The 121,896-nt window shown below is 39.6% G+C and overlaps 3 protein-coding genes across 5 annotated transcripts; 1 reads left to right on the forward strand and 2 right to left on the reverse strand.

The window, feature by feature from the left end:
* Window positions 1–57,086: 57,086 nt before the first annotated feature.
* On the reverse strand, window positions 57,087–67,122 carry LOC137265854 (DNA polymerase lambda-like). Its single transcript, XM_067801313.1, has 9 exons — window positions 66,276–67,122; window positions 65,786–65,863; window positions 64,618–64,725; window positions 63,915–64,094; window positions 63,357–63,485; window positions 61,282–61,450; window positions 60,544–60,635; window positions 59,592–59,753; window positions 57,087–58,792 (listed from the first exon to the last, which is right to left on the reverse strand). The coding sequence occupies exons 1-9, from the start codon at window positions 66,984–66,986 to the stop codon at window positions 58,685–58,687; spliced, it is 1,737 nt and encodes a 578-aa protein (XP_067657414.1). The 5' UTR covers window positions 66,987–67,122; the 3' UTR covers window positions 57,087–58,684.
* Window positions 67,123–67,187: 65 nt separating this feature from the next.
* LOC137265524 (Fanconi anemia group I protein-like) lies at window positions 67,188–100,392 on the forward strand. The gene is made up of 33 exons (XM_067800938.1): window positions 67,188–67,287; window positions 68,412–68,533; window positions 69,375–69,450; window positions 70,386–70,516; window positions 71,367–71,452; window positions 71,888–72,013; window positions 72,758–72,923; window positions 73,354–73,439; window positions 74,175–74,304; window positions 74,957–75,049; window positions 76,603–76,739; window positions 77,037–77,214; window positions 77,726–77,813; window positions 78,463–78,664; window positions 79,347–79,461; window positions 80,841–80,963; window positions 81,646–81,714; window positions 82,318–82,419; window positions 83,066–83,245; window positions 84,090–84,211; window positions 86,002–86,178; window positions 87,263–87,442; window positions 87,982–88,145; window positions 89,598–89,674; window positions 90,760–90,928; window positions 92,204–92,331; window positions 93,139–93,304; window positions 93,614–93,798; window positions 94,920–95,036; window positions 96,075–96,161; window positions 96,679–96,774; window positions 98,170–98,325; window positions 99,741–100,392. Exons 2-33 carry the CDS (start codon window positions 68,447–68,449, stop codon window positions 99,882–99,884), a joined length of 4,143 nt encoding a protein of 1,380 aa, XP_067657039.1. The 5' UTR covers window positions 67,188–67,287; window positions 68,412–68,446; the 3' UTR covers window positions 99,885–100,392.
* LOC137265525 (uncharacterized) lies at window positions 100,322–121,558 on the reverse strand. 3 transcript variants are annotated; one of them, XM_067800941.1, is made up of 8 exons: window positions 121,300–121,494; window positions 115,127–115,184; window positions 111,182–113,618; window positions 108,916–109,103; window positions 108,010–108,157; window positions 105,027–105,218; window positions 104,410–104,567; window positions 100,945–103,878 (listed from the first exon to the last, which is right to left on the reverse strand). In XM_067800941.1, exons 3-8 carry the CDS (start codon window positions 113,613–113,615, stop codon window positions 103,732–103,734), a joined length of 3,267 nt encoding a protein of 1,088 aa, XP_067657042.1. In that variant the 5' UTR covers window positions 113,616–113,618; window positions 115,127–115,184; window positions 121,300–121,494; the 3' UTR covers window positions 100,945–103,731. The 3 variants fall into 3 exon arrangements, with proteins under 3 accessions (XP_067657040.1, XP_067657042.1, XP_067657041.1); XM_067800939.1 differs by lacking the exon at window positions 115,127–115,184 and having other exon boundaries at window positions 100,322–103,878; window positions 108,010–108,169; window positions 121,300–121,558; XM_067800940.1 differs by lacking the exon at window positions 115,127–115,184 and having other exon boundaries at window positions 121,300–121,558.
* Between the last annotated feature and the right edge of the window lie 338 nt (window positions 121,559–121,896).

The following is a 121,896-nucleotide window of genomic DNA, read 5'->3' on the forward strand; positions in this document are numbered from 1 at the left end:
GCATACCGAGAATAAAAGGTTAAGCGCCAGCCTATTTCAAAACTAAGATGTTTAACTGTGGAAATATTAGGCTGAACTAATTGGGAAGACCAATCCATATTTAGAGAAGGTTCATCTGGTAACTGATTTAGGGATGTCATAATCATTTGTATTTATAATTACAGGAAATATAGTTACAGATATGATGACACTGCTTTTTGAATGAACATAACTATTCCTGTTGGGCTTATACAAGACTGATAAATTAAGGTTCCACTTGTTAAACGTGACAGTCATGTGACCATATAACAGTCATTTCTGATTTTCACTTTTCAAAAGAAGGTAACCTTATTGAGGAAAACAAAATGCATGTTTTCCAAAGGCGCATGCATTAGTGTTGAAAGTAAAAGATAATTTCCTATATAGTTTTGTTTTTAAAACTAAACGTACTAATCCAAATTATGACAGCTCGTTCTTTTCCGAAAGATTTCCCATGTGCCAACCTATATTTTTGCAAATTATACTGGGTTGCGCTTAGCTTTTTATTCACGGTATATAAAAAATAAATGCTTCTCAGTAGTTTTTCATAAGTTTTATATTGCCAAGTAGTTGGCAGCCATTTTTAAACGCACACCATGGAATTCACGTGATTTCTACAGGAAAATTCAAACAGTGGCTATGACTGTAATAAGTATATGTAGGCATGGCTTAACATTTGATAACGCCCTTCAGTCACCTCAACGAATTATCATACACCTACCTTTTGAACTTGATCGACATAGATCTGTGTACTGGATAGTCTGTTGGGGCCTCAAACAAGGTGACTGACCAGATGTTCTTGTGTGTTACATTGGTGTATTGATGATACCATGCATCTCGCGGCTTCCCTCTGATCGCAATTTTCAGCAACAAATGGGTACCCGGTAGGAGCAACCATCCACCGCGTACGATTAAGTCGCTTCTATTCAGTCACAAGCATTTGCTACTGAGATGTGTCCAGCTGTACCTCTGGTCGAACCAGTGATGATCCGAATTAGAACTGTGTACTGGATAGTCTGTTGGGGCCTCAAACAAGGTGACTGACCAGATGTTCTTGTGTGTTACACTGGTGTATTGATGATATCATGCGTCTCGCGGCTTCCCTCTGATCGCAATTTTCAGCAACAAATGGGTACCCGGTAGGAGCAACCATCCACCGCGACCGATTAAGTCGCGTCTGTTCAGTCACAAGTATTTGCTACTGAGATGTGTCCGGTTGTATCTCTGGTCGAACCAGTGATGATCCGAATTAGAACTGGTCTTCAGTAGGCCACTTTAGTGAGTGAGTGAGTGTGTGTGTGAGTGAGTGTGTGAGTGAGTTGTCGGACACGCTGACCTGTCATCTTATCCCATTTGCATAGATCGATGCTCATGCTGTCGATCACTGGATGCCTCATGGAAATCATTTGTTTTCCGTTTTGCGTTAGACATGACTCAATAGCATATTACTTTTCGACTGATGTTGCAGTACGTTTCGGTGAACTGAAACCACTGTTTAAGGAGGTTAGACACAAAATATCAAAACGTCAAGAAATTGCTAAATTGATTATCATTTTGTAGAAAAGTATGGCTCGAATCTAATTGTGAAATAAAAATAACAAGTTGCCAGGGCATTTGTTTGACAAATGGCGCCCCCTTGCGGCACCGTCTGTTAAAAGTACATTGTTTACTTTCATTATTCAATATGTGTTTCAATAAAGGTATTTCAGTATTGGTATGAAATTAAGAAGAAAAATCATTTTTCAAGGCAGTATGTAGGATTTGACACATTAATTAACTTCTGCAAATACAGGAATTAAATAAAACCATATTGATTCATCAATGAAAAAACATGTAAGATTTACGTGAAAGGAAGATTTTTATCCATAAAAAATCTTGGTCAAAACAAATAAAATGTTATCAGAAATTAAATATTATCTCCAACTGAAACAACATACCCAAATCAAATTTGATAAGGGGAGGTACCTCTTGCTCAGATTTACCACACGTTAAATGCTTGTGGGGCCAAAATAGATCATGGAATATAGACAGAAGCAAGATAAGGGAGATAACTGCGTAACATAAATACGCGCACCTGCTCTCACATCCCGTTGCGTACAAAATGCTCACAAACCACGGTATCTAACCTCTAAAAAGATTGTTGATGAAAACACTTAAATCAAAGTTCTCCGGCTAACTCTAAAATAATTCAAAACGTGTTATATACGTTAGCTATATCTCACAAGCTAGGTCCGAGGTAGAATAGGCCTTCAGCCACCCATGCTTGCCATGAAAGGTAACTATGCTTGTCGTAAGAGGCGACTAATGGGATCGGGTGGTCAGGCTCGTTGACTTGGTTGACACATGTCATTGGTTCCCAACTGCGCAGATCGATGCACATGTTGATGGTCAGTGGATTGCCTGGTCCAGACTCGATTATTTACAGACCGCCGCCATATAGCTGGAATATTGCTGAATGCGGCGTAAAATTAAACTCACTCACTATGAATCACAGTCATCTTGTTTTACTTCAGAAATCGCATTAAGAGAACATTCTTTTCAAGATAAAGATTCTGAAAAGAACGCAGCATTTCCGGACACAGCTTTGGAACTGTGCAAAACATATAATCCGGAATCAGTTCTTTTATTCGTTAGTAAGACCATCGTTTTGTGTTTACGATAATGGTTCTACATCAGGAAAGAATGTTCTGATTTGAACACAAAAAGTACGTCGAGAAGTTCTGTGTAGTATTCGTATTTGTACATAGTGTTTATAATGTAAATATATGTCTTTACGGTGATGTGAATCACTTTCTATGAATATACGTGTTTCTAATTTTACAATAGTATTAGCATTCAGGTAAAAAATGATAATATTATCCAATACTATTACGTTCGTCACACACTGTGCACACTTTTGTCTGTTTGCTCCTTACAATAATGACCTGCTCAGCCTAACAACTGAATAATGAAATTCTTTATTCTTTAATTGTTGATTAGATTAAAGATCACATATACTCTAGGGGGTGCAAATACACAAATCACTTACTGGCATCGTTATAAATGAAACCCTGTCATTAAAACTAGCCATTTCGATCTTACCTTAAATCGACCTTTTTGACAACAATGGACAATTCTCAGCCGCGAACGAAATTTCAATGAATCATATAGCGGCGCGTCTCTTTGACGTAATATGAGGTATATATATGAGGGTCTATGCAGAATTCATCTACATTTCAGGGGGTAAACTATTTCGTTGACAGGTTTGTACAAACCTGAAATCGCGACAGTTGTTGTGAAAAATGAAAGCTACATGTTCTCACAATCTACTATCATTTAGTTTTGTTTCCTGCTTTGTCCATGGTTTCCGAGTTACATCCCTTGTTTTCATAGACAACTCGAAGTCACTTGGTGTACCGAGGCTGTATCCCGTGTTATGTGGTATAAACCTCATGAACCTACACGATTTGTCATCATTCACTTGATGTTCAGTTAATGAATTTATAACAGGTATAATTAGTGGTAATTTGATCACCAGACAAAGGTCCCCAATTGGGATTTCTGGTTTCTTGTTTCGATCAAAGGATTAACCGGTAACACGCTGACTGATTAATTACTCAATGCGGATTTCAAGGGGAGCAATTTCCGTGGACTGGTTGCTTCTTTTGTTATTGTTTTTCTCCCGTGAGTACCCGGATGATATCCCAGAATTCGTGACTGGTTCGTGATCTCTGCTGCTCCACCCATATGCGCAATTGATAGTTTATGTGTAGACTGATCAACAAAGATTAAGACATTTTTACTTCGTTATTATGAAAACAAATCAAACACCTTGAAGTTTACTTATCTGCCAGTGGTATAAAAACCGTTAGGACTGAAAAAAACCCAAAGTCAGTGTACGTCTTTATAATTTGTCTTATAAACCTAATTACCTCCTTGTCACATTTGTATGCATTTTGAAAGTTAATAAAAAAAAAACCCACACCGTACACGCCTGCTTGTACTTACAGTGAATTTCTAACATGATTTTAATATCTAAACATTGTATAGATTACCAACGTGGATCATATTTCACACATCCTCTAACAGCGACCTTGTGTGTGTTTTCTGTAATACAGATTCTGATGAATCCTACAAGAAATAAATAAAAACAAAGTGCAAATACTAAATTTAAGACGGGCGAAAGTTATAGCAACAATGCCAGGCTATTACCTCGTTCAGGAATGCATCTATCAATATCCACATAAAAGAACGATATTCCATTCATCTGCAGCTGGTGAATAATCCTGCTCCTTGTCTTGTGTCTCTCAACAGTCTAATATGCGAAAAAGGGACTCATCGTTTGAGAATTTGTCACACTGGTGTATACATAATGTCAGCCAGGACAGCACACCTGGCAAGTAACTGTATGGTAGCCGCCATTAGGTAGCCGATAATGAGCAACAGACAATCAATCAAGGCAGTGGCGGTAAATTCTTTGTAGGAAGGATGTCGGTTTTACACTCGTACTTTACGACAGGGTGTATTGAGTGTAGATTAGTAAATCTACACTCATAAACACTGCCTTTTAGACAAATTCGCTGTGGAAGAAATTAATCAATCAATGTGTTAATCCTTTGATCGATGTTTGTTTTTGTAACTCAGCTGATAAACCATCTTACATGCACATATTACATAACATGCAATACATTTGCCACTACAGACCTTAATGTATAATGTTGAGTATTTACTCCAGACAGGAGAAATGCCAAATGGGAACCTTTCTTGAGTAATCTGAGTGGTGTTACCACTAATTATACCTGTTATAAATTCATTAACTGACCATCCAGAGAATGATGACAAATAACACGTGTAGGTTTATACCATCAAGAGCGAGTTACAGCAAGGAAGATATAATCTCTGTGTCGCATGCAGCGTGAAAACACTTGTGGGCCGAAATTGTTTTGAGGATACCAACGGAACTTCGTTTTTACATAAGAAATACACATAGGCATTTGCTGTGTACTTGGGTAAATGGGTATAATCAATTTTTTACGTTAGAATTTTTTCAGATTTCTCTACCAATGGCAAAGTCGTTGTTATTAGTTTACGAAGTCAGATAAATCAGATTGAACCATCCGATTTAGTATATACCACAGCCTTCAACAACGCTCGCTTCGCACACACAAACGATCCATTTAGTACAATCTACGAGGTCCGTCGGAAATTTGTGCACAGTGACACCATCACCCGACCCCAAGGTACAAATGACGGCAACACAGCAATTCGGCATGTCTTTGTTGACGTCGAGAAATCAGCAAAATGGCGAGCTTCCCACACATTTTCTATACAGCTAAATGAACTCAGTCCTTCAATGCAGGGCTGTGGCGACAGAGTTACGTAACCTGTCTATGGTTTTGTTGGCGGGCGAGAGTGAAGCAGAAGGTTTTTTGGCAACTTTTAATCGCTGGGTATGAGTTAGCCACAGGTTTTTAAGAATTAGTTTGTTGTTCCGCTTAAGACTAACCACAAGTCTTTCACATTTAAAGGTTAAAAGAGTACCCCCCAAAATGAGTTTTTATCGTTCTCTAATTAATATTAAAACTTAAAACATGTAAGAAGGGATATCCAGCCTTGAATATCCTAAAAAATCCGTTTGCGATTATACCCGCTTTTCCTTAATAACTTTTCATCAAAATTAGTTGTAAAGTTATAAGCACTGTATCACTGCGTCAGAAGTGGTGCTTCCGTAGTTGTTTTTCCCGGAAAACACCCACCTTCTGGGATCATGATCTTTTAGCGGTACCATTAACATACACGTTTCCAAAACCGAAAGAAAAGAAAAGCTTAAGAAGTCGGGTCCAGTGGCTACAGGTCCCAGGCAGGTCCAGACCTGGTGGGTGGTACAGGTCGCCCTCTCTTGGTAGGTATGCATTTACCAATGCAGACCCGTGAAGGTCCCGTGGTAGAACAGGCATTCAGCAACCCGTGCTTCCCATTAAGACAACTATGCTTGTCGTAGGAGGCGACTGACGGGATCGAGTGATCAGGCTCGCTGACTTGGTTGACACGTCATCGGTTCCCAATTGCGCAGATCGATGCTCATGTTGTTGATCACTGGATTGTCTGGTCCAAACTCGATTATTTACAGACTGCCGCCATATACCTGGAATATTGCTGAGTGCGGCGTAAAACTAAACTCACTCACTCACCCAATGCAGACGACCGGTAAATCGGTGCTGTCGTGAATGAAAATTATGTACAGTTCTCGTTGTTCCTTCGCCCCGACGACTTAACATTAGTGCAGAAGCATAAAAATGCATTTGCTAGAAAACTTTGGATGAAAACTTTCATTTACATTTCAGAGGCATAGGGGACTTGGACTTCCTCTATAAACTGCTGAGTCCATCACCTTTCTTCGTCAGAACTTTCCATTGTCGATGCCATTTTGTAGGTACATGTTTTATGTTGTGCCCAGACAAAACATCTCGTGACAATTTCGTTCACTGCGATTTTTTAATTGCTTCTGAACAAGACGAGTTTAGCAACACTTCACATGCCAAACTCGATTTTGACAATATCGAAAGTTTGATGGAAATGTTGGTGAGAGTAGAGACAGATCCTATTTCCCCATAACAGTTTGACAATCTGAAATTGGTGTTGGTGGCTCGTCACGCCGAAGACCCGGGTTCGACTCCCCACATGCGTAAAATGTGTGAAGCCCATTTCCGGTGTCCCTCTCCGTGATAGTGCTGGAATAAGGCTAACGGGGAGTAAAACCTCACTCACTCAATGTGTTACTAGAGTGTATTTTCTGTAAATTGTGTTATTAATTAAGTGATAGGTATTATTGGATCACAACGTTTAGTGTTCTGAATGATAATTATTATGGGTCACATTTCGTATCATAAATGATCAGTACGTTTCGTATTCTGGCAGCAGGCTTTAAGAAAGTGCTCTAGAGTTGCCTCCCTTGTTTAATTGTTTACTCTCGGGAGACTACTACCGTTCTAGAACATTCTACGGTGTTGGCCATGGTCGTATGTGCTCGAACTTTCAGGAAATATTGGCTTAATATATAAAGGCTAGTTGCCGTGTTTTCGACACGGAAATACACACAGATTACTGGAGTATATATATCCATCTCTCCGTCAAAGCTTGATCTTCATAACCGCTGCCTGACAGCTCGCTGTGTTACATTTTGCATAACTTTTTCTCATTCTCGCACCAAGACTTCGGTGAGTTGACATTATATTGTGACCCATTACTTTAGAACTGAGTCAGTAGTATTGTACATGAAACCTCTAATGTGAATCTCTGTATTTTGCTTTGTGTCTTGCCCTTGTTTTGTTGAATATAAATATATTGAAAACATCAAACGTATCAGTGTTATATATTTTGATGGTTCTGAGAAGATTTCTCACACCTTTTGTCACGACAATTTTTAACCGTAACAAATGTTTCTGGAGTAGGGCATGGTGTGTGTGCGTGTGTGCGTGTGAGCGTGTGTGCGTGTGTGTGTTGTTCAGGTATTGTTCATGTTAGAGCCTATGTAGGTGGGTCACACAGGGCGCTATGTGGGTTTGAGTTTGATTTCTGTGTGTGTTGATTTTTTTTAGGTTATTGGTTGCTGGTATGTGCTTTAATGTTGGAAAGAGACGATCCAGTCGTTTAGGGTGATTTGATAGCGTCTTTGGGTGATAGTAGCGCTTGTAACGAGTAGTACTGTGTTCAAAGAAATACGGATCCATCCATGTAGGGATAATTGAATATTGTACTGAATACTGAATTGTCCCCAGTAGACAATATTAATATGGGTCACCTGTATCAAGGGCTATTACTCTAACGGCTTCCGCTCAAGCATAGTGTAGGTAAGTAGAGTTATTTCCCTTTGCTTCCCAGAGCCACACATCCAGGCGTTTTTCAGCTGCTCACTCATGGCGAGATACAGTTGGCGAAAAATCATTTTGCACATAACTCAGTATATTTTTCAAACTGAGTTACAATTGCTTCCAATGCCATTTTCCCATGTGTTATGATGCTGAAGCAAGTTATGATGAAGGTTTTATGTCAGTTCTTTATCAGTTTTATCAAAGCAGAATATTTGCAGTGTTATTTTGATAGTGAGGGTTTTTGGTGTTAGTTTTTGTATCACAGTTCGGGCATACGCAAATAAGAATTTTAAACCAAAAAAGGTTTAAACGTCAGTGATGTAAATCCAGTTTCACCTCAATTGATCAAGATAACATCTTTCCACATTTTGTTGTGATTTTATTTGGAAAATGAACTGATTGCTACATTTGAACCTTCTTTGTTACATTTGCCCGTCCACCTGTTACATTTGCCCCGTCCATCTGTTACATTTGCCCCGTCCACATGTTACATTTGCCCCGTCCATCTGTTACATTTGCCGCGTCCACCTGTTACAATAACCCCATGCCATTGCAAAAGTAACACTTGCAGTCGTTGCATTTGATGCGTGATAACTTTGTAACACTCGGGTTTAAAGCCATGATGCCAACGTAATAATAGGTACTGATTAACAGTGCGGGGGTCAACTAGTATCGAATTACACGACTTTAAGTAAAGAGTGTCACAGTTGACCCCGGTCTTCCCCATGGTTAGGTTTTTTATTGTTGGTTGATAAGCTTGCGTCTAGGACCGGAGTATCGTAATACAATTCACACCAAATGAGACATGTACGTAAGGGAGTGTGTGTTTATAACATGGGTTGTGAGTTTGGGCATGGTTTTATGCGCTTGTAGCAATATTCCAGCAAGATCTCTACGGGAGACACCAGAAATTGGCTTCACACATTGTATCTGTATGAAGGTTCGAACCCGGATCTTCGGCGTGACGAAAGACACACTTTAACCACTAGGCTACTCCACCTTGCCTTGTATCATACTTGATGAGTGTATGGTTTTCGCAATATTCCAGCAATATGAGAGCGAGGAACAGTCTTCACCCGTTGTACCCTTGTCGGGAATCGAACCCGGGTCTTCAGCGTGACGCTTTGACCATTAGGCTGTACCACCGCTCCTTGAAACATGAAGAAATGGAGTATATACACAATAACAAAAGTGAGTGTAGATGAAAAAAATAAAGGCAGTTAGTTGATTAAAGACAGTGAATTATAAAATAGGTTAAAAAAAGCATAGAGTTGAAAGGCATATACTAGTATGTACTACGCAAGGATAGTTTAGAAAGAATTTGGCATGATATTAGATGGGTGGATCCAAATCCATACTAGTTGTGTTTAGATGATAAAATATATTTAAATCTCATTGGTCACTGGCGCTTGAAAGTGTTGAAATCCACATTGTCTCGGAAAGATGAACGGGTAATCTTCCATTCCAGCTATAGCAATACCAATTAGGGAGTGGTAAAATATTTGATATTTGATAGTAAATATAGGTACTTCATTCAATATGCAGATCAGGGTTAGAAATGACCTTCAGCAAAGAATGATGGTCGTAAAAAGAGGCGATTAACGGATTCAGGTGGTCAGGTTCACCGACTAGGTCGACAAATGTCATCGTATCCGAATTACGCAGATCGATGCTCAGGTTGTTAATCACTGGACTGTGTGGTCCAGATGCGATTATTTACAGACCGTCGCCATACAGCTGCAATATTGCTGAGTGCGGCGTAAAACTAAACTCACTCACACTACCAGTCAATCAAGAAACCAACCAACCAATACACCGGAGCAATATTTATGATATATCAAAAGAAACAATTTCTGTTTTTTTTCAGTAAACAAATTAAACAACGCATCATGTACATCTAGGCATTGACGAGGCAAAATGATCATCTTTGACACAAAAGCTGGGTCCTAAATAATGAGCTTCAAGACAAAATTTAGTTGTACTTCAGTACAATACTGCAACTCTCCATTTAGTGCCCCCCAATTCCCGACATGTTTATTTTGTATTTGTTGCCATGGAAACAGACTTGTATTCAATCTATTTCATCTTGCCACACAGCTGTTGTTCTGTGGTAAACGTATACCAACAGGGAAATATAAATTTAGGTTGTTGCTTGTCTTCCCATCTCCTATCGAAGAATGATTACTGGATAAAAAAATCATTAAACATAAACAAAATACTCCTTACACAGGAAAACAATATCAATTTGTCCACTTTCAGTTAACACGTGTTGTCTCGACACGTGTTCCTCTGCCAAGAGGAAGATCAACGTGATACGAACATCAGGTGACAGTCTGCCTTAGGAAGTCCATACAGACGCTCCTACTTGATTCATGTTTACACCTAGCCGCAGGTTTTTTCAATGTCAATGTCAAGTTCACGACTGCAACACCGTCATCTGTCTGCCCACGCTCCATTGAGCCCACACAGTGCATGTACCAATGATGTATCGATTATGGCACTGCATCTTGTCTTCAGATCGAACGTAGGCGATGATGCATGTTCCAGTTTATTATCATGGTTTGTGCAAGAAAACGTGTAAGAAACAAGCCATCATCTTCAAGACGTTCAAGTTGAGAGTTGCCACACAACTGAATGTACTCAGCGATCTATCATGGTATTCTAGGGTATGCGGTCCTTTGATTTTGTTCGATATTAGAATTTCAAGCACATATTTTTCTGTCCGTTTCTACTCCAGAAATGAAAGTAGACTGATGCCTCGATAAATTATGTTTCTGGCCTCTTTGGCTTATAGAAGAAAACGTATGTGGAATCAATATAAAGTGTAAGGTTTGTCACTGAAAGAAAACGACAAATAACATGTTGACGGCCTTTCATTTCTTATATAAGGCTTAGTATGTCTTCTTGCAGGATTAGGCAGTTTTCACATTATTCAGAGCATCGCCGCCTTTGTGGTCCTGTGAAATTTCTGTCTAGCTGGAGGGCGGAATTGGAGGGTTGGTGAGATCCGTCGAGATATTGCTAGAATATTGCTGAAAGCCATGTACTGCCATAGCACGCATCATCACTGATTTCAGGAACCCGATAATAAACGTTTCATTTATTAGTTTTGCCTTTTATACCAAATGAAATCCGTTGTATGTTTACATAATTGTGCTGTCTTTCTGACCATAAATACAAGAAAAGGAACGGGTGAGTGAGTGGGTATGGTTTTAAGACGTTTTAAACTATGTTCCAGCAATATCACGACGGTAGACACCAGAAATGGGCTTCATACTTTTTTACCAGTGGGGGGCATCGAACACAGGCCTTCGACGTGACGAGCGAACGCTTTAATCACAAGACTGACACGTGGTATTTCCTCTTTGCTTCCCGAAGGGACACACGACCCGATCGGATAAGGAAATCGGCAGGGACAGAGAGTAGAGAACGACACAAGGCAGAATCCATCTTAACTGACTTCGAGAGATTGGGGTTCGGGTTCGACTATACATGGAACAAGAAGAACCAGCGTGACAGAAATGTGTACTGGTTTCTGTAAAGGATAGTTCAGTAGATTATGAATAGGATTTACGACTTTCTTATTTTTGGTTAAGTGCACAGAGTTAAACAATGATAAATTTATGGTCCCAAGCTTTCATTTTAACTCTGCTCGACTCGTTGACGTAAAATATACGAAACTGAACGTAAAAGGTCAACCTATGTACTGCAACTGTACTGGGGTCACGAACCAGCGGTGAATACTATTTGTTTAATGTACCTTTTAACAAAAATGTCCCGCAAATGCAATTCTGCATTTTCATTCGTTTGTTCTCAAATTACCATTGTTCATTTGCCTGCTGACGTCAAAAGTTCCTTTTTTTTCGTAAAAGAAATTATGTAAGTGTAAGAAAGCAATTACCATAGGATGACGGATCGGAGGTGTGGATTTCTTATTTATATGTGGTCGAGCTTAGGGTTTCCGGAAAATTGTCCGTTTGTCTTGAAAATGTTGCTACGTGCACAGTGCACACAAGATTAGGACGTTTCTACCTAATCACATAGACTCCTGTACAGCACACTTTAATTTGATTTGCTCAGTCGACCCCTGACTCAAGGCAATATATTGAACAAAACATATTTTCATGAATATTATTATACCTTGCAATGCATATTTTCATGAATATTATTAATCTGGCATATATATACACACATACATACATACATGCTTATCCGTAAAATGATAAGCTCTATATGTTTTGGGGTATCTAAATAGCGAGTGCGTTTTATTTTACATCGCAGTCAGGAATATTCTAGCTGCATGCGGTCTGTGCATAATCATCTGGGCCACACACTCCACTGATCACCAGCATGAGCATCGATATATACGATTCGGCTACGATGACATGTGTCAACCAAATCAGCGAGCTTGACCACCCGACCCCGTTAATCCACTCTTACGGCAAGTATGGGTTACTGAAGATCAATTCTGCCACACATCTTCTCGGGTCACCAGAACATGATGATGAGAACCAGCTAGGTGGTGATCCCGGTTAGAATTGGTTTTCAGTTGGTCGTAAGACTAGCGGGATTGCATTGTGTGTGAGAGAGAGACAGAGAGAGAGACACACAGAGAGAGGACTGTGTGATTGTGATCATCAACGGGATCTTATCCATGCTCAGTTGGTTGTGTAAGGGTCGAAATTTCATAAATAAATAATTCTACGTTGTATTTGGGTAATTTAAGTATCTGCTCCGCCAATGAAGCTCATCCATAACGTATCGCACCTTTATTATTCAGCGTTCTGGTTTCAATTAAAAGGGAAACTTTCAGTCCAATTTTGTTATAAATGATTACACTTTATAGTGCGTGAGTTTAATTTTATGCCACACTCAGCAATATTCCAGCTATATGGCGGCGGTCTGTAAATAATCGAGTCCAGACAATACAGTGGTCAACAACATGAGCTTCGATCCGTGCATTTGGGAACCGATGACATGTGTCAACCAAGTCGGCGAGCCGCACCACCGAATCCCGTCACTCCCCTTTTACAAGAACAGTTGCCTTTTGTGGCAAGCACGGGTTGCTGAGATCTACTCCGGAGATTATAGGCTTTAATTTATCAACGGCGTGGCATTCATGTTACCGGCAATTCTAAAACAATCTAATAAGTTGTTTCATATAACATTCTATACTAAGTAATCAGCCGGCCAGTTGCCATCTATGCCTCTCTAGCGATGAATAGTGTTAAAGTATGTAAACATCGCACACTTTCCTGAACTGTAAATCAAGAGAGCTCTCCTGTAAGAAGTGCAAAGAGTATCTGTGGCATGTTTGAATCAACACGCGTTCATTAACCTGATACAGGGCATGATATATGGCCTCAGTGCCATATATACAAGCCTGTGCGCACTCCTTACGTTATACGACACTTCCTGACTTGGGTGTAATGTGCGCGTCTCACACCTCGTTTCAAAATACTAATTTTTCTCAAGACGTGGCCCCACTCCCCATCTGCTTAGGATAGGTGTGTTAATGGAAATCAAATTACGCATATACAAAGCATTAAATTTGAGGCAACAACGATGTAACAGGTTGAAGTCTTTTGTTATGGAAATATCTGCATCTTCCATATTTGGGTCCAGCCCTCCGTGATTCAACCTTGACAAAATCACAGCCTTTGTAAATAACAGACGCAGCTTCATGCGAGTATTTCTTCATGTGTATCTCTCAGCACTGGTAAATGAATTAATACACGTGTAGATGTGCTTCTCGATCACCTGTCTGTCCCTCTCTGTGCACTGCTCCTCGTAACAAATCGTGTACAAGTCAATATTTAAATGATAGTTTAAATGATAACAACTATTTACGACATAAATTCTGAAGGGAGTCATTTTCCAGGACGCCCTGGACATGTTCAGGATCGTATCCTGGATGAACCCCATGGTCAAAGCCACAGGCATGGCGGAGACGATAGTAAAAGCAGCGAGCCATGCCATCACGTCTTTTTGTGCCAAGGAAGGGCATCCACTGGCAAGGTGTTGGACAGTCTCTGTGAATTCACTGCACAGTCGACATTTCATGTTAACATTTTGGTTAAGAACCTAGCGACTGCGAGTGGGAAGGGACTGGTCCTGAAAAGCAAAAAGGAAGCCCTCAGTTTCACATTTGAGACCAGCCGACTTCATCCAGGCGAAGGAGTCGGTTGAATTGCTGTTCTGTTCCACACACTGCATGTACACACGATGCAATGGCTTCTCAGACAGCTTCTCCACAAAGGACCGACTCCGGGCAGGCTTGGTGAAGGACTTCACCTGGCTTACTCCCATCGTTGTACCGTCCAGCAGTACATCGCCATCAACAAAATCAACTTCAATTTTCAGATTGTGTCCAACACCCTTGGCACGCTTAAAATAGTTGTGGAATTCCTTGCTTTCATCGTGAGGATCACGTGCATCACCAGAGGATCATCTGACAAATAAATATGTGCAAAAGTACACAATAAAATTCTGTCAAGAAGAGCCTCCATATTAATCAAATCCCGACCTCCAGAACTGATTGGCATATATAAACGATTAAGAGAGGAACGAGGGTGGTGTGCTCTGTTATCAGACATGATCCTTCTGGTCAGGCGGTCAAGACTCTGGATGTCTTGTTTTGTCAACTACTACAAAGGAATAAGAGAGGACTGGCACAGCTAATGTAATGGTCACTTTGACCTTGTTTCGAGCTTTTAGTTCTGAGCTCCAGATATTCTTTAAACGAGATTTATACTCGGACCGAAGTTTATCTTGAATCCGAACATTCTGGAGCTTGTCTCGAACTTGCATTCCAAGATATGTGTATGCCCGACCTTCCACAAGATATTCAATAGCTCCTCCTCCTTGTAACCTGACCGATCTATCATTAGTTACCTTGACACGTTTCAATGAAGAGTATTACATTTGTCGAGTCCAAATGTCATGCCAATATCATTAGAAAAGGATTCGACAAGGAGAACCTGTTCTTTCAAATAAGTATCTCCTTTGGCAATGATCTCAATGCCATCCATGTAAGAGGTGTTGGAGGTCTGTGCTGAAGAGGTCCGGGGTGGTAGCCCACCTCCCTATTCAGCAGAAAAGTCAAAGGATTTAAAGACAGACAAGAAAGCAGAGGACTGAAGGAGCCCCACCTCATCCCTTTCTCGGCCCCTTCTGCTCTCTGTAAATTATGTAATTGGAAGAGAAGTAAGATGACACGAGGTTTGTCAAACACCATGTGAATAATTTGTATTGTGTATTCAAACACGTGATAGGGCGGAAGGTTTTGGAATCAGTCAAGTCTCCTTTCTTGGGGAAGTGGGGTTTGGACACAAGGGAACAGTTTCCAGTACCGGTTCCGAATGCCATGAGGCCCTGGAGCTGTGTTAGATTCGGACTTTTTAATAACACTTTTCAGGCAATCTGGTGAGATGTAACAGAAAAACGACCTAGTTACTTTGTCATGCATTGCATGGTCAGAATCACTGACCCATGGTGCCTCCAGGTTACAGTCGCCGGGTACAGACCACAACTGTTTCCAGAACCGTTCATTGGCATCGATGGGAGGCCGTTAATCACGCTCACCATCACCACCTGTTTTAAGTTGCCTGAATAAGTTCTTGTCAATATTTCTAAAAAGTTTATTTTGCTTGATGAATTTATTTTTCTTTCCCATTTTTTTTCTGTTTCTTTGCCTTAGGGGAACCGACAATTTGGAGAAGCACCTTTTCTTCTCTTGTCTTGTACTGTAATTTTGATTTTCTCCAAATTGCCAAAATGAGGAAAGGAACAAGCCTCAGGTCAAGATACGAGGTACACCTCAGATCAGTATACAGTTTTATAAGAGGTCTCAAGGTCCATATATCGGGGTAAAGAGATACTCTGCTGAGGTCAAGATACAGATTTAAAGGGAGGCACACCCAATGTATATACGGTTTAAGGGAATCGACAATTTGGAGAAGTACCTTTTCTTTTCTTGTCTTGTATTGTAGGTTTAATTTTCTCCAGGTTGCCTTTTCCCGTTTTGACATTTGATTCCCTGCTGATCTTATTTTAAGGCACAGCTCAACCCAGCAAATATTTCTTCTAGTTTCCTTGAGCTTTACAAGGAACCGGTTTTTCTTTTTGTCTTTTGTTCGAGCGGCAGCATAGACACAGAAAATTACTTCATGTAATGAACGGTCAGCAGAACGTTGCATTCACATTGTACATTATTTTCCTTAAACGTAATCATCACCCATCCACCCCAATCGTCAACATTATGCGTAAATTATGAACGGTCCCGTTTGCGTTTCTTTTACCCCACTATGGGTCGTTGTTAAATTTAGTTGCTACTTCTCCTTTTGATAATGGCCACAGGAAAGGAGATTCAATAAACATCACAAAGAAGCACTAGTTACATATGAAAAACAATGTCAATTAGTTAGAGCTGTCAAACATAGTCTACATCCATTAAAAAGGTAGCTTATTAGTATCTACTTAAGATGGCGAGTAATGTTTCCTAATGAGATTATGACCAATTATCCAAATGTAATTATATTCAAAACAAGGTTCAGGGCGTTCAGAACATATCAATTTGCATCAAAATTAATTCTTTATCTAGAGATAATGTCTGAACACAATGGTTAGTGACAAGTCGTGTATTTTCTAAAATGAAGATTGATTGTAATTGAGTTTAATATTACGACGCTTTTAGCAATATTCCATCAATATCACGACAAGGGGACACCAGAAAAGGGCTTCACACATTGCGTATTTTCCCATTTTGACACTCCAAATTTGACTACTCTATCTATTCTATATAGCTGATTGCTCCCAGTTTGTCTGCTCTTTTATAGATATGTTGACGAATAACTCACGAGTGAAATCGGCATAGTCGTACGTATCGGGGATTGTTCGGCCTGTCTTGTCGACATAAGGCTTCATGCGGGCCACACAGTGATCTGCCTATTCTTTTGTAAGGTTGGAATATAGTTCCTGTGCGCTGATATAAGGCTTTGACGTCACAATACAACTGTATAGGTATGTTGTGACGCGGCGTTGCCATGTCGTCACATTAACGGCTTTAACATTGACAGTAATACAGTAGAGGCATAAGAAAATCAAGTATTATTCCAATAGCCGATTCTTAATATTTATGCATGTGACCTTTGACCAATTCCAAAATGAGGTTATACCCGCAACAATGGCTGCTGACCATTGTTGTGTACCTCAGTGTACATCCGATGCACGAAACGACGGGTCACTGTCATTTCACACGTTTCCAAAGCCCGAAGATGTTCGAAAGAGGTGGAAAATTGCTATTCGACGGGACGAAGGACCCTTCTTTACGGAAGGCAATAATTTTCATTCAGGATTTTCTGGACCGGTGAAGGCCCCGGGGTAGAATAGGCCTTCAGCAACCCATGCTTGCCACAAAAGGCGACTATGCTTGTCGTAAGAGGCCGACTAACGGGATCGGGTGGTAAGGCTCGCTGACTTGGTTGACACATGTCATCGGTTCCCAATTGCCCAGATCGATGCTCATGTTGTTGATCACTGGATTGTCTGGTCCAGACTCGATTATTTACAGACTGCCGCCATATAGCTGGAATATCGCTGACTGTGGCGTAAAACTAAACTCACTCACCTACTCACTCACTCAGGAGTTTGTGAGTTAAACCTCGAGTTATTTGAGGCGCCAAATTCAAACTGCAATCAATCTATCGGAGGTGCAGCTGTCAGTGTATACGACAGAAAAATAATATTTAGTCCTTAACAACATGTCACGGTGCCTAAACGATAAAATTAAGTTAATTAACAACACATGGTAATGATTGTTCTGTGTGGTCCAATAATTGAAAAAGTTCAAAAAGTGGCAGATGGACCGCAGGAACATTTTACATAAATAAAGAAGCAAGTGTGTTGCATGCGCGAGGTTACAACTATTTATTGTAATCATTCGAAAAAAATCATGTAATCATTTCTTTTTAAAGCTGGATTTAAATAATTATTATGGCAATGGGTTCATTTTAATTTCACTTGTATTTAGATAACAAGGAAGAGTGCTGTATGCTCGAATCATTTCCGGCATGAGGACTACAAGTACACACCAGTAAGGAGGACCCTCAAGCAAGGATCTGTGCCATTCATATTTTCTTGGAACTTGGAAAATATGTAGAGGAAAGCACCAGCCATCCGTCATCCACTTATGCCGAAAAATTCAATTTCATCAGAAAGGTCGGTTTAAAAGTTAGAAACAAGTTTGTAGATATAAAAATATTCTTATTTTAGCTCTAGTTCATTTCAAATGCTCTCAAACCAAAGAAGTCTGTATTTTGTGTAGCATTGTTCAGTTTTAAAGCATTAAATCTGATTAGTATTTGTAACACCTAAGGATTCATAACCATCGATTCCTTTGAGAGAAACATGAATTTCATCTCAATGTATGTTCCATGATATTCAGAAATGAGCAAACACATAAACAAGCACACACACATTTCTTGTCTTGCTTTCCACTGTAAACAAAATTCTTTATTTTCCCAGTCCTCAAAATGCAAGCTCCCTGTTAGATTATGACCTTGAAAGGGAGAGAATTTTGTTAAAACAACTGCTCACCATTGAGAGATTTGGATTGGGAAGATTTGCTGGAAATGATGATCATTTCGTTCTTGTAAATTGTTCGGACAGTTCTTTGAATTTGTAAAGCCAAGTGCCTCCAAAATGTGCAGTATGTATTACATATTTGCAAATGCCATTTCTCTCACAGGTAGGCCAAGAAACATGGCCGTTATTGATGAAATGTTCGTGTTTTTGTACGCCTTAGGCTTGGCTTACCAGAACAGGATCTTGATGATCGTTTTAATTGCCACTTTTCGACTGTTAGTCGAAAAATTATCACCTGGGCAAAGTTTCTGTATTTTGTTCTTGTATCAATTCCTATCTGACCCACCAGAGTGACAGTAGACAGATTCATGCCTCCTGAGTTTCAGATAACATACCAATCTGCAAGAGTCAGACTGTACTGGGCTCAATGTCCAAATTCCCTCAGCTTTGGTGTTAACTTCCATGTTTATTCCCATTACAAAATCTCCTGCACTCCTAAAGGCTTGATTGGCATTGCTCCAAATGGTGCTATTACCTTTGTATCTAATCTATACACAGATGTTGAAATAACTAAACTGTCTGGCATTCCTAATTTGCTGGAGCCTGTGGGGACAGTGTTATCACTGACAAAGGTTTTACTATTGCCAGTATACTGAGTGAGAGAGGTGTTGGTCTGAACATTCCTCCATTTCTGTATACGTCTGGGCAGTTCACACCTAGTGAAATAAAGGAGACCCAGTCTATTGCATCACTTAGTATTCATGTGGAAAGATTGATCAGAAGAGTTAAAGACAATCACCACTTTGATTCTACAGTATCTCTGACAGAACTGGGCATCATCAATCAGCTGTGGACTGTAGCTTGCATTACCTCAAGTTTTCAAGGACCATTTTTGAAAATATAAATGAATGAAAAATGATTGAGTGCTGATGGTCATTAACATGAAACGTGTAATTTATTTTTATGACATAATAAACCATACATCATATTTACACTATATGCTATAAGAGAGTATTTATGAACAGCGTTAGTTTTCATCAGTTTGTAACAGATTCAGGAAACTATGGTGACAGCGCAACTTCTAAACACAAATTTGTACTTACAGATGATATTATGCTGTGGTTTTACATATAATTTTTCGAAACTTAAGAATATGTCATAATTAAATTCTGCTGAATCAATCCTGCTGTGACATAAGAAAAGTATTATCACAAATGCTCAGATATGTAGAATGCATCGAATGTAAAATTTCTGAATATACAGATCTATTACATTGTATAGGATTATAGGTGTCAGTATGTTGAAATGTACACAGAAGTTGGTAAAAGTTGGTCCGTCTGCAACGGATACTCATGTGGTGAATATGGCATGTATCACGACTATTGGGTAACGAATACAAATTATTAATCATGAATACAATAATGTAGTTAAGCAGGGCTGTGTACTGAGAAGTTTAAAGGAGTACTGGCATATTTTTGAGTCAGCAGGCCGGTGTAGTAATTTGTTATTTATAATATTAAACAACTTTTCATCTATTAAGCTTTAGATATGTTCGACGCAGAAAGGTATTTATGTGAGTACATGATACGCCTGAAATCTTATATTATGTCGTACATCATCACGCCCCTTATCTGGAATGGAACCCCAATACTGACTTGTAGTAATAACCAGTGATCTGACATAGTCAATAGTACTGAGTGCAACAATTGCAAACTAACATAACTTGCACTTTTCTGCAAGGCCAGTACATATTACATTCTTGCATATTTCACTTTGAAAAAGGACATAAGGGATCAAGTAAAACATGTTCCATTAATACAATGCAAATATTCACTCACATTTGGTTCTGGTGACTGAATAATGAACTGAATTCATGGTTCGATTCACCGAATTATCGTAACAGCTTCAGTAAAAGTGCTCAAAATTATTTCCTGGAATCGTGATTATCCCCCCTTAGCCTATACTATACTACTGTAAGGTTTTGTTTCCAAAGAATAAATTACAAATAAAAAATATGAAAAGAGAATATGTTTTATGTAGATATGGCAAGCTTAACTCACGTTTATCAACTAAACCATGAAAGAGTTTTATCTTTGTTGTATTTTCTGAATGCATTAAACATGATCTAATTTCATCTGTCTTGATGTTAAGACTAATGTTGATTATATAGGTAATTAAAATAGACAGAAACATGAGTGCCAACAGAGTGGTACAGACCATAAGAAAGAATGTAATCAAATTGGAATTTATCTGCTTTGTCTTTCACACTTTGCCAAATCTCAGGACAAAAGTCAATTCTCTCAAGATGGCGTCGCCTTTCAGATTGTGTTGTTCCGCAGGTCTGGACACTTCACCTCCAGTAGGCCAAAAGGAGGGTTGGACCTGGGGTCTAGCACCTTTCGGTCTTGAGAAGCAGTCATCGATGCTGCTCTGGGACTTGGTAGTGGGTGGTGTCCCGTAGATTACATTATACGATAGCGCGCTATGTGAAAAAAAGCCCCCATCTTTAGTCATAAACTGGCAACGATTTATAGTTGGGAATTGATGAATGAAACTTACTTACAAATTGAAAATGAAACCTTCACTGTAATATTTGAAGCCTTGGTTCAGTTGGGAAGTACCGGCACTTCTGCTGTTCACCTGAATATAAGTCTCCACTAAAGAAAACGTGAGAGACGGTACAGCTGTCAGATCGTTTCCAGATTTCGTCGCCATCACGATTCGCAGATTTCGTGGGTATACCCTCGTTTGATATCGGTCAAAAGCCACATGCATAACAATTAAGAGTGTCCTATAACACCTCACTTGTCAGTCATTGAGACAATGTCATGCCCTAAATATTTTCTCAGATGCTCAACGCCCAGTTTAGAGTGTGCAATATTACTGATTATTACCCATTTCTGTTTTTATGCCACTTGCAGTTTCAGCGAGATGTTCTAACACTGCATAAGCTTTGGATATCGGCATGGGCGGCGGACACAAGGGTCAACACGTCCAAGGTCAAGGTCAAAGAGCAGTCAGTATCTTGTGTGGCCACCATTAGCATCAATGGTTGCCTGGCAACGGCGTCCCATAGACTGGACCAGATTCCGGATGAAGTGCCTGGAAATGGGTTGGTACTCTTCCTTCAAAGCCACATACACAGCAGGTAACGTCTGTGGCTGAGGATCACGCTGTCGCACACGACGATCCAATTCGTCCCACAAATGTTCAATAGGGTTAAGATCCGGTGATGGTGAGGGCCAATCAAGAACCTGAACGTTGTTCTGGTCAAGGAAATTCCTGGATATTCTTGCTGTATGCGCCGAGCGTTATCATGCTGAAAAATGACGTTCTGGCGGTTCATTAAAGGAAGGACATGAGGCCTGATGATTTCATAACGGTAACGTCGAGCTGTCAACTCGCCCTGGACCTGAATGAACCTCATCACTGAAGATAACAGTTCTCCGCCTTTGCAATTGCCATGGGAGATGTTGGCGACACCACTGTCTGCGTTGTTGCCGGTGTTGACGTGTAAGGACAGATCCTGGCAAAGGTCTTCTGGAACGAATACCAGCCTCACAGTCTGATCAGAAATTATTGTTCTCAGTCCTGGCACTACCGATGTTGTGGAGGATGCTGTTGTGAACCTGTTCCGCAAATGTCGAAGCCGAAAGACCTGTCCTGAGCAGGCGTGGTCACACGGGGTCGACCTGACCTGGGACGATCACGTATTGACCTGACGTATTGCTGGTAGCATAGCCAAAGCCTTGCTATGGTACTCTGTGACACATTCAGTGGCATTGCAAATCGCAGACTGAGACTCCCCAACCTCCAAATGATCGACCAATCGCATTGTTGCGCTGAGAAATGATGCATGGAATGTGCGTGCAAAACGAAACGCATGAATTCTTCCCGTTCACACTTTATTGCATTTATTGAGGAAAACAGATCTTGGTGCGTTTTGGTGAGTTGTTCTCAATGACAATGGAATCAAACTCGGAAATGTTTGCAGACAGCGTTCACCGTGGAAATACTAACTACATAGACACCAATGATTCAAATTCGAAAAGTTACATGGAAAAATACTACCTATGCGGTTTATTTTATTTTATTTATTTTTTCTTTTGAGTAGATTGGGTTTTTTTCGGCATAATCGAAAATAGGACAATTCAATTCCTCTGAAAGAGATGTATTTCACCTAAATTTGAGTGCATTTTTGCACAAAGCTGTGTTGTGCAGCTTTCTTGTAAACTAATGTCTTCTATCATATCTGTGATAGGTTTTCAGTAACTCATAAAGGGTTGAAGGGTAACGTTTCCTTCACCGTTTAGTATACGGTGCACTGTTCCAATCCCATATTTCATGAAGCATTCTCCTTGCACAATATCATTTTGTTTTGAGCCGTTACCTCCCACAAAACGCTTACAATTTTGTATTTGACGTTTTTACGACAATGATAGTGTGGGTTTTCTATAAACATACTTTTAAAGTACATATCATAGGTCACATTTTCGAATCCAATAGAAATTGTGCATCTGCTGTCAAAACGTTTTCTACTGTCATGTCGCTATGGCAACTGCCAGTTTTGTTTAATTTACCTGTGGTAATCAGGTATCACAGTTAAAATACACTAAAACATCAATGCTCGTTTCGAGTCTAATTGCGTCATCAGTGTATGGTAGAGATACAAAACGTTGACGTATGGAAATGATCAGATATCAATCAATTTTATTCCAGGAATATTAGTCCCTAATGATCTGTGAATAGTTGAAAACCTTAACCTTAACTGATTAAGATCTTGAAAAAAGACAGCAATGAACGACTTCAAACGATGGGGAACGAAAACATGAACTCATCTGTATGTGGTTGTGTGTGTGTGTGTGTGTGTGTGTGTGTGTGTGTGTGTGTGTGTGTGTGTGTGTGTGTGTGTGTGTGTGTGTGTGTGTGTGTGGTTGTGCGTGGTTGTGCGTGGGTGCGGGTGTAGTTTCTCTGACTGGTTCAGGACATTTCATCATTTTCATTTAATGGAACAGCCAAGAAGCCAAACACATTTAGGGCTGATGACTTGTTTTCAGACCAACTCGCTTTTTTCCAAGACCGTTGCGAAAGAGAGAGAGAGAGAAAAAAAACCCAACAACAACAAAAATAATATTGAGTCCGTACCTTGAAATGCCAAGAGGAGACAGCCTGTACGGACAATATGAGAGTGCGATTCCACTCTAGAACGCGCACAAGTTACCTTTTATGAGCACCCATGTCAGCTTCCGTTTCTGTTGAAAGTACCTGTACACGGCTTGTAAGCTCAGTAGCCCTTAAGGGCTGTAATGAACATTTGAAAAGAGCCGAGATAGGTATTTGTCCAATCGTATTAATGTAGTCGAAGGCCAATGACTGTTCAGAGGAACAGCAAACATAGCCAGTCGTGCCATTAATTAGCAATGACAAACCGTGGGTGACAGACTGGCGCTGTGCTATTTACTTGAACCCTTAGTATTTCCGAACTATTGGCCGGAAGCTATCAGTGCCTTAAAATCCGGACAGAACCCGGAGCAATGGGAGACAACGATGCAAGACGGTGCTATCAGCAATGTCTTGGGGTAGATTTGTCATCTGAGCTGGGGACAGATCAGCCTAGAGCTGGAATTAGCTGAGGCATGTTCGACTTGCATAACATGAATACATGGATATTGATTGTTACAGAATATAGACTTCTATTCCAAAACTGGGTCCCGGGCTAACTGAGCTCTAAGGATACGATGAGGCTGTTGCGATATAGATTTATTGATCCCTTTCCAAGGTCAGGGTGACTTATATCAACTGAACTAATGTCTCGAAAGCTCATGAAAATTCAACCAAAATTTAAATTATTTACCTAAAACGATAATTGACTCATCGTCTTCAATTTTGAAACCGTATCGTCATAATTTTAAAGGGTATTATTACATATGAAACATACAGTATGTGGCCATATCGGTTGGTCGTAAGTGAAATTTCCAGAGAGTTACATGTTAGTTAACTGTTTCAATAACAATTTTCATAAATTGAGTAGAAGTCATAAAATGATTCTATTTTGATATTTTGCAAACATCTTGGAAATCATCTTCAGCTACGTGTACATAATTTTCTTTCATCTTTCTGCTGATTAGTTATCAGAAGACTAAGCACTGATTAAGCACAATATATAAGTATGTAAGTAACTTTTAATCTATCCCCTAGGCAGCCATGTTGGTATTTCTAATACATGTTGTTTAAATTGTTACATTTTCTTAATAATCGTCTACAAACTAAATGGAAATTATCTGTAGGTATCGGGGCGGGGCGGGCTCTTGAGAACGAAATTATTTCAAATTCTACTGAACGACTTCAGTACACATATGTTCTGTATAAATAAGTTCAACTTCATGCACTGGTGTGAGCACCACTGCCCAGTTTTACCCACTGGGCAGTTTTACCCACTTTGCAATTTTACCCTCTGAAGATCCGGATTAGAACTGATCTTCAGTAACCCAAGCTTGTCCAAAGAAACGACTAACGGGATCAAGTGTTCAGAATCGTTGTTGTCGTAAGAGGCGACTAACGGGATCGGGTGGTCAGGCTCGCTGACTTGGTTGACACATGTCATCGGTTCCCAATTGCCCAGATCGATGCTCATGTTGTTGATCACTGGATTGTCTGGTCCAGACTCGAGTATTTACACACCGCCGCCATGTAGCTGGAATATTGCTGAGTGCGGCGTAAAACTAAACTCACCCACTCACTCAGAATCGTTGACTTGGTTGACACATGTCATCTTAAACCTATTGTGTAGACCGATGCTTATGCTGTTTATCACCGGACTGTCTGGTCTAAAATCGGTTATTTACAGACTGCCACGATATAGCTGGAATATTGTTGAGTGCAGCGTAAACTGAACTCACTCACCCACTACCAACTGGTCAGCTGAAGGTCAACAGAGAAGCACGTTTCATGGAAGAGATTGAAATAATTGGCATACAATAAAATGACCTCAGGTAACATAGTGAATCCACATCCGGATCAAAACACGAGAGACGTAAAACTAAACTCACTCACTCATTCACTACCTACAGGGCAGCTGAAGGTCAACAGAGAAGCACGATTCGTGGAAGTGATCTGGCATGCAATAAGCTGGTGACCTCTGGTAACGCAGTAAATTCACATCAGCATCAAAACAAAACATCAATCATAGACAAGAACATAACAGCCCATTAGCGTCACATCGGACAAGATGATTGACTTTTTTGTCATATACATCGTGATACGTGTTCTCTATATCTAGCTTATCTCCAATAATCTCGCGATTTGAAAAAAAAATGTGGATTGATCAATTGAACCAGGCAATGGACAGAATGGGACACAATCCACGCAAATGACCGTATTTTGTACATTGATTAAACATATGCGTGTGAAACTGAACATACGATTATATCATTGCTGCGTGTGATGAATTAAAGGCCAGCAATGAGTACAATGACGCACTTCCCACGGGTCGAGGGAAACAGATGGATGGATTTCAAATTCTATTCCAATATTGTGTGAGCTGTTCATTTTTTTCATTACTGTCAGAGTAAAATGAAACTTTAACTGACATTGCTCGGTTTTGGTGGAATTGTTTCCTCTCTTTGTCATCTTTGCACCACGGAACGTGGGCGCTATTTTTTTTTTAAAAAAAATATCGTTATCTGTTTCATATTATTACCTTGGTGATTAGACACCAAATTATTAATTATATTCCGACAAAATCTGAAGCTCTCTTATCACGGTATTTTCCTTTCCACGTAACCTTTCAAAGTAATGCCACAGTACTCTGTGAAGTAAGTCTAGATTATCCTCAGTTGTCAGGGGCGGTAGGATAGCCTTGAGGTTAAAGTGTTGGCTTGTCACGCTCAAGGTCCGGGTTCGATTTCCTACAAGGGTAAAATCTGTGACGTCCATTCCGGTGTGCCAAGCCGCGATATTGCTGGAATGTTGCAACGTACAAATACACTCACTGACACAACTGACCTTCAGCAACCCATGCTTGTCGTAAGAGGAGACTAACGGGATTGAGTGGTCAGACTCACTGATTTTGTTAACATATTGCAATCCCAACTGAGACCGATTCTCATGCTGCTGATCAGTGGATTCTCAGGTCCAGACTGGGTGGATGTCAATATTCATGACAGACGTAACGACATTTAAAAATGAAGCATAGCTGACAATGACACACATAACATGGCCATGACACAGACCAAACGCAAAACACTGTACACACAATCGAAACAGTATTATTGAAAGTATTATTTTCTGGGGTCCTGAATTGTACTTGAAAACTTCTCTCATGGTGTGACCAAATTTTCTCAAGGGTGAGGCTGTGTACAGTGCCTAGCCAAAGTGCAACAGTTAATTAAAATGGAAAGTCCAGTAATGATTACTAACTTATGGCCAAGCACTGCTTGATCTGTCTGATAATATCGATACGTATTGCATCAGTGCTGTTTACAGTAACACCATCTGCTCCTTACATCGCTGATGCATGAAGATAAAGGACAAGTTCATGGCAATAATCGAGACTGGGAGGCAGTGTTATTTTCCTCTATTACAATTCCTGCAATAATGCATAATACTTATCTCATCTTGCACGTGAACACCGCATTATGACTTGCTGAGGCCCATCCCGTTATTTTCAGCGAACACCAGTGACAATACAGTTTATACGATCCCCCGGCAGAAATCGTCGAACTGTCAGCCTGGTTCGTTGGTTCTGTTGCGCCTGCGGGGTTGGAGCTTAACGCAGGGGTAACATTTAACTCAGGGAACCAGGCTGATCGAACTGTTGGCATTACGTTAGCAACATACCTACAGCAATGTCGTATATCTCGGATTAAGTATGCGATGGCATTTTCGTAATATGAACGATATTTTCTGAATGAAATAGGGATATAACTCTAAGGTTGTTTTCTACCTCTTTTCCTTGGTTAGGAAGAGAGACGCGAAGTCTATAAATGCCCACCCATCCAAATCCCCGTTAATAACTGTGGACAACGTTTAATGTTTGACAACAATATCCCCCACAGTTACTTACTAATGTATGCTATTATTCATAACTATCAACTGTAATTAGTATTTACAATTCCTAATTAAAGAACTGTTTGGTGTAAGCCATATTATATATATATATATACACACACACACGTGTGTGTGTGTGTGTGCGTGCGTGCGCGCGCGCGCGCGTGCGTGCGTGCGTGCGTGCGTGCGTGCGTGGCATTTTCATGGGATCATTTGTCATCTTGTCAACACTCAGGGGACAAGACGACTGATTGAGAATATTACAGATGTGAAACATGTACAATGTGACTCATCCTCGATATCTCCAGGCTATACGTTCATGTGTGTCATAAAATTCACACATGTCTATTCAATTCAATTCATTTTTTCCTTATATAGTTATATATTTATGATGATCAGTTACTTAGAGTTGTTAGGGTGGACAGGTGCAGGCATAGGCATAGTGTATGCTTCCGAGAGCAATAGACTGTTTTCATAAAACATATACTGATCGTTATAACAATGTTCTAAAGTGACAACAGTCATTAGTGAGTGAAACTGAACAGAGTGAGGGAGTTTAGTTTTACGCCGCTTATAGTAATATTACAGCAATATTCCAGCAATAGCACGACGGGGGACACCAGAAATGGACTAAACACATTGTACCCACGTAGAGAATCGAACACGGGTCTTCGGTGTGGCGAGCGAATGCTTTAAACACTAGGCTACCCCACCGCCCTCAGCATTGCGAACGGGTATTAGAGTAAAGAAGTAACGAGTGGGCAAATAGCTGATGGCAAACTCGCCTTGAAACGTTCAGAAATGGAACATTGAACAGCAGTGATGGCACAGTGGTTTGCGAATATGATAAATACAGTCGTACCCTACAGGCCATCCAGGTCACATTAACCTTTATCGGTCGTAAGTTAAAAAATACATGCACGGATGGAAGTTGTTCTATACGTCTTAAGTGCATGTGTCCAGACAAAACGACAACTTTGTCATGGACTTAATCGTGATTCAGGTGAAAGAACGCTGAAAGGAAGGTATCGATTATTGATCTTTAATGACAGTGTTCATAGGCTTGGGGGAAGACAGAAAAAAACTTATAATTAGGAAAAATAGTTCTATCACGTTGTCAAGATCATGCATTCTATGTAATGATATCTTGCTACCTTCCGAGCTATGTAGGTCGTGATGATAAACTTGTTCACAGCCGAGGCGCCCACGCAGCTAACAGACATGAAGGTGTTAAGGTAATATTATTATATCCCTTTAAGAAGTAGTTATGATGGTGGTCGATCGTCACACAAAATACCCGGGGTCGATTCCCCACGTGGGCACAATGTATGAAGTCCATTTCTGGTGTCCCCCGATTTCATATTGTAAAACCATACTCGGTGAGTATGAATCCAGTGATCAATAACATGAGCATCGATCTGAGCAATTGGGAACTGATGGCATGTGTCAACCAAGTCAACGAGCCTGACCATCCGATCCCGTTAGTCGCCTCTTACGACAAGCATAGTCGCATTTTATGGCAAGCATGGGTTGCTGAAAGTCTATTCTACCCTGGGACCTTCACGAGTCAAAACCTCTAAATAATCCTAATAAATAGGATACATTTCAAGCGGGGGTTACGGTCGGAACTCTTACCCCATAAATCCACATAATAATCATCATGAATGTAATACATTTCAGGCGGGGTTACGGACGGAATCCTTGCCTATGCGTTTATAATCGTTGTATATTTGCATCAGTGTTATGTAAGATAACAACCTGTGACATAGTTCGGATGTATTTAATTTGATGAATTCTATAGACTTGATGTGTAATTTGAACATGTACATTTTTATGTAATTCAACTTAATTATATATTTTTTGTGTTCTTTCAGACTGTTTAATATATAGAGCGGTAATAAAACACATGCATCAACCTCACCACCCACAGCTGTTTGTATCCATCTAAATCGGACGCAAACATGGCGATGTTATACAATGACCAAAAGAGAACGAGATAACACAGGAAGTAAAAGCAATAGCATAGGATGTATGCGTAAAAGCGATAACACGGTAAGTAAAAGCGATAACACTAGAAGAGAAAGCAATAACAAAGAACGCAAGAGCAATGACATGGAACGTGGAAGCAAATATCACAGGAAATGAAGGCAATAGCAAGTTAAGAAAGAACGATGGGACCTTAAGTAAAAGCGATAATAGAAGAAGAAACGATAAAAAAGGAAGTAAAGCGATAACATCAGAAGTACAAACGATAGCACAGTAAGTAAAAGCGATAACTGTTGTCCAAGACAAAAATTGAAAATGAAAAACAATAGCAAACAGAAAAAATAACGACTTAAGGCAGCGGGTAAGGCGGCTGACATTGTGTGCTGGCGATTTGGTGCCTGACTGAGGGTGTGGGTTCAAATTCCGTTTGGGACTCAAACCAACAAAAGTACTAGAATCTGTACTTTAATGAGTAATCAGAACAAATGTTTGATATGTCTTTTAGTTTTCTTTCTTTTATGAAGTTCGCTATCGTCTTTAGAAGTTGGGTAATATTATTTTTGTAGAGACGAGAATTCATGCATGTCAACTTGTTTACTATGAAGAACACGACAGTTCGAAGTATCCTCTTACGTCTTCCTCAGGTGAATGAAAAACTAGGAAGCAAATGACTTTCATTCACCAGATGAGGGGCGGTGGGGTAGCCTCGTGCTTAAAGCGTCCACTGGTCGGGTCGAAGTCCCGTTCGATTCCCCACATGGATACAATGTGTGAAACCCTTTTGTGGTGTTCCCCACCGTGACATTACTGGAATATTGTTAAAAGCGGCGTATGAACCATACTCACTCACTCACCATTCACCCGAAGGAGTAAGAATACGCTCTGAAACGAAGTGTTTGTCAAGAATAAAGAAGTTATCATCCACCAATTTTCGCATTGGTGTGCATCCATTCCAAATGCCGTTCAAAACTTTTTTTGTTGATGTAAACAATCAAAGGACAATAAACAGCATCACTAAACCTATTTGCATACGTTGTTGTGCTGTTTGTCATCAGACCGGAACTCAGTCCTAAAGGTTAGCTGCTGTTACGAGAGTGTGTGTTTCTGTAATTTCCATTGTCATTGATTAAGTGATATTTTTACCACTGGGTCACAATGTATAGAGTTTCGAGTGTGTATTGTGGGTCACTTTCATTATCGTATATGGTCAGTGGCAACAGTATTTTTAGTGGCAGGCCTTCTTGATAGCGCTCCAGTTACCTGCCCTTGGCAATCTATTGATCACTTCCTGTTCACGAATGCTCTGACTAAATGGCGATACAACCACGCTTGGCTCGAATGTTCCCGACACTGTGTCAGTATTTATAAATGCTGGTTGCTGTGTTGGCACACACATACGGACTTACACTAGGAATTACTGGAGTTCTGTGCCTCTGCCTGTCATTGACTGTCAACAACATCCGACCTACAACCTACATCCAAGATTAACACTCCGTGTCTGCCTATTCATATAGAATTTCTGCTCCCACTGTAATGCCAAGATTCTGATGAGTTGATATTTTATGTTTGTGACCAATTACTTTAGACTTGACTCAACTGCATTGTACGAGAAATCTGTATTGTGATTCATTGTAACTTGCTCATTGTTTGCGCAATATATTATTCAATATTTTAGACTTGTCTGTGTTGTATTTGACTGTTTCAAAGGGGATTCTTACACCTTTTTTACGGAAATTTATTAATCGTAACACAACTTGCCCTGGCTAGCATTGGACTTGGTTATTCTTGCTAACCACTTTGAGTAAACTGAGTAGATGATGAAGCTGCATGATCACTGTCCGCCTTCCATGGGCTGACCCGTCAAGGTCCGAGGTAGAACAGGCCTTCAGCAACCAATGCTTGCCATTAAAGGCGACTATGCTTGTCGTAAGAGGTGACTAACGGGATCGGGTGGTCAGCCTCGCTGACTTGGTTGACACATGTCATCGGTTCCCATTTGCGCAGATCGATGCTCATGTTGTTGATCTCTGGATTGTCTGGTCCAGACTCGATTATTTACAGACCACTGCCATATAGCTGGAATGTTGCCGAGTGCGGGGCAAAAAATAAACTCACTCACTTACATCCGCTTTGAAGCCGATATTAGCATTGTGCCAATTTTGGATGGAAGTGGCTAATCTCGCTGACTGACCATGCTTCATGAGAAAACCGAGAATGTAACCTCCATGACCATCCACCATCCGCTACCCACAATGATCAGATGATCACGTGAGAAACACAACAAGTCTGCACAAGGAGCCAGTGCCACAAACAGCTGTCATTTGAAACACATTGTTTTGGAGTTGTATGTTTGTATTTTTCAAAATGTGTTTTTGTTTTTGTAACGAGCCACTGTCTGAGAAACTGGACCGCAGACACAAGGGCGTTGAGGTCAACACCTACCGTTTGTCTACCCAGAGGGGTCAGAGACGGCAGAAAATAGCACATCACGTGATCTGGCATTCGTCAGCTGATGCTCCAGATACGCCCTGGGACATATAGCTTTACGGAGGGGAGCGCTAATTGGGGAATACCTACGTCACAGGCATGAGGTGTAGTATAAATACAACACTTGTTGGGAGCAAATCGAGCATTGTTTTTCTGACCAGCAGTTCTGAATGGCGCGAGAAGCATTGGTGCCATTCACAGGGCATTGCGACATGTACTGGCACTATTTCAATGTCATTAACAAAGTTATCACAAACGTATAGCCTCCAGTATCCATGCGTGTCTCCTAACCCCACTAAACCACCCCCAGTGTATTCTGTGACCGACTTATAATAGACACCCACTACCCGATGTTTGTCTACCTGTGTGAATTCAGAGCAAGACTAGGCCACGGTACACCATGGCTGACTCCTCGCTTGAATTGTGGGGACGGCTAGACCCCCAGTACCCTATGATTGTGGCTCTGCATGCATTCTGGGAAATACTAGGCATCAGTACCCTATTTGTTTCTCCCTGTGTGAATTGTTGGGAAAACTAGATGCCCCAGTACACATGGAAACACTAGGCATCAGTACCCTATTAGTTTCTCCCTGTGTGAATTGTTGGGAAAACTAGATGCCCCAGTACACATGGAAACACTAGGCATCAGTACCCTATTTGTTTCTCCCTGTGTGAATTGTTGGGAAAACTAGATGCCCCAGTACACATGGAAACACTAGGCATCAGTACCCTATTTGTTTCTCCCTGTGTGAATTGTTGGGAAAACTAGATGCCCCAGTACACATGGAAACACTAGGCATCAGTACCCTATTTGTTTCTCCCTGTGTGAATTGTTGGGAAAACTAGATGCCCCAGTACACATGGAAACACTAGGCATCAGTACCCTATTTGTTTCTCCCTGTGTGAATTGTTGGGAAAACTAGATGCCCCAGTACACATGGAAACACTAGGCATCAGAACCCTATTTATTTCTCCCTTGGTGAATTCTGGGGAAGCCGAGACCCCCAATACTCCTTGTATGTCACCCTGGGTGAATTCTGGGAATTACGCGACACCCTGTACCTCATGTTTGCCTCCTGGGTGAAATCTGGGAAGGACGCGACACCCCCAACACCCCATGGTTGACGCCCTGAGTACATTCTGGGGAAGACTAGACCCAATGATAGACACCCTGAGTACATTCTGGGGACGACTAGACCCAATGATTGACTCCCTGAGTACATTCTGGGGAAGACTAGACTCCATAATTGACTCCCTGACTACCCCATTATTGTCTCCTTGTGTGGATTCCGATTCCGATTGGTCCTTTGTGTGTGACTTTATTCAACCTTGTGTTAAAAACTAAAACAATGCCAGAAGCTTGGCTAGCAGGAATAATAAAACCTGTATACAAGAATAAAGGGAAAAGGGATGACCCCTCATCGTAAGGGCCTATTACCATCTTGAGCTGCTTAGGAAAACTATTTACTTCTGTAATAAACAGCAGGTTGACTAAATTCTTAAACAGTAATGCTGTTCTAAGTAATGTTCAAGCTGGTTTCCGCAAAGGGTTTTCCACAATCCATAATATCTTTGTCATAAACATGTTGATGCACTTTATTGAAAGAAGTAAACAAAAATTATATTGTGCATTCATTGACTTCTCTCAGGCGTTAGATAATGTTTGGAGAGTCGGTTTGTGGCATAAAATACTGAAGCAAGGTATACGTGGGCGTTTTTTCGACCTAATGCAAAATATGTACAAAAACATTAAATCATGCGTATATGCAAATAACAATTATTCAGACTACTTCCCGAGTGAGTGTGGTGTAAGACAAGGTGAAAACCTATCACCACTCTTGTTTTCACTGTTCTTAAATGATCTTGAGCTATACATCTCTAATGATAATTGTGATGGTGTCTATATCGAGAGTCCAGATGTAAATGCTGTTTTACACCTTTTATTCTCTTATACGCAGATGACGCAGTACTTGTTAGTCAAAGTCCAACTGGACTCCAGAGATTATTAAAATCGTTCCGTATGTATTATAAGCAGTGGAAACTTGATGTCAATATATCCAAAACTAAAATCGTCATATTTGGTGGTGGAGAACCTTCTAAAAGTAAACACATCTTTTATTTTGGAACACAAGCACTCGAGATCGTTAACTTTTATACTTATTTGGGTTTAAAATTACATAGATCCGGTAGGTTGATACACGCCATCAAAACACTAGTGGACTCTGGAACTAAGGCTATGTTTTGTCTCTTGAAAAAGGCCAGAAATATTAATCTTCCGATAGACTGTTTTTAATCCGGGCTTTTGATGTAATGGTTGTCCCCATTCTCTGCTATGGGTGTGAAATCTGGGGATATGAATCATTTGACATTATCGAAAAAGTTCATCTGAAGTTTCTGAAAATCATCTGTAACCTTAAAGTGCCTACCCCAACTTACATGGTTTATGGAGAAATGGGAAGATACCCTCTGAGAATTAGATGGTAAAGCGATTGATTAAATATTGGCACACCCTTGCAATTCCTAAAATATTAAGCGTTAAATTATCCCACACTTTACACAACTTTGTTACTCTACAAAAAAAGCACCATGGTTATCAAGATAGGTGGCTAAATTATGTTGAATGTACATTAAATCAGCTAGGTCTTAGTAACATTTTCAGAAACCCAGAATGTGTTAACACTGAATGGCTGGCCTTAAAGGTAGAACTAGTTTTAAAAGATCAGTTTACTCAGAGCTGGTTGTCTTTGATGAATAAAAGCTCCAAGGCTCTTTACAATAGGACTATAAAAGACTCCCTAACCTTTGAACGTTACTTTTTTCTTCCTATCAATGTTTATATGCCAATTCTGAAATTCAGGACAACTAACCACCATCTACCCATTGAGACCGGCCGCTGGGAGGGTATAACAAGAGAACATAGAACATGTAAGTTATGCGACTCCCCAGCAATAGCCGATGAACTTTATTATTTACCGCGATGTTATTACTTCAATGATATTAGACTAAAATATATCCCTCCACGATACCTCAAATGGAAAAACTTGGCTACCTTCCACCAATTAATGTGTACAAAAAAAACTGCAGAATTGAAAAAGCTGTCGATATTTATTAATTATATACTGTCACACTTTAAACATTAACTATGCCCCATCTTGCAATTTTTCTATGCAGTCCGATTTTCTGTACTCTTGTACCACCGCTGGGTGGTTGAAGGAGAATAAAGAAGTTTGAAGTTTGAGAGGTGCTAGGCCACGGAACCGCATGGTTTCTCCCTGTGTGAATTCGGGACACCGTTGGGCCCCGGTTACTCACTCAATCATGCCCGTATGGTCATACTGCCATCACACCAAATATAGGAACTACAAAGGATAACAAAGTGTCAGTCTAAGTTGTTCAACACTCTTTGTTTGTTCTCAGATTGCGTAACGCCATAATTACGTCTTCATAACATCAATGACAAATCGTAATGACATCGCTTAATGAAATAGATTGCTGTCTCCGATAACTGTAAATCACACCATTTAGAATTGTCTTCGAGACCAACAGAATGCATATCTTGCGTAGTTTACGTCAGTGCATTGAAGTGATCACTTCAACATCCGCCAGAACATGTATGGGCATTTTTGTATTAGTCAAAAGGTTATTCCTTATTTATATCCACTTCCTTTGTTACGTATTCAATACCTTGGATATAACTGGTCTTCAGCAACAAATGCTTGTCGCGGCCGACTGACAGAATCGGTGATGAGACTCACTGACATGGTCCATGCATCACGATTATGTAGCTCCGACATCATCCCGTCTATATAGCTCGATGCTCGTGGTGTCAATAACTATATACAAATATATATATAGATGTCTACTCACGGCTCGATGTTTTAACAGACCGAAGCTATGCAGCTGGAATATTGCTTAGTGCGGTGTCAAAGGTCACATATACTCTAGGGGGTGCAAATACATAAATCACTCATTGGCATCGTTATGAATGCAAACCCGTCACTAAAACTACTCATTTCGATCTTTATTTACCTTAAATAGACCCTCTTGACAAAAGTGCAAAATTCACAACCGAGAGCGAAATTTCAACGGGTTAGTCCCACCTGTCCATTTTGTTTGATGCCGACAGATAATCCAGTGCGGGGGATTACCGTCTTGTCTTTATGTACCGACTAGAGCCTGTATTGGAAAGTCGAATACTGGACAAGGGGAACAATATAAGGTTATATATATTTAAGTGGTAAAAGGTTAAGGAGGTAAATTTTAACAACATTTTAATTCTACATTTAATTAGCAATGCTACATAACTTGACATTTTGACATTCATAACAACATGAATACAAAAAAAAATCTAAATTAACATTATTTTATAAAATGATAAACCATGTGGTTCCTGACTATCTTTGTGATCTTCCTCCAGGGAATGTTTCTGATTACAGTTACTACAATCTTAGGAATAATGAAAATTATCACACTATGAGATGCAAATCTACTGATTATGCCAAATCGTTTTTGTCCGACACAATTTCACTGTGGACTGAACTACCTATAAATGCGAAAAATGCTTCCACTGTTGGACAGTTTAAGAATCTATTAAAACCATAAGTTAATACCAACATAATGTTCGATCTAAATTTTGGTAGTTATTTCTGTCAAATAATTCACTGCCGCCTTCTTTTGGGATGCAGTGACAGGTATAATCGTTTCATCTCAGATAATGCTTCTTGCTCCTGCTCACAAGGCCCGGAGGATGTATTCCACTATTTTTTCATGTGTCCTAAATATGATAGCATTCCATACGAATCATGTTTCTATGTAAAAGGCGTCTCTCTGTGGAATGTGCTAAATGGTAATAACTCGATGGAGTCGGTCGTGAAGATGAGCCTCTAGTCTCTTTTGCTGTCCGATGTTAGGAGGACATTGTCGCCTTCCGTAGTCTTGGTGTATATCTCTTAGAAGGTCAGTGTCGTGGCAGAGCAGATCTTGTCTTGGTTCTCCATCAGTACAGAGAAGATTGGTCTGTGTGGAGACTTCATGCAAATTTGGTAACCAAGCTAAATTTAATATTGACCTCTAAGACAGTTAGGAAAGAAACAAGGAACTTGTGCATTTGCCATAGCTGCAATGACATAAAGCAAACCCATCGCTTACTTACACTCCACCTTAAGGAAAAAGACATGTCACCTTATTAGTAGAACAGTGTTGGCTCAGAGGGTAAGTGACAGTAATTGACTGACAACTGTTTTCATAGACAAGTCTGTCAAAATCACTTGGTGCTCCTAGGCCTTGCTTGTTTGTTAGCGCCAGACGCCAGCGATAGTCAAAACAATGATCAGACTCGCTCATCACGATTACGGTACATTTCTTCAACCTAAACAGTGCTACATTAAGTAGCGTGGATGCCCATCAGATGCAGATATTTGAAAATATCCCAGGTATTTCCTGTCTGATGGTAAAAAAGTATCAAAGCATGCAGTGTGGGTTTTTCTCAGGTTTTCTAAAGGCTGGATTGCATATCGACTGACCCAAACTGATCCCATTTCTCTGTGTTTTTACCTCGACGTTTAATCGTGTCGTGTAAAACTATTACCTATTACGTATGACAATAAAAATTGACATTTGATATAGTTGTCACCGTAAACTAAATTACCCTACTTTGCAACTGCTAGTAGAATGTGAAAATTTACTTAGGTAAAAATAGGTGCATACAGTTCTAGGACTCGGCAAATGCTTATACATGTATTGTATGTGTTTCCGATGCAACAATAAAGTTCTGTTCGGATAATCAAAACAGTGTCGGCCCATACTTGTTCACATGCAATACGACAATTAATACTTCCGTGTTATAATCCGTGTTAGGTGGCATAAACCTACACGTTATTTGCCATCATTCACTTTATGCTCAGTTAATGAATTTATAACAGGTATAATTAGTGGTAACGCCACTTAGATTACCCGACATTGCTCCTATTTCGATTTGAAACTCCGATTTGTTTTAATTTTTAATTTGCATTTCGTTTTTTATGAAGTTGTCGTAGAATTCAACAGAATCATTGTTTCCGTGAAGTATAATGATGCAGATACATACACTCAGGCGTGCGTGCGAATTATGATTCACACTGGCAAACTATAAAATGTCTAGATATTACATTTCTGTGATACATTCGCTGTATCAGCAGATCGCTTCTTTTATTAAGTTTCAAAATGCATACACGTATGATTATAAAGTAATTATGATTATAAGACCAAATATAAAGATGTACATTGACTAGTTTCTACATACTAGTGAGTGAACGTTTATAAACCAAGTGAATTTAGCAACTGAAGAAATATATCGCTCAGTAGTGTCACTTCTACACCCACCTCGCTTCCATGGATGAAGTCGTTATGTTACAAGTTGTGTCAATGATTCAAATACATATTTAACCACTAGTAGAAAGTAGTTTTGATTTTCTAACCTGATCAAAACAAAACATATCTCAATAATTGTCGGAGGTTTAGCCCGTGGCTTCACGATTTTCAAATATGGCGGAGCCCTTTCTGAGGATAAATGCTATTTTCACCGACTTACAAAATCAAAATTACTTTGTACCGCCAGTAACATATATGTTTCAGTAATGGACAAAAGGATTTTTTTCTATCCTGGAATCGAGGTAGGGGGCGAACCATCCAATTTAGTATATACCACAGGCTTCCACAAACACCCGCACTCACAAAGAAACCATTTAGCAAGAATTAGGCAGTCCGGTGGAAATCTGTCATAGTGACACCATCACGAGACCCCAAGGAGCAACTGACGGCAACACAACAATTCCACATGTCTTTGTTGACGTCGAGAAATCAGCAAAATGACGAGCTTCATACACATTTGCTATACAACTAACTTTTGGAGACTAAAGAATACATCTACGATTTCCCGTAAATGCCAAGGAAACGGTTCCTTTAAGAAGAGGATCATCATGGTTTAATTTCCCTGGGTTACAAGATGGACACAATTAGCCTTAATGAACCGCGGAATCAAAATGTGATCCTTGGATGTTTGTTGTCCCACATTTTGATAATCATCCTGAAGTCACAAGACCCATCTTTATGCATGACAATGCCACACTCCACAGAACGCGTGCTGTCATCCAGTTCTTGCAAGAGAACCTTGCAAGAGATTCAAGACCCTCAATCCGGTAAAGCATCCGTGGGTCATTTAGGGTCGTCGTGAGCTACAGAGACCTAACAGTCAAGACTTTTAATGAACTGAAACCTGCTTTGCACGAGGAATGGAAATCTGGAGGTTGGCCCAGGGAACGAAGAGGCGTTTTGAATCAGTTGTTCCTATGGTGGAAGGTTACACAAGACACCGATGAAAAGAAAGTATTTGGACTTTCAAGACATCGTTCTTCATTTCCGTAAACCAGATGTGACAGTTAAGTCCGTGCAAGAAAAGTGAAATTCGTAATGTGTTTTTGCAAGTCCACGACGTCATTTCCAGGTCTGTTCAATCTTGCAATAAACTAGATAAGGTCATTGCAACCTTGGCTGTGTTTGCTCTCAAACCTTTCTTTTCACTATATGATATTTATATTGTATTGTGATCTTTGGCACATTTTATGCACCATTTCATTAAAGCTGCTCTGAGAAAATGCGGGTGCTGCATACATAATGCTGCCATAAGTACAACTGGGATATTGATGTGTATGGCGTTTAACAACATACAAAACACGCAGACGCACGCACAGACACCGAGTGTTTATCTTCCGCCAACTACATGCTGTGTAAAACATATGAAATGCGTAAACGGATTTACGAATGTAACAAACAAAATTTAGCGGTCCCTTTGCGTTCGTGTTACTCTATTTCTCGATTCACGTGCAAGTTTTTGATTGTATAGAGCGGTGGGGTAGCATAGCGGTTAAAGCTTTCGCTCGCTGCCCCGAAATCCGGGTTCGATTCCCCATATGGGTACAATGTGTGAAGCCCATGTCTGGCGTCCCCGCCGTGATATTGATGGAAGAGAACACTTTGCCCACAACATTTCTTTAACCGTGGAAAGACTTACGTGCACCAATATTTTTGAATATTCATAATTATGCAAGGATGAAGCAGAAACTGCGAAAAGACCATATTCCATATTTTCTCCATACTCAACAGAAAACACCTCCCACATAAATAAGATTGGACAGGTGCTACTGCCTGTTATGCTCAGCCAGATGAAAAGTGTCACAGCCTCGTAATTCTTTTTATTATTTCAACGGATATTATTCCGAAGCATCGTAAAAACTTGTTTTCATTTTGTAAGTGCGCCTTCGTATTTTCGATCGAGACATTTCTTCACACGAAATACAAGCCGTTATAGATTTGACTGATTGATACAAATGTCTGATCATATGGAATGATGTTCGATTGTGTCTTAGCGTGGAGGTAGCCTGCCCTCCTGAGTTTACTGGATTCCAGGTGCGAGTTTAATGATGCTGCCACGTAACCAACTGATTAATTATCATGGAGTTTGGTTTTGTAATGTAAGTCTCCTGATGTGTCCAATATGTTTGAAATATCAGTCAGCGTTATGCTGTAATGAGTTATTTTTATTCAATTGTTTTTATTTGTCAGTGTGTGATCTGGCGGCATTTTATTTTTGTTTTGCAGATTAGTGCTCCTGTAGGTGTTGTTTATTATTATTAAAGGTGCACAGTGCTTTATGTTGTACGAGGTCTAAATGTAAATATTGCTGATGTACCTGTTATGTTGCAGTTTGCAGTCTGGGTGAACAAATTTCAGTTCAGATTAGTTGATGTGATTGAAGTTACCGAAAGTGTTTGGTGTTACTGCACGTGTTGGATGATGTTACTGAAGGTGTTGGTCGATGTTAAGGAACGTATTGATGGATGTTACCGAACATGTTGGTCGATGTTATTTAACGTGTTGGTCCATGTTACTGAAGGTGTTGGTCCATGTTACTGAACGTGTTGGTCGATATTACTGAACGTGTTGGTCGATATTATGAACGTGTTAATCGATGTTACTGAAGGTGTTGGTCGATGTTACTGAAGGTGTTGGTCGATGTTACTGAACGTGTTAATCGATGTTACTGAAGGCGTTGGTCCATGTTATTGAACGTGTTAATCAGTGTTACTGAAGGTGTTAATCGATGTTACTGAACCTGTTAATCGATGTTACTGAAGGTGTTGGCTGATGTTACTGAACGTGTCAGTTGATGTTACTAAACGTGTTGGTCGATGTTACTGAAGGTGTTGGTCCATGTTACTGAACGTGTTAATCGATGTTACTGAAGGTGTTGGTCCATGTTACTGAACGTGTTAATCGATGTTACTGAAGGTGTTAATCGATGTTACTGAAGGTGTTAATCGATGTTACTGAACCTGTTAATCGATGTTACTGAGAACGTGTTGGTCGATGTTACTGAACGTGTTAATCAATGTTACTGAACGTGTTAATCGATGTTACTGAAGGTGTTGGTCGATGTTATTTAACGTGTTAATCGATGTTACTGAACGTGTTAATCGATGTTACTGAACGTGTTGATCGATGTTACTGAACGTGTAAATCAATGTTACTGAAGGTGTTAATCGATGTTACTGAACGTGTTGGTCGATGTTACTGAACGTGTTAATCGATGTTACTGAACCTGTTAGTCGATGTTGCTGAACGTGTTAATCGATGTTACTGAACGTGTTAATCGATGTTACTGAACGTGTTAGTCGATGTTGCTGAACCTGTTAGTCGATGTTGCTGAACGTGTTGGTCGATGTTACTGAACGTGTTGGTCCATGTTACTGAAGGTGTTGGTCGATGTTACTGAACGTGTTAATCGATGTTACTGAAAGTGTTGGCTGATGTTACTGAACGTGTCAGCTGATGTTACTGAAGGTGTTGGTCGATGTTACTGAACGTGTTAATCGATGTTACTGAAGGTGTTGGTCCATGTTACTGAACGTGTTGGTCGATGTTACTGAACACGTTAATCAATGTTACTGAAGGTGTTAATCGATGTTACTGAAGGTGTTGGTCGATGTTACTGAACGTGTTAATCGATGTTACTGAACCTGTTAGTCGATGTTACTGAACGTGTTGGTCGATGTTACTGAACGCATTAATCAATGTTACTGAAGGTGTTAATCGAAGTTACTGAAGGTGTTGGTCGATGTCACTGAATGTGTTGGCTGATGTTACTGAACGTGTCGGTTGATGTTACTGAGAACGTGTTGGTCGATGTTACTGAAGGTGTTGGTCGATGTTACTGAAGGTAAACATCACCACCACCACCTTCATCATCACAATCATCACCATCAACATCAACATTATCACCACCACCACCATCATCACCATCACCAACATCATCACCATCATCATCATCATCATCACCACCACCATCATCATCACCATCACCAACATAATCTTCACGGCTACCACCATTTTAATCACCACCTATACTACTACAGCCAACACCACTAATATCATTACTAATTCAAGTATCCCTTCTACTCGTCACAGCACAACCAAGACTATCATAGCCGCTTTCCTTCATATCCTTAATGGTTATTTTCATGTATAAAGTATAGTCATGATTATTGCATGCTCAAAACATCCGTGCATTTAGATGTGGCTAAATCAAAATCTGTGCTCATAATGTATAGTGCATTCTTAATGTGGTGTATAAGGATAACACAAACTGTTCAGTGTAGTATTATATGCTTAGTACTGCATACTTAGTTCAATTTTGCATTATAATAAAACGTGCTCAGTTTAATACATGTACTGCATTTTGAATGCAACTTGCTTAGTTAAATATTGCATGTTCAATGCAACTTAGTTAAATACTGCATTTTAGTAAGAGATTCTCAGTTTATTAAATTTTACTACAACATACTCAGATAAACACTGCATTTTAGCAAAACATACTGAGTTTGATACTGCAGTTTAATACCACATGTTTAGCTGAAAGCTGGATTTTGAGAACAACATGCTCTGTTAAATACTACATTTTGAATGCAGCTTGCTCAGTTGAACATTGCATTTTAGTAAAACATACTTAGTTTAATTCTGCATTTTAACAAAACGTGTTCAGTGTAACACTGCGTTTAAATACAATATGCTCATTTTACTTCTGTATTTTAGTTACAATATGGTTAGTTGAATACTGAATTTTGAGAACAACATGCTCTATTTAATACAACATTTTGAATGCAGCTTGTTCAGTTGAATGTTGCATTGTAGTCAGAAATGCTCAGTTTATTTCATCATGTTAGCACAACATACTGAGTTTAACACTGCCTTTTAGTAAAACATGCTCAGTTTAATACTGCATTTTAGTAAAACATGCTCATTTTATTACTGCATCTTAGTACACCATACTGAGTTTAACACTGCCTTTTAGTAAAACATGCTCAGTTTAATTCTGCAATTTAGTTAAACATGCTCATTTTATTACTGCATCTTAGTACACCATACTTAGTGTAACACTGCATTTTTATGAACTTGTTTAGTTAAATATTTCATTGTAGTAAAACATGCCCAGTGTAATTCTGCATTTTCGTAGAACATAATTAGCTTTAAAGTGCATTGTAGTAAAACAGGCTCAGTTTATTACTGCGTTTTAGTAAAACATAAGCACTTTAATACTGCGTTTTAGTAAAACATGCTAAGTTTAATACCGCGTTTTAATACAAAATGCTTAGTTGAATACTAACTTTTGAGAACAAAATGCACTGTTTAATACTGATTTTGCTTTGGAACCTAGTTAAATATTGTATTTTAGTACAACAGGCTCAGTTTAACACTGCATTTTAGTAAAAACATGTTCTGTTTAATATTGCATTTTAGTAAAACAAGCTCAGTTGGATACTGAATTTTAATTCAACATACATAGTTTAATACTGCATTTTGAGAGCAACACGTTCTGTTTAATACTGCATTTTGGTAAAACAGGCTCAGTTTAATACTTCGTTTTAGTAAAACATGATCAGATTAATACTGCAGTTTTAGCCGAATGTATACCAATTCTAAATTCTCTGGGGCAAATTGTATTTTTCAACTCACATACGAATAAAAAGATATATGTTCCATTACATGTTATTCAAACGCAACCGTCAACTCTTTGATATACTGTTGACGTCGGTAAACAGACAACAACCAAGAGCAGCAGGGTCAGACAGCAGGTTCAAGGTGCGTCGTTGAACCCCACAACCCAGTTGTGGTCAGCAATGACAGCATTGTGTTGTCAATAAACCTGACCTCTAAAACAACAGTAAACATGCGACAACCCCGTGGTCACGACATGACACAGATACAAGGTCATAATTCTTATAACACCATTCCAGTTAACAATACCACATCATTAGAGCAAAGATAATATCCAAGGTCAGTTTTCTGAGCGCAACAAAGAACATATTCACTTACAGGTGTTTCACGAATGTTTCCAACGTTGTATTTTAATGAGTAAATATTTTTTCCAACCCGAATAATACACATGATGTTATTATAATATTGCAGGCATTGTATTGGCATGACTTGTCTTCCACCATCATTGAAGGTGAACGACTCTTGAGAATCAGCTGACAAGGGACTATTCTAGGCAACGCTCAGGGGTAAAGGTCGCTGAACAACTCTAGACGTTGGCAAGGTAACGTTTGCGATCACAAGATGGCGGCATGGACGTCATAAACGTGTCCGGCCTCACGGCTACATCTACTTTTCTTTCATCGGCGAAACGGACAGGCTCGACTCCAGCTCTGTTGTGAGAACGACAACAGCAGCTATTGTAATAACATCCACGTCACTCAGTCGGTAAGCTCACAAGCCTGAGTTAGTACCCAGCTTGTCTGACGTTTCCAGACTTCAGCTAACGCAGTGGTGATAGAAAAGGTCATTTGTCGTTTGCAAGCATCTTGCGTTAATAGCTGTCGATTGGTTGAATAAATTTCTTGACGTGAAGATGACACATATTGCACACTGCTTGAAGGAAGGTAACGTGATGTGTTACCATGGGGAATTATACTCTTTATACTCCCTTTAAAGAGGTCAGTTTGAGGATGGTGTATGGGCGGGACTGTGTCAACATGTGGTATAAATCTAGGTGGTATTTGCCCCGATTATACAACCAGTAATGCAGAAGTGTCATGTTAGCGTTGTTGGTTGTTGGGAAACACACACAGTGCGCGTCATTACCACGCTTTTCTACCGGAAACAGAGACATTGAGCAATATCACTGTGATCACTCGAAAAGTGTGACATTTGTATTGACAACAAAGAGGAATAGATTATATTCTATCAGGCATCTAACACTGTAATGCATACCGACCAGAGAACAAAAGTTTTATGGAACCTAAATGGACAATCTTCTCCAACGTTCCCCGACTCGTCATTATCGGTTGTTTGATTAAAGTTGCGATACTTCAGGAATAAGTAAAGGATCAAAAGGCGTTTTAAAGCAAACGTGTGGAGGACGTTTTCGAAACTGTCGCAACAGCAGCAATAAATATGTACGATGAAATTCTCATTCTTAACTTGTACTTGTGTTACCACTTTCCATACCAATACTTGATTTAACTTTTCACGAACACCTTTCATCCTCGCTGTTTGGTAGTAATTCATGAAAATGTTTATGATGCAATCGAAATCCTATGATTGTATTGTTTGAAGATATTTCTTGAGGTTTGACAGGGTTTTATTGTTTTAATCTAGCTTTGAAAATATTTTAGACTTTTTGTTGTAATCTACTTTTAAAAACATTTTAGACTTTGATTTCCTCAAAACGAAATGTGATTACAGTTTGAAACGCCTATATAGAAACAAGATATTTATTTAGCTGACAGTGAAACTTTTGTAGATCTCTCGTATGCGCAGGCACCTACATATTCTGCCCTCAGCGGCATAACGATAACTCATTGCCTAGACAGATAACCTAGACAGTGACTTTAATCATTTTGTTCTTTACAGTTTTACAGTATCCAAACTGGTAATTAAATATATGACCTTCAGACAGCACCTGAGTGCTAACTAGGAAGGTTTTAATCAGAGTATCCATAGAATCACAGCCGCAGAGAAGACACAGACTGGAGACAAACTACTTTTCTGTCTGTGCATGAAGGCCAATTACCTGTCTCGTCTACTAATGGAGACAGATGATTCCTGGAACCGGCCGCTCATTAAAGTCTGGACCTTGCATCAACTGAACTAGAGAATTATGGGTAATTGGGCCACACCGGAAGTGAGCTCTTCTGTCATGCGTAGCCATTGTTGTCGAATGACCCACTTCCTTGTTTCCACACTGAGTGGATGTCAGATGGCAAAGAATGGTGAGAGGTTCAATTTAATAGTGTCTGGATTGTTTCATATTTTTAAGAATTTTTATTTTACATCATCATCATCATCATCATCATCATCATCATCATCATCATCATTAGGTGGAATCCTTGTGATCCACTGGGGTCCAGGCACTCCAGAACAGAATAAGTGTATGAACCTCCGAGGGGATTATAGTAGCAAATACATAGCAGCCGACCCAGTCAACAAAGTCTAATTTAGTTACGCTCAGAAACGACCAGGCGTCTCTTAATTGCCCATGGCGCGGTGGGATAGCCTAGTGGTTAAAACGTTCGCTCGTCACGCTGAAGACCCGGGTTCTATTCTCCACACATGAGCACTAGGTGGGAAGCATATTTCTAGTGTCCCCCGCCGTGATGATGCTGAATTACTGCTAAAAGCGGCGTAAACCCAATCTCTCACTCACTCACTCACTCACTCACTCACGTAATTGCCTATATGTGCATCTTGTTATAATTCTATTAATTGTTGTCATAAATGCTTGTTTTGGTGTAGTGCTTTGGGAAGCAACACACTTAACGATTTGTTACAAGGAATCACCATATGTATACGCTACATCAGTAGGTTACCTGTGGCATGAAATGTAGTCTCAAGATTACGTATATGTTCTGGCAAGTTAATGTTATCTGTTATGATCGGATAGTAATATAGAAAAATGGGATAGAACATCAATACATCATATACACCACGATAAGTATGCATATTATATTAGCTTTGATGAGTTAACACATGCAGATGACTACAAGGCAATTATTGTGACGTCACCATAGTAATAGTGACAGATTCAGCAAGTCCGGGGTGACCTCAAGACAAGTATTCGTATGGATTATTTACATGGTTTACTACCAAGCATTCATTTGACATCAAGGCAAATGTTCATATGACTGCACAGCAAGTATTCAACTAATTGTCAGCATCTTGAACTGTCGTCAGTTTAATGGAGAACATGGCCGTCAGTCACCACCCCGACTGCAAGGTCTGCTTTCAGCATGATGGAGAGCATGGCCTCTTGTCAGCACCTTGGACTGCATGACCTGTCGCCAGTATGATGGAGAGCATGGCCTCTTGTCAGCACCTTGGACTACATGACCTGGCGTCAGCATGATGGAGAGCATGGCCTCTTGTCAGCACCTTGGACTACATGACCTGTCGTCAGTATGATGGAGAGCATGGCCTCTTGTCAGCACCTTGGACTGCATGACCTGTCGTCAGTATGATGGAGAGCATGGCCTCTTGTCAGCACCTTGGACTGCATGACCTGTCGTCAGCATGATGGAGAGCATGGCCTCTTGTCAGCACCTTGGAATACATGACCTGTCGTCAGCATGATGGAGAGCATGGTCTCTTGTCAGCACCTTGGACTACATGACCTGTCGTCAGTATGATGGAGAGCATGGCCTCTTGTCAGCACCTTGGACTACATGACCTGTCGTCAGTATGATGGAGAGCATGGCCTCTTGTCAGCACCTTGGAATACATGACCTGTCGTCAGTATGATGGAGAGCATGGCCTCTTGTCAGCACCTTGGACTACATGACCTGTCGTCAGTATGATGGAGAGCATGGCCTCTTGTCAGCACCTTGGACTACATGACCTGTCGTCAGCATGCTGGAGAGCATGACCTCTTGTCAGCACCTTGGACTACATGACCTGTCGTCAGCATGCTGGAGAGCATGGCCTCTTGTCAGCACCACCTACAGTTTGCATTCTCATCATCACTATGCTACCTCCCAGCTGAAACAAACCCCACCCAAAGTACTACCCCATTGAGCACCTGCCTACCAAGAGAACATTTACTCTACCACCTACCCACCCCAATACAGTTAAATTTCAAGCCTGTGGCGAGTAAGATTTCATGTGAAAAACATAGAAATGTTGTTGAAACTTTTGATATGAATGTCTCCAATACAAACAGAGCAGTGGGATAGTCTAGTGGCCAAAGCTGTGGGTCGTCACACTGAATACCCAGGTTCGATTTCCCACAGAAACACTTTTCCGGTATCCCTAAATTCACCCACTCCACGAGAAACACACAGCACTTATGCTATACTGGATATGGTGCAGTATGTATCAATGTTTTGTATATATGAAATTAGATCGTACTCGTTTACCTTCGTTAATCATGAGCGAGTGATTATGTGTTGTTGTTTTTGTGATTTTAGCATCATTCAAGCCATATTATTACAGGGGACACACTGTACCCATTTGGGGAATCGAACCCGGAGGAACCACCATGTTAACCAATCCGTTTCCTGAAGATCGAGAACCATATCACCATATCAAAACGTGGAGGAAACACACTCAATTTCAAGTTACATTTATAACAACAAAAGAATCTTTAAATGTTTGGAGAGCTACGTGTTTTTTTTAAAGTTTAATCTGAGTACCATACACATTTTTGGTACATTTACGTGTGCCGTAAACACTAGAAGCTCAATGATAGGACTAACGCTTAGTCTCTGAATGTATATTATGTAATTTTGATAGCAACAAGATACCCATTCAAACTGAAAAGGAGCCCCGGGGATACCAGAGATTCAGACTGGAGAAATCTAGACTTGCTTCACTTAGGGCTTTAGCACTGCAGGGAGGGTTAGGGTTTAGGGAAAATAATATGGTTCAGGGACTGTGAGACACAGATTCAGACTGGAGAAATCTAGACTTGCTTCATTTAGGACTTGAGCACTGCAGGGAGGGTTAGGGTTTAGGGAAAATAATATGGTTCAGGGACTGTGAGACAGACTACACAATGTGAAAGCATCTTCTCGGGGCAATTTGAAGAGATTTTCTGACGAAAGCGAAGACACTTGATGAATGTGATATTCCGCCCGCAGCTAGTGCGACTCGCTGCCCTAGACATGTCTCCAAATCAACGCTGGTATAATTTCACTCCAAACTGAGGCTCTTCCCTGCACATGTCTGATTGTGTGCAAATACCAGAAGATGCTACGTGGGCAGAATTTGACACTCACATCATATTCGTTTGATACCATACACTTCCCTACTTGAATTATTGGGAATTGTCTTGTTGTTTTATCAGGTCATGTTACAGAACACGCGACAGTATCTAGATGGAAATAATGTCTGATGTATTTGAATGCAATGTGTTGACTGCTGAACAAGGAGTGAGGCTCGGAAATACTGTAAAAAGATACATACTTGTTTTACTGAGAATAGGAAAACATATTGTGAATCTAACTGAAATGCCACCTCATGTCGATTTAATAATATCTCATAGATAATGAGAGGGTATGTCGAGTCTGTCTTGCCAGCGAGCAGTTGTTACCAGTCGATATGTACACAACACTGCGAGCGATTTATACCTCATGAACCACGATAGGGCACGATTATCGGTTCCACGCATTGAATCCATGCAGGGCCTCGAACCCGGGGTACAGTATGGTTTGTTGTTTTACGCTGCTTTCAGTGATATTCCACCTATATGGTGGCAGACTGTAAATAATTGAGTCTGGACCAAGCAATCCGGTGATTAGCAGCATGTGGATCAATATGCGCAAATGGAATATGATAACATGTTTCAACTAAGTCCCGTTAGTCGCCTCTTACGATACGCATTGTTGTGAGGATCAATTCTAACCGGATCTTCATTGGGAAGACAAGGATGGGTTGCTGAAGATCAGTTCTGATCAGATTCTTTTCGGGTACCGGGGCTACGATAGGGCTAAAAAACATATGTTGCTAAGATCGAACGTCTTTTTTGTCAATTGGAATTCTTTTCCTGCGTGACTGTATTTATGTTTAACACTGTTGTGTAGAGCGGACGCTTGTCTGGAAGTTAGGCCTGGTCCCTCTGTTATCATACTTTACTCATTTTGCGTTTGTGTCGAATCTCTGACAACTCTAAATATTCTGTTAGGTAAACGAGAATCGAACATTAGGGGCTATCCATTAGACCACATACCTGGTTGAAGAGAGGTGGTACTCGTGTAGGTACCATGTTCAGTGTGTATATGTTTATGTGCACTTCTTGATACTGTTACAATTCACTTTTATGCATAATTTCAATATAATTTTACTAAATGTTCTTGCGATGATTTTGAGAGAGGGCATCGCTTTAAATATTGCCTTCTCAGTGACATACTGTTCTGAAGGCAGATTGTGAGTCCTGGAATAGCAGAGTGGAAAGTAACGACAAAAAGAAAGTGCTATCAGAAACCATCAAAGGAAATATCAATGCATTTATTTCAATTTTTTTGAACAGCATTTAGGAGTGATACTCATAAAGGCAAGAATTCTATCGATGTCAACTTCGTTATTTTGAGGAACAGAATGTTTCGGAGTAGATTCTTACTGCTTCATCTGGTGAACTTTGTTTTTGTCACTACCGATCTGCGTCATACCGCTGGCTTCCAGTGCTATCTCAGCATTATCTCACCTGCGTTAATCCCAGGCTTCTAATTGTTCATTGATCCTAATAATCAAAGCCAATCAACTGAACCAATCAGGTGAAAATGCTTCTCAAATCGCACCACTCAAGAAAGCCACTTTCATATCTGCCAAATATAGTACAAAAGGATCCCAATTGCGCAGATCGATGCTCATGCTGTTGGTCAGTGGATACAGATCCCTGCCATATAACTGGAATGTTGCCGAGTGTGGCGTAAAACTCACTCACTCACTCAGTATAAAAGGTGAATTTCTTGTGAACCAATTGTCGATGGAGCCTGAGAAAGTAATATCATGGTTTAGAATATTATGATGGGAAAAGGTTAATATTTGTTAGATATAATGTCTTTACCTTTTCAGAAGATAGCTACAGTGTGCACGTCCTGTCTGAAGACCAGGACGTGGGGGTTAAAATGGGTAGCTGTTTCGACTTTACAGACGATATCTTTTGTTTTATAGTTGATAGAATATATAGGTGTTTGAAATTTTTGAAATCATCATTATTTGTAATAAATTAAAGACTTTTACCACTTTGTTGCAGCCCACGAGCACGAGGATGGTGCAGTCAAACCTAGAAACATAAAGGGAGCAAACCAGGATTCAAACCCACAATCACAGGGTTCTGCTGTACACAAGGGACGCAACGCCATGTACGCTGAATTATCAGCTCCATCAACTGATAATGCCATGGTATGTTTATTGTTTATAGTAATAACTATTTATTGAAATATATTCGACATACATTACTGTCAGTTAGGGCAAATATTTATTTCTGTTTCTCATCACCCGATGTAATTTCGCCGCCGACCCAAATATACATGAACATGTAGAACATTCCACACCGCGGGTGTGACAGTAAAGTGCTGATACAATCGTATTTGATGTTTTCTAATGTTATTTTTTTTTTGTTCTCTGGAATCTGTTATGGATACAAAATCAACAAAATTTTACAACAATTGATTTTGCTGTACATGTATTTTCATTTCCTTGTATTCAAAGAAAACTAAATATCATACTTTTAAAATAGCTCTTTTCTTGATGCAGATTTCCCATAGCCAGTCCTAAATAGGCAAAATGTATCAAAACAGAAAAAGTACGGATATTTATGTCGTTTTGTAAACATGGACAAAAAGATTTTTAAACATACTTTTCCAAAATTTCAAACGGGGCGATTGGGATAGCTCAGTGGTCTCTCCAAAGACCCGGGTTCGATTCCCCACTTGGGCACAATGGGTGAAGCAAATTCCTCCTGACGTTGGCTACCGTGATATTGCTAGGATATTGCTAATAGCGGCGTAAAATTAAACTCACTACCTGAATTATTTTAAACCGACCGACAGGAAGAATCAACTTTAGTTAATGCTTGTCACGTTTTAGCACAAAATAGCTGCCCATGATGTACTTCCTGAAAATGTCACGAATGTTTACGTAACTGTCTAGTAAATAGGCTCTTGTTGCATTGTTTTTTTCAAGTCATTTGTCAAATAGTTTGTTTTGCATCATTTGATGTCCAAGGTTTTCAAATTGGTTATCGGGGCCATCATTCAACTACAGGAACAGTTATTACCATTTACCATGCTTTGATTAATATTTTCTATAATTACTGTTTTAACTGTGAGATTATTAATCTCTGTCAGCCAAATACATAATTAGGAGACTTCCCATTTCTCATGATGAAATGATTTCATGTCATTTCCACGTGTCATTAGGCCTGAGTAAAACATGAGGAAAACTCTCGCTGTGGATAACTTCTCTGCAAAATCGCGCAGTGTAAAGAATCACTTTGTTGCCGAAGTCGGCCCTCGGCCATTCTTTGAATCAGAGGTAGACGCACAGAGGTCCAAATCACTGTTTGGACGCTAATTTTTAAAATGAAAACTTTTGCAATGTTGTTGTTATATGTCATGATTAACATATATTTCAACTTTCAGCTAAATCGATGAGGAAATTTATATTTTAGAAATATCTAAATTCTATCGCTTCACTCATTTGCATTAAATACTATGTAGGAAGACGACTCATGTGAAGGTAACATAATGCATTATGTGTAGTAATGGAACCGTTACGTTTATTAGGATGATAAAAAATACAATACCGTGAGGGGCAAGGGTGACGGTTTAACATTTTCTTCTTCCTCTTTCACGCAAGAACGAACGTCTTCTTTTCTTTAATTTAAAAGACATCTGATGCATTTATAAATCAATATTAGCGGAATTATACATGTACGGGAACAAACAAACCTGATAATTGTCTTTTTACCATTTGCTACCCGTGATCCGGGTTTGATTAGGTCTTCAGAAACGGATTCTTTTAGGAGGGGACTGACGGGGGATTAGTAGACTGGGGACAATGAGCCAACCCTTGCTCATACTGTCCACTGATAATCTTATTCATTATGAGGGCCGGTGGGATAGTGATTAAAGCGTTCACTCGTCACACCAAAGACCACGGTTCGATTCCCCTACATTGAATGAAGCTCATATTTGGTGTGCCCTGTCGGGAACAAGCGACAAAACGCTAAACTCAGCCATGCAATTCTCAAAACCTGTAACTTGTATCAGTGTGTTTTCTTGTGTATATAGTTTTATTTTAGCCAACCCAGGTCACAAATCAGTTAAGGTTAAGAAAAGTACGTCAAAATATCCTTATATATGTGTCACGTGGTCCCACCTTCGGCAATTGAGTTTCTTCAAAATTGCGTCTGTGAAAGGGCACCGGGTGGATGGGCACCGGGTGGATGGGCACCGGGTGGAATAAGAAGGTATTATGACTGGTAACATTCTACAGCATCACAGGCTACTTGAGTTAGCACTTTGCGCACATTATACGCATGTCCCTCCCATTCGTCACCTCTTGACCCTTCACTCCGCTTTTCGGCTTGTTCCGGAATAACACGAGTTGGTCAAGAATGATTTTGTCCCAGTTCCGTGAGGTGGATCTCAGGGGCGTAGCAAGCCACTTCTTTTTCGATAGTTCGATAGGTTGCCGAGCTTTTTGTTGCCCAGACCTTTTCAAAGCATGAGCGAGGTCGGGCTTTTTTATAATGGTAACTACGCCCCCTGATAATAATTAAGCGCTCTACAAATGTATTATATATGAAATGATGACAATAAGATTAATCCAAACAATTAAGGCATTGGGAATACTCACCAGTTGTATTTGTTATCACATGGTCCCCCAGTCCACAGGCGCTCGTGTCACTGCGAGGATTAAAGTTTGTTTTTGTTAACATGAAAATTTTGAGATGACCCCCGACTTCAGACATTTCACAGTACAATATATCTAGACACGAACGCCTGTGCCCCAGTCATGTTGAAACGACGTGTTTACGCTGAAGAGTGAGCTATTGACGCTTCGAGTATTAACAAAGATGTATCACAGCGTATCAAGCCAAAGTTAATAACGAATTCCTTGTCTCTCCTACAGACCATGAAACAAGTATAGCCATGAAAGACCAGGCAAGAAAAGGTGGCAAGTCTAAATTTACACAGCTTCAGGCTCAAAATGAAGAGAGTCTCAGTCTCTTTTCTTTTCATTTTATTTTCTTTCAGTATGAACCTTTTTTCAGTACAACATCCTCCAGGGACGCAGCAATGACAATTTTCCTACAAGCCAGAGAGGTCTGGCTTTATAGTCAAATATGGATCACTTGATGAAGGTGATATACCCAGTTTGAATTCTTTGATGTCCCTCATGTACATTTAAGGGGTCCTCATGTGTGGACACGGGGTCCAAGCTGGCCCAAAATATTTCCTAGTGCCCATGCACGTGGACATTAGAAGAATCCCATGTTTAAAGAGATCTGCAGCATAAAACAAAATAGCACTGATGTGGCAACCAATCTGTAAGTGAATCGATAAGCATCCTTTATCTGGAAACAAAATCACTGAAAATAAATTAGAACTTAATCACAGGAGGCAAACAAAAGCCCCATGGTCCTCGTTTGTGGACACTATTAGACTGTCAACTGACACTTTGAAATGGAGGTGGATGTTCTGAATCAAACGTTTCAACATGTTCCATTGTTGGTTATATACACCATGATCAGGTTCCAGTTCTGATTGTGATAATTTTCTGATACTGATGAAGTAGGATCCCCATCAGAATCCTCAAAACTTTCGGCCTCTGAAGGGTCACCATCAGACAGACTTCAGCCAGAATCATTCAACATTTGCGGGGGCATTTTCTGTATTGAGTCTGTATTTGTCTCTCTTTGACCTACCTTAAACAGGAAATTAAAACTCTTCAAAATGAATTTTAAAACTGTCATTTTGTTTCAGATGAAACAAAGTAATTTCTGAACAAATCATTAGAATATCATTTTGAAGTTTGATCAGGATTCATTTAGACCTGAGGTCCTTGTACACGGATATAATTTTTCTGATCTGAGGGGAAAATCAATTGCAAATTTCACTCACACATAAAATTGGCAAAACGTTCGTAATAATGAAATTAGAAACCATCTACAAACGTATTTTGGTCATGTCAGATTTGCTGAGATAATTCAGATCTTTTGTAAAATAAAGCAAATACCTAGTGAGGTTGACCTGTTTGCTACACCCACATAGGCCACACCTTTAGTGTGGCAATATGGAGACCTCTAACATGACCTCCCTTGAAAGTGTTCGTTGACAGTCTGATTGTGTCCACAAACAAGGACCATGTTCTTTCCTTTTTTTCACCCTGTGTGATTAAGCTCTGATTGATTAATTGGAAATTGTGCTATTTGTTTGTCCTCAGATGAGGACGTGGGTTGCTACGAGGATATGTTCATTTCAGAGACTGTTGTTAGTCTAAAAGAATGCTTGTGGTGCATGGGACGCAACTCTGCACAGACAAATGACGAAATGTTCACCCTAGCCCCCGATGTCATGAGGAAATATACAAGAAGTATTTGTAAAAAAACAAAACAAAAAAAACCCCAGAATATCCGAATACAATTAACGACGAGAAATTGGCTTAATCAAACTGGCCATGCTGACATGTGAACTGTGTTCATAATATGTACCAATGTACAATTTGTCGTTTCATTTAACGCTAATGGTGAAATGAAAAACATGTTAAATGTGTTAAAATGTAACAGTTCTTGTAAGTGAATGGAAAATGTTACACATTTCATTAGTGCCAATACATTATTGTTATAAATATAAGAAGTAGTGCTTGTACATTATATCAGACGTATCATTTGAATGTGAAATAGAAAAATGTTCAAATGAACTGTCTTTAAGTGAACTGTTTTAGTCCTCACCTAATCCTTAATTTATACTGATTCACACCTCTCACTTCGTTGCATCCAAAAAGGAACTGGCAAAGCAGGAATATATCGTCACTTTGCCTTGTTGCCGATTCTGTAATAATCTCGGTATTGTTTGGGTTAAAAAATTCCTAAGATTCAGTCTGAACATGCTCCTTGGTTTGCTCGAACGTTTCCATTACTAGGGGGTTCCAAACCAGGTAAGGTGTTTGAAGCCTGCTTAATACTTTCCTGGTCGCAGTCAACAAGCCCAATTAAGTCTTGAAAGAGATATTTACCTTAGATCAATTTCAGCTCCAGAATTCTGAAGCATCGCAGTACTTTCAACACTGACACCTCCAGATGCTATAATTTAATGTGTGTTCCAAATAGCTCAGACAAAGAAATATTTTAAAAAGTGAGGGATTTTGCGCGGATTTTGCTGTCAATGTGTCTGCTCTGTCAATGTTGGAATTGACATATGTTGAGTATTTTCAAATCCAGCGTGCGAAATAGCTACTGGGTCGCTAACCCACGGCTAGTATACTCTAGTTGGGCCAGTAAGTCTCCAAGTCACCTGACAAGGGCAAAATGTTAACGCCTCCTTGTGACCTTGAAATGATGGTCAAGGTCACCAAACATGACAGCCCTATCGCATACTGTGATGAACCTAGATAACAAGGATGAACTGAATCTTGTCCATGATTCTAAAGATATTCCAATTCGTATTGACGGACAAAGCCTAATACCATATCCCCCTGCTCCGTGCTAAATACGCGAGGGGGTATAATAATTGTACCTATTTATTTGTAAAAATAATAACCTTTGACGACTGATTTTTGTAATACATTCTAACTTGTGATTTCAAAATTCACCGAAAAACACTGTAACTACCAAATTGATTATTCACAATTCTGTTCATATAAACTAGATATTTACCTGAAGAATGGTTTTTTTTGGTTTTTTTCCCAGCTGGGAAAAGCTATAAGATGAGTTACCATCTTTGACCTCAGCCATTTTTGGAACCATCTATATCATTATTATAATAAACTGCTCATTTCCTTGAGCTAATATCTGAGGATAAACAGATACAAACAACACATCCCACAATTTTCTGACAACATAAACAAAAAACAAACACATTTTGGTTGTTGGATATAATTTTATGATACTAGATCCAGACTTAAAACAATGATAATAATGTTGTAAAAAACATAATAAATTTATGCCATATACAATGAGTAAGAATAGAATGAGTTGAGATCACAATGGATTATTCATTATGTAAAAATCACTGTCAGTATTGAACAGAATCCTGAGAGTATAACTGAATCAAAGAACATTGACCCAATATCTACCATTGAAAATATACAATTCCCATCCATTATGCATGTAAGTTAGAGGTTTCAAGTCACAATAAGCACCCCTCATGAGCATCATCAGATAAACTCATCTTTACAGAAAATTACCTTTTCAATCAGTGTCTGAAGGCATTTTGGAACAGTGATATGTAACAAATGTATAGATCATAAATCTGCTAGTGAATCCCAGTCCATTTGAAAGAAGATGAAAGGGACTGATAAAAATTCATTTTGGGCCCTTTGTTCCACTTCTGCCTGCAGGTTTGAAACAAAAAACTATCTACAATTTAAAGTAAAATATGTCACATCATATTAAAAACATGTACAGGTATCTAAGCAAAGATGCAAGATGTTTCTGAAGTGGACACAAGTTAGTCTATTCTGGTCTGACAAGTAAAGAGACAGCCCTTAAACCTGTTCTACTAAAGTATGATCTTTATCGAAATTATTTTTTCCTAGATAAAATGTAACATCCTTTCAGTATGATAGTGAATTGGCACAAATAGAAACTGCCTCTATTACCTTGTCAACCCATAAAGATTTTATGAGGCTTTATGAAATAAAATCTTCAACATAAATATGTACTGAATTTAACTACATATATATAAGCAAAATATATTCAAATGTTGCTTTCAACATATAACACCATTTAAAAGACCAATAAATATATCAATAACAACATTTCAAGCAATGAATTTCTAAAACATTTATCACCAAAATATTTTTAATTTTTGTACTCATATTTCAAAGTAATACTGGTATATCAATTCAGTGATTAAGACTTCAAATATCCATTAAAATGAGATCATAAATATACCAGTTACATTATTCCAAATGAAAAGATTCACTTCAATATAAATTAAAATGTTTTTGTCACACATTTTTAAAAAGTATTCCTTTAGTACACATATATGCATGACTTAAACCAAAACATTTCTGAGCATTTAAATTTTTATTAAAACTTTTAAACGTTTTGATTTTACACATTGGTGACTATTTCCCTATCATAACCAGGCACAATTATAATCATTAAACCTCATTTAAAATTCAAGCTTAAGTTGTATCTGAAAACATGTTCCCAATACCTCCTCCTAACTTCGATGAAGTTCAAGGTTACACATCCTACATCCTGACATGCTGATAGAAGCTGTCCCTGCATAGTATCCTAGGTATCAATACAGCAACCCTGTATCCTCCTTATTAAAATGGCTACCAACAATCACATCATCATCTCATGTCATTGCACATATATATTATACATAATTCACAAATATTTTCAAAGAATATCTCTTCAATTCTTGCATGCAGACAGTAATTTCTTTTTCCAGTTCTGTTCACATCAAGTTACAGTTCTGTAACTAACACACTGCGTGATATGGCTAGTGGTCTCTCTCTTCCGGAGGTCGAACAGGCACCCCCAGGGCCTTGAATACAGACTCCTCTGTCGGGGTGGGGACTGTTGTTCCCTCATAGATCTTCTCCCCTCCCTGGAAATGTTGAATTTTATTCAATATTATATCAGAGAACAAGTTAAAGAAAGGAAACTTCATTACCATGTGCAATGATCTTGCACTGTAATGATACGTCTTGTAATATGTATTTAGAAACTAGAATTGAAAACAATATATGAGACAAAGTATGAGATTGTCACCTACAGTATTGCAAAGGTCACCAACACAATCGTGATACCAGTTCAATACAGTTCCAGTTATAATGGTAACTTGAGGACAGACCAGGCATATTGTCTCATGATCAGATTTTGACTTTCATACATTTTCATGAGAAGTAAGAAAAAACCTTTTTGAATGTTGAATTAAAAATTACTGCACCTATAGCAATGTGTGAGTGCGTGTGCATGTGCATCCATGTGTGCTAACTAATACTGTTTATATTGAGCAAGCCCTGACATACCATCCTGTAGCTTAACATGGATACCCTACCAAGACATACAATACGAAATCAAACCTAACCATTTTATCTCATGAATATTAAATGCCAGGCATGAAAGAACAAGGACCATCTTTCGACGACTTTTGACATAAAGCACCCAGGGATCAAATCAGAACCTTCCGTTTTCTAGGCAGATGCTCTACACGCTAGTGTCTGTACAACAAGCACGTGACGCTTGAGGACCTTTTCAGACCCCAAATCCACATGTTATATGTAAATTCTGATACAATCCAAAAGTCTGTCCATTAAACATTGTGCTTGAGCCATTATTAATAAAATGATAATGACTTCAATCTAACCAAGATATGTATACACATATGAGTACTGACTGCTTACCTTCCGGACAACACCTGTCTTGAGTGCGTGTTCGTTGAGAGACATATGCATCTTCTTACACAGATGGCGCAGGGAACGGTTAAAGTGGGCAGAGCCGGTGAAGTAGACAAGGGCGCAGGCATATTCATCAAAAGGCACAACGATGACGTCCAGCCGCCGATGCTGCAACATTGAAAACATTGCGAATTGACTAAATACAAACAGAAGTTATCAATAATTTCTTGTCTTCCTTATTACTTTCTAATCTGTAATCCGCTTCATGCCTCGTTCACAGATTTCTGCATACTCTCTAGCCTAGTGGTTAAAGTGTAGGTTCGTCACGCTGAAGACCCAGGTTTGATTCAACATATGGATACAAAGTGTGAAGCCTTTTCTGACATACCTCACCATGATATTGCTGGAATATTGCTAAAAGTTGTGTAAAACCATACTCACTCACTCTAAACGACTATCAGCCCAGAAAATAATGCTTTCAACAGCGGACACGTGGCTTGTTTAAATGATAATGTCCCACTAACGGTTTTAACATGGTGACAGAGAAATATAGATGCACTAGTACAAACCAGAACCATACTTAGATAAGGAAGTTTTCAACATTTGAAACATTCAAAGTTTAATTCAAACTGAAAAACATTTGAATTTCATGAATAAATTTTAAATTGCAATTGACATTCACACATAATAATTAGTTACATATTGCATGCCAAACAAACATGATGATGTGAGGTTTGTCTTCAACATATTTTATAATCCAAGAGAAAAGGGATTGGGCACAAATGCACCACTAAAGTTGCCTTCCCTCGTAACTCAGTTAAATATAGACATCATAATGATGATATGATAATTAGATTTGACAGTTAAGGACTAAGTGATGTTAATCACATCAGATACTTACAAACTAAGTAGCAACTTCTGACATCACTAAGACTTGCTACAACCTACATGCATCTACCTTTCTGTTCTCCCCTGGGAGTCTACACACACCCAGGTATTTCTTCTGGTTGCCGTTGTCCTCTGCCGACACAAGGTCATCTGTCAGAAACTCTGCAAGAAAACAAGCATGTACTTACTAACAGCTGAGTTTCCTGGTGTCCAAACTTTATGAGTATTGAGGATGCATGTGCTGCTAGGCACTGCTTCAAACTATGTAAATACATGATCAAGCTGAAATTCACGGTTATAACATTCAGATGGACAGAAAGATGTTGTTCACATGAACAAGCAAAACAAGAATAAGTTGGAGCATGAGAAAATGTGTTCACAAGAAATAGGTGGTTCTATGTTTAAACATGATAGATTTGTATGTCTGGAAACAATGTCTTGTTAGGAAACTGCAGTAACACTGTCATTGCTGAATTAAATACTTAAGGACATAACATTGAGTACAATACTGAGTGAAATATACTGCACAAAAAGATTTTGACTGATTTCAAAAGTATCAAGCATGTTCTTGTGACCTTCACTCTAACCTATGATTTTTTTTAGCAGGTTTGTAATCAAATAAGACGTGCAAAATTCACTAAAACAAGTCAATAAAAGTCCAGCTTCCACAGGAAAAGCTGTTGACCATGTCGTTTTCACGTGGTGTGCCTGAGCAACAAATGTGTGCTGATAACAAACATATTCATAACAGTGATCTATCACCATGTTCTTTCTAAAGCAGTATGATGTTTGGGTAAATATAACCTACTTTCCTCCTTGAGTTTGGCGATGAGTTTTCCGTACACGCCCTGGTGTGACTTCCCATCTGGATGGGTGACTAGGACATCCACGTCACCACAGGTGGCCTTGCCCCGTCGATATGACCCACATGCTTGAGCGATGATGCCAGGCTGAATAGATTCGGCTGCTTTTCTCACCTACAGCAGTAATAACATTTGTACACTACTGTGTCTACAGAGCAACTACTGTCAGATGAACATAAGAATGCCGACCTGTAATTTATACCCGTGAATCTGAATAGCAATGCTGTCCATTTTAACACTAAGAGGCTGATGGTATGTAAAGCCATAACTGCTATACCAGAATTAATGCTACTTGCTATTTTGCAACTGACTATTTCCATACACAGCCCAATACAACACTCAAATTGTTTTGAAACGTACGTAAACAATCAAAAAACGTACCAAAAGGTTATTTTCTGTCCTAGCCTAGGTTCTGTGTGGGAGAATATTTTATGGATAATAAGTTTGATCGCTCACTGGTAGTTTATTTGTTACACGTAAGTCTCTTGAATCTGCTACTCATCATCAATATCACTCTATCAGTATCAACCCCAGGCTGGATGAACATTTTATTTATTTCATCCTCGTGATGATAGTAATGATCTTCAGTGTCCAGCACATGTCTGCAACAGTCTGACCATTCCTTCTGGCCAATAGATGACAATCGTTCTTCACAAGCCCTCTGTGCAGAGGCAATTTTGACATCTAAAGTCTATGGCATTGAAATGGGTGTGACAAGGAGATAATGCCCATGCGTTTTCAGAATTTTGACATGATATACGGGGCTGTGCAAATGTGATTTCATATGTGCAAGCATTTCAGCCTTAAACCTTGGATGCATAAAAGGTACATTCAGTTTTGTAGCCATGATTTGATTTCATCTTTCCGACTGGCAGTTGTTGGAGCTATGTCTATTTGTTTGCTATGGTAAGGGGTTTTGTCCATTTTAATTACTGAGTTTTGGGGCAGATTAAGGACAAGTTAGGAACAACCACTCAGAAGAATTGTTGAAATTCACTTCATCATGGTAATCGCCGCTCTTTTGTTTGGCTATAAATATCAAAGCATCAGAAAACCTCCTCACATGTACCAGCATGGACTACAATTAATCTTGGGCCTGTCCCAGATGGTACCTGAATACCGCCAACTGCTCCCTTCTCATCAGCTTGCCAACATTTTGATACCATGTGATGGGTGTGAACTCAGGTTTTGTTGATGTACATGATTGGACGGATTTGTTTATGGTACTGGCGAATCATTCTGAGATATCTCAAACACCATGCAACAATGTCTTTTCCTCCATTAGGACATGTCTGACTGAACGAGCACTCCGCCATTTGAAACCAATTTGTCTTAAACATTTACATATTGTTTCTTTACTCCGTGTATATCCCAAATCATTAGTAGCCATTTTCATAACGCTTGTCAGTGTTGGGATTGTCTTGGTTACTGTGCAGCAATGTTGAATGTACTGCCAAATTGCACACTTAATCAAAATCATCAAATTCAATTTTCCCTTCAGTATGAGTACTCACTTTGCTGGGCTTGTGAACTTACGGGCACCCATCGTGGGAACGCATTTGTCATTTACTTTGTGCAAGGTTCTGACTGATTTACCAGTGGCATGGTTGGCTTATTTCAGTGCACTGTAAATGCTGCCAGAAATAGACAACCTCAGGTGTTTGTGAATGAATGACTTGACTCTGTTTACCCAGTTTAGAGTGTGACATGATAAGTTTCAAATACCTGCAGAGTTTACTACTCTATTCTCAGTCCACTTTACAAGATACTAGTACACGAATGCTTGAACAAAATGACACTTGCAAATCATTGCGTAGAATGCAATTACTGCAAGGATCACAAAAGTCACATGCGCGAAGCTTTCAAACCTGTTCCCCCTTCCAGTAGGTAGAAGATTCGTTCATGCACGCTTCCCCCATCTCCTTCACAAACACGTCTTTCGTGCACCTCATTCTAATGTTGGTTGGATGATATGAGCTTTTTTCATCCTGAGCTCTGTCAGCAGCATATGGTGACCTACCACTTGTTCAATTTCCCCGGCTTCTTCTCGTGGCATGCGGTCCAGCAGGTCATCATAGAGACGGAGCCCCACCTTCTGTTGGTGGGTCAGGTTGGCCTTTGTGCGCAGGTCCTCCAGACTTCGAAAACCCTGAATACAGACTGAGGTGATCAAGAACACATACCACAATGCAAAAAAAACATAAAAACAATTGTAGAAATATGAGTCATCAAGTTTCAAGGTTCTCTAAGAACAACTACAATTATTGCTACAAATTTAGCTTCCAGATGCCTTTAACATACTAAAACTGAATATTCATGTTTAATCATACATTCTCTGCATGTGTTCAATAAGAAGTTTGAGCTGCATATACAGTTTCGATATCTCGAAAATAAACATGTAAATAATGAAAATTATAAGCACATGTACAAGTCAAACTATTGTATTTCATAAACCTGTCTTTTAATGAAGCTATGGAATCTATAGAAGAAAGTTTTATGACAGACACATTTGTGCACTGAGCAAGATATTTTTTTGTTTTTGAAAGCAGCTGTTGACAGCTGATGTGTGAATGATCACCTGTTGATACCAGACTCTGGCTGTGTGAGGTCCGGCGCCCCACAGATCTGTGAACATGTTCAGTATCTTCAGCTCCTCGTTCGACTTGAACTCCTCCAGTTTACGCAGACCCCCACTCTCCACAATCTCCCACACCTTGTCTGCCAGCTTGGTTCCCACACCAGTCAGTGACCGTGCTTCCTGTCACAGAACATCAACTCACAGGGTTTCAAAAATCCCATTGCCTGACACCCATGTCAAGTCAGTTTTCATTTTGGGCAATTTAAAAATGGTATCTTTCATGTCTGTAGGCTACTAGATAATTTCTGCTTATGGTTTCAAACTGCAAATAAACTGGGATCTAATTTCATATCTCAAAATGTAACTATAAAATTTTACAATGATCATAAAGTAGAGTTATCTTTCTTTGCTATTTATCACTTCTCAATATAATACGGAGGAAGCCCTAAAACTGGCTTCCCTTCAATCCGGCATGCTCTCAGTATCGGCACTAGAATTTGGTCCCAGCAGAATCTGGGTAATTTATGATAATTGGCACACCCTCTAATCCTACTCCGTATTTCGGCACAATATAGATTGCCCAATTCACTGTTTGTACAGTAAATAACGCTCACAAAACCGGCACCCACTCTCTTGGCTCTCCTATTGACTGGCTGAATGTGTATTAACAACACAGTGGATTATGACATATGTCATGCCTTACCTCCCACGATGTTATTGGTTTGGGGTGCCGTCTCAGAGCTTGTATTGCTTTCTGATAACCAAATGCTCGCCACTTGTCATTTGTGCTCTCATAGTTCTTCACCATTTCCTGGAAAGAAAGGGAAATTAAGCTCAGGCATTAACTTGATGAATCATTCCATTCAACTTGTACAAAATTCTACGCACACAAAAATAAGTTTCCCCCTTTGGCGCACTTAGGTTTCGGTTTTCTCTGAGCAATCTGGCAATGATCCAGACCGAAGAAACCAGAAACCATTGAGACAATGTCCCATACATTCCCTTCCCACAGAGGTTACTTGTCATATCTTCCTACAAACCTCTGTTCTAATACGAAACCTCTGTTCAAATACGTCTCTTTCATGGTGCAAGTGTTCAAGATTCGTGACTGGTTGCCGTCTGATTTAGTTGTGCAATCAGCGAAGTTCTTTCAAAAGTAATCATCTGTAAGGCCTTGGTAATTTCAGCATGCATCTGGAAAACTAGAACCTCTTCCCCAACATGAGGCACAAATACTTCTTCTAGACAGAGTGCATCTGCGAAATGACGTTTCAATGGCGTCTAGGTCATCCTTGTTGACAACAGACATGCTAGCCATTAAACTTGTGTGGCACATCAACACAAGTCACCAACTTAGGTTAGTCAAGCAGGATGTGAGTTGGTGTGTCACGCGTTCTGACTGGATAGAAATAAGGTAGATAATTCGAGTTGCGATATTATTTGCCATGATGGGATTTTATGAGAACCAGCAAATATGGTCGTATTAGAACAGACGTTCGTAGGAAGATATGACAAGTAACCTCTGTGGGTACAGAATGTGTCCCACAATACTGAGGTATGTTAACATAATTCACCGGAGTTGAGATTAACAAAGCATTCATAACACTACAACTATAAACTATAGCATTGGCTTTTGAATATGTTATGAACACTTTTGATTAGGGTCCCTGGTCAATGAACATGACCACCAGATCCATCTGCATGACTTTTGTAACAAGCACATCTATTATGGAATTTCCACAGGTGAAATCAAGAGTATAATAACTGCATGACAAATCATTTTATATAAAACTATATAAGCTTCTCAGCACACCTCCATCATCTCATATTATGTTAATCATGCATTTTCACTGTGCTTTTGAATTACAAACCTCTAATTTATCTGTGATGTGTTTATTTAAATTTGGCTTTGGGTTTTTGGATGACTGAGCACAAATCCACTTGTCAACCTGAAAGATATGAAATGGTCAATAGTGTACAAGTTGTAACCATAGTAACCAGTGGTTCAGTGTTGTTTTGGAACAATCATATTATATTCAGCAACAGATGATTAAATCTATAAATAGTCATCTTGTATAAGTTATTCAACAGTAATAATCAAGATAATCCTTTTGTGATTTCTATCAAATCCAAGGTAAAGGTTGATGGTGGTAGCACGCATTCTCTTTTAATGATGTCAGTAATCTGTATAACATATATGGACACGACTCAGACATAACTTGCGTGATTAGCATGGCATTTCCATGATATCGGGCAGAAAAGAATTTATAAAGTGCAAATAAAGTGTAAATGTGCCCTCCGGTGACTAATGGTATAACAATGCAATGATTGCAGTGTGCTGGAGAATATCACACAGCTCACAGGCAGTTGCTTCATGGGAGACGTATTAGGTGTTGTATCAGCTGAGCTTGTGCTGGCTGAGGTAACTCCACTGTCTGAAAACAGATTTATGTGACCAACCATATCGCTCTCTTCTTCTCCATCACTTGGTACATAGTCACTGTCTGCATCAGATAATTGGTCTTCATTCTTTGCTTTTTTGAATGCATTGAACATAACTCCTGCTTTTGCATACTCTGGTTTTGTTGAAGATGGCACATTTTCTCCAGATTTAATTGTTTTTGACATTTCTTCTGAGTCAGAATTGTTTGGGGATTCATGTTTCGTAAAGACACATGATATATCTAATGTGTGACCCTCAGTTTCAATTTTTGTTTTAGTCCGAAAACAACCACTTAACCAAGAAGACTTGACAGCAGTGGCTGGTGGTGCTTTCTCAAGTTTGAGAAGCTTACAAAGCCTTTCTGGCTCCATTTTATCATCAACCACGAGGTAGTTGGTCGTCGTAGTCAACTCTTTGTCAATGACACCCCCATATTTCTCTACATTGTTCCTAAATATTTGCATCCTTGCTTTTTCTATACTTGCTGGTAAAATAAAAACGCTGATGTCTTCAAGGAATTGTGGCTGTGAGTTTTTGTCGTTCCCTGAGGACAAAGTATCGGGTAATTTCCTCTTCTTAGATCCATTGCTGGTGTTGTCCTGGTCGTTTTTCCTTTTCTTTGGGGGCATTTTGTCTACACTGATATCTTGACGAGAAGTGACAATTCAATGGTGTAATCTCAGCTGGTATTTGGCGTGTGTACCTTGCCGCTGAACAAGCATCAAAACGAGGAAATGACAACAGTTACAAACAGGAAGTTGAGCCGAGTTGCTCATCGCCATATCTCATTGGTTATAGACGTGCGGGTGGCTTACAATACAACAAATCTTATTGGATAAAGCGCCCGGAAATGCGACGGAATTACCCGCGAAATTCGAGGACATCTGAGGGGGAATATCCAGCTGACGGCTTTGATTGTGCCATCTGACAGTAGGTGAAATACCGTAAAACTAATGTTTCACATGCTCCTCGCAGGCGGCAGAGTGCCTTTAACCGTTAGGATTACAGACACTGACTGACTGTGATCGAGAAACCTTACGTGTGGGCTGGCAGTGGTATTCACAGCTGTTGTTGTTTTGATATTTTTATGATTGCTTTTTCCGAACATCAGCTGTAAAAAAAATGTATATTTCTTAACATACAATAGCAAAAAGTATGTCTACATGTTACAGTTTAATCACTCGTATGTTAGCATGATTTTGAAACAGTAAAAATATACAAAAAGAATAAATTCTAAATTCTATTTGCTCTTTTTCAAATGAAATATTCATGTTATTGATCACTGGATAGTCCGGTCCAGATTTGAATTTTTTACCGATCGCTGCCATCTAGCTTGAATATTGCTGGGTGTGGCGTTAATTAACAAGCAAACATAGGTGACAATTTATTCTAGTGAGCACCATGCATCTGACTGACAAATTATGTTTATCGCTGGATCTATTTATGTAGAGTACATGACTAAACTCGTGGCCTTGGTTTTAATCAATTTTCACTAATGGGGACCTGATTTGACATTGTTAAAGGGCTGACAATCAAAGTTGCATAATAGATCAAAGCGACTGAAAAACTTTAAATAGACCTCAATTAACCATATACATTGAGAAATAACTTTAAGCCAAACTGCCTCAAAAGTATGAAAGAAGTCAACATGATTTATCTCACCGGTGACTGAGGACACATTTAGGCATGAATTCAAATCTTACGAAATCTGCATCATAAATGTAATTAAAACAGCCCATGAATATTGACATATACCATGTGATAAAGATGTAGCTTTGTGAATCGTATCAACAAATTGAAACCTTATACCTTTTGTACAAAAGTTCATGTAACATGTTATCAAACACATTTTTCATATCGATAATCGTGAAAATGTTTTCCTAACAGCAATATTTGTTCCTGTCAACAGCATTTCTGATTTTTGCCCTGTTTATCCAACCCAAGTCATTATGACCAAACCAGCTAATCCATTGTGACGACTTTCTGCATACAGTACAGTTTTCTGAGCACTAACTATTCTGTGTCTCAAATATTCTCATGGTTTTTTTTTTCAGATTTCATGATTTAATTTAAGATCTGTACATGCTGAATGATGGAGAAGAGAATAGTGGGATTAAGTGATGCAGGCAAATTGGAGGAGCTGTCAGCTGCACTGGATGACCTGCAACCATCCCAGGTATAAAACATGAAACAGGGGTCTTCGCCACCTAACTGCTAAAGGACTTAAACCACTGAAGTACAGTGGAAGATGTTTATTTAGATTTTGTTCAAATCAGAGTTACAACAAAATATCACCTCAGAGAGTCTTGATAAACAAAGAATGCTGATTTGTTTGAATAAAGTCAGAATAGTTTGCATCAGGAAAGCTTTTGTTTCATAACTCATGATTGTCAATATGTTGTAGTTCACAAGAAGATGTGCCATAACATTAAGAGAATCCCACTGAAGATTTGGATTTAGAATTGGTCTTCAGCAACTGAAACTTGTCTTAAAAGGCGACTTACAGGATCAGGTGGTTAAGCTCAAGCCACTGACTTGGTAGAAACATGTCATCATATCCATGTTTGCTCATGGACCTGTGAAGATCCAGGGTAGAATAGGTCTTAAGCAACCCATGTTTGCCATAGAAAGCGACAGTGGTTGTCGTAAGAGGTGAGTAATGGAATTGGGTGGTCAGACTTACTGACTTGGTTGACATTTGTCATCAGTTCCCAGTTGAGCAGATCAATGATCATACTGTTGATCACTGAATTGTCTGGTCCAGACATGATTATATACAGATCGCTGCCAGATAGCTGGAAAACTGCTGAGTTCAGCATAGCACTAAACTCACTGTTTGCTCATGCTGTTAATCACTGGTATGTCTGGTCCAGACTTCATTATGTACAGGCTAACGAGATATAGCTGGAACACTGCTAAATGTGGCATTACACAACTAACAGACAGAATAATTTCTAACCGGTAATTTCTGGTATATATTCATGGGTTGCTAAATTCCTGTGTATTTGTACACACAGCTGACAGACATGCTGAACAACTTAATTCTCAAAGGACGAGGAGATCCTCTGGCCTTTTTGCAAGCAGTTTTCCAAGGTAAGAATTACTGTAACAGTTATCAGTCATAAAAGCATCCCATTAGTCACAATGTTTGGTAAGAAAACACCTATTTTCCTGCCATGAAAATAAGAATAACATTTAATTTGCCTTAATTTGTTAGTAGATATTTACGATTAACTCACTAATTTCAGTACACTTAATCTGCAACAACTGGAATCGGCAGTTTAACTGAGATCTGGTGAATAATTCTGAAAATTAACTATCTTCTCAATATTCTACACAGTTTAATCAGGGTAGGAGAGAATCAAGATCAAGAATGGAGAGAATCTTGCTGAAAGTTTCCACTGAGTTTAGTATGATTAAAAATCTCCCTAATGGAGTGATCATAATAATTACTATGTGTGTTACAGTTTTGCAAATTTTTTTTGTGGAAGGTAGGGTTCACAAACGCTTTCTCAAAGAAATATTCATGTACTTTTGAATTGCGTGCTATTAATTATTCAGACTCACTCTCTCAGAGCCATTTCTAGTGTCCCCCACGATGGTATACATGTACCTGGAATATTCAGGAATTTACCTTGAGTCCTGTTCTTGAGGGTCCCTGGGATTTACATTCTTACAGGATTCTAAACTACAAAATCTGAGTCCCAGACACTTCAATATTATTATTAATACTGTGTTGTAATCCAGTTGTAATTCACTTACCGTTATTGTATTGTGTAACATGATCATGACATCATGACAGTAATTAAATTGCAAAAGATACAATAAAACGTCTTGTAACCAACAATCAGTGATCTCAGCCATCATTGCTTCTCCAGAATGGAAGTTGGTAATCATTTTTTTTCGAGATGGAGGCATGAGATGTAAAAACAGTTGATAAGAATATATTATGGGGATGACTAACATAAACATTGAGGTCTCTGTTAGTAATCTGTCTGCATGTTGTGACAAAGACTGTTTGGTGGCAGGGTCTCCGTCAACGGAGACATCAGGAGTGGAGCGTCTCCTCCTGGTGTATAGGCATCTTGTCAAGATTCTGCACAAGAATGAAATCAACACCAAGATGGCATCAAATCTGGTTGGGCTCATGATGCTAGAGGTACTACTGTTTCTTAAAGGTGTATGAAACATAGTTCCACCATCCTTGATCACACTCCGGCGCAGCGATGACTTAGCATAACATCACTGCCACAGGCTAATTTGCATATCATGTGACCGGACTTTTCTCTTGTTTGTAAACAAATTCGCAGATTCATAAATAGGCTGAGGGTGGCATAACGCAAGCGATTCTGCGAGGTTTTCATATGGTTTTACACTGTTACGTAAACATTCGACAACAACTGCGACAGTTAAGTTTATGACAATACGTATTTATATTTCAAACAGGCTGCATAGTTTGCTCTCCATAAAAAGTCGATGACAGCACATGGAACCGTACAACCCATGTTAACAAAGGATCGCTGCGCAAATCCAAATAGTGTTACATGTTTTAGGATAGTTTCTCAGTGAAACTGAACCATTTTACAACGATGTTTAATTAGAAATGTAGACTCATAAAAAATAAAGAAGTTAAGAAATTGTGTACATAATATTAAATGGACTGTGTAAGATGTGAGGAATCGTCAGATCTTTCTGGCCTGTGGCAGAGATACTATGCTGGCTCGCCGCATGGAACTCTGGGTAGGAGAATGCATCCTTGAAGTGAGGCTGCACTTTGGTAAGGGCAAACATTTGAAAAAATGAACTTAGCTTAGATAGGATTTTGTCATTTGTTGATTTTGTTATTGTTTTAGTCTTTGGGTTTGGTTGTGGTTGTTTACAACTAATGTAATCCAACATGTTTAAGCTGGTAATTACAATCACTCAAGCATCGAGATTGCTTTGTGGAAGAGAGCGTCATGGTTGTGTGAAGATGGAGGACTGTTGTAAAATGGTGTTTCTTTATGCAGGCAGACTCCCTCCCTGGTACAGTGTTGGTAGAGCTGGCCAGCAGGTTCGTGGAGTCCATCAAAGAGGGAACGCTGCAGGGAGGAAAGTAAGGAACTGATACTGGAGGATCGATGCCTGGGATATATTGTTGGATATTTTAATAATCCAAATATCCAGTCCTCATCCAGGGGCAGTTGGGTAGCCTAGTTGTTAAAATGTTCACATTTCACACCAAAGACTTGGGTTCGATTCTCTTCATGATTACATCATGTTAAAGTCATTTCTCATGTCTCCTGCTGTGAAATTGCTGGAATATTGTTAAAAGCAGTGTAAAACCATACTCATTCACTCACTCAATCCAGTAAACTTGAGATCTTTGTAGAGTATAAAAATTTCCTAAATTTTAGTCTTCCAAGCTCCCTTCTTAGGTGTTTGTACCTAATGTGCAATTTATCTTCAAAGATTTTTGCATAAAACACTGACAATAACAAGATCAGTGTAAAACATTCTGTGGATGTGATTGTGTGATATTCTGTTTCAGAGCACTGGAGCTGTTCCCCAAGTTTTTGTCTGTGCTGTCTGTCCAGGAGGCAGTTGTGTACGGAGAGAACTCCATGAAGGGGTCAGAGTACAAGAGTCACGTCCTCAACACTGTCTGCTCCTGCAAGTAAGTGAAAGTGCCCTGAGGCAAGTGACTTTCAAAAAAATCTTGAACTCAAGCAGTGCTATAAGAACCTATCAGCATGATCAGATGGTCAGTCATCATGTCCAAGCAGTGTTGCTCATGTAGTGAGCAAATTAAGTATTATCCCAGTCAACAGCTTTCCGCCAGTTATTTACAGACTGCCACCATATAGCTGGAATATTGCTGAGTGCAGCGTAAAACTAAACTCACTCACTTTCTCAAGAAAACTCCAACATTTTAAGGCATTTATCAGAACAAGAGTTTGGCAAAGTTTTAGAATATCTTTTTATTAAATACAGAGCTCAAATTAGTGCTTTGTTACTTGCACTTGTGCAACCAATATTACTATTGCTACCTAGTTATTAGTCTAACTTGCACCAGGTGCAAGTCAATTTTTGAGTGGGTAAACCTCTTAATAAAACATCAAAATAATTCAATAGCATATTTCTTTCATTACATATCTAAGTGCTACTGGAATTTGGTTGTTGCAACAAGGCTTTCATCTCAGGTTGCACCTGGTGCAAGTGGGTGAACACCTCTTAAACAGAGCCCTAAACCAATGATTGCCTTAGATTAATGGCTACCACAGGTCTGCAGTGTCTGTGTTAACGTAAGGGACTTAAATTATCTTCATGCTGAGACTACTTTACGTGGACGCTTATCTCTGTTGCAACATGCAAGTAGACATACTCTCACCAAGACAATGTTTATTGTTGTGTTTTATAGATGGAACCCACAGAGTGTCCTTCACCTTGCCGCCATGTTCCGAGACGTCCCCCTCATACAAGAGGAACTCAAGTTTGTTGTTGAGAAGGTCCTACGTGGGATGCGTGACCTTGACCTCCAGGATCTTCCTGCACTGGTCTATCAACTGTTGTTACTTGGTGCAAAGGTGGGCATTGATGCAATGGTTAGAAGACTGACTGAATATTTCAAATATCTCAAACTGCAGTGGTGGCTGTTGATTTCATTTTGCCACCAATCTGTGGTGATCTGGTTAGAATTGGTCTTCAGCAGTCCATGATTGTCGTAAGAGGCGACTAACGGGATCGGGTGGTAAGGCTCTCTAATTTGGTTGTCACATGTCATTGTGTCCCCGTGCTTGGATCAATGCTCACGATGCTGATAACTGGATTGTTTGGCCCAGAGTCAGTTATTTACAGACCGCGGGCATATAGCTGGAATATTGCTGAGTGTTTTGTTAAACACCATCCAACCAACCAACCATGAGTCTTGGATAATATGTGGGTAAGCAAGCAAACAGTACTGTTAAGAGTTCGTTGGGATGTAATTGATCATCACCTGGTCACTGCTCCATACAGGGTCATAAGAGGTTGGTTCTGGAAGGGATCACTGACTTCTTCATAGACCAGGACAACATTCAACGAAGTCGCGGAAATCAGGAAAGGTAGGTAAACAGAAATCTGACCAGACATTGCTCAAGCTATTACAGTTATAGGATAGGATATTTATATAGCACACGTAGCTGGTCAGTTGCAATGGAGTGATATTCGGTAGGAGCTGTCATAAGCAATAGCCGTCCAATCTGACAAGTTTTCAACACTCGCATAAAATCTTTTCCGTACATGGCTAGTACATTTGTCCTCATTTAAAAGTTCTGCAATGTGGTAGCTGTCATTTCCGGATCTTGGCTTGAAATGAAGCAAGCGAATATGTGTTTATACAGTTATCAGCGCTGTCAAATCCAAACCAGCAATGTCCAATCCAGAGTGTGGGAAGGTGTTGGCTGGATGTGTATTGTTACCAATTAATCCTGTGTTGAAAAATAGCATGGGATCTTTTTACATGTGTTGTTTTATGTTGTGTATGTTATTACATGGGTAAAAGTGAATATGAACTCTGTTTTTGTGGTAAGTCAACGTGTCCGCTTGACAATTTGACATACTGTCTAAATGGGATTATTTCTTATGTCCTGATGCGTGCATGTGCCAGTGTAGACAGCTTCCACTGTTATCTACAAGGTATTTAGAAGAGATAGCGGTACCAGCTGACAGGCTGAAGTAAATGTTGCAACTGCAGAGCAGGGACAGTGTCACTTTGAATGAGATCCTGAAAGTTTCAAAGTCAGAGAATGATAACTTCGAATTGGTCTCATACAGACTATTTCCTTGTATTTGCCCAGCGAGGATCTCATGTGTGAGTACAGCGGTGTGGAGACATTGCGACACACTGAGGGTACCAGCATCCTCCATATTGTTGTTGCCATCAAACAAGATCAGGAGCTTGGCAGGGAGTTTGTCAAATATCTGAAGGTTTGGATGAAAACAGCTCTACATTAATGTTTATTTGCTTGAAATCTAATGCAGGTATCGGTTCTGAATGAGTTGTAGTTTTCGGGGGGTGTGTGTGTGCGTGCGTGCAGGCGTGCGTGCAGGCGTGCGTGCGTGTGGTGGGGCGACGGGGTTGTGGCTTAGTAAACCATATATCTATCTTTGTTAGTGAAATGTGTTTCCAGATGTACCTGTATTTATCATGTACATCTAGATTAGGGAAATGTTATGGAGGGGTTGTGGCTTAATAAACCATATATCTATCTTTGTTAATGAAATGTGTTTTCAGATGTACCTGTATTTATCATGTACATCTAGATTAGGGAAATGTGTCTGTATGGATTTATGAAATATACAAATTTCTGGGTTAATGAATCGTGTGTATGAAGTTATGGATTATAGGTATATCTTAATTAATGAAATATTGACATCTTTTGATTAATTAATTTGATGTATGTCTGTATAAATGGAGTCAGTTTTATACTTTGATATTGTGATCTTTAAAAGTAATAGCTTTTGAACATAGAAAATCTCCTGTGGGTAAAAATCCATGACTTTGATTATTTAGAAAGAACCCTTGTAGCATGATGAAAATAGTATTGTTCCTTGATGTACACAGTCAACTGTTTTATAGGCCAGCCAGCTGTCATGTCCAACAAGAGTCCTTGCCCCTTTCAACCTTGCCCTTGCCTTGTCCACAGCTCAACTGCACCGATTCCAAGATCAGGTAATGTGTTGCAGATGATATGAATAGAGATTATTACACGAGTAAGTGTGTTGTACGACATATACGAAATGAATACAAAATGCATAATTTTTCATATAAGTCATATGACACAATTGCTTTAGTGTAATAATTTCTTTCATAGTATTCATGTGCATTTGTGCAGTAAAACATGGTAAGAAAGTGTGACGGCCACCTTCACTGATGCCAAGTTCAGTTGTTTAATGACGTCCCAGATGACGAAATACAGAAACAATGTTTGCTAGGTAAAAGTGATCTCTGCACATGTGACGCTGGTTATGTTCCTCCACCATGTGGATAATAAAAAGCGATATGAATCATGTAAGTGTTCAGTATATATGTGAATACCTGGGGCCTGTTTCACAAAACTCTGACCCGTGAAGGTCCCGGGGTAGAATAGGCCTTCAGCAACCCATGCTTGCCATAAAAGGCGACTCAGCTTGTCGTAAGAGGCGACTAACGGGATCGGGTGGTCAGGCTCGCTGACTTGGTTGACACATGTCATCGGTTCCCAATTGCGCAGATCAATGCTCATGTTGTTGATCACTGGATTGTCTGGTCCAGACTCGATTATTTACAGACCGCCGCAATATAGCTGTAATATTGCTGAGTGCGGCGTAAAACTATACTCACTCACTCACTCACAAAACTCTTGTAAGCCTAAGATCTCATAACTTTCTTGTAGCATCCGTAGCTCCTGTGTTACAGTATAGGACGTACAATGGCTAGGAGAAAACTTACAAGATCTTAGGCTTGCAAGAGTTTTGTGAAACGGCCCTGTATGGTATGTTTGAAACCATTGAGGTAAGGTAATGACTTGTCATCATGTTTGGGCATGAAACAGTCATAAGTTTGGTGGTCCAGATAGCCATAAAACTACATGTATATCACCACCACCAAGCCAGTATCTGTTTATTTTCTACCATTACTTGGAGCCAATTAGGGTCAGGGGGCAATGAAAGCGGGCTTCTGATGAGCAGGAGTGGACCTCATTTACAAAGGGGAATCCCCTTGAACACTCTCATTTGATGGAACACCATTTGTAACCTTTCTTCTTACGTCTTTTATGTATGTAAATTTGTACAATTTTCAGGACTGGAACGAAGCTTCGAATTATGTATTTATTGCAGTTGTTGATTTGATTGCAATTAAGCGATGGGAGAAACAAAAACTATTGATGCATTGTACTGCAATAGTTTGTTGGAATAGACTATTGCAATAGTTGCTTCAACTTCAATAGTCACCCCTAACAATTTTGTACCTCACTATAAGGCACACACGTGTAATGCATTTGCAGCATTGAATTTCACAATAGTAGTGGTGGGTTTGTATTTGCACAGCACAGCAAGAACTGCACCAAACATACAATTTGAGACAATATTGAGAATATATTCCATGAATTGTGAATCCAAAAAGAAACAGCCAATCCATATGTTTATACCTTCAAATTTGTTGGTATTACCCATAAAAAATTACTGAAATCTGTCCTGAAAATTTAATATTTTCCCTCACTTACCTCTTGACCTTGTTTTCAGATATTTGATTTTCTAAAGACTACAATACTGAGATGTTTCAAAGACACAGACAGACAGCAGCAGTCCTATCTTGTTAGGGAGATCACACAGGAGAAACTGAACATTGAGAGCATGGTGCTGGAGACTGTCAGTAACAGGTGAGATTCAATGGATAAACAGCATTTCCACAGCATTTCCTTTTCAAACTATGAATTGGTCAGGTATGCTGACATGGTTGACCCATCATATCCAAATTGTGTAGATCGATGCTCATGATATCAATCACTGGATTCTCTAATCCAGATTCGATGATTTATGGGTACTTATCGCTGGATTATTGCTGTGTAAGGCATTAAACAATTAACAAACAAGCAAACTTTTTCCTATAAGCTATGTCATGTCCTTAACTCAGTCCCAAAACTCCATCCAGTCAGTGTCCTCCTTTCCTTCCCCAGTGTGTATGGCTGGGATCACGTGATACAGAGCCTGGTGCAACTTGGCTTCACTTTGATGGACAGTTTTGGCCCAAAGGCTGCTTTCGGGAGGATTGAGACCACCAGCCCCACGGCACAGCTGACTCCCTCAAGGCAGAGTTGTCAACTTGGCGCAAGGCTTCTCATCAACACATTCAAGGTAAACACATGAACAGCCAGTGCCCAGTTGCAATAAGGTACAAAGTTCCTTACATATTTTGGCAAGTGAGGTATTTGAAGTTTTATATGATTGTTCTGTATGTTCAAAGTGCTGTGTTAAATACCACATATTCCCTTAAAATTTCATTCTAGCCAAGTCATATCACCGGGAAATATATTCCTCAACTGATAGGAGTGAGTTTTACATGTTTCTTTATTGTATCTTGACATACTGGACATATCCAACTTCTAAAAATGCCTCTTAAATATTCTGTTCCTCATTGTGGAAGTTTAGGGGCTTGATACAGGTGGAAGTTTTACTATGTATGACATTGTGGATCATTCAGTTATAATTGGTTGTCCTACATCAGTTATGATTGGTTCTCCTATATCAGTTATGATTGGTTCTCCTACATCAGTTATGATTGGTTCTCCTACATCAGTTATGATTGGTTCTCCTACATCAGTTATGATTGGTTCTCCTACATTAGTTATGACTGGTTCTCCTTCAGGCTCATGAAGTTGTGAGGCATGAGATTCTGGATCAAATCTTCAACCGAGTCACCACCAAGGCAACATCACCTGTGTCTCATTACTTGGGTAAGGATAACAACAAACCTCACATTACTCGGCTAGAGTAACAATAAACTGGACATCACATGGGTAGGATAACAATAAACATCACTTTACTCTGACAAGGATAACAAGAAACATGACAGTACTCGGATAAAGATAACGACAACAGTCACATTACTTGGGTCGGATAATAACACATATCACATAACCTGGAAGGATAATGACAAACATGACATTAGTTGGGTAGGATAACAACAAACCACATTACTTGGGTTGGATAACAACAAACCACATTACTTGGTTTGGATAACAACAAACAGGGTGGGTAGGATGATAACAAGCATGACTTTACTTGGGTGGGATAATGACAAACATGACATTACTTGAGTAGGAAAACGCCAAACATGACTTTATTTGGGTTGGATTACTTTGGCAATAAATATCTTGTTAACAAGATGATACATCTTCTAACAATGACCATCCAGTGTTTTTGTCAGTGAAATATTTGAAAATATATGTATGTACATGTTTTTCCACCTGAGCCTTCTCTGATATAAAGTGAAGATGTTTCTGACTGACTTGATGTATATATGCTTATCATGCTGTGAACTTGCAGTACCATTTCACCCTTACTGTCTGGGTATTGTCTGTAAATGACTTGTGACATCTGCAGAGCTACTAGCAGACACGGTCAAGTCTGCTCCTCAGCTTCTTCTGGAGTCTGTCCCCAAGGTGAGAGAAGCATTCGACTACCTGTCCTTCCTGCCGCCATCATCGGCCGAGGGACTTCTGAAGGCCATACAGCCCTTGCTCAAACTCAGCATGTCTCTCAAAGACTCGCTCATACTCGTACTGCGCAAGGCTATGTTTTCAAAGTGAGTACACTTTGAATGTGGGATCAGTAAAAAGGAATACTGAAATTCTGAACTAGAAAATAGTGGGGATTGTGTACTGCATGATTTCTGTAAAATTGAGCCTCAAAATATGCTCCTCATGGTATCCCAGTTGTGTCGACCGATGCTCTTGTTGTTGATCACTCGATTGTTTTCCCAGACATGATAATTTACAGACCACCAAATATAGCTGGAATATTGCGGCATGAAACAACAAACCAACCAACCTAGCATTGGGAAGCCTGTGAATATTCCAGCTACGCTGCAGCAGTTAGTTAATACTTTAGTTTGGACAAGACAATCCAGTGGTCAGCATTATGAATGTAGATCCACATATTTGGGATATGATGACATGTGTCAACCAAGTCAGGGAGCCGAACTACCCAAAACCGTTAAGCGCTGTTTATTACAAGCATGGATTGCTGAATACCAGTTCTAACCCAGACCTTCTTGGCTTGAGGGAGTGAACTGAGTGTGGGATGGGTGGTTGGACGTTCATCACTTCATGTGTGTGAGTAGAGGAATCCATCAGTCAATTAATATTTTCTAAGCTGCGATGGTACTAAAATAGGCTGGTTGTGCAAATCTTCACAGGTAGTTTTAGTATAGATTATTTCTAAATTATGTGCAACCCTGTGACACAATGGAGTGTTCATGTTTTCAGGCAGTTGGACTCCCGGAAGATTGGCGTGATGGGCTTCCTGATGATACTGAAGCACTTCAAGGTCCTTGGAGGCCTGGTGTCCAGTCAGTCCAGTCAGACTTTCTCTCTCAGCCAGGTAAAGCATCCACATCTTTTGTCCATTCATGGAACTGAATATACAAGGTTGGGACAGGATTCGTTTTGTTCTGTTCCCCTTTTCTCTCCTAATCTTACGAAGGGCAGTGGATCCGATCCTCCCCAGCCAATATTACCCCTAACCCCAACCAAAACCTCACCCCAAGCCCCGATGACAACACCAGCCCTAAACCCCAACTCTAACATCAGGGTTCTGTAACTCCCATATACCTTAACATTGAGTTAAGGTAGCCTTAGCGCTAACGTGACCTCAACTCCCATATCTTAAATGTAAAGTAAGTTAGTCTTAGAGCTAAGGTGACCGTAGCTCCCATACCTTATCACTGAGTTAAGGTAGTCTTAGTACTAAGGTGACTTTAACTCCCATATCTTAACACTGAGTTAAAGTAGTCTTAGTACTAAGGTGACCGTAACTCCCATATCTTAACATAATCGCAACTTAGACTTAGTGCTAAGGTTGTTTTGCACAACAGCACCCAGAACACTTACCACAACCGAAACTTGTTTTCCAGTTGCCATTGCTTGGGCTTTGTTTGTTTGTGTGCTGTTTAACAGATATTTATGAACTTTGTTAAATGACATTATTATGTCTTGTGCAGCAACGCGTCACCTGTTCTACATTGTATCAGTAGAAGGTGGGACAGGGGTGTACGATGTTTAGACTTCTGCTACAACCTTAAATTCGTCTCTTAGTACTAAATGAAATGGAAATTTCAACTAATTTTTGTACGTAGAGTGGGAGCAATTTTCTAATTTGTGATAACAGACATCCTGTTTAGCAGACACCAGATTAGACAGTGCTGACTTCTGTATAACCACACATTCTCAAGACGGCTCATTTCATGCCGAAATCTGAAATTAACAGCTGATGGATTGCAGAGCTTTTAAATGATGATAAATGTACTAGTCATGGATGAGACAGAGGTTTCATGCCGGTGTTGACAACTTGCTGGACAGGGGAGCCGGCTATTGTGTCTCATCTCTCATTACATCTCAAGTTACCAGGAGACCTGCATTGTATGTGATGATCATAGAGTCTCAAGGTTCAGTTGAAAGTTTTATTACTGTAACCAAAAGGGGAATATTATTGTCAGAGCCTTAATTTCTATATTCATTGTTTTTTTATCATATTACCTTTTCACTGATTGATGAATATAGTTTGTTTTAGAATACAACTGTCAATTCCTTTTTTGGTCGCTGGTTTTACATCTAGTTCTTCTATTGAGTGCTGTGTTCGTTGTTTAATTTCAACTTGGGAATCAACCTGTATGAGCCAACTGATGACCACAATACCCACAGATTCATTCAGACCGACTGATGAAAACAGTACACCGAGATTCATCATGTCACCTCTTTCAGATCCAGGTAGACATCCATAAGCCGTACAACGCAGCAAGTAACGAGGCTCTATGCCTTGAGATCCTGGGCAACTTGAGACGATGCTGTACCCAACAAGCTGACGTCCGCCTTCAGCTGTACGAGGTGAGACATTGCAGCCCATAATACTACATCTCTTCAACATGTCTTGATGAATATATAAATGTTAGTTGCAAACCAGAAGAATTCAGCAAACATGAACAAGTAGATCGAATGTGTCTTTAGTCATAAGATTTTATTGCCGTGTTTGCTACACATTTTGCTAATTGAACCGTTTGGAGTAATTTGTGATCATCTTGCATGCATTGTACATTCAGGATCATGAAATCCATGTTTCAGTATGTTTCTTCCATGCCATCAAAATTGGTCAAAGAAATTCCTGCAGACATATCAATGTATGCTTTTTTAAATTAGTGAATATCATGTAAGCTGTAAACTATGGTGTAATCATTCTCATGGATTTCATGACTGCACAAAAAGTTCAGTATTATTTTTCTTGGAATCCTGAACTAATCCACAAATCCATGTTTTCATCCAAAACGGGATTTCTTGTCATATGCACTGGTATTCGAAAATGGCCGTGGCATCTATAGTTGTGAAACTGAGTATGTGAGCAATTGATAGTTTGATGGTTCTCAGAAATGTGTTTGGAATGATTTGATTTGGTCAAATGAATGATGGTGTTGTGCAGTTGCACATTGAAAATATTTTATTTCACATTGATGTTTACCATTCTATGGCACACAAATTAAACCTGATCCCTGCCTGAATGTTCCAATTTGTACAGGGTCTTTATGAAGTGCTGTGCCACAACTCTCGACTCCAGGCCCCTATTCTTGACATGCTGCTAAATCAGGTAGAACAAGTTTTGTTACTTGGTTGGTTTTGTTAGTTTGTTCCTTCATTTGTCAAAAAAGACACGATTACATTTTGTAACAAAGTGTAAAATTTATGCTGGTCCTGTCGCCAATGGCTAGTGAAAGTTCATGCGGACCACTCAGTAAAAAGTTTTCAGTGCTCCTTGTTGCCAGTGAATTTTGTATTGAAAGTTATTAAATCGATTAATGTTATTTTGGACCAATGAAGTACAGACAGGACCACTACTTATTGGCCACTCACTGGCCCTGTGGTCTAGTGGGAAATTTTAAAAGGTTTCTTTCCCTGCTAAGGCCTGCAAACAATAAAAAGAGACCAAATTCTTCAAAGGCATTTAGAAGTTGGTGAGGTAATACAAGACACTATTATGGATGACAACTTCTTTAATTCTTTTAACACGACATTTCAAGGCTAATTCTTGCCCCTTCGTCATCCACCTGACGAAGGGGCAAGAATTAGCCTTGAAACGTCGTGTTAAAAGAATTAAAGAAGTTGTCATCCATAATAGTGTCTTGTATTAAAAAGAGACCACACGGACTAGTATATGACTTTAAATGTTAACTGTCTGTGTATGCATTGTCAGATCAAGTGTTACTATGAGTCTGACAGCGATGTGACACCTCCATTGAAGCTGGACCCCTGCATCCTGGCCCAAGGGGAGTCTGTGTATCTGGCAGAACCCATGGTAGGTGGAACATATTGGTGTGTTGATCAGACAAACATTACTTAGATAACGAATCGGCAGATCAACTGGAAGAAAGATCCAAGACTGATGGGACAGAAGTTGATGCAACTGTCTTTCTAACAGGACCAGTAGTGGACAGTTGTCAGATGTTTGTTTAGTGGTTTGTTTTCTTGTTTGTTGTCTAATGCCACGCTCAGCAATATTTTAGCGAAATTTAAGTGGTCTGTAAATAGTCCAAGTTTGATCGACAACATAAGCTGGATCTACAGAATTATGATGCTATGGCATGTGCCACTCAAATGTTTCTTGACATGCTGAAGACAAATTCTAATCCAGATCTAGTGGTAGTGCTAATTTAGATTGGATTTTAATGAGACTGTTACTGCTTGAGGGGCAGTGAGGTAGCCTAGTGTAGCATTAGCTCCACTCTAAAAATCTGGGTTTGATTCCCTACAGGGGTTCAATATGTGAAGCCCATTTTCTGGTGTCCCCTGCTGTGATATTGCTCAAATATTGTTAAAAGTGGCATAAAACTAAACTCACGCACTCACTCACTATTACATTTTGCCAGTGAATCAATGAGATTTCATTCTTTAGTTCACTTGGTTGAAAATGGACTGTCCCATGAAGCTCAATCATATTTCAGGGGCACCTGCTAGGCTGCATCCAGCAGTGTGTTCTAAAGACCAGACAGTTCCAGAGCCAGGCAGGAGGGGATGATGACGATGAAGATGAGGACAGTGTGACGGCCTTGACAGAGCTGGAGGAGTTGCTGACGTCACTGACGACCAGGATGATTGCATGCGAGATGGAAGACTTTGAACTGGTAAGTAAAATTGTACGCTTTATCAGGTAAAAAGCACAGACTGTTTGAAATTGACAGTTTCACTGGCATTTAAGAAGTTGGTGATTTTGCAGTAAAGGCGAGATACTTCAGTGGATGACAATGTCTCAAAGTAGGGGATAATGAACTTTCAATAAGGATAGGAAGTGTCAACGTTAACAAACATTTCAAGGACAGACATCTTATGAATGCACCACCATTTCCCTCTATTACCACCCCTAAACACAATGCATGATATGCACGTGCACAATGCAGTAGCCCCATACACATGCATGGGGTCCCATTCTTGATTTTGACGTTTTTTCAAGGTCTTTAATTGAGACTCATCTTGCATCACACATTGGTTTGTGTTTGTTTCTAGTCGTTTGTTTTGAAATGAAAATCGTATACATGCAAATCACAGGCCATACATCAATCATCTTTCAAAAGCGACTACATTCCAAATAACTATGGTTGTAAGAAAGTGCAAATGTCGATGCACTCTCAAAACATTCAACAATATCATATCAACATTGATTGACTCAGATGAATCTCCTAAATAGTTTTAATTGTGTGTAAAAAAAAAAAATAAAGACCCCCTACTTTTTTGGAAGAGTATGCTTCATAATAGAATATTTAGTGACCGCTCTAAGTTGTCTGTCAAATATGATGTATATCTCATTGAGCCTGAAAGTCATATTTTTATAAGTATGTGATTTTCAGAAACACATTTACAAAACTGGTTTCTTGTCTTCTTAAGCTTATAAACATCAGCCCTTTAGAGGGGAATCCTGTCACCCTTATATGCTATGTTCAACAATAATAGTGCCCTTATTCTGTGACTAAGGACAAATCAGCAGACTTTTCGCTGGCGTCCAGTGTTGGGGTCAAGAACAACATATACGCCATCTTGGTGCTTGGGGTTTACGAGGCACTGATGGAATACACCTTTGCTGCAGGACAGTTCAGGTCAGTCAGACAAAATACTCTTTCACATTTTGGGATAGAAAAAGTGACAGTTATGAAATGTTAGCTTCATAAAGTAAGAAGGGTGGTTGGATACCCTAGATTTTGCCCATCACACTGAAGGTCCTGATTCCATTCCCCACAGTGTGTGAAGTACAATAACTATTGCACCATAAACTAGAGTTATTTTGTTACCATCAAGAATGTTCACTAAACTTAAAGGTCACATGCAACCAAAAAATCAAACATAATTAAAACACATTTATCACTTATTCATGACATATAATATACATTGCTGCTTTTAAAAAAACAAATAAACAAAACTATAAGCGTACAATCGCGATTCAAAAGTGCAATATTTTGTACTTGGGCTTACTTCCCCCGAAACGAAGCCCTCGGGAGACCGAACCCAGTCATAGCGGGTGGATATGCACTCAAGTGTAACGACGGATTCTGATTGGCTGTTCCATTTGCTGACATGCTGAGGGTTCATTGTGTCAGGGATACTCTCTATATAGGCTCCCTGATTGTGTGTACAGAAAGATGATCTGTTTGATGGGCATTTTAGAAGTATAGCCAGTCACAAGAAAGTAAGATTCTTTGTGGATAACAACTTCTTTTTGTGTACTTGATGCGTCGTTTCAGTATGGATTCATATTCTGTTGTCAAGCAAAATCATATACACCAAAAGAAGTCGATATCCATCACGAATGTATATAGAGATGTTAGGTTTTGAAAATACATGTTCTCTGAATTTGCGCTCGATCCAATAAAAAATCATGTCAGTAGAGATGGTAAACTACTGCGTGGCTCCAGCCATCTGTCATTCGTCCAAGTACAAAACAGGACTGGAATCTGGAGTTTGGACAAGTTTCCGTCACATCCAGTCATCCGAATAAAATGAATGTAGTTTGTTTGCAACCCACAGACATAAAAACATGTCATGTGTATCACACATGCCTAATTACATAATGTGGCAGACACGGGACTCGGGTGCACGAGTCATAAATCAACTTATTTTCTTTATGTCGTATAGTCTGATAGGTGTTAAGTTCAAATTGCACGTTGTCAATGATTGAAGCTGTGTATTGCATGTTGTCTTTAGCAGACAGGCAGACAGACATATAGGTGTGAATAAACGAGACACTGAGTTTTCTCTGTGACAGAGACTGCTTGCCACAGTCAACAAGTTGTTTTACGTAACGAGTAGATTATGTACTTGTTTGTGTACACAACCGAGATTAGACTATTGCTCACGACCTCAGACGCTGGGCATGCATACTGTTTCAAGCTCCGCGAACCTATTCACTGCGCATGCGTTATGGACGCAGCGCAGCACAGCTGTTGAAACCAGTTTTCCCCCCAGCGCTGGGGGGAATTTAGTGAAACGTTTGAACTCCGATTTCGCGGGCTTTTTTTCATCGCGTTTTTTTTCAACTTTACAGGTTGAATTGGCATTTTTTATGATTTGTTTCGGTAAGTGCACACCGAAAGGTACCAGAATCTGCAAAGTTGTATTTTACGTTGCATGTGACCTTTAAGTAATAAAAAACTGGCAAATGTAGAATGTCTAGTGACACTTTGACCTGTTAATTACAAAACATATTGTCTTTTGACACGTTTTTCATGTTAATTCCAGTTTGGCAATTGTGTGTCATCCCATGCTATGATCAGATTATGCGTAATTAGAAAAACAGGTCTTTAAGGAGTCTCCCAACCTCTGTTCAAAACATCTAGATTCAGTAATGTTGAATTAGGTCCTTGTCAAGGTTGTGGTTGCGTTTCTCCCATAGTGTCAGCAGCTGTGAACAAGTACTGAAGCTGTATGACAACTACCACAAGCTGAGCGAGGTCCTGAAGGAGAAGACAGCTGCAGCAGCAGGAAAGAAGGGCCGACCTGCAGCTGGGAAGACCCCACACAGTCTGCTGTCTCTCCACTTTGTGGTCAGCATCTTGAAGGCACTGCTCAGGTCAGTTATAGGTACTACTCATGTCAGTTATAGCCCCTACAAACTCATGAAGGTCCGGGCTAGAATGTTGGCTTCAGTAAGCCATGCTTGTCATAAGAGGTGACTGATTGGATGATCAGGCTTGTTGACTTGGTTTACACGTCATTGGTTCTCAATTGCACAGATGCTCATGCTGTTGATCACTGGATTGTCTGGTCCAGACTCAATTATTTACAGACTGCCTCTATGACTTGAATATTGCTGAGTGTTGCATAGAACTGATGTCACTCACTCACTCACTCAGGTCAGTTATAAGCACTGCTCAGGTCAGGTCAGTCATAAGCACTCCTCAGGTCAGTTATGGATGCTGCTCAGGTCAGTTATGGATGCTGCTCAGGTCAGTTATAAGCACTGCACAGGTCAGTTATAAGCACTGCTCAGGTCAGTTAAGGATGTTACTCAGGTCAGTTATAAGCACTGCTCAGTTAGGTCAGTTACAGTCTACTCTGGTTAGTTACGGGCACTACTTAAATCTGTTAAAGCAGTACTGGGGTCTGTTGACGTCATAAGTGGAGTCTGCTGAAGGCACATACACAATAGAATACAATGGGGTCAGTGGTAGCATTAATAGGGTCAGTTCACTGCAGGAATGAGGCCCTTTGAAGGCACTTACCAAGTGGGTTGTCACTAAACGTGTCAGCCATAGTGACTAATGGAACCAGTTCAAGGCATCAGTGGATTCAGAAAAGCATCTAAAGCCACATCAGCAATCCCAAGGCTATTAATAGTTGTCAGTCTCCCTAACACTGATGTGACCCACGAAGGTCTGGGGTAGAATAGGCCTTCAGCAACCCATGCTTGCCATAAAAGGCGACTATGCTTGTCGTAAGAGGCCACTAATGGGATTGGGTGGTCAGACTCACTGACTTGGTTGACATATATCATCGGTTCCCAATTGCTCAGATCGATGCTCATGTTGTTGGTCTCTTCACTGTCTGGTCTGGATTCGATTATTTACAAACCACCGTCATATTGCTGGAGTACTGATGAGTGTGGCGTAAAACTAAACTCACTCACTCCTAACACTGATGTTGTAATGTTGTAGTGACACCAGCACAGTTCATGAAGACAGTCTGGCAGTACTACGAGGGTGCCCTGAGTTCCTGCAGTACATCACGTCTGTGGCACTCCAGAAGGTGCATCAGATAGCAGACAAGGGCACCTGCGACGGGGCTGCTGGTGTGGGGAAGGAGAGACTGCTCTCACACTGCTACTCTCTAGCCAGGTGAGGAGAGATTTAGGATTGGTTTACTCCATGTGGTAATCAGGTAACACAAACAACTGTTACCTGAAAAATTCAAATATGACACTTTCCATGAAGCCTTTGTATATAATCTCAGCCAATTAGCAGTAGAACATATTGTGGAGTAGTGAAAACAGAAATGAATAACCATGATGGATATCTGGTTGTAGTCTAGATAAAAGGGTCAATTAATTTGAAGCAATTACACAGTGTATGAAATAAGACAAAAACCCAGTCAGTCATCACGGCTGGTAACTTCAAAATGTTACCAATGTGTAATGGTTTTAACCAGTCAAGACACTAGAAATGGTGAATTTACACAGGTGTATGGAGCACCCTAATTTTATACCAGACCATCGGACTGGCTACCTGCAAATTTAGACTGTTCGTCATAAATCTAGTCTGTCTCAGGCAGTCAGACAGACCTTATTTCATGTACTGCCTATAACTGTATTGACACTACTACCATCATGATATTTATATATAATACCTATAATCGTACTTTCGACTGTTTTCTTCAGACTCATGATGACGTACTACACAGAGAATCAGATTCTGACTGAGGAACAGAAGAAAGAAAAGAAAAAGAACATCTGTAGCCAGAGTCTGGAGGGACTGGTTAGCATCATGTCCTATGTCTGTAGTCTGGGCCAGACACAGCTCTGTCAGTGTCTGTGTAACATAGGTAAGTTTAGATAGTGACCAGACACACCAGTCAGTGTCTGTGTAACATAAGTAAGTTCAGACAGTGACCAGACACACCAGTCAGTGTCTGTGTAACATAGGTAAGTTTAGATAGTGACCAGACACACCAGTCAGAGTCTGTGTAACATAGGTAAGTTCAGACAGTGACCAGACACACCTGTCAGTGTCTGTGTAACATAGGTAAGTTTAGATAGTGACCAGACACACCTGTCAGTGTCTGTGTAACATAGGTACGTTCAGACAGTGACCAGACACACCTGTCAGTGTATGTGTAACATAGGTACGTTCAGACAGTGACCAGACTCACCTGTCAGTGTATGTGTAACATAGGTACGTTCAGACAGTGACCAGACACACCTGTCAGTGTATGTGTAACATAGGTACGTTCAGACAGTGACCAGACTCACCTGTCAGTGTATGTGTAACATAGGTACGTTCAGACAGTGACCAGACACACCTGTCAGTGTATGTGTAACATAGGTACGTTCAGACAGTGACCAGACACACCTGTCAGTGTATGTGTAACATAGGTACGTTCAGACAGTGACCAGACTCACCTGTCAGTGTATGTGTAACATAGGTACGTTCAGACAGTGACCAGACACACTTGTCAGTGTATGTGTAACATAGGTACGTTCAGACAGTGACCAGACACACCTGTCAGTGTATGTGTAACATAGGTACGTTCAGACAGTGACCAGACACACTTGTCAGTGTATGTGTAATGTAGATGACTTCAGATAGGGACCAGACACACCTGTCAGTGTATGTGTAACATAGGTACGTTCAGACAGTGACCAGACTCACCTGTCAGTGTCTGAGTAACGTAGGTGAAATTAGACAGTGACCAGACACACCTGTCAGTGTCTGTGCAACATAGGTACCTTAGTGATCAGACACACCTGTCAGTGTCTGTACAACATGGGTGACTATAGACAGTGACCAGACACACTTGTCTGTGCAACATAGGTAACTTCAGACAATGATCAGACACGCCTGTCAGTGTCTGTGCAACATAGATGACTGTAGACAGTGACCAGACACACCTGTCAGTGTCTGTAAAGCATAGGTGACTTCTGACAGTCACCTGTAATCAAGGGCAGTCGCACTTGCCAGTGCCTTTATTTTGTCACATAAATGCCTTCAGACAACCATCTAGTGAATTCAAACAGTCACAGTATGAGTTCGTTCAGATATTTGTTGAGTTCATTCAGACAGACGTCCAGTGGGATCCAGTAGTGTGCAGTTATCTTCAGACATCAGCCTAGTTACCTGAGAGGCAGGTGACCATAGCTGTCTCCTCTTGGATCCAGTCTGTTCAAGTAAATTCTGCTGAAAGATGCTAAATAGGCAATAATAGTTCTTCCCTTGTGCATTTGTTTTTCCTTCCTCTTTTATTATTGGTTTTCTGTAATTTTCCTGATCATTCCAGAGAATGACTGTGACGGGGCAGATGTGCGTGTATCCAACAAGCCTGAAAAGATCCACAAACACATTAAAACCCTCCAGGTAATTTTGTTGTTTAAAACTGCACTTATCAATATTCCAGCTGTTGTGGCAGCAGTCTGTAAATAACAGTCAGACAATCCAGTGATCAACATCATAGGCATCAATCTACGCCATTGTGATTTGATGACAAGTGTCAACCAAGTCAACAAGCCTGACCACCCAGTCTAGCATGGATTGCTGCAGCCCAATTCGAAACCAGATCTTCGTGGGTGATACATGATTTCCTGCCGGACTTTGAAATGGCAGCCGCACACACATGAAAATGTAGTCATTTCTGTATTACCCATTACTTATTAACTTCATTTGGACAAATGCAGTGTAGGTCACCACCACCATTTATGAAAACTACTATTGCAAGATTAATAGAAACGACGTCAACAATCTTTGGTTATGTTTCTGGTGTCATGTCACTGTGATGTCCTCAAATCACAATAATATGACATGACATAAACAGTACAATCAGAATGACAAAATAATCAGTTCAAATGACACGATTTTTCGACATATTATTTTCATGAATTTCTAACCCTATGGTTAATTGAAAAAATAGGGAGCCAATCATTAATCATGATTATTAGTTCATTATCAGTAAATAAACTGGAATTAGAAACGATGTCCATTCATATAATGGAAAAACCAGAGACTTAAAGAAGGACAACCCCACTAAATCAAGCATGATGAGCGTCAAGTCAAAGTTTCTTATTTTTTAAATTATGTTTCTTAAGTAACTGACTGATGTAACACATCTGCAGTGTTATGACCGAGGGATCAATGAGTTTAGTGTCATGTTGCTTTTGATAATTTTCCAACAATATCACTGGGGAAGCCAGAAATGAACTTCACACATTATGCCCAGGTGGGGAATCAAACCTGGATCTTGAGCATGATTAGCAAATGCTTTAACCACTACACTACCCCATCACTCCATTACAACTGAGGAAGCACTCTGTATATTATAATTTCTAGAACTAATTTAATGCCATATATATTTGACTGCCATGTTGCAAACAATCACAGGAATACTGTAGACATTATTGAACGAGTTTTCCTGCTCTCCACATTGTAACATGTCTGGTTTGGTGCAGCGACTGATCGCCAACATCCTGACAGCGGAGGAGGACGTCCAGAACTGGAAGGAGATGATCTTGCTACTGACCATCATCACCCAGCTGACCAGACACCTGCCCACAAACAGCCCCAGCTACGAACAAGTCCACTCCTGGGTCCACAAGATCTGCACTGATCAGTCAATAGGTACCACTGTGCAGTGACTGTTTTTGGCGCATGGTTCAAACCTTGGTCATCAAGTTAAATGACCAGCTGTCGATTGCCTACATTTGTTGGATGACTGTGATACTTCTGCTATCTTTCACAAAACAGTGTAAAATGATGACTATTTAATCACTCATTTATGCCTAACCACTTCAAAACTAATAGACATAAAATACTCAATGAAACACTGATCATAATCCAGATAGCATACCAATTGCACAATTTTTGTCCTGAAAATAAGAAAGTTTTTCAACAATGTATCATTAAAATATTGACACAGTTCACTATTTGTTACGAGGGAGAAGTTAAGAGAAAGGGACAGCCAGGTGTGCAAGAAAGGATAGAGAGGGCCTAGCACAGGTTAATGAATATTTATAACTTTGTTGACACTTACGCACATCCGTACTGAACCTTTCGCTGCACTCCTTCGTTACAACAAACAGTGATCTGTGTCAATATTTTAATGATAGTGTATTAAACAACTTGTTTTGTTTTTAGGACAAAAATATCTGCAAAATCTCACAGAGTTGGTATGGTGTTTTTAATGTGATCAGTGTTTCATTGAGTATTGTATGTTTAGTTTTCAAGACAGATTGCAATTCACTGGTTCACTTTTGAGCCAAACGGACTGCAAGTTATGGTGAGGTACATTTCATCTGCTGTCATAGCATAAGGTTAAGCTGGGTTCAAACAAAGTGAAAAGAAATAGGTTTACATTGTACGCTTGGGGCCAATGGTTTTTCGACCCGTGAAGGTCACAGGGTAGAATAGGCCTTCAGCAACCCAGGCTTGCCATAAAAGGCTTGTCGTAAGAGGCGACAAACGGGATCGGATAGTCAGGCTCGCTGACTAGGTTGACTCATGTCATCGGTTCCCAATTGCACAGATCGATGCTCATGTTGTTGAGCACTGGATTGTCTGGTCCAGACTCGATTATTTACATACCACTGCCATATAACTTGAATATTGCTAGGTGCAGCATAAAACTAAACTCATTCACTCGCCAATGGTTTTTCAATAAAAGCAGATAAACTACTGAATGAACACAACCAGAACCCCATGAAATGTTTTTTCCTATCTCAGTTTTTGTCAGTTGTTATTTTGAAGAAACAGGGGAGGTCATATTTTACTTAAAAAATAACACATTTTACTTAAAAAATTGCTCACATTTAATGTGTACAGTTAATTAAGTTTGAATTTATTGGACATCACATATCACATATCACATTTATCCTGTCACATCTTTGTGTGTTGTAGATGATATGGCCACCTGCAAGCAGCTCCTTGGGACACTCCTGTCTCTCACCCAGCAGATGAAAAACTTACCCCTGGTGCTCCGTGACCTGGCTCAGGACATCCATAGTCAGCTGGGGGACACAGATCAGGTAGTAGGCAGGGTACATCCAGTCATCTAGGGGACACAGATCAGGTAGAGGGGAGGGGACATCCACAGTCAGCTGGGGGACACAGATCAGGTAGAGGGGAGGGGACATCCACAGTCAGCTGGGGGACACAGATCAGGTAGAGGGGAGCGTCCATCCACAGTCAGTTGGGGGACACTGATCAGGTAGAGGAGAGGATACATCCACAGTCAGCTGGGGGACACAGATCAGGTAGAGGGGAGGGGACATCCATAGTCAGCTGGGGGACACAGATCAGGAAGTATGGAGGGGACATCCACAGCCAGCTGGGGGACACAGAGCAGGTAGAGGGGAGGGGACATCCACAGTCAGCTGGTGGACACAGATCAGGTAGAGGGGAGGGGACATCTGCTGGGGCACACAGATCAGGAAGTGTAGAGGGGACATCCACAATCAGCTGGAGACACGGATCAGTTAGTAGGGAGGGTACATCGACAGTCAGCTGGGGGACACAGATCAGGTAGAGGGGAGGGGACATCCACAGTCAGCTGGGGGACACAGATCAGGTAGAGGGGAGGGGACATCCACAGTCGGCTGGGGGACACAGATCAGGTAGAGGGGAGGGGACATCCACAGTCGGCTGGGGGACACAGATCAGGTAGAGGGGAGGGTACATCCACAGTCAGCTGGGCAACACAGGCCTGTAAGAAGGCAGGGATAGGGAGTATGTAACAAATAATTTACTCAACCAACTGATTCTGCCTTCAGATTTCGTTCTCTGCTTCCTAGGGAGAGTAAGCTTAATGCTAAACACATGTCCTGTTTGCCCAGGAGGTGGAGGTAGAGGACAAGACACACATGGCTCTGGTGACACACCGCACAGCACCCACAGTATTGTTGATGGAGTTGTCCAGCACTGACCGTGAGCTGGACGATATCGACTGGTGTCTTGCCTGGATGAAGGCAGACATTCTCTCAAGGCACAGACAAGAGGATGGTGAGAAAGTTGGGGATTTGTTTGTTGTGCACGTCTCATGTCTGTAAATAAGTGAGACAGACAGAACTAAGAAGTTCTGCAAAACCATTATCCATACTCCAAAATGACTATCCATACTTATGATAATAACCCCTGCCAAGCTAATTTAGAAGTACAATTTTTTTAACATTGTTTAATCAACCACCTTGAAGCGTTTTTGGCATCATTTCTAAATATATATCACATCAGGCAGTTCAAAGGGAAAACAATAAGAATTTGTCTTGTATTGTTTTGAGAAAGAACAAGGAACCATTCACTACTGTCTTCCAGATAACATGTCCCAGGCTCTGACCCAGAGAGAGAACCATGAGAAGACAACATGCATACGACTTGGGCATCTTGTGACAGGTTATCATGAACTGGTACAAACAGCAGTGCCGTATGGCTCATGTGTGGAGACCATGTTGAAAACTTTGATCAGATACTACACCACTCTCACAAACTATGTGAAATACGTGAGTGACATCTTAACAGACCCATAATAAATAGACCTGAATTAATAATAATCACTTTAAAATCTTGTAGCAGGTTGTTGATTTTATGGTTAATGAACCATGCATGAATAAGGCATAATTATCAGAATTTCAAAAGGATTTCAATTACTGTTTGACAACTATTAGATAAGCCACGACCTGACAAATGACCCGAATTTGCATATATGGGAACGCCTTCCAGCATATTCCATTTGAAACAAGAGGGAAACTGGTTATCGTCTAAATATTGAATTCAAATATTCAATTTCCATGTGCAAATCGTCTTGTGATGGTGTTTTGCTGAACTAAATCACTCTACGAGACACGTGTTAAACAGTAGCAGTATTGATTTCACGCCACGGTCAGCATGTATTGCACTTGCATAATTGCCAATCTACCTGTAGCAAGCAAGTGTATTCATCCAGATTACTTGCCCCACCTGCTTGTCACAAATGTGTTCACTGCGCTGGCTCATCTAATACTTGACAAGCAGTACATTGCCACGTTATCACAAGTTAGTGATTAATTTCTAAATATTTTCCCCTTAAGTAAAAAAATCGTGGTGTCTCTGTATAAGTTGAAAGGAAACAAAAATCTTTTCTGAAGTAATTATGTTATCTTAAAAGATGTACCTGTATGACACATTACATCGACTTCGATCCAACTTTACTAATACAAGCAAGTGAATGGCTGCAAATATCCCTCTTCTGCTGGGACTTTTGTTGATGTGACACACAAAATATTCAATGGCAAGCTTTTCTGCTGTCAATGAGGGCGATGGAGACGCCATGGATCCGCTATTATGTGACCGAGTTTGGTCTAGAGGACACATTTGCGCATCGTACTGGGGAAGTAGTTCAAGTTTTTCCAAAGCGTAAGAAAATTACAGATTCCTTACAATTGATTGTTTTTGAAACAATGGCTGACTGCACAACTAAATCTGATTGCAACCAATCACAAATCCTGAACACTTGCACCATGGAAGGGCCATGTACAAACAGATGTTCCCAGAAAGATGTGACAAGTAACCTTTGTGGCATGAGAATGCCCATTCCCCCAGTGGGCACGGAATCAAAGCATTATTGGCTGCTTTCATATTGCAGTACCTGTCTCTTTACGCCAACAAGATCGGTCACTTGACTGCTCGCTTTGAGAAACTAGTGAAGCTGGTTGCTCGAGAGCTGACCCAGAATGTCTACCCTTTCATAACATACATACAGGTAAGTCACTGTACCTACAGTTAAGTCCATGTCATGTACATACCAGTAAGCTCAACCTCTAGTCGATACAAATTTTAGCCTCAAACTATGCCAATGGTATTGCACTAGATATTTGGAAATTTGAAGAAAAATCATTAAAATATATTTTCATCTATTAAATACCATTTCGACAGAAAGAGACTACACAAAATGTAATGCTGACAATTTGGAAATCTGTGTCATACTGTCTTTCTCAGAATCCATCATGATTTTAAGTATTAAGTTGACAACTAATTTTATGGTTAAACTACTAATTTGTTATCCTTCAAACTATTTGCAACATTTTAGGGTTGGCATCTCTGGGTAAGTCTATAAGACATACAATCAAGTTAGTCATGTACCTGCAGGTAAGTCTTTCTGACAGAAACGGTGACATTGAATGACTTACATGGGTCTTCTTGGTTTTTCTACAGATGAGACTTCATGATATCCAAACATGCAGGCTTTAATGTACCTACAGTGTGTCTTTATGACATACAAATAGGTCTTCATCATGCTCTAGCACTAGTAGCAGTACTCGTTTAGGACATACAGACGGTTTAGGCTTTAGGTTTCCAAGGTCTGTCAACATGTTACTCCTGGATTTGGCGTGGGGTGGTGGGGTAGCCTAGTGGTTAAAGCATTCGCTTGTCATGCCGAAGACCTGGGTTCGATTCCCCACATGGGTACAATGTGTGAGGCCAATTTTCTGGTGTTCCCCCGACGTGATATCGCTGGAATATTGCTAAAAGCGGTGTAAAACCAAACTCACTCACTCACTCACTCCTGGATTTGGCAAAGTTGTAGACGCCAAAGATCTGCATCAATCTGGACTTTCCAGACTTTCAATGCAGACAAAAGTCTGACACAGTGTAATTGGAATACTGTTAGAAATGGTGAAGCAACAACTCAGCCCCTCCTTTGGTAATATCAGTCGTTTTCAACCCAATAACATTATCACACTTAAGTAGTGTTATCAGTACATATTGAGATGTGTACTATTGACTTTGTGTGTTGTAGACATGTGAGCATGAGCACATGCAGCAAACTGTAGACAAGGTGAAAAAGGATAAGAAGAAGTCTGGAGCAGCTGTCCAGGCAGGGAAGGTGAGGAGCACCTTGTTTCCAGTTTTGTTATTTAGTGGGGAATCATGGCAGTGGAGTAGCCCAATAGTTAAAGTGTTTGCCTGTCGCATCAAAGGCCTCGGTTTCCCGCATGAGAATAATGTATGAACCATTACTGGTGGTATCTGGTAACATTGATGGAATATTGCTAAAAGTGGCGTAAAACCCAGCTCACACACTCACTAGAGTGGAATACAAGATAGTCCCTGCATGAGTTCTTGAAAAACTGTAAAATGTGATACTGAATTTAATCTATTAATGTGGAACATTTCCATCCATATCCTTCATTAAACTTCATTCCTGCCAAATCACAAGGATTTGTTTTAAGTGGTTTCTTTTTCATCGTATCTAAACAAATTCAAAGGAATATGCAACTTCTAAAAATGCCACTCAAGTACTTCCTCGTTGTTATTAATTGGTGGGGGGGGGATACAGGTGGAAGTTAGACCATATGATTTGATGTGAGCATTGCTTTGTCTCTGGTCACGTAATGTTTCAGAACCGAGCCATGAAACAGACCAAGACGATACCCAACTTGATTTATGCCATTGAACAGTTTGAGAGGTTCATTATACAGCTGGGAAAGAAGTCGAAGGTGAGTGGCTGGCTGAGTGTGGAGCTGGGTATATTGCCACTTTGAACAATATACAAGTGTTCACTTGTCATGCTGAAGACTTTGATTCAATTCCTGACATGGACACCCACCTGTGAAGCCCCATTCGTAACTACTTGTGTCATTCTGGCAAGCCAGATGGCGTCTTGTACACCTGTTGTGGCCATGTTTACTAATAGGCCTTGTCTAAGTGCAAACGGGCATAGAGGTGAAAACAGTCAAGTACCATTATCAAGGAAAGACAACTCTGAATTTCCAAACATGGCTTAAGTATATCCTACTTCCTGAGGTCAAAACAGCAATGCGGTCATTCCCTTTGCAAATATGTTTCACTGTCTAAAGTTGCTCATCCTTTACCTCAAAGTTTATGTTTAAATAGTGCTTGGTATAGTTTAGGGAAGTTAAATTAAAGTTCATCGGTTCTGCCATTTTCATGTTTTGAAATGCGGTTTACTATGCCCAATTTGATTAGTTTGCCACAGTTCTTGGCATTGAAGGCGTACGAGAGGGGTACGAGTCTTCTTGTAGGTCACATAATGAGACGAGTAGTTACAAATGGTGAAGCTCAATACTGGTGTCCCGACCATATTGCTGGAATATTGCTAAAAGCAACATAAAACCATACGCACTCAAAACTTAAACCAGTTTGTTTCATGTGATTTACTTAGAGGGACTGTGGGTTAGCCTTGTGGTTAAAGCGTTCACTCGTCACGCCAAAGACCTGGGTTCGACTCCCCCCAGATCCAAGAGGTATCTATGGGAGACATTATTATTGGATATTTATACAGCGCACATATCCATGCAACTAGTGCTTGCTCAAGGCGCTGATATTCGTTTCCCTCGATCATTGGATGTCAGTCTCAACTCCCTGGGGAGTATACAACTCTTGCTGCCACTAGGCGCACCGAGTTTATTGTGGCTCTCTCATCCTGACGAGGCACCCAATTCACAGCTTGGTGGACTGGGACACATAGTCACAGTACTTTGTCCATGTTTACTGCACATTGCTGTACCTGCAACTAGCTGTTAGCACGTATTCATGTTCCCACCATCTGTCTGGTCATATACCAACGGATTCGTGGGTTCTTTTCAGTGCACATGGTTGTGTACTGTACACTTGGGGTTGTGACAACACGGAAAGAGTCTGCACACAAAGTTGACTCCAAGGTTTCTACACCCGGTCACAGGTGGGCTCGATCCCAACACCTCAACCTTGCTGGATCACTAGCCCGGCATTTTAGCCAGTTCACCCACGTCACATAGATGTAACTCTTGCAAATATTGTTAAGAACCAGTTCATGGACTAATGTGTATGATGAATGTTAAAAGCTCCTCACACTTGCAAATGTCAGTTCACAACTTATTGTAATTCTCAAGGTGAACTTAATGGACTACATGAAAGTTAGCACGTCGCGAGACTTCCGCATCAACGTAGCAGCAGTACAGGCTGTGATGGAAGACGAGTCTGACGAGGAGGAGGAAGAGATGGATCAGGATGGAGGAGATCAAGAGGAGGTCGAACAAAATGTGGAGGTGAGAAAACAGTCTGAGACAGGGGAGTGTTACACTCAAGTGTTACAAATGCTTCTGATTGGCTGGTTCATTTGCTGATACAAAGGCTCATTGTGTGTACAGAAAAATGATATGTTTGATGGGCATTTTAGAGGTGTGGCAAGTCAGAAGAAAGTAAGAAGAAAGTATGCATAACAACTTCTTTTATTGTACTTGATGCGTTTTCAGTATGGATTCATATACCGTTGTCAAACAAAAAATATACACTTGAAGAAGTTGTTGTCCATAACGAATGCATATAGAGATGTTGGGTTTTGTAAATACATGTTGTCTGAATCTGCATTCAATCCAATCAAAAATCATCTCAGTAGAGATGGTTAACTACTGCATGGCTGGAAAATTGTCATGTGTCCAAGTACAAAGCAGGACTTGAAACTGACAAGTTTGCACCAGCTTCTGTCAGATCTAGTTTTTATGTAACAAGTAGATTATTTCCTTGTTTGTGCACACAACCAAGATTAGACTACTGCTCACGATCTCATACTGCGGGCATTCATATGGTTTCAAACTCCGTGAACCTTTTCACAGCGAAGCTTTATGAGCACACCTTTAGAAACCACTTTTTCCCCAAGCGCTGGGGGAAATTTAGTAAATCGTTTTAACTCTTATTTCACAGGCTTTTTTTTCCAACTTTGTAGGTTGATTTGGCATTTTTCATTTGTTTCATTAAGTGTATACCAAAAGATATCAGAATCTGCAAAGTTGTGTTTTATGTTGCATGTGATCTTTAAATGATGGTGACCTGAAAATTACTGGAAGTGGACCCAGACAATATCTTAGGATATTGTGAGAAAAATTTAATGTCACATTGGTAAATACCATGTAAAAGTCATGGATGGAACTCAAACACACAGTGTTGTAGCAATTCGGTGCCTAGCTCTGATGCTCTTTGTTCAAATCTTGGATTGGACAAAAAATAACTACAATCTATACCTATCTGCTAAAATGTAATTTGAAATATATCATGGTACTTTAGTTCAGAGCTAATTTTATAGTTAACTAACAGACATAACTGACTAACACATCAAAATGTCTTTAATTTTCTATAATGGCCACTTGATGTATGTTTTAGTCAAAATGCATAGAAGGAAGTATTTGTCCCTTTAGTTCATTATAGCCATAGTTTAACGCAGGCTTATGTCACATGTTCGTCTAGAATATTACCAAGTATGACATTAAACAACAATCATGAGCACTGATTTTCTCAAATGAGACACGATGACATGTGACATCAGTCAACCTTACCACCCAATCCTGTTCCTCACCGCTAATGACGGGCATGGGTTGCTGAATCTACACCAGTTGCTCTACAACAAATGATCCAAGGAAGTCTTAGTTGGAGATCACATTGGTTATTCTCAGTGATTTGTCCCCAGGCCTCCAACAGCAGTGAAGGCAGTGATGAGGAGAACCAAGCTCCACACAACACAAACCCTGCTGATGATGGAGCAGCGCCACCTACCAAGAAGAGTAAGCTGGGTCGTGGGGCAGGTCTAGGAAAACACAAAACCGCCAACTGAAGGGACACTGCTGTCTAAACGTAACAGAAATGACGGGTTAAATAAATGTGATTACCAAACTTAAGCAAAGTAGGAAGTCAGTTAAAGCTATCATTGAGGATATAATCCTGTTCATATCTCTATTGTCAGAGTATCCTCTGGGTTCCACACAGGAAATATATTGACATTTGTCTTTAAGGTGTTGAAAATCAGTGGAACTGGCAGTATTGAAAGGCCAAAGCTGATTCTGGGCTGTCATGTCTTCATGGGGTGGACAGTTACTAATATGCTCAAAATTGTAGGCTTTCAAGCTCCATTGTTAATTTATATAACTTCAAAAAATGGCCGCAGAATTTCAGTGTTCACATGATGAGAGGTCCTGTCCAATGAAATATCATTTAGTAACTATTATCTTTGTTGTGATATTTATCTGTAGTGTAGCTATACCAACCCAAATAGTGCTGCTATCATTTATTTTTGTAAAATATGTAAATATATTGTACATATAATAAACTTGTTATCCTAGTAACAGTGTTTTTGTTATTTGACCAAATATGCAAGTTGAGATGAACCAGATGTGAAGAAACTTATCACGGACTGAATCCTTTTTGTAAATTATTAAATACCCAGTAAATCTGAAAAGCCTTCTGTTGCTTGACAGAAGAAGGGATGTGGGAAGTCTTCTGGTTTAAGTGCTTGCTTGTCCTGCTCCAGATCCAGGTTTGATTCTCCTCATGGGTACAACAGCCTCCATGGTGTTATGATGGTTGGAGCATGGAATGTTGAGGGTTCGATCACTGGCCACATCAAAACCTAAAGACTTTAACATATGATAAAACAAGGAGTGGTTGGCTCAGAGTCAGTGTAATGCTTTACTGTGGCATATCATGGCATCCATTTGAGCTAGCACTATTGAACCAGCTAAAATATGGGCTTGTAGTCGTACAAACCGCGATATATACACGCATGCCAATTTCTAGTGTCCATGTCAGTGATGATGCTGGAATTGGATGTATAACCATTGTCACCCACGATCTTCATTATATTGTCAGAACGATATAAAAATAACAATAATAAACAATTTGAACCGTATGTGAAAATTTCAGTCTAGATAAATGGTTTATTTCACCACATCAAAATAACCATCAGTTCAGCTGATAACTGTCAATACTGAGCAACAATTCTTGTGGAAATTACAGGAAACACGATGGTATTGTAATGTGGTTAGCTTAACACAGAGCAAGGAAATAAGGAGGAAATTCTCAGTGAATACATCTGTGTACCTTGAACAACAAAGGGAGCACTATGGATATACAACTTGTTTACTATTAAGATGAATGACATTTCAGTGCAGCTACTGAAACCATTATCAAGCATGTGTGTACTAGCTACATTGGAAAGTCACTACAAGAATTTATATATCTGTAGAGCTCGACTCATTGTTCAAAACACTAACATCTCAAAGAAGCTATCTGTGTACCTTGCTGGTGATGAAATAAACAAACATCCAGATGATTCTTGTACTGTAGGAAATGAATACTTAACTAATAAACTGAAATAAATAATATTAAGAATTCAACATAAAGAGTTTACTATGATAGGGACAGAAGATGAACAAATGTAATGAAAACTGTTAACATATTTAGTAGTATACTTTCTCGAAAGAACATGGTGGATTCCTATAAAGAAGTATCAAACTTTCATTCATTTTGGACTACATCACGACTATTTTAAAGATTCAGCTTAAAAATTGTTCTCTGGAATTTATGCATACAGTCGTGCCCTGTTTATCTGAACCTCAGATATCCAGAAAAGATTTCCTAACTTGGTTTGGTACTTTTCGCTATAAGCAAAACCATTGATGCAATTATCTTTTACTTTAAACAGGATGTATGCACCTGTGCAAAACATGCATTTTGTTTTCCTAAAAAAAGTTACCTTTTTTGAAAAGTGAATATTAGAAATGACTTTTATATGATCAAATGTCATTTTGACAATTGAAACTTAAGTTTAATAGTGTTGTAGGAAAGCAATAGTTATTTTGCTTTATAAAGCAAAACCATCATACTTCAACAGTATTTCCTTTAATAGTAAATACAAAATATTATGACATCCTCACATCAGTTACTAGATGAATCTTCTTTAGATATGGATTGGTCTTCTCAATTATTTTAGCCTAACATTTCAACAGCATCAGATCTTATTTTTTAAATAGACTGGCGCTTAACTTTTTATTCTGGGCATATTCTGGAAAGGCAAGAATACATATGTTCATTCGTAGGACTTTATCTTGGATAATAATAACTATGTAAGACTGTAGAAATTGATATTCATAATACTTTATCTATAATGTCAGCTTTAAAGCTGTATTACCAAAATGAATCTTTCAGAAGCAGAAAAATATGGGTAAAGTGTGCGAAAATAATGTTGGTCCCATGGTACCTCGCTAGTGCAGATTGGCCAGAACCTCATAATGATAAGTTTGCAGTGGTCATCATGGTCAGTGAATTTTGTAGTAAAACTTATGTAAATGTATGAATGTGATTTTGAACCAGTGAAGTACAGCAGGACTACTAATAAATGTTTACCCACTGGTCCCGTGGTCTTGGAAAGAAACCATTCAAATTTTTCCACCTGTTTGAATGTTGGATATCAGTACCACATGGGATCAAAAGAATTCAAGAGAACTGTGTTTTTATGAACATGGTGACCATTTTAAGTGCATAAAGAAAGAAATGATTAACCTTTGTGGCTAGAGAGGGACATGGTCAAAGTCTGACATCACTTGACAATAATAATCAAACAGAACATGTTTCAGAAGGTAACAAACTGCATGTTTACTTCCAGTCTGAAGATCTAATTCATATGCACAGTATAGAGGTTGCCATTTAAGCAGCCAATGCTCGAACAGCTTTAATGTAAATTTGTGTAAGAAAGCGCTGGGCACAAGACTAAGTCTACACTTTGTTTTGTGAGTTATGTATTTGTTCTTCAAGCATAGTTGTACTTGAAGTGTGTACGAGTTCACTGAGATGTACCAGTTTTCTAGAATGACACTCTTAAAGTTACTTTATTCATCCTCCAAAGTATCCCAGTTGCTCCTCCAAGTCAGCAATGCATAAGCAAGTGTCTTCTGAGAGCACAAGTGACGGGTTCCTCTATTCCTCTTAAGATTTTGGATATAATGTCTTCACATATTTGATTACTACCATAACATCAAGGTATCATAATGCCATGCTACAGAGTATATTGTTACACTGTAAATATTCTTTTGCAGGACTATGTTCATCATTCTATCTATCCAAGTTATATTTTTTCAACAACACAAATATTAGTAGTATGAGCACTATTTATACTTGAGTTTGAAAACGGAAAGATACACATGTAAGAACAAGTTTTTGAATTGGAGAAAAGGCACAATCAGTCGTTGATCAGCACTTTCAAAAATATGTTGATGGTTTTGACCATTCAGCAAAAATGTCATATCATAGCCTTACAAACACTTTCACAAGAAATGACATTGGAAAATCTCTGACAGAACATTAGCAGCAGCATTTCACCCCACCAGGAACATGAGAAATGGCATGTTTGGAAGGATTGATGTAAAAGACAGGCAGGCAGACACATGACAAGTAGGACGGACAATAAAGACTGGCCAGACACACACAGGTCACTGATGACAGAACAGACAGAAAGTTGTGCTAAATGTTGATGCACGTCCTCCGACAGGTTAGACAAACACCAATGAAACAATACAAACAGGACTTATCGAATGTAAGGGACAAATCAGATGAAACAGATTGCAACATAGGACAGGCTGTAGCAAGAATGTCAGAGCAGGGTATGGTGGTCTGTCAAAGAATGAGCTTCATCCTAACTTATAGACTTTGACAGAGTGAGTGAGGTAGTTCACAACTAGCAGGTGTCTGTTCCGTGTCAGCATGATGTCTGATGGCCGGTAGATTGGATCTGACAGCTTGATGGGAAACAAGTATTTCCCGTCAGGAGAAAACACCTAATAAATAGAAGACAGATATGGTCAAGAAAAATTACTTACCTCTTTGGGTGAAAACCTGGGCCACATCAGGGATCCCAGATTGTTTATAAAGATAATATTTTGAATGATTAAGAATAAGATGTACTCAAACAATATAGCATAACCTACCCTACACCCATTGTGTGCAATAGCCACTGGGCCGTGGCTAGGAAAAATCCAGTCTGGCCAGTAAATCTCCGCATTCACTAGATTGACCAGCGAGTGAACTTTCATAGGTTCATTATGCAAAAAAAACCACATATCTGCTTATTAAATCATGCAAGACGCTCAACAAAATGTTCATCATACTAGCAGCTTAATGATAAAACCAGTGTCCTGCCGATTGCTGACAATATAATATTTTCATTTATTCTCGTAAGTAGTTTCTAACTTCCTATATTCAAATTTCGGGGTAGTGAATCAGCCTGTGGCCTAATAACAGTCAGGCAGAGCTAGTCGGCCTGGCTAGCAAAATCTGGAAACTATTTGCACACTGCCTACACCACATACCTGTATTCTGTCATTCTTGCTGTCGGCTATTATCCAGTTCCCGGCAGAGTCTACGGTCACACCTGATGGTTCACGGAAGAATCCTGGATTGGTTCCATAACGCCCAAAACAGTGGAACACTTGCCCACAAAGGTTCCCCAAGTACATCACACTAAGGCCTAAACAGATCACAACATAGTATATCCAAACTGCAATAAACGAATATTGTTAATTAAAATGTTATCGCAATATGCAACATTATGATGGCAGTGATGATTCTCCCAGATACGTTGAGGAAATACATTATTGCAGTGGAACTTGTTAGTACCCCTACTGATGGGCTCAATGTTAACAGATGGAGATGTCATGATATGTCAAGGAGTACTTGTACTTAGATTTCCTTACAATTCGAGTTCAACATGAGCTGGACTATAAGCAGGTGTACAGTATAAAATCTGCCCCTTCACTATTTACTTCAGTGAATTGGTACACTAACTGAAGACGAAAATAAACTAACAAATATTACAAATATCAAACTGATATCTGTAAAATAATTCGAAGTTCATATTGTACATGGGAAGAAGAACATCACAAAGTTTGTAAAATCTGCAAAATCACTGAGGACCAACCCCACCTACCAAGATCGCTGACAAGGACCCTATCTCTGAAGACCTCCAGGAAGCGGCACTTGGAGCCTGTCATGTTGCTGCTGAGGGGACCAAATACACTGCATCGGAACACCCCACCATTCTGCTTGAAGAGATATAGCAAATGCTCGGACCTCGTCACATCAAGGGTCACCAAGTGTCCGTTGTAGGACAGAGCAAGTCCTGTTGAAACAAGAAAACCATAAGACTACCACATGTTGCTTGCCACAGTGTCAAGCAACAAATTTAACAATGTCAATAGATTAAACTGACACATAAAACAATATAAAACAAGAAGACCAAGTCATCAACATCCCCAGCAAAAGCAAAATACTCTTCATGAGTATGTCTACTAATTATGATTACAGTATGTCAATGTTTTGGTGTGCATATGGCAGAGTGGAAAGAGAATATTGTAAAGTTTTTCCATTTCTGCTCTGGAAAAGAACACTACTACCAAATTCAGTCGAGGTTGAACTTGTGCCATGGAAACACAAATAATATTTTATTCAGATATCTAAATCTACCAAAAGGCACCACTATACCACCAGGCCTATATATGTGCCAAGTTTGGTGAAGACATAGTGAACAGTTTTAAAGTTTGCTCCGGAAAAGAGCAAAACCACCAATATCAGTCAAGGTCAAACTTGTTGTCTAGGGAAACTACAAAAAAAAATAAATTCACAAACTTGTGTACCCCCCAAAATGCACATGTAAGGATCATGGTGAACATGGCGACTATGTGTTCCAAGCAAAGTTTGGGAGCTCTGCTCAAGATAACATCGATATCCTCGAAGCCACAGCATAAGTTTCCATAGAAACCACCAAAAATAAAATTTTTATCTGGGTCTTATCCCAAAAAGGCACATCTGTGGACCATGCTTGACTTATGTACCAAGTTTGATGAAGCTAGCAAGTTTAGTTTGCAAGATCCGCTCTGGACAAGATGACATCCTCATCATCAGTCGTAGTCACAGCTTAAGTCATGTTTCCATGGAAATGTAAAAACACTTAAAATTCATATCTGATTCTAAACCGCAAAAGGCACATCTAGGGATCATGCTTGATATGTGTAGCAAGTTTGATGAAGCTAGCATGTATATATAGTTCAGGAGATCTGCTCTGGACAAGGTGACATCCTTAAAGTCATTGCCTAAATCATGTTTCCGAGGAAACTGCAAAATTCATATCTGGATGTAACACCTAAGGGGCACGTCTATGTATCATGCTTTAAATGCGCACCAAGTTTGGTTAAGTTATCACAAAGAATTTAGGAGATATGCTTCGGACAAGGTAGTGTGGATGCACGGATGGACTTGTTTACATATCCTCCATAGCTTTGTTGGTGTGAGGGACAATTAGAGTTTGTTATAACAGACAACCATTTGCATTGATACAGATTGTCCCAGTGATTGGAAGAAAGAAGATGACTGGAAAAGCTGCTGAAGTTGTTCTAAATGTCAACCAGAGATAGGTCTAGCTGGTATTACAGGTTGGTTCTGGTCCCATAGTTTGCAAGACCTTAATTTCCTGGTTGGCCATCAACGTCTGCTGCCACATGCAGGCTTTAAATGTACAGGCCCTGAATGAAATCTGCAGGGACAATAAAATGAAATCTGTTCTCAGCCCCTGGGTTGGTGATTATTTCGAACACTGTCTGGTCCTGTCATTGGCAACTTGTCCAAGACATTGATAGAAAAGGAGGTCTGGAGAAACAGCATGGAATGGCAACACAGCAATGTTATGCCGATGCAACAATTCGTTCACACACGCAGTGTATGGGCGGAATTACCGTGCTGCTGAAAGACAAAACTTGCCAGGACATGCATAAAGGGCAGAACACATCACAAACAATGCCACCTGGCTGGTGAACACAAAGCCTGATCTTCATTATCAAGGTTGGTAGGTTGGTTGATTGTTTAACACCCCCACTCAGAATAATTCCAGTTGTATGACAGCGGTGTGTAAATAATCCAGTCTGGCCCAGACAATCCAACATGACAATGATCAACAGCATGAACATTGATCTGTCAACCAAGTCAGTTTGTCTGACCACTTGATCATGTTAGTCACCTCTTATGGCAAGCATGGGTTGCTGAAGACCAATTTTATGCCAGATCTTCAAAGAGTTGGGATAGCTGCTACGATGAGGAGTTTTTAATGTAGATAACATCCTCAAAGAGATATACACTGCATTCTAATGGCAACTAAAATATCGTTATACGCCTTTCCAATTACCCACAGCTCTGACTGAAAGCTTTTACAACTGTTTCAGCAATATTCCAGCAAAATCAAACATTCCAAACCACACTTGAACTTCACACACAGCACCCATGTGAGGAATCACACCCCAATTTTTAGTGTGACCAGCGGATGGTGTAACCATTCAGTCCTGTGAAGTATTATTATGTGGTTGAAAAGTGATAGGTGGTGCTGGAACATATCAAACACATTTTCAAGAGTCCAGGGTCAGAATATTTTCAGAATTCCCAAATTGGAGTACAAACATATAGAATAAATACAGAAAATTCCAATATTTGACAAATCATAAGGTTTTTTTGCTCGTAGTATGATTTTACAACCATTTCATCTTCCATTCCATCTGTTCATGTGATCACTGATTTTGTTGATATTACTTGTTAAAGTATAATTGCTACACATTTGGGACCCGTGAACGTCCCGGGGTAGAACAGGTCTTCAGCAACCCATGCTTGCCATAAAAGGCAACTATGCTTGTCGTAAGAGGTGACTAACGGGATCGGGTGGTCAGACTCCCTGACTTGGTTGACACGTGCCATCGGTTCCCAATTGCGCAGATCGATGCTCATGTTGTTGGTCACTGGATTGTCTGGTCCAGACTTGATTATTCACAGACCTCCACCATATAGCTGGAATATTGCTGAGTGCGGCGTAATACTAAACTCACTCAGTTACTGCTACACAGTTGGAGAGGTCTTCAGTTCTTATTTCTCACCGTACGGTCTTTTGAGAATCTTATGACCAATCTGCTCTAGAAGAACTCCTTTGTTGTCAAACTTGAATATTCCAGTGGCATCCTTCACAAACAACTCATCCCTCTCATTGACCACGACTGCAGATGGACGAGACAGCTCTACTCCGCTCTGTGAGAAAAACTAAACACAAGGTGACACATGCTGAAGTCATCACATTTCAGGTTACTAAGAAACACAAACATGCCCTATTTTCACTCTGATAAAAAAATGAATAGGATCTACTACTTCTCAGAGCTTCACTGACTTGGTTGACACGTCATCAGTTCTCATTTGCACAGATCAATGCACATGCTTTTGATCACTGGACTGTCTGATCCAGACTCATTCATTTAAATACCACAGCCATATACCTGGAATATTGCTGAATGCTCCGTAAAACTATACTCACTCATTCACTACTATCTGTCAAGGTGGGACAAAATTTCCACTCTTAATGTTATACACCCTTTGGAATATAAGTAAACCCATATTTCTTCTCCCTCACTGTTTCCAGATAAACAGGTATTCAAATCAGTACAGGCCAAGAATGCCACCAAGTATCACTGGAATTCATAGATTTGGTGAGTGAACACTTCAAGATGTTGTATCAGGACAACTGGTGGTGGAAGAGCTGTCTTACACTGCCGTAAGTTAGAGAAGAGCAAGAGGACAGCAGCATTATGGTAGATGTAAAGCCTCCTGGGCCCCATTCCTAAAAGCGTTTGTAATGCTACGATAGTCATAAGTCTATGTTATGTTCATCTTAGCACTATGATGGCTTTATGAAACGGGGCCCAGCCCAGAGTAAGCCAAAGCATTTCGGTTCAAATCAGTTCAGGAAACCCCATCACCAGCACTCACATGGAAGAATAAGAGATGATACGCACCTTGTCTGCCTGCACGCCAATGGTCAAGTCAAGGACACCTTTCTTCATGACCTTGACAAGATCGTTGCCGTTGTCTGCCACAATTACGTCACCACGGCTGTTGCAGCTGACACCAATGGGAAAGAAGAAGCCTTCCCCATGGCCTTTCTTCAGGTGACCAATTTTATTCACGAGTGTAGCATTGACTTCTGAAATACATGTATAGAAAGGTCTACATCATAATAAGTGAGCGAGTGACTAAGGATTTGGGCTTAAGATCACTTTGGAGATTTACTCGATGCATTTCCTGTTTAAATAAACACATCTAAATTGACAATAGAAGCGAAGAGATTTATTATCCACAGGGTCGCAGAAAAAGTCCTAATACTTTTTGTAAAAATTTTGATCAAGTAACAATAAGTCATCACTGAGTCTGCTACTAACTGGGTTATGGTATTACTGATCATTTGCATTTTAATTACTGTAACAATGGGAGGATCATGATACACCATGTACACAATGTAACAGACTAACAGCTAGTCTCTACAAATAATAGTAAAATGAACATATTTTACAGAAAAAAGCTCATAGTAAAGAAAATAAAATATCATGAAAGCAAAGGGGCCCTGAGACTTTCATTATTTTCAGAAGCTGTGGAAATCCATGCAGAAGATCCAGATTTGATTCCCCACATGGGTACAAGGTATGAAGCCCATTTCTGGTATCACCTGCTATGACATTGCTGAAATATTGCTTAAAGTGGGGTAAAACTATTACACTCACTTATTCATGAAGAATCTCATAATTTGGGACATGCTTGGATGCAAACCCATGGTGATAGCATGTCACGTGTGCTCAAGTGATGTAGCTGCACAGCGAAAAATAGTGCCTTACACAATAACCATATGACCACAGGCTGAATTTTGAGCACCCGAAAAAGCAGTCTGCAGAAAAGGGTCAGCTTATTGAAAGTTTACTCTTCAGTCAACCTCTTTTTTCTAGTGGTAATAAGACACTGTATTGCTTTGTGTGAACATATAAGAGAATGACTTAAACCGGTGAAGCTGTCAAATTTGTACTTAAGATAACTAGACCAGATTTTTCACTTTTTCAGTTTTATCGTATTTTGCCAAGCAATGTCTTATGTACAAACATTAAGTACCATATGTATGTCTCATATAGGGATACAGAAATGCTAAGCACTCAGCTGTGCACAAATGCGTTATGTCATTTGTGACCCGGTTAAAAATGAAATTCACAATATTTATCTAGAGAACCATATGCATCTTGCTGGTAAAAAGTACATCCTTGTATAAAGTATTAAAAGATATAAGTCATCACTGGATATATTTGCAAAAATATTGGATGATATTTTCAAGACAGAAAAGTTTACTGCCAATAAAATTGTATAAAAAATATTAATATTTTACAATATTACAACAGTGAACACTATTGCATATGCTCAATATCATTAATTGAAATTTCCAGTATGTGTAATGTCTACCCATATGAATGCAACCATATTTGTATCTACTGGTTTGAATGAATATTTTAACAAGAAGACAAAGTCATCACAATGGCAACGGCAAAATATCCTTCATGTTTATGATTATGCCAAACATTTGGCGTGTATATAGAAAAGTGGAAGGAGAGCAATGAAAGGTCTTAAAAGTTCTGCTCCTGACAGGAGTACAGCCATCAATTTTAGTCTGAGTCAAACACCAAAATATTTTAATTGGAATTCAAATATTACTAAAAGGCACGAGTACACCACTAGACCAAGCTGTGAGCAAAGTTTGCTGAAGAAATAGTGAACAGGTTTAAGTTCTGCTGGAGAAGAGAGCATTACCACCAATTTCAGTCGAAGTCAAACTTGTTGCCATGGAAATGCCCAAAATATTTTATTCAGCATTTCAAAACTACCAAAAGACTTCAGTACCGGTAAACTACTTGACCAATCTCTGTGTCAAGTTGGGTGAAGAAATAATGAACGGTTTTAAAAGTTCTGCTCCAGAAGAGAGCACTACTACAAATTTCTGTCAAAGTCAAACTTGTTGCCATGGAAACACCAAAGATATTTCATTTAGAGTTCCAAAACTACCAAAAGCCACCAGTACACCAGTACAGCATTTCAATATCCCCCCTGCAAAATGTGTTGCAGGGGCTGAAAAAATATACAAATATTCTCTTTAGAGTGAAAGATTGAGGGGGTCCAAATATTCAACTACTGCATTGTTACAAATGACTTCATACCAAACACTTTACTACACTCATCCTGAACACTCACCACTCCAACAGTTCCCAGAGAACACCAGCCTTGACAAGTCAGTGTATGTCTTTGCCATCTTCTCTCTCACAGTCCCACAAGCAGCAGACTGAACATCAAGATACTCATCCTTCTTTACAGAAACATCACCTTTACTCTGTGATGGTGACTTGTCATGACTGGCCACTATCTTGTCTTTGGAGTTGGTAGCAATGGCCACAGGTGTCTCCTCATCCTTAACCCAGGAACTTCCTCGAGATACTATAGAATCAGATTCAACGAGGATCTCATCTTGGGGTTGTTCCTTCATACCCAGCATACGTTCCTTCAGCTTAGATTTGGAAAACTTGTCATGAGGGCTGCAGTTTGATGTCATATGTCCTAATGATGAGAGTTCCTTTTCAAATTCACCATTACAATCCTTCGGTTTGTCTGAGATGTTAGCTCCAGCTGACTTGAAGATGTCAACATCCCATTTGGGGCTATGAACACTATCACCAGCTCTATCATCAGCACCATCAGCCTCCCCGCCAACTGTTCCATTTCCAGAGTTTTCCTTGTTGGATTCAATGTAAGTCTTCAGCAAATTCTTCATTCTACCAGAAATGATGGGGTTGGCCTTTTTGGGAGGAACTTCTTTCTTTGCCTTTTGGCAATAATCCTCCTTTGATACTGCTGAAGTGATCACATTATTATCAGAGTCTTTTTCAGACTCATGACTCACTATCAAACAATTTTGGGCAGAATCTGCGACGCAAGCAGAGCATTCCCCCTGCTCTTCTGTCAGTGGTGGCAGTTTCTGTGGCCTGGAGCCAGGAAGCTGTGGCATCTTTCTAACTGAGCTGCTCCTGTCTCTCTTGACAGGTGATCCACAAAGGCTTGTTGACACCTGGACCTTCTCTTGCCTCCTTTCACTTGATACAGATGGTATGTCAATCTCATCTTTCTTCATGGGTGAACTGCTGTGATTACAGTCAGAAGGACGAGCATCCCACCAGTCATCCATTCCATTAGCAGTCACACATGGAAACTTCCTCAATGCTGCCTCTGCATCAAAAACTTTGGGAGGCCCGTTTTCGGCAGCATGTGATGATTTTTTCAACTCATTATCTTTTACAGAGTTTCTGTTTAGGCTGAATCCTTCAGCTGAAGCCTTGCAAGATTCACCATAATTTTGTTTTCCATTTAAGTTTCTTGATCCTACTTCATTATCAAAAAGTCTCCGCACATGGGAAGGGTTATCAGATGATGATGTTCGAGTAGATTTGTCTTCATCATGATGGTCTATGTCCCAAGATTCTGATGAATCACTTCTTTCTTTGGCTGAGCTTGGTACTGAATGACACATAACTCCATCACCTTTGAAACCACTTTTGGCGTTCTTCTCAGACATCTTCCTGTCATAGATGTTCTTCTGAAGTCTGACAGACATAGCAGATGACATCTCAGATATCTTGTACATGTCTTCATCCCACTTCTCAATAATTGGTGACACTCTGGAGCGGTTTGATGATTGGTCAAATGATTCTTTATTGCAAGGATTCACTGCATCAACTGCCAACACAGTGTCTTCATTAGATGCAACTTCCACTGCTTCCTCAAACAATCTCACATTCTGCTTGAGTGATTCATTCTTTTCACCTGCAACAGTTTCTTTTACCTGAGGACTTAAAGTATGAATTTTGTCAGCAGGTGTAGAAACACAAGGGAACATTTCATTTTGCTTCTTAACAAGTCCTGATTCAAAACCTGGCGGACATGAAACATTATGGATGTCATGATGCAGAATTTTATTTGCTATACTTTTCTCACCTCCTTTAGGTCCGGGCTGAGATTCAGAGGTATAAGCACCATCTAACAAAGGGTTTCCTGGAATTGGACTCACTTCTGGATTTGAATCAAGAGACATATTGCAACAAGCCAGAGATATTCCACTATCCTTATTCGAAGTGAAAATATGTCCAAAGACTCCTTGATCAAACTTTGACTCAAGGTCACCCTGTACAAACTGAAGGAACATCAAATTTTCAAGGTCACCCTGTTCTTCGGCATCCTGTTTGCTATCCAGCAGGGACCTGAACGTTTCTGTCAGACGAGTTCCGTCCAAGGCTAATTTGTGCTCATTCTGAATCTTCAGAACCTTCTCTGCCTCTACACAAACTTCTCCCAAGTTGCAGATCTCATCAAACAACACCTGCACCTCGTCCTCCATTGCTTTGATCTTTCTCTCCACGATGGTTGAAAGCTCTTTGTCAAATGCTCTTTGCAGCATGGCTATCTTGGCAGAAAGTCTACGTGTCATGCTTTCAATGTCACTCTTGGTTTTGTCTCTCCTCATGAACAAGACAGCCATGACGGCATTGATCTTTCTAGTAGCAGCATTCAGTGAATTGATCTTCTTGTAAGCCAACTTGAGCATGTGAAGCAACGTTTCACGTTTATCTGAGAGATCCATTGTCTGAAAAACAGATGTCACAATCTTTTTATCAAGTAAAATGATACATCTGCATCCTTATTCTCGAAACATACATAGCCCTCAGAATTCCTAACTTTGAATGAGCTTAGTTTTTCACTGCACTCAGCAACATTCCAGCTATATGGCAGCAGTCTGTAAATAATCAAGTCTGAACCAAACAAACCAAACCAAACAACCAAACAACAGCATGAGCACTGATCTACGCAAATGAGAACTGATGACATATGTCAACCAAATCAGCGAGTCTGACCACACACTCCCATTAGTCTCCTCTTATGACAAGCAAGTCACCGTTTGTGGCAAGCATAGGCTGCTGAAGTCCTGTTCTACCCCCGATCTTCACGGGTCTCTTAACTTGTGACCAATGTGTTGAGAATATGCTAACAAGTTTGTAAGGTTACAAACATTTTGAGAATAGCTAGCCTGATTGATATGCTGAAACCACGATTTAAGAAGTTTAGTACATACTTTGAAGTTTGCTAGTATCATTACAATATTCTGAAATGACATTTTTCCAGTTACGGATATTTACTGCAAAAACATCTACATTCTTTTCTGCACAGTAATGAATCCTACACAGTCATGAGATTTACACTGTTTCTTACACTGCTTAAAAATGGTATTCAAATCAAGTTTCTTTTCATCAACATAAATATCTCTTATTAAGAACATATTTCAGCTTTTTAACTCATAAAATCACTTCAACAATCTAAATGTCAGTAACAAGGGTTACCATGCAATAACAATCTAAGTAAACTTAGTCTCAGTGTTAATGCAATAATGGGGTGATGTGTTAACGAGTCTGTTAATTATACTGTCACATAAAGACACACGATACAGCAGTATGGCAAAGGAACTTTCAAACAGTCATAGATCGTAATGCTCATGATTATGCTGACAGCCCAAGGATGATACAAACAATCCAAAGACACAGTGATGCTATATTCTAACAAAGACAGAATTCTACTCTTGTACTACTCTTCAGCTAAGTTCAGGCTTACATACTCCTAGAACAGGAACACTGACTGAAGAGGAAATTCATCTGTTGCTTTGTGTTCTAATGTGTTGGCACACTTTGTGAAGTGTGCCTAATTTGGAACCTTTTATTGGCTTAAAGTTCAGCATACATCAACGGTCACTTCAGAGGTAATGTCACCTGTCACTTCTCAAAATCCATTACTTGACCATAAGATCATTGAAAAGAACAAGACTTTGACAGAACATTCAGAACTACTACAGATCTGACTGTTTCATGGATGAAAAGGCCAGGTGTTTTCCCAAAACAGTTTTTGTAATGACTTTTTCATAAATATTCTGATAAATACAAAAATATCACACAAATGTCATTATCAAGCTTGTCAATTGGTGTCTTGAGAAGGGTAATATCAAGGCTGACTTCTTAGGCCTGTCAAAATTTCTAACATGACATAGCAACTTTCAGGCATTTTGCATAATGTATTGTTCATCTTCATGATAAACATTTTACAGACCTGTTATTGCTTGGTAACATCTGCTCTGTTAGTAACTTCTGCTTTAGTCACCTTTGCACTGAAATGTTCCATGACACAAGGCTTCAGATGTTTAGACACTTGAGCTTTAGTAATGTGAGGAATCGAACCAGGGTCTTCGATGTGACAAGCGAATGCTTTAACCACTAGGCTACCCCACTGTGCCACAAGACCCTTGAAGATCTAGCTAGACTAGAACTGATCTTCAGTAATCCATGCTTGAGAGGCAACAAGCACAATTAGGCGACTTGGTTAACAAAAGTCAACTAGTCCCAACTGCCTTCATTGATGCTCATGCTGTTGATCATTGGATCGTCTGGTCCAGACTCAAATATTAACAGACCACTGCCTCATAGCTGGAATATTGCTGAGTCCAGCGCAAAACTAAAGTGCAGTAATGAAATCTGAGTTTTTGCAGCTGCTTTTGGTTCGATTAGTAAGTGCTTCACATACAATATGCAAAATATTACTTTGTGTTTAGAGCCCGAGATAAACTTTGGGCCATGTGGGTATGATACTGATACATTTGAAACAAAGAGGGTATTCTAGTTTTAAGTGGGTATTGTTAGTTACAGATACCATCATCTTTATAGAATTCATTTCAGATAAGCATAAAAGGTGCAACATTGTTTTCTATTTGTAATGCATAAAAATTAGATTCATGGAAAATTACCCTGCCCAAATGTGGCATAGATGAGATGAGACATGATTCCAAATTAGTGAATAATACGCGAGACATGACCACGAAGGGAACTCACATGTTGGGTGGTTTTGGTAAATAATGGTTTCAGTTACTGTATGTATGTTTTAGGTGTCCGACAAAATACTGTAGACTTAAAGGGGCACTGATGCAGAGTCATTTCTGTGGACTGGTTGTTCCTTTTGTTATTGTTTTTCTCCTGTGAGTACCCGGATGATATCCCAGAATTCCTGACTGGTTTGAGACCTCTGCTGCGCAGCCTGTATGCGCAATTGAGAGTTTAATTATAGACAGATCAACTAAGTCATTTCTACTTTATTACAAAAATATTATGAAAACAAATGAAACAGTTTGAAGGTTAATCATCTGCCAGTGGTAGAATAGGTTAACAAATCTATTAGGACAGAAAAATAACTAAGTCAAAGTAGGTCTTTATATTTTGTCTCATAACCTTAATTAGTTTATTGTCATATTTGTATGATTTTTAAAATTATTAAAAGAACACACGGTCTGCTTATACTTACTGCAAATTTCTAACACAACTGTAACATTTAAACATTGTATAGACTGCCAATGTGGATCCTATTTCACACGTCCTATGCACGATCTAGTGTCTGTTTTCTGTCATATAGATTCTGTTGAGTGCTACAACAAATAAATTAGAACAAAATGCAAATAATGAACTTAAAACAGACTAATATTATAGCAACAATGTCAGGCTACTACCTTGTTCAGGAATGTATCCATCAATATCCACAATATAGAATGATGTTCTGTACATCTGCAGCTGGTAAATAATCCTGCTCTGTGTTGTGTCTTACAACAGTCTAATTTGTGAAAAAGTGACACATCGTTTCAGGGCTTTCACTTTGGTGAAAACCTGATAAACCTCTCACTGGTCACACAAGATAGCACACCTGGCAACTGAATGTATGATGTCCACCATTCTAAGTAATATTTTTAACCAGTAAAGAGCAATCAATCAATCAACGCAATGGTGGTTAATACGACAGATTAATACATCTACACATACTGCCTGTAAAAGTGTGTTATTGGTAAATCCTTTGATTGATGTTAGTTTTTGTAACTAAGCTGATAAAACCTTACATGCACACATTACATAACATGTAATACATTTGCCACATCAGACCTTAATTTATAATGTTGAGTATTTACTCCAGACAGGAGAAATGCCAAATGGGAACCTTTGTTGAGTAATCTGAGTGGTGTTACCACTAATTATACCTGTTATAAATTCATTAACTGACCATCAAGTGAATGATAACAAATAACAAGTGATGGGTTTATACCATCAAACAGCAAGGAAGATGTAATCTCTGTGTCGCATGCAGCCTGAAAACACTTATCAGCCGAAACTGATTTGAGGATACCAACGGAACTTTGTTGTTACGTAACAAATACATTCAGGCATTTGCTGTGTACTTGGGTAAATAGGCGTAATCAGTCTTTTTTTGCGTAAGAAAATTTTCAGATTTCTCTACCAACGGCAAAGTCGTCGTTTTTTGTTTACGAATTCAAATAAATCAACTGTGTGTTTGTATTATCATAGATAATAAAACAGGGTAGCTACCATAGCTACCAAAATTTACGTATGATTTTTCCTATGACATCTGAGCCAACCCTCAAATTATCTAAACATAAAGCTTTGCAATCTTTTGGACTTCTATGACACAAATAGCTTGCTACATGCCTGTAGACATCATATTTTCACATGACATGATTAAATATCAAGGTAAAAACACAGAAATTGGATCAGTCACTGTACAATCCAGGCCTCCTGATTGTTTAGGGTGAAGAGATTCTGCTTATCTATGTGGACAGGAGCCCAGTCCACGTATCCGTCACGGTCGAGGGAGCGGGTTTGCGGGTTCATGAGTATACCAATTTGCAGCTTGGTTTCGTAATTAGACCGTTGGCGAGACATGTTGGCTCTGCATCAGTGCCCCTTTTAAAAAACTGGCCTAAACTTTACCAGACAGACAGATAGTTTATTACCATCTGAACACACAGAATGTTTAAAGGGGCACTGATGCGGAGCAATTTCCATGGACTGGTGTAAACTTTTGTTTTTGTTTTTCTCCCGTGAATACCCAGATGATATCCCAGAATTCGTGACTGGTTTGTGACCTCTGCCGCGCAGTCCGTATGCGCACTTGATAGTTTAATTATTGACAGATCAACTGAGGTGAAGTCATTTTTACTTCATTACAAATGTATTATGAAAACAAATGCCAGTGGTAGAAATGGTAAAAAAAACTATTAGGACGGGAAAATAACGAAGCCAATGTACGTCTCTATATTTTCTCTCGTAACCCTAATTAGTTTATTGTCATATTTGTATGATTTGGAAAATTAATGAAAGAACACACGATCTGCTTATACTCATACTAAATTGCTAACATAACAGCAACATTTATACATTGTATAGATTGCCAATGTGGATCCTATTTCACACACATACGTGATCTAGTGTGTGTTTTCTGTCACATAGATTCTGCTGAATGCTACAACAAATAAATAAACACAAAATGCAAATAATGAATGTAAAACAGACTAATTTTATAGCAACGATGTCAGGCTACTACCTTGTTCAGGAATGTATCCATCAATATCCACGTAAAAGCATTCGTATTCCATTCATATGCAGCTGGTAAATAGTCCTTCTCTGTGTCGGGTGTCTTACAACTGTCTAATTTGCGAAAAAGTAACACATTGTTTCATGTCTTTCGTTGGTGAAAACCTGATAGCCCTCTCATTGGTACCCAAGATAGCACACCTGGCAACTAACTGTATGATGTCCGCTATTCTAAATAATTTAGTTAACCAATAATGAGCAATCAATCATTCAACGCAATGGTGGTTAATTCTTTGAAGGGAGGATGTTGTTTTTACACTCGCACTTTACGACAGGGTGTAGTCATCTACACATACTGCCTTTTGACAAATCCGCTAGAAGATAAAAGTAATTAATCAATCAGTGTGTTATCGGTTAATCGTTTGATCGATGTTTGTTTTTGTAACTCAGCTGATAACTGTCGTAACTCAACTGATCGTTTTGTAACTCAGCTGATAAACCCTCTTGCATCACTTACATGCACATATTACCTAACATACTATACATTTGCCATTACAGACCTTAATTTATAATGTTGAGTATTTACTCCAGACAGGAGAAATGCCAAATGGGAACCTTTGTTGAGTAACTGAAGTGGTGTTACTACTAATTGTACCTGTTATAAATTCATTAATTGACCATCCAGAGAATGATGACAAATAACACTTGTAGATTTACACCATCAAACGCGAGTTACAGCAAGGAAGATGTAATCTCTGTGTCGCATGCAGCCTGAAAACACTTAAGGGCCGAAACTGTTCTGAGGATACCAACGGAATTTCATTACATAAGGAATACATACAGGCATTTGCTGTGTACTTGGGTAAATAGGTGTAATAAGGGTTTTTTTTACGTAAGAAAATTTTCAGATTTCTCTACCAAAGGCAAAGTCATCGTTTTTTTTGTTTACGAATTCAAATATATCAGCTGTGTGTTTATATTATCATAAATAATAAACCATTGTAGCTACCATAGCTACCAAAATTTACGTATGAAATTTCCTACCACAGCTGAGCTAACAATCAAAACTACCTTAATATAAAGCTTTGCAATGTTTCGGACTGAAACAAATGGCGGGACACCTGCAGTTTACGGGTCCCTGTCTTCGGCAGTCACCCGGAAGTAGAATGTATTCTATAGTAACGTGTACGCGCCTTTGGCACGAGCTTACTGCCTTTGGCCTTTGGCAGCGCGTCATATATAAAAGAAAAGCACGCGAGTGCGGGCTGATCTCCGTTAGGAGGCATTTTAGACGAATTTAGAGGTCATTTTCGTGTTTACTGGCAAAAGTTTAGTTTAAAACTTCGTCTGAAAGACGAGAGTTTTAAACACGAATTTTAGTAATACTCCAAAACATTAATCCAATCGTTAGTAATCAAAGTTAAATCCTCATGACGTTCCTTTTCTCTGATTGGTCAAATGTGGACGCACGTGTCGAATGTTCCAAGTAAGGTAGTGGGTTACTAGGTATGCCACAACTTGAATGAGATGGGATATGTGCATGCGACAGTAAATCATGGTAAGGAATTTGTGAATGCAGAGAATGGTGTGTACACAAATAAAACTGAGAGTACGTGGAGAGTGGTGAAAGCGTCCCTGCCCAGGTATGGAACTGCGAAAGGATTGTTTGATAGTTCATCGTGAGGTAAAAATATTTACGTTGTTTTGATGATCCTTTTGTAACATTTCTTGCGTTTATCCGCCGTGCGTTTGACAACCCCAAAAAACCATGCATACTTTAATGATTGAAATTGAAAATAAAGAAAATGGTGTTCAGGATTCGGATAAATTTAATGCATGCGGAGGTTTGTTCTTGTAATGTAAGTGAAGCGTTTTGATATTAGACATCAAATAAACTTACCTCTTTTTGTTTATTAGGAATATAAAAGAAATGATAAGTAATATGTAAAAATAATGTAGGGGGGCACCTGCCCCACTAAAACCCCCCATTCTGTTGAAATATGAGATTGCAAAAAAATCATACATTCGGTTAGCACTGGGAAATTGTATTGTGATCTTAAAAAATGAATAAACACTGCAATTGACAATACCATGACATAATACTGACCCTAAAATAATGTTGAGGAATGAAGGTCTTGAGCTGATTCTCGATTATAACCCAAAGGTAATTTAATTGGTCAAACAAGGCCATAGAACAGCGGCAGTAACTCGCCGGAGTAAACAAAAAATGGCGTCAGCGTTAGTGCTCGCTTCGATGTAAATATGGCTTCTGCACATGTCTGTCAGGTACACTTCCGGGGACCCGTAAAATGCAGTTTACCCCAAATGGGACTACGTGCCTGTAGACATCAAATTTTCATGTAACATAATTAAATATAGAGGTTAAAAACACAGAAATAGGATCAAATTGGATCAGTAACTATACCATCCAAGCATCCGAAAAAACCTACACTGCTGGGATATTTTGTTACGATCAGAAAAGGAATACCATGGATATTTTTAAATAATGGCATATGATGGACATCCGGCCTCCTGACTGTTTAGGTGAAGAAATTCTGCTACTATGGACAGGAGCCCAGTTCCTTTGTCCGTCACGGTCGAAGGAGCAGGCGCTGACCAATTTGCAGTTTGGTTTCGTAATTTGACCGTTGGCGAGAAACATTATTCGCCCCGCATCAGTGCCCCTTTAAAACATGTCATCATGGCATCGTGGAATTTGCCTCATAGGTTCAACAAATTCTCTGAGGCTATCACCACTACTAGAGACTCTTTTACGTCATTCTGGGACAACTTGGGTGCAGAAAGGGGTGGGGTGCTTTCGTGTCTAAAAAGTTCATTCATCATATCAAGTTACCTCACCTGACGTGTGGAATGAAACGCCACGTTTTCCTTTGGGCGGACGTGTGACATCTTCAGCACTGTTCAAGTTTTAGCGCCAGAGAAACTATATCTTAACTATGACATATGATAAACGTGTCACAGTACTATTTGTTGGCTACAACCAAAGCAAGAAGATCACTGTCAATCACTCTATGAGCATGCATTTGGCCAAATAATCTCGTTCAAGACCGTTCCAATGTTGGACGTGACCGGAAAGACGCTGACGTAATCCGCGGTAAATAACTATCATGCATTTTTAACCTCAATAAATATCACCTTATGTTTTGTTATTATATTTTAGCACACCGGTATTATTTCTGACAAGGTAGAAATCATTCCACAACCAGCCTGGATTTAGTATCCCGTAGAATGGAATGTTCAAGGTGACCATTATTTACATCATGTGATATCCGGTGCTGTAATCACATGGCCACGAAAAGCAGACGATGCAAGTCATTGCCTAACCAGAACAGCCGTTGCAAGAGTGCCACATCGGATTGTTTTCCCTGTTTTGCCTTTACTGACAAAGGTCAACATAACCATAGGTCTCATTTCATAGGAATATTGGGCTCATAG

This window comes from Haliotis asinina, chromosome 15 (genome assembly GCF_037392515.1).
Source record: "Haliotis asinina isolate JCU_RB_2024 chromosome 15, JCU_Hal_asi_v2, whole genome shotgun sequence".
NCBI lineage: Eukaryota > Metazoa > Mollusca > Gastropoda > Lepetellida > Haliotidae > Haliotis > Haliotis asinina.

Coding starts and splice junctions, on each gene's coding strand:
- LOC137265854 (XM_067801313.1), bottom strand. CDS start 66,986: ATGCCCCCAAAGAAAAGGAAAAACGACCAGGACAACACCAGCAATGGA. Junction 65,864..66,275: donor CTCCCATGAAGCAACTGCCT/GTGAGCTGTGTG, acceptor CATATCTTTCAG/GTTGACAAGTGGATTTGTGC. Junction 60,636..61,281: donor CGCCAAACTCAAGGAGGAAA/GTAGGTTATATT, acceptor GTTTTCTTGCAG/AGTTTCTGACAGATGACCTT.
- LOC137265524 (XM_067800938.1), top strand. CDS start 68,447: ATGATGGAGAAGAGAATAGTGGGATTAAGTGATGCAGGCAAATTGGAG. Junction 79,462..80,840: donor AGACTTTCTCTCTCAGCCAG/GTAAAGCATCCA, acceptor CACCTCTTTCAG/ATCCAGGTAGACATCCATAA. Junction 82,420..83,065: donor TGTATCTGGCAGAACCCATG/GTAGGTGGAACA, acceptor ATCATATTTCAG/GGGCACCTGCTAGGCTGCAT.
- LOC137265525 (XM_067800939.1), bottom strand. CDS start 121,350: ATGTCACACGTCCGCCCAAAGGAAAACGTGGCGTTTCATTCCACACGT. Junction 104,568..105,026: donor GGTCCTTGTCAGCGATCTTG/GTAGGTGGGGTT, acceptor TGATCTGTTTAG/GCCTTAGTGTGATGTACTTG. Junction 103,879..104,409: donor GCAAGAATGACAGAATACAG/GTATGTGGTGTA, acceptor TCTATTTATTAG/GTGTTTTCTCCTGACGGGAA.